Source organism: Triticum aestivum, chromosome 1A, assembly GCF_018294505.1.
Source record: "Triticum aestivum cultivar Chinese Spring chromosome 1A, IWGSC CS RefSeq v2.1, whole genome shotgun sequence".
Taxonomy (NCBI): Eukaryota; Viridiplantae; Streptophyta; class Magnoliopsida; order Poales; family Poaceae; genus Triticum; species Triticum aestivum.
This window is the reverse complement of record NC_057794.1, coordinates 515,168,273-515,312,451: the sequence shown is the minus strand read 5'-3', so window position 1 is coordinate 515,312,451 and position 144,179 is coordinate 515,168,273. Positions and strand designations below refer to the sequence as shown.

Sequence of the window (144,179 nt, the reverse complement as noted above, 5' to 3'; positions counted from 1 at the left end):
CTCATACCTGCACAAAATGATAGCTACTCGCAACCAACACGATTAGGGATTGTCAATCCCTTCACGGTCACTTACGAGAGTGAGATCTGATAGATATAATATTTTTTGGTATTTTTGGTATAGAGATGCAAAGTGAAAAGTAAAAGGCAAAATAAAAAGCAAAGCAAGATTAAAGTGATGGAGATTGATATGATGAGAATAGACCCGGGGGCCATAGGTTTCACTAGTGGCTTCTCTCAAGAGCATACGTATTCTACGATGGGTGAACAAATTACTGTTGAGCAATTGACAGAATTGAGCATAGTTATGAGAATATCTAGGCATGATCATGTATATAGGCATCACGTCCGTGACAAGTAGACCGAAACGATTCTGCATCTACTACTATTACTCCACTCATCGACCGCTATCCAGCATGCATCTAGAGTATTAAGTTAAAACAGAGTAACGCTTTAAGCAAGATGACATGATGTAGAGAGATAAATTCATGCAATATGAAATAAACCCCATCTTGTTATCCTCGATGGCAACGATACAATACGTGCCTTGCTGCCCCTTCTTTCACTGGGAAAGGACACCGCAAGATCGAACCCAAAGCTAAGCACTTCTCCCATGACAAGAACTATCAATCTAGTTGGCCAAACCAAATGGATAATTCGAAGAGACTTGCAAAGATAACCAATCATACATAAAAGAATTCAGAGAAGATTCAAATATTATTCATAGATAGACTTGATCATAAACCCACAATTCATCGGTCTCAACAAACACACCACAAAAAGAAGAAGATTACATCGAATAGATCTCTACAAGAGAGAGGGAGAACTTTGTATTGAGATCCAAAGAGAGAGAAGAAGCCATCTAGCTACTAACTATGGACCCGGAGGTCTGAGATAAACTACTCACACTTCATCGGAGAGGCTATGGTGATGTAGAAGCCCTCCGTGATGACGGCCCTCTCCGGCGGTGCTCCGGAATAGGCCCAAGATGGGATCTCGTGGATACAGAAAGTTGTGGTGGTGGAATTAGGTTTTTGGCTCCTGTTCTGATCGTTTGGGGGTACGTAGGTATATATAGGAGGAAGGAGTACGTCGGTGGAGCACCGAGGGGCCCACGAGGCAGGGGGGCGCGCCCCCCACCCTCGTGACCGCCTCTTTGAATCCTTGGAGTAGGGTCCAAGTCTCCTGGATCACGTTCGGTGAGAAAATCACGTTCCCGAAGGTTTTATTCCGTTTGGACTCCGTTTGATATTCTGTTTCTCCGAAATACTGAAATAGGCAAAAAAACAGCAATTCTGGGCTGGGCCTTCGGTTAATAGGTTAGTCCCAAAAATAATATAGAAGTGGAAAATAAAGTCCAATATAGTCCAAAACAGTAGATAATATAGCATGGAGCAATCAAAAATTATAGATAGGTTGGAGACGTATCAGGCATCCCCAAGCTTAATTCCTGCTCGTCCTCGAGTAGGTAAATGATAAAAAGAGAATTTTTGATGCGGAGTGCTACTTGGCATAGTTTCAATGCAAATCTTCTTAATTGTGATATGAATATTCAGATTCAAAAGATTCAAGACAAAAGTTTATATTGACATAAAAATAATAATACTTCAAGCATACTAAGAAAGCAATTATGTCTTCTCAAAATATCATGGCCAAAGAAAGTTATCCCTACAAAATCATATAGTCTGGCTATGCTCTATCTTCACCACACAAAGTATTTAAATCATGCACAACCCCGATGACAAGCCAAGCAATTGTTTCATACTCTAACTTTTTCAAAACTTTTTCAATCTTCATGCAATACATGAGCGTGAGCCATGGATATAGCACTATAGGTGGAATAGAATGGTGGTTGTGGAGAAGATAAAAAGAGGGGAAGATAGTCTCACATCAACTAGGCGTATCAACGGGCTATGGAGATGCCCATTGTCGGTGTCAAAACCGGCGGATCTCGGGTAGTGGGTCCCGAACTGTGCGTCTAGGCCGGATGGTAACAGGAGGCAGGGAACACGATGTTTTACCCAGGTTCGGGCCCTCTTGATGGAGGTAAAACCCTACGTCCTGCTTGATTAATATTGATGATATAGGTAGTACAAGAGTAGATCTACCACGAGATCAAGGAGGCTAAACCCTAGAAGCTAGCCTATGGTATGATTGTTGTATATGGAGTTTATTGCCTACGGACTACAACCCCCCGGTTTATATAGACACCGGATACGGTTAGGGTTACATAGAGTCGGTTACAATGATAGGAGATCTTGAATATTCGCATCGCCAAGCTTGCCTTCCACGCCTAGGAAAGTCCCATCCGGACACGGAACGAAGTCTTCAATCTTGTATCTTCATAGTCCTGGAGTCCGGCTGAAGGTATAGTCCGGCTACCCGAACACCCCCTAATCCAGGACTCCCTCAGTAGCCCCTGAACCAGGCTTCAATGACGACGAGTCCGGCGTGCAAATTGTCTTCGGCATTGCAAGGCGGGTTCCTCCTCCAAGTCCTTCATAGAAGATTGTAAACACCAAGAGTAGTGTCCGGCTCTGCAAAATAAGCTTCCACATATTGCCATAGAGAGAATAATATTAACACAAATCAAATCTGCTGACGTATTCCGCAGTGCGTCATCACACTACAGCCAACTCCTTCACTCGAATCGTTTTCACTTTTCCACCTCAGCGTGTTTTGCGAGGCGGTTTCCTTGGCACGTCTTGTCAAAGCAGAGATCGTGTGCCCCCCCTTTTACGGGATTCTCATCAATATGGACGTGGGTAACCCAATCGTGCCTGTTAGCATGTTTTCTTGATTAAAGGCGAGTCCCAAACGGTTACGGGGAGGGCTCCTGGTATTCAACCTCTTATAAAGAGACCAGGGCCTTACTCCTTTTCTCCAATCCCAAAACAAGTTCGCCCGTCGCCTCGAGTTCCAACACTCTAGGCTCCAGATTCCGGGCGCCCCAGACCTTTGACAATGTCCGGTTCCGACCTTCAAGGCTGATGGATGCCCTCCTCCGTCACGGAGGAGGACGTGCTAAAGTTGAGAGAGGCTAAGTTCTTGACCGCCGAAATTTCGCACAGGTTGCCTGCTCAAAGGCAGGCTATCCCCAGTCCCCAGCCCAGTGAGAGTGTAGTGTTCGTGTCTCACTTCCTTCGGGGGTTAGGCTTCCCGATGGACGCCTTTCTGAGGGGACTGTTGTTTTATTACGGGCTGGAATTCCACGACTTAGCTCCGGAGTCCATCCTCCATATCTCCTCGTTTATCATTGTATGCGAAGCGTTCCTCCGTGTTACCCCTCACTTCAGATTATGGCTCAAGACTTTCAAAGTGGAGCCGAAAATGATCAAGGGACAGCACGCAGAGTGCAGAGGCGCTGTTATAAGCAAAAATGTTGATGCTCCATGGCCCGAGGGATCTTTTCAAGAGGAGCTAGGCTTGTGGCAACGAGAGTGGTTTTATATCACCGCTTCCCGGAGCACCAAGTGGGTGGCGCTTCCTGCCTTTCGCTCGGGTCCCCCACCACGGCTAGCGTCATGGGTTAACAGAGGGTTAGATTGGGGTTTGCCCAAAGACGTGCCCCTGTTACAGGGCCGAATTAAGGATCTCTTGGAAGGAGACCTCAGCTTGGTCAAGGTGACGCAGGTCATGCTGATTCGCCGAATATTGCCCGGCAAACGTCGCCCCCTTCGCCTGTGGGAGTTTAATCCAGAGGGACCACGAGCTCTCCAGAACTTTATGGGCGCAACGCCCGCGGAGATGTATAGACTGTTCTTCGGATCACAAGAGATGTGTCCGGATTTAACCGAGGACACAGGCCTAAGCTGCAATCGCCCGAATACTCAAGTAAGCAACCTTGTGCCCGGACCTTCTATCCGTATAATTGTCATAAACTTGTCCCTAAAAGAGCCGTCCTTTTAAACAGGAGTGGATAGCGAAGGCGAAGCTGATCAGGTGTCCAGCTCCCCTTCCTAAAACCAGGCCGGATCCCGTGCTGGTCAGAATGCTGGAGATAATGCCTTTGGAGGGAGAGGACAAGGAAGCTATGGCCTCCTCGAAGGAGGCTTCTCCGAACGGAGGAACCGACAATTCCTCTCCTAAGGGGAAGAAGAGAGCCGCCTCTGACGACCCGGAAACCGTGGCCTCGAAATGGGGGAGAAAATCCTTGTCAGAGGGTCCGACGCAGGGGAGTTCCTCGGCCGGACTACGCCCTCAAGGGGATCAGCCCTCCAGCGAGCCGTAAGTGGAGAAAAGATTTTCCTTTTGAGGGATGAGGGAAGTCCTTGATTTATATCTGAGAAGATTAACCAAACCTTTATCTTGTAGCTCGGACCTCAGCCCTTCTCAGCAGAGCTCGTCTTCGGGGGATCTCCTTCCGGAGATGATGGAGAGCGGGACGCCTCCCCCTGCCGTGCCGCCTAGCGAGGCGGGCGACCCTGAGGTGTCGTCGCGGAGGGTTTCTCCAAATCCGGCAGGGGCGGAAGGTGGCTATGCGGCCCCCCGGGGTTCTCCGTGTTCGGCCTTCGAAAGAGGTCATGGGACGAGCCCGGCACCGTCTGGTGCTCGGCCGGAGGAGCTAAAGATTCTGCTGGGGCGAGCTTCTATCTCAGAGGAGCACCGCGCATTGATGGGCACGGTGATTGAAAGGATTTCATCCGTAGAGAGCGGATTGTATGAGGCCGTCAAAAGTTTACTGACGGGTTTCGAGGTAAATTAGATAATGTATACTTTTGTCAGTTGCGCAGGAATAAGATGCGCCCTGTGTAGATAGTAGCCCCTGAGACTCTGCGCGTCGTCAAGAAATGACGGCACGCGGAGGATCATAATCCCAGGTCTAAGATGTCGCCTTTGAAGGTAGGCGGCAGGGTGTCCGGAATCGAGCCGAACTGACGATTTTGCCGAACTAAAGCGGCAACTGGACGTGGCAGATGCCGACATCACGCTTGTCGATAAGCGACTTGATGAGGCTCAAGGTATGTAATTCCTCGGGCGGCATCAGGTAAGAACAGTTTTATGCCCGTGTCTTATGATGTGTGTGCTTGACGCAGATGGTGCGGCCACCGTGGAGAGTCTTAGGGCAGAACTTGCCCGAGCTAAAGAACAAGCCAGCGAAAGTGATGCGGCCACCAGGAAAGCCCTTGAAGAGCTAAGAGACGAACAGGCTGCTCATTGCCGAAGCAAAGAAGAGATGGCCGAGATGGCCGAAAAGTTAAAAAGCGCTACAGACCGTTGCAGACTTCTTGAAAAAGAAGACCAGGCGAAACAGACGGACTTAGAGAAGGCCGTTGCCAATGCCAAGGACGCGCGCTCTACGATGAGAGCTGCGAAGGAGGAGTTGCGTCAGGCCGAACAGATTGCGGCTGGAAAGCCCTTTATGCTGCGAAGGAAATTTTGTGATCCGAAGTTTGTTCCGTTGGACCGGATGTGGAGTGTGGAGGATACCTATCTGGACTTGGTAGCGAGTGCTGCTGATGCGACCAAACACTTTCGAGATCAGAAAGATCGCGAAGTGGAAAAGCTTTTCTGGTCGCAGTTTCACAATCCAGAGCGTCCACTGGCAGTGGATGATCATTTGGCTCAATGGGCCGAACTGAATAGGTTGTCTGGACTCGCCATGAAGTACGTCATGGGTCACCTGTGGCCGGGGAGATCAGAGCCGAAGAGTTATTTCAGCTTGGTGCAGCAATTCCTTGACGCGGTGCCGCGTATAAATGCAATGAAGAGGTCAGCATGCATAGAGGGCGCTAGGATGGCTCTTTCCCGTGTTAAGACCTACTGGGCAGAGATGGAGACCACCGTTGTTGCGTCCCGAGATTCGGACAAAAGCCGAGTACCCTCCGAGCACTATTTTCAGGAAGTTCTTGAAGGCGCTCGTGTAATAGAGACGCAGTGCCCGAAAGATGCTATGTTATGATAGCATATGTAATTATAAAGTAATATTTTGATAAACTGTAGTGGCCTTTTTTATACTTGTGCCTCCAAGTATTGGGAACACCTCCTGTGCGGCCGTTTTAAGATATATATATATATATGTGTGTGTGTAGAATCTGAAAGATGGCAGTCGTTGGCTTCAGCCCCCACGCACATAGTGCGGGGGTGCTCGCAGAAGATGCATTTTCACACTTAACCCAACGTCTTGGTCCTACAAAGGAGGTGATAGCGCAGCGGGCCAGGCAACCGGACTATAATGCTTTAACACTTTCACTTAGCCATAGGAGTTTGACAGTGAGACTATTTAGGTAGCCCCTTGGTGGCAACTGTGCTCGTCCGAGTTCGGGGCGCGTATGTGCCTGACCGGGAAGCGGCCCTTCGTTAAAGCGGAGGAATCCGATAGATTCCGATAGGTCATCGAGTGGCTGACCAGTCTCATGCTACATCATGACAGTCAGTTTTCGGCTTTCTCTACTTAGGTGCTCGCCCGGCCGAACCGGGGCACAATCGCAGTAGTTTTCCTGGTGCTACCTTAGCCGATAGAGCGGAACATAAGGTAGCCGAACTCAGGAGCCGGGCAACCCAACATTTGACCAAAGACATGATTCGGAGCTGATGCATATAATGCCAAAACTCACGACGCCGAACACTCCCTAAGGTGTTCGGTCTTTATGAGTGCGGGCGAAACAACACTCTTTATTAAAAAAGCCCCTAGTGTCCAGGTACGTGCAAAAATTCTGACGTGGCCACATGCCAAGACGCCAGCCTCCTCCTTGGTTATATCAGAAAGAAAGAAAAACAAGGGATGTGTAGCAACAAGAGACAGTAAAAAAGGTTTACGCAGGGTCTTAATCTGAAAAGAATCCTTTAGGACGGGTCCCTACTGCATGTCTGCGCCTGTGTCTCCGTTGTGCCGTATCCTGGACGGGCGCCGCACGACGTTCATCTGTAAAAGAGAGGAACTGAGTTGAAAACGGGTCGTGCCGAAAAAGTTTAAAATAAGCAAAGTATAAAGTAAGATATATAAGATTGAGCTTTATTGTCTCTTATTGTATATGCGTGGAGCCCCTAGTGCGGGGGTATATGGCTTCTAGGCCTGCATCAATGATGATTTTGCACCAAACTCATCTATCCACGTTCGTGGTCTTGAATGACCTATTTCAAAGTTTTTTTGGCCGGTGAGGCCATTTTGCTGTGGGGCTGTCAAAGCGGCCGCACAGTCCTCCGCTTGGGGAGGCGCACTTTAGTGCTTCCCCTTCAAAGAGATGATGCCTCGTGGACCGGGCATCTTAAGCGTAAGAGATGCATAATGCGGTATTGCGTTAAAGCGAGCGAAAGCTTCGCGTCCCAGTAGTGCTTGATAGCGACTTGAGAACGGGACAATATGGAAGGTCAGCTTTTCGCAACGGAGGTTATCGGCAGAGCCGAATATGACTTCGAGCCGGAGAAAACCCATACAATGGGTGTCCGGACCAGGTATTACCCCTTGAAAGGAGGTTTTGCTGCGGCGGGTTCTTGCTGGGTTTATCCCCATGTGCTGGATTGTATCCTGATATATCAGGTTTAGTCCACTGCCGCCGTCCATAAGGACATTTGAAAACTGGAGTCCGCCAATTATTGGATCGAGTATCAAGGCAGTCCAGCCTACATTCTAGATATTCCTAGAATAATCTAGTTGATCGAAGATGATCGGTTTTGACAACCAGTGGCAGGACCCTTTGGGGTGGGCCGTGTGGTGCGTACCTTTACGGGCGCCGCACGTTTTGTTATGTGAAGTGAGTTCACTGTTTTTACTTCTTGTGGGAAGTTCTTTTGTTTCTTGGTGCTCTGCTTTTGGGGTTCGTCCTTGTCTTCGCCTGGTGTGTCGAGCCCCTTGTGTTCGACATTGAGTCTGCCGGATTGTTTGAAAACCCAACAGTCTCTGTGGGTATGGTTAGCAGGCTTCCCGGGAGTACTGGGTATCTGACATATCCTGTCCAGGACTTTATTTAGGTTAGATGGATCGTCCCTGTTATCCTGGGGGGCAATTTTTCCTGATTTTATCGTAAGCCTTTGAATCCGGCATTGACTGTCGTGCTCTTCGGACTTCTGTCCTTAGTCCAGCGATGGTCCTTGTTGCGTCGCAGTTTTCCGTTTCCATCCCTAGTTTCGGATGTACTTGGGTTGCTGGGGCTGCACCTTGCCAACCAGCTGTCCTCCCCTGCACAAAAGCGGGTCATGAGGCTTGTTAGTGTGGCCATTGTTCTTGGCTTTTCTTGGCCGAGGTGTCTGGCGAGCCATTCGTCGCGGACGTTATGCCTGAAAGCTGCTAAGGCTTCGGCGTATGGACAGTCGACTATCTGATTCTTTTTTGTGAGGAATCTATTCTAGAACTGCCGAGCTGATTCTCCGGGTTGTTGAGTTATGTGACTAAGATCGTCTGCATCCGGAGGGCGGACATAGGTCCCTTGAAAGTTTGCTCGAAAAGCATCCTCGAGCTCTTCCCAGCTTCCAATTGTGTTTTCGGGAAGGCTTTTAAGCCAATGCCAGGCTGGCCCTTTAAGCTTAAGGGGTAGATATTTTATGGCGTGGAGATCATCTCCTCTAGCCATGTGTATGTGGAGGATATAATCCTCGATCCAAACTCCAGGGTCTGTTGTTCCATCATATGCCTCTATGTTTACGGGTTTGAATCCCTCTGGGAATTCATAGTCCAGGACCTCATCGGTTAAACATAGGGGGTGTGCGGCGCCCCTGTATTTGGGTGTGCCGGATTCTGATGATGGCTTCATAGCGTTGCTTATGAGATCTTGCTTTCTTGGCCCATAAATGGACCTGACTGGGCCATGATGCGAGTCCTTAAGTGGGTCGCATGCCGATTTAGGTGCGGCGCCGCTTGCCGCTTTATGGGGTTGTCTATCCGACCGTGTGGCTTTTTCATTTTTTGAATGCGAGGGCTCTAGGGCCTCTTCGTCGAATTCAGCCAGTAGCTTTCTTTTCGGATAGCTTTTAGTGCGGCGACTGTCGCCGTACTTATCTGTGGTATTGATTACTTTGCTCCATCTAATCTGGAGTGCATCTTCCGCTGTTTTTAGTTTTCGCTTCTGCTTTTTTAGGCTGCATGCAGTTGCAACGAGCCTCTCATGGAGATTCTTCTGCTCCATAGGTTTATTCGGCGTGAGGTCGTCCGGAATGCCGTTTTCGCCGGAGGAGGGATGTTCGGTTTCTCTATCCGTGTTGCCCTGTTCGGACGGTTGCTCTAAGGCCTGCTCGTCGTCTACCGGCTCGTCCTGCTCTATGGCTGGGCTTTTGTCGAGGCGGGGCTTGGGTCGGCGTTTACGCCGACGCTTTGATTGCTTTTCGGGGGGTCGATCTCCCGTCCCATCCCCTTTTTCCTCGTTGTCGCTTCCTTTAGGGGTATCCACCATGTACACATCGTGAGATGAGGTGGCTGTCCAATGCCCTATGGGCATTGGTTCGTCGGTATCTCCTGCATCGTCATCCATGCTGTCGATGTCTCCGAAGTCGAAGTTGAGCACGTCGTTTAAATTGTCGATAGTGGCTACCAAGTGGGTGGTGGGTGGGCTTTGAATTTCTTCATCGTCCGTATCCCATCCTTGCTAATCGTAGTTCGGCCAGGGCTCTCCTGATAAGGAGAGAGACTTGAGAGAGTTCAGGATATCGCCACAAGGCGAGTGCTGAAAGATGTCTGCGGCGGTGAACTCTATTATCGGCGCCCAATCGGATTCGATCAGCAGGGACGTGGGGGGTTCGGAGTTCGGAAAGGAGTCCGGATCCTCAGAGTCACGAATCATGCAGAGTGTGGGGCTAGCGTTCGGCTCGATCGCCTTTGAGATCGAAGCCCCCGAGGTGACGTCCAACCGCTTATCCTCGATTGGCGCAATAGGATCCGAGTTAGGGGTCGGAACCGATGCGTGTGCGGCCTCCAGGACACTGTTCGGAGGCAGAGCTAGGTCATGCCCCTCGAGATAGTGCGGCGCGCTTGGCCGTGGCTCGAACCCATCGAAGATCAAGTCTCCATGGATGTCAGCCGTGTAGTTTAAGCTTCCAAACCTGACTTGATGGCCAGGCGCGTAGCTTTCGATCTGCTCCAGGTGGCCGAGCAAATTGGCCCGCAGAGCGAAGCCACCGAAGACGAAGATCTGTCCGGGGAGAAAAAGTCTCACCCTGGACCATATCGTTGTTGATGATCAAAGGAGCCATCGGGCCTAAAGGCGACGACACAAAGGAACTCTCAATGAAAGCACCAATGTCGGTGTCAAAACCGGCGGATCTCGGGTAGTGGGTCCCGAACTGTGCGTCTAGGCCGGATGGTAACAGGAGGCAGGGAACATGATGTTTTACCCAGGTTCGGGCCCTCTTGATGGAGGTAAAACCCTACGTCCTGCTTGATTAATATTGATGATATAGGTAGTACAAGAGTAGATCTACCATGAGATCAAGGAGGCTAAACCCTAGAAGCTAGCCTATGGTATGATTGTTGTATATGGAGTTTATTGCCTACGGACTACAACCCTCTGGTTTATATAGACACCGGATAGGGTTAGGGTTACATAGAGTCGGTTACAATGATAGGAGATCTTGAATATTCGCATTGCCAAGCTTGCCTTCCACGCCAAGGAAAGTCCCATCCGGACATGGAACGAAGTCTTCAATCTTGTATCTTCATAGTCCTGGAGTCCGGCTGAAGGTATAGTCCGGCTACCCGAACATCCCCTAATCCAAGACTCCCTCACCCATCAATATATATCAATGTGAGTGAGTAGGGATTGCCATGCAACGGATGCACTAGAGCTATAAGTATATGAAATCTCATGAAGAAACTAAGTGGGTGTGCATCCAACTTGCTTGCTCATGAAGACCTAGGGCAATTTGAGGAAGCCCATCATTGGAATATACAAGCCAAGTTCTATAATGAAAGATTCCCACTAGTATATGAAAGTGATAACATGAGAGACTCTTCACTATGAAAATCATGGTGCTACTTTGAAGCACAAGTGTGGTAAAAGGATAGTAACATTGTCCCTTTGCTCTTTTTCTCTCATTTTCTTATTTGGGCCTTTTCTCTTCCTTTTTTATGGCCTCTTTTCTTTCTCTTTTTATTTGGGCTTCTTTGGCCTCTTTTATTTATCTTTTGTCCGGAGTCTCATCCCAACTTATGGGGGAATCATAGTCTCCATCATTCTTTCCTCACTTGGGACAATGCTCTAAAAATGATGATCATCACACTTTTATTTTTCTTACAACTCAACAATTACAACTCGATACTTAGAACAAAATATGACTCTATATGAATGCCTCCGACGGTGTACCGGGATATGCAATATGACAATTATGAATGTGTCATGATAAACGGAACGATGGAAAGTTGCATGGCAATATATCTCGGAATGGCTATGGAAATGCCATAATAGGTAGGTATGGTGGCTGTTTTGAGGAAGGTATATGGTGGGTGTATGATACCGGCGAAAGGTGCGCGGTATTAGAGAGGCTAGCAAAGGTGGAAGGGTGAGAGTGCGTATAATTCATGGACTCAACATTAGTCATAAAGAACTCATATACTTATTGCAAAAATCTAGAAGTTATCAAAGCAAAGTATTACGCGCATGCTCCTAGGGGATAGATTGGTAGGAAAAGACCATCGCTCGTTCCCGACCGCCACTCATAAGGAAGACAATCAATAAATAAATCATGCTCCGACTTCATCACATAATGGTTAACCATACGTGCATGCTACGGGAATCACAAACTTTAACACAAGTATTCTTTAAATTCACAACTACTCAACTAGCATGACTCTAATATTATCACCTCCATATCTCAAAACAATTATCATGCTTCAATATTTTCATAGTATTCAACACACTCAAAAGAAAGTTTCACAAATCTTGAATACCAAGCATATTATTATTAAGCAAATTACCATGCTATTTAGATACTCTCAAAATAATTTAAGTGAAGCATTAGAGATCAATAGTTTCTTTAAAACAAATCCACCACCGTGCTCTTAGAAGATATAAGTGAAGCACATAGAGCAAAACTACATAGCTCAAAAGATATAAGTGAAGCACATAGAGCAAAACTACATAGCTCAAAAGATATAAGTGAAGCACATAGAGCAAAACTACATAGCTCAAAAGATATAAGTGAAGCACATAGAGTAAAACTACATAGCTCAAAAGATATAAGTGAAGCACATAGAGTATTCTATCAAATTTTAATTCATGTATGGCTCTCTCAAAAGGTGTGTATAGAAAAGATGATTGTGGCATACTAAAACACAAAGACACAAATAATATAAGATGCTCCAAGCAAAACACATATCATGTTGATGAATAAAAATATAGCTCCAAGGAAATTACCGATGGAAGTGGACGAAAGAGGGGATGCCTTCCGGGGCATCCCCAAGCTTTGACTTTTTGGTGTCCTTGGATTATCTTGGGGGTGCCATGGGCATCCCCAAGCTTAGTCTCTTGCCACTCCTTGTTCCATAATCCATCAAATCCTTACCCAAAACTTGAAAACTTCACAACACAAAACTTAAAGTAGAAAATCCCGTGAGCTCCGTTAGCGAAACAAAACAAAAGACCACTTAAAGGTACTGCAATTAACTCATTATTTATTTATATTGGTGTTAAACCTACTGTATTCCAACTTCTCTATGGATTATAAACTATTTTACTAGCCATAGATTCATCAATATAAGCAAACAACACACGAAAAACAGAATCTGTCAAAAACAGAATAGTCTGTAGTAACCTGTAACTAACGCAAACTTCTGGAACTCCAAAAATTCTAAAATAAATTGCTGGACGTGAGGAATTTATCTATTAATCATCTGCAAAAAGAATTAACTAAATATAACTCTTCAAATAAAAATGACAGCAGTTCTCGTGAGCGCTAAAGTTTCTGTTTTTTACAGCAAGTTCAACAAGACTTTCCCCAAGTCTTCCCAATGGTTCTACTTGGCACAAACACTAATTAAACACAAAAAAACAAACAAAACATAGGCTAAATAAATTATTTATTACTAAACAGGAGCAAAAAGCAAGGAATAAAAATAAAATTGGGTTGCCTCCCAACAAGCGCTATCGTTTAACGCCCCTAGCTAGGCATAAAAGCGAGGATAGATCTAGGTTGTGTCGTAGTAATAAGATAGATCGGTGAAACTCATTTCATATTCTCTATGTTTGGCGGCAAGTTTTCTTTGAGGCAAGCAAAATTAATCAAAAGGGCTAAATTTAATAGGACAGAAGTCCCCAAGATCAATTTTAGGAGGCATAGGTTCCTCTTTCGGCCCTTCGTATTGTACAACCAATTCATCATTATAAGCATTCTTTTGACAGAACCTTGTGAGCTTAAACTCAAGAGAGCATCCTAGCTCATTATTTCGAATAGCCAAATCATCATTAAGTTCAGAGATTCTATCAATTAAAATATTGATTGGCACCTTTTTTCTAAGGTTTTCATTAAAAGCAACATAGTCAAGAGATTGAAAGCGCATAATTTCTTCTTGATCGAAGAGGATAGATTCTATGGGAGGACGACCAGCGTCCACCCTATAGTGCGCAAAGATTTCTTTGGCTTCTTTTATTATAAATCTGAATTCATGAGCCAAAAAGATAGTAGCGGCACTCTTAACAGAAGAATGCTCGATATTAGAAAATTCTAGGAAAACTCTGTGTATAGATGGGTGCACATGCATAAATTGCCTTTCAAGTTCAACGATAGGCATGGCAATAGCGTCTGCAAGACTACTAGTTCTATGGAGAATAGAACCGCCCATAGAGGGCAAAGCACCAGCACAAGTAAAGAAATCCTGAATAACTCCTTTTCCAATAATATTACCACTACCGATTCGAAATCTTTTTGTATAGTAGGTAGGGGGTTCTTCAGCAGGAGCATCAGAATTTTCCATGATATTGTTATCGCCCATATCGGTGATAACTTCCCCAATTTCAGACATAGCGACAAGCAAGCAATCCAACACACGAGCAAATAAAAGGCAAGCGGAAAAAAGGGAAGGAGAAGGAGAAGGAGAGAGAGGGCGAATAAAACGGCAAGGGTGAAGTGGGGGAGAGGAAAACGAGAGGCAAATGGCAAATAATGTAATGCGAGAGATAGGGATTGTGATGGGTACTTGGTATGTTGACTTTTTGCGTAGACTCCCCAGCAACGGCGCCAGAAATTCTTCTTGCTACCTCTTGAGCTTGCGTTGGATTTCCCCGAAGAGGAAGGGATGATGCAGCAGAGTAGCGTAAGTATTTCCCTCAGTTTTTGAGAACCAAGGTATCAATCCAGTAGGAGGCCACGCACAAGTCCCTCGTACCTGCACAAAATGATAGCTACTCGCAACCAACGCGATTAGGGGTTGTCCATCCTTTCACGGTCACTTATGAGAGTGAGATCTGATAGATATAATATTTTTTGGTATTTTTGGTATAGAGATGCAAAGTGAAAATTAAAAGGCAAAGTAAAAAAGCAAAGCAAGATTAAAGTGATGGAGATTGATATGATGAGAATAGACCCAGGGGCCATAGGTTTCACTGGTGGCTTCTCTCAAGAGCATAAGTATTCTACGGTGGGTGAACAAATTACTGTTGAGCAATTGACAGAATTGAGCATAGTTATGAGAATATCTAGGCATGATCATGTATATAGGCATCACGTCCGTGACAATTAGACCGAAACGATTCTGCATCTACTACTATTACTCCACTCATCGACCACTATCCAGCATGCATCTAGAGTATTAAGTTAAAAACAGAGTAACGCTTTAAGCAAGATGACATGATGTAGAGAGATAAATTCATGCAATATGAAATAAACCCCATCTTGTTATCCTCGATGGCAACGATACAATACGTGCCTTGATGCCCCTTCTGTCACTAGGAAAGGACACCACAAGATCGAACCCAAAGCTAAGCACTTCTCCCATGGCAAGAACTACCAATCTAGTTGGCCAAACCAAACGTATAATTCGAAGAGACTTGCAAAGATAACCAATCATACATAAAAGAATTCAGAGAAGATTCAAATATTATTCATAGATAGACTTGATCATAAACCCACAATTCATCGGTCTCAACAAAAACACCGCAAAAAGAAGAAGATTACATCGAATAGATCTCCACAAGAGAGGGGGAGAACTTTGTATTGAGATCCAAAGAGAGAGAAGAAGCCATCTAGCTACTAACTATGGACCCAAAGGTCTGAGGTAAACTACCCACACTTCATCGAAGAGGCTATGGTGATGTAGAAGCCCTCCGTGATGACGGCCCTCTCCGGCGGAGCTCCGGAACAGGCCCCAAGATGGGATCTCGTGGATACAGAAAGTTGCGGCGGTGGAATTAGGTTTTTGGCTCCTGTTCTGATTGTTTGGGGGTATGTAGGTATATATAGGAGGAAGGAGTACGTCGGTGGAGCACCGAGGGGCCCACGAGGCAGGGGGGCGCGCCCCCCACCCTCGTGACCGCCTCTTTGACTCCTTGGAGTAGGGTCCAAGTCTCCTGGATCACGTTCGGTGAGAAAATCACGTTCCCGAAGGTTTTATTCCATTTGGACTCCGTTTGATATTTTGTTTCTCCGAAATACTAAAATAGGCAAAAACAACAATTCTGGGCTGGGCCTCCGGTTAATAGGTTAGTCCCAAAAATAATATAAAAGTGAAAAATAAAGCCCAATATAGTCCAAACAGTAGATAATATAGCATGGAGCAATCAAAAATTATAGATACGTTGAAGACTTATCAGTGTACAACCTCTTTGGCGAAGCCATCTCGATCTCAGCGTGATTGGGTTGGCCGGTGTGTCGGAGGAGAGGAAGAAGATCTCTCCGAAAGCCATCTCGATCTCTCCGAACGTGATTGGATTGGGCTCCATCTCCAGACGCCTAAGATCTTCTTCCTCTCCCCCCCTGAAAATCGACTAACCCAAAAGTCGATTCAGTCGACTGAAGTGTAGCTAAATTGGAGCAGCATCGCAAGCAAGAGCAAGAGCGAGAGCAGCAGCGCGAGAAAGAGCAATCGCAAGAGCAGACCAGGCAGGGGACCGAGACCAAGAGCAGAGCAGCAGCGCGAGCGAGAGCTAAAGCAGCAGCTCCTACTGATGTGGACGTCGCCGCCGAGGGAGCGACACCGTGGAGGAAGTGGCCGGCGATGCCGCCATGGATGGAGCCGCGCCGTGTCGGCTCGGGACCGAGCGCCAGTAGCACCGTGAGATTGAATCAAGAAGAAAATGCGGCGATTAGTGTACAACCTCTTTGGTGGCACCGATTAGGCCGCAGCTTCATCCGAGGAAACGGTGATGACGATGCTCTTCCGGTGGTGCAGGTGAAGACGGCGGTGTGGGAATGGAGGTGGCGCGAAAGACGAGGGGAACGTCGGGGCAGCTCCTTGGAGGTGGAGGACGGGGTGGCTGAACCGGCGGGACGATGAGATCGACAACGGATCCTCATCCGGTACGGTGGATGAGGGACGTCGAGGTGTTGCTGTGGACGACGTCGTCGGGGAAGAGGCTCCGGCTGGGTGGGCGGATGGGATGGCAGTGGGGAACCATGGCTTAGAGACGCGCTTGTCCGAAATGTGGGGTAAGTTACGAAAGTACCCCCACCGATTTGAGGCGGTTCTTTCGGTTCAGGGGTACCACGGGCATTTCGCGTGTCGGGATTTCACGGGAGCTGGGAGTTTTCGCGCGCGTTGTAATTTTGGAATAGCAAGGCGCGGGTTGAGATGGAGGGAGTTGTCGGAGCACAACGAGACAAAGATATATCTTAAATATTTCGGGCTAACAAGGCACGGGTTGAAATTTCCGAACAAGCCTAACGTGTACTGCACCAAATCAATGCGCACTACAAATGTCATTTAAAACTTTGAATTCATGTTATGTTCAATTAAAATATTTCGCTATGTTTATAATGCATGCAACCTACTACTCAAATGAACATTTTAGTGCATTCCAAACGTATATACTACCGCTTCAATATGAACTAAATTTGAATTCGTTTCTCTATTTGAATAAGATCTACAGTAATGATTGTTGTGAATTCAAAGAATTTGAATTCATTTCTCTATTTTAATAACATCTACAATCATCATTATTGTCAAGTTAAACCATCATTTATGTATTATCTTCACAGCACACCACATGGTTAGTCTCGAGTTACATATGAACTATGTGTACTATATGAACTCGAACTAGATTTTTTGAATCCACTTTATTTTGATTTCAAGTCACATTACATTTCTAGCTCTAGCTAGATCTTCATAATCTAAACCATGTCTCATATGTATAATGTGTTTATCACATTATGTATGGTGCCCCGCGCCCTACACCTACAAGTATTTAGATGTGAGTTGCAAACACCACACATTACCACAAATTCAAATAAAATGTGAGAATGTTCGATATATAGTATTGTTTAGATTGTTCAATATTTAGTTGTAAGCTGCAAACGCCACACATTATCACAAATTCAAATAAAATGTGAGATTGTTTGATGTATAGTATGGTTTAGATTGTTCGGCATTTAGCTGTGAGTTGCAAACGCCATGCATTATCACATTATGGTATAACATGTGCACAACACATGTATCACTGCTATATTCATGCATGCAATGTTTAAAACACTATGATCTCCTATTCAAATATATGAATCCGCTTTCATATCAAATTATGATCTTTGTTAGTCTCTTACACCCACACAATCCTCTAACCTTTGTAGCTACCCACTACTAGGGAAAAGCCTATACACAGAATCTTACCAGCAACGCGCTATAAAATCAGGTGTTGCTGCTAAGTAGCAGTAGCGCGGTCTGTGGAAACTTGCTGCTGAAACAAGTTTATCAGTAGTGCGCGCACTCCAAGTGGCGCTACTGCTAAAATTCCCACGACGCCGCCGCGAGGCCAGTTATAGCAGCAGCGCATTAAAATAGACAGCGCTACTGCTACGTAACGTAGCAGCAGCGCATTCAGGCAATAATCGCTACTGCTAAATTAACTACAGATCTCACTATAGCCTCATCCACAGATCACACTCACACACACTCACGGTCTCCTCCTCACCCCCCGCGCCGTCGGTCCTCCCCCGTCGCCCCTCCCCCGTCGCCCCTCCCCCGATCTGCGCCGCTGTCGCCTCATCCTCCTCGCTGGACTTGGTACCGGCCTCCTCCTTCGTCCTCCCTCCACTCGCCGCTGGCCACCCCCTCCTCGCTTCGCCTTCCTCCTTGATCCGTCCTCCCTCCACTCGCCGCCGGCTGGCCCCTCCTCGCTCTGCCTTCCTCCTCCGTCCTACTATCTTCTCCCTCCTCGAGTCGCCCCTCATTGTCCCTCCTCCCTGATACATTTTGATTTAGTAGGCTTTCATATGTAACATTTTGATTTAGTTGATTTAGTATGCTAGTGGATTTAGTATGCTAGTTGATTTAGTATGCTAGTTGATTTAGTCGATTTAGTTGATATGATTCAGTTGATTTAGTACGCTAGTTGATTTAGTTGATTTAGAACATTTTGATTTAGTTTATGTAGTAGGCTAGTTGATTTAGTTGATTTAGTAGGCTACTTGATTTAGAACATTTTGATTTAGTTGATTTAGTAAAATGGCGCCACCACCAGCACCACTATGTCGACTGTGCAAGTCAAGGTGCGCCAGCAGCCTTGCAACTGGCAAGCTGTTCGGCATCTACTTCCATCCGAGTTTTCGTCATGCGGCGGTAAGAAATTAGATGAAATGTAACAACTATTTTATTTTTAGTGTTGGCATTACTGCATTGTGTCATTTTGCTTTTCTTACACAGATCGTCCCATGCAATGTGAGGTTGAAATTCAACAAGCTGACAGGAGACACTGTGACATTTGAGGCTCCTGGGGGACCGTACACTATGGAGGTCGAGAAAGGACGCAATATGTCGCGGATTGGAGGAGATGGATGGGCCCGTTTCCTCGCTCGCATGCGTCTTACTGGTGGTGAGTTGATCAGATTCTCCTTCAGAGCAGAAAGACCCAAGCTGGTTGTCATTTATATCAACCTGGTTGAAGATGATGAAGATGACGAAGATGATGAAGATAATGAGGACCCACTCAATGAAGATGATGAGAACCCACTTCATGAAGCCATCATAGCTCAAAGAATGAGGCTGAGCGAGGAGGAGGTGTGCAACCTATGGGACATAATTCCGCCATGTGATGAATTTTTAGGGGTGCCATTCGTGACCCGCCTGACAAGTACCATGGTCGATCGGCATGAAATGGTATGTTATATATATGCTTTATTGTTATACTTACAAATGCAAATTATCCGATTATATGCTTAGTGAATCCGATGATATGCTTAGTGTAGAGTCCAATGATATGCTTTGTGGAATCTAGTCGATGATATACTTTAGTGTAGAGTCTGATCACATGCTTAGGCTATTTATTAATTGATATGTTTTTCTTATTCAGAGATTGCCAAAGAACCTATCTGTGAGTTGTGGTATCGAGCCTGATGAAGAAGGCTCAGTTGGACTACGCCTTACTGCAAGGGGCTCCGTCACCACATGTACTTACCGCATGGGCACAGATGGTCGCACACACTTGAACTTGGTTGGGTGGAAGAGATTCCTCGTTGGCAAGAATCTTCGTGCTGGACAGGCCATCCTAATTACTATCAGGAACACCCACCGCCCAGGCTTGAGGATGATGATCGTCGTCGATATCATCTAGAACTACATATGTGTATGTGGCTATATCATCAAGAACTACATATGATGATCGTCGTCGATATCATGTAGAACTACATATGATGATCGTCGTCGATATCATCTAGAACTAAATATGATGATTGTCATCGATGTCACCTTGTACTGCTTGAGGATGCATGTTGAGTATATATGAAATTGTTATCTAGTACTCCCTCGGTTCGAAATTACTCGTCGTGGTTTGAGTTCAAATTTGAACTAAAACCATGACGAGTAATTTCGAACAGAGGGAGTACTACCTAGTACCTATAATGCTTTATGAAATTGATATCTAGTAGTACCTAGTATTTGGAAATTGCAGTTTATCGAAGCCGGAATGGGGAAATGGTGAAAGATATAATAGTAGCGCTGGACCGGGAAATCGCTACAGCTAAGTAATAGCAGCGCGTTCCTGAAAAGCGTTGCTGCTATAGTCAATAGTGGTAGCGTGGGTACAGGCAACGCTACTACTAAGAGTTATCTGTAGCGCCTTATTGGTAGCGCGGGTACCTGCGTTGCTGATAGGCCTAAAACCCGCGCTGCTGCTAGCCTTTTCCCTAGTAGTGACCACTAACTTTCTCTCTTGCATGCACACGCCCTCCTCGCCCTCCCCCTCCCTCGGCATTCTATACACCGGGCACATTCATTTTTTTCTTTAGGTCGTTCTCCCAGAGTCTCCACAACTCCTTTCCGACACACACCGATCGATAAATCTCTCCAGCGATGCCTGCCTACAACATACAGACACCTTCAATCTCCTCCTTTATGTGTCCTTGCCTCGTGTCTCTCATATGGCCAGACACACGTGTAAACTCTCACCCCTCTTTTCATCGATCTCACAACCGCACACTCCTCCCCATATCTAGCTAGTAGTTGGGCCTCTCGCACCACCTCCTAACTCCATTCTCTCTGTCTATCTGTCACGCTGGGCCTTATTTGCCTCTAACAAATGGACGTACACCGACCGATCTCTCGCTATACATATAGCTAGCTAGGTCCTTATAACTCGTTTTTACCCACACGTCAATCGATCTACCTCATTAGTTGTGTCTCTCCCTTCCTCCGACAAACAACAATTGATCTACCGATCTAGTTAGGTTTGCTTAACAAACACATGGTTCCCCTTCATCATCCATGGATGCGTCCCGACAGATCTATCATGCACAGGCACACACAGAAACACATCCCCACTCTTATTGATAACATTGCAGTTCCACCCTCAGTTTGTCTAGTAGGCCTCTCCCACCATCTTCGAGAAGCAACTCCATCACCCATCCAGCACTCTACCCCTCTCCCTCCCTCTCCCTCCCTCTCTCTCTCTCCTCTCTCTCTCTGTCCCATCATATTTCCCGTCCTTCAGTTATGTATGGATGTCGACCGATCTCCCTCAAGACATAGCTGGGTCTCTCCTTCTCAACACATATACGAGTCGTTCTATCTCTATAGTTAGGCCTCTGCCTACCCCTCCCCCCACCCCCCTGCCCCCACACACACCGATACATCGAGCGCTCTAGTCATGTCTCCCTGCCACACACAAACTTGACATGTGCCCTCTAACGTTCCGTTAGGCCAGTCGCCCTATATCTTTGACTTGCACACACACACAATTTCGATGGCTCTCTTCATCGATCTCGCACCCACCAACTTGATCCTCTCTTCGACTCTACCGATAGCTATGACCCCTCCCTCTCTTCTCGTGGATTGCCCGACCATCTATGTATGATATGGATAGGCCTCCATTTCACACACATTGCATGCAAAATTTTGTTTGCGATGTCATCGACACATATTCCCACAAATAATTCACGAAATCAACCCCCACCCCAAAACAAAAAACACTCACGAACGCGGTTTGTATCTCTCACACACACCCATGTAGGTGGGGGACGTGCACGAAGAGAAGAGGTGCATGCACGGCGCACGTACTCCCGTCTCTTTCCCAACCACACCCGCGCGGGTACATTGTGGAGCTCATTTCTGTATGAAAAAGGCAGCTCGCGTGGTAATTTGGCACATGTACTGGTTGTCCACTTGGTGGAGGGAGGATCGTCTACCACGGTGAACAAACAAATTGCGACTTGACGTGTTATGTTAAAAAAGAGGCAAACCATGTGGGGCCTACCTTAGAGGCAAGGCTCTATACACTGGAGTACTTTTGATGTGTCCCGTCAACTCGCAGAACGAGGAGAAGCTTGCTTAGTACGTCGTCTCCTCCTGTTCCTAAATATAAGTCTTTGTAGAGATTTCACCATGAACCACATGCGGATGTATATAGATGCATTTTAACTGTAGATTCATTCATTTTGTTCCGTATGTAGTGGAATCTCTACAGAGACTTATCTACTAGTAATAGCTAGCCCCCACTACTAGGAATTCTCTATCCTCTCCTTGAGCCACATCATCAAAATTGATGTAGCCGTTAGATGAAGTAAATCAGTCCATAATAGCCGTCTGATCTAGATGTTGAGAGGCTCCGCACTAAGCCACATGCAAACATGCAGAAATACCGTGGCACATGCATGTGAGTGGGTTTTAAATCACATCAACATGTCTGCATGCAAGCATGCACCGGTAGCATGCATGTAAGTGAGCTTTTAAGTCCCATTAACATGTCAAAAAGGAAAATATAATGCCCATTATGCAGTAGGAGTTGGCTGATCTTTTTTTCCTTACGTGGGATGATCTAAATGATGATGGGAGTTTATTTAGTTTGGCTACCACATTTGTCATGCGGTTATAGAGTTTTTTTAGTTCTATGAAATTGATAACTTTGCGCAGAGAGATATACCGATGTTCCGCGGCAATGCGCGGGGACTCATCTAGTAATATTTAGGAATGGAGGGAGTACAATGTAAAGAGTTAGGTGTCGCACGGTGATAGTGTGAGGTGGGCCATGTAATCACTGAGCCTGCGTGTTTTCACTGCTCTTGCACGCCTCCGCTGTAAGAATGGAGAAAATTGTAATCTAGTAGTAGTACCTCCTTTCACCGAAAGCGTGGGACATCCAGCAGTCCTACCACCTTAGTAATAAAGACCAATGAGCCATAAAATCACATAGACCCAGCAGTAACCATCACTCTTGCGCCAGTGAGAGGTCGCGTCCGCTCTACCCGGGCATGAATGCGACACCGATTTTTTGGACCGGCGCTGACCGTTTCGGGCGGGAAGCGCGCGCGGGTGATGGAGGGGTTTTGGGTGGGCCAGGCTGGTCAGGAGCGGGCGTGGCAGCTGTCCGCATGTCCCTACCGGACACGCCCAGAAACGAGAGGATGTATCGACTCTCACGGCTAAAATCATACACTACACAACATCTCTCTGTAGGAGTAGGTCGATCTGTCGCTCTCTCTAACACACACATGTTGTTAAACACACACACACGCACACGCACACACACACACACGCACGCACCTTGGTCCAGTTGCACCTTCTAACTTGAGGTCTCGGGTTCGATAACTACACTTGAGCATAATTTGTGCCAGGAGGATTCTTTGACTGGTCAAAATGTTTTCTAGGGTTTGCACGCTTCACACTCTCTCTCCAGTATATATATACACGCTGGAGCCTCAGCGCTTGTAGTTGCTCTCTTCACACTCTCTTGCCCTCTCGCCCTCTTCCTCCATTCCGAGTTACTTGTCGCATGTATGGATGTATCTAGATGTATTTTAGTTCTAGATACATCCATTTCTTCGACGAGTAATTTGGAACAGAGGGAGTAGTTGCTCTCTTCACACTCTCTCGCCCTCTCCAGATCTAAACAAGACTTCGTTGGCCTCTCTCCCCTCACTGCTGCTCAAAGAGCCAGCAGGATCCGTTCGCCGGGAAGGGAAGGAGGCTTAACATTGTCGACGTCGGAAGGGACTACCGGCGCAGCTGTTCACTTTCCACCCAGCGGCGGCGCGGGAGGGCCTCCAACCCCTTCTTCTTCGCCGTCATCCCGTCGCCCACCGAACCACGCCCCAAGAACCTTAAGGTATAATTTACTTACTCCAAATGCATTGCTCTAGCTGCATGTATAACATGAACCTAGGACGTGGTTCAAAGAGGAAAGGAGTGGGGGAAAGTAGTGGGAAAAGTTGTATATAGCATGAATCTAGGACGTGGTTCAAAAAGGAAATGAAGGGGGAAAGTTGTATATCATGAATCTAGGACGTGGTTCAAAGAGGAAAGGAATGGGGGAAAGTTGTGGGGAAAGTTGTATCGCATAAATCTAAGACGTGGTTCAAAGAGGAAAGGAAGGGGCAAACGTAGTAGTTCAAAAAGGAAAGGAAGGGACAAGGTTGTAGAGTTTGAGAAGGACTAGATTTGCTGCGCTCACATAGGGAAAGGTGTGTAAAGATAACAAAACTGGGACCAACACAAATATGCTCCTTGGTTGTTTGTTCTTTGTTGCAACAGACTATGCATGACCACAGTACATCGGTAGATGCACATGGTGCGGGTGCGTCCACTGTCCCGTGCAACTCATTAGTTGTTGTTAATCTAAGGCCCTGTTTGGTTAAAAACTACCTAGTCCCTACCTGCTTGGTTCCAGGGACTAAACATGGACTAGAGGTTATTAAATGACATGCTAAAAGACCATGTTACCCCTAGTAATGAACTAATAGAGACAAGGTGCGATGCGTGGCAGGGGCAACTGTTGGAAAAAGTCCCAAAAAGACTCCCTCGGGGTCTTCTTTCTTTAGTCCCAAATGCCCACTTTTAGTCCCTAAAAGTCCCTCCTGTTTGGTTTAGATGGGACTGACATGGAGTTTTTTAGTCCCTACACCAAAATGTCCCTGTAAACAAATAGCCTCTAATAATGCCGCTGGAAAATTGATGCAATGCCACAGCTAAAAGCAAATTACATTTTTAACGAATTTTATTGTTAATATAATCTCTATGTTAATATTAATCAATGCCACCGTTTGAGAAATGCTATTGTCTTGCTTTCTTGCCCATTTAGATAAGGTAAATGCTTCTTTTTGTTGGCTTCTGTGTCATCCATTGTTATTGACCACTAATTGTTTCCTTTGCACCTCTATGTAAACAGGGTTATCTACTTCACCTCGTTGCCATTGTGACCTTTTGTTGCACTGCACAAAACACTTTTGTTTTAAGAGTGTTTTGTGCAGTTCAACCAAAATGTCACACCGACAACGTTGCTTGATTGCTTGATCTTAGTGGAACTGCACAAGAGGAGATCTTACTTCCTATCCGTTAAGGCGAATTTGGTTCAGATCTTCTTCTTGTGAGTTGTTTGAATTCCGCGTCATGAGAGGTTGGTACTAGCCTTCTTTCACATGATTCTGCAGTGTGCTTATGTTGTGCTACTTGTACGATAATGTTGCTTGATTTTAGTGAACTGCACAAATGGAGACAAGACTTCCAATTTGTATGTGCACCGTAATATCCCATTGAAGTAAGATGAGGATATTTCACAACTGCTGGTCTGTATTTTGCCACTTTCATCAGAAAATTAAGTTTAGTACTATACTTGTGCTCCCTAATTGACATGTCAAACCTTACATTGAAGGTGAAACTTGTCTGTTATTGAACCAAGTGATGAAGGGGAAGAACAAGCGGAAGAAAAACAAAAATCAACTCCCGGTGATGTAATGAAGCACTGGAACTGTGATGACACAAGTAATGATATAGTTTTGCATCTTAATTTATTGCTATGGCTGGAACGAGCAATTGTTTTGCCACTGATTTGATGCCACTCTTAATGTAATATGTAATTATCTCAACTTGTGCAAACAGGGATCTTCTTTGAAGATACCATATATTTTAGTGGAACTGCACAAGAAGATGTTGGAAACATTAAACTAATCGAGGAGTATATAGTAAGCATGGCCACCACCATAGATAGCAACAGATGGTTCCGGAGAAGTGCTTCATCTGTATGCTCTACACAATAAGCCTCCTCACAAAGGTTGGTACTCGCCCACTGATTTCATCCATATGATTGAGCTTTGTCATCTCTATTGGTGTTGTGCTACTGTTTAGATACTGTCATGAAAAAGTGGTATTGTCCTTGAGAAGTGCTTCATATGTGTTGTTTTAAATATTTTCTATCCTTTTTTTAGCAAACAGGGATGCTAGCATTTAGTAGTCCTCTTGTCTTTGCACAACAGGATCATCTTCCTCTAAAGAAGAATATGGAGTACGTGAAGTGACTAGTTCCGATTATGCCAGGATGAAGAAGCCCTGTCTATCTTCTCATCAGAAGGAGCAGTTGAAGGATGGTTACATTACACCCCACAAGACCAAACTAACTTCAGCTCAGAAGGACTGACAAATCTCCATCTTTTTGCTATGATGCGCGAGTACAATGTTGTTCTAGGATTCTTTCTGGTGAATTCCATTTTTCTAAAAGTGTGCTCTACATGGACCATGTATGTGCCTGTTGAAACTATCAATTCATAGTACAATTTGCTTTATACTAATCACTTTTTTTGTATTTGTGCAAATAGGGGTGCTCAGCTTGATTTCAATGGGAATTGCACAAAATGATCATGAATACATCGAATCATTCATTTCCACCACAAGAAAGGAGGTGCCGATAAGTTCAAGGCATTGCAACATATAAGGGCGAAATCATACAAGCTACGCGCGAATTTGGTTGATTTTGGTGGAACTGCACAAAAAGAACAACTGGTTTATTTAGCACAAGGTGCCATGTCAATGTCTGAACTGATGGCAAACCCTGCCCATTCCACAATCGTAGGCATTTGATATTTTGGAATGGGACAACCTTGTCAAATTTTGCTCATTGATTTTAGCAATACATGCGTTTGATATTTTTGAATGGGACGCCCTTTGCTGTCAGCAGCGTCGATCAATTTTTTTCTTTATTCTTTAGTTGTGAAGTAAATATTGCCTTTGACATGTGAGTCGCTGAGATGCATAATCATCGATTGTTTTGAATGTTCTCTATGAATTGCCAGGCCTGTGTGTTTGATTGCAATGTACATAAACGCTAAAAAGCTGCTCAAACTCTTTGTACTCCTTCTGTTCCTTTTTACTTCGCACATTGTGAAAGTGCATACTTTTTTGTATAAGATTGGTCAAAGTAGGGATACTTTGACTGCAGACAAAACTCGTATGCAGACTAGAAAGGACCGGAGGGAGTACATGTGAAACTGCTGCAAACGAGGTGATCAGCCTGGGAATAATGCTAGTACGTATTGTTTTGCATGTTCATCCAATGCCAGTGATACAGGAATTCGAACTAATAGAAATAAATTCATTCATACACGGTCGGATTTCATATAAACATGCCGGATTTCATTACATTTCATACATTCTTCAACTAAAAAGGGGTGCGCTGGAGGTATAATTAATTAACCGAAGCTACCCACCTGTGTCCCGCTGAGCCAAACAGAAGCTTCAGTGACTTAACTGCAAGTGCAGTTGCGTAACTGAAATGTGGCTTGTTGGGCCCACGTGTCAGTCAGCCAACTACACCAGCAGTTAAGTAGAAGCAGTGTTCTTCTCCAGCGCAGCTCTCCGACTCCACGTCGCCGCCAAGAAGCTAACCGGCCGTCAGTGGTCAACCCGCCTAGCTTGGCTTCAACCGGAGGGTAGCAGCGGTGGCCTTACTTGGACCCGAGCGGCGGCGACCTACCGTGTTCTACTCTTCCTCATTTTATGTGTGGCACGGCCTCGTTGGCAGCGGGGCGGGGCCTCGGCGGAGCTGGCGAAGTCCTCTGCCTCGTTGTTGGCGGGGCGGGGCCTCAGCGGAGCCGGCGGTGTCCTCTGCCTCGTTGTTGGCGGGGCGGTGCCTCGGCGGAGCCGGCGGTGTCCTCTGCCTCGTTGTTGGCGGGGCGGGGCCTCGGCGGAGCCGGCGGTGTCCTCTGCCTCGTTGTTGGCGCCGCGGGGCCTCGGCGGAGCAGGGCCTCGTCGACGCCAGCGAAGCGGGGACTCGTAGGAGCCGGCATTGTCCTCTGCCTCGTCCTCAGTCTCGCCAAACAGCGCCTCGCCCGCTTCATCGCCCTCTTTGCTAGCCTCTTTGTAGGCGGCCGCAGCCTCCGCCACCTATATGCGGTACCGCCAGCGCTCGAGGTGGCCCTTGCGGGCGGAGTGGTACGAGTCGAGCAGCGCCTCCTGCTTCGCCCGCTCCGCGGTGATCTGCTCCTCTGCCTGCAGGTGCTCCTCGAGGAGATGGTGGTTGTAGGCGGCGTCGGCCTGCGCCTCCCGGAACTGCTCCTCACGCATCTGCCTCACCCTGTCCATATATTGGGCACGGGCCTCGCCGATGGTCATGGTGCAATGCACCGGCGAGGATGGCACAGAGGAGGGGGTTGGCGCCGGATCGTCGACTACCATGTTCTCCATTGGGACGTCGTCGTCCTCCGGCTGCCTGCCGGCCAGCCGGTCGGCAGCAATGGCTTCCATCTCCTTGTGGTCCTTCGTCCGCCCGTCCCAAAGAGCGTTGGACCGCGAGGAAGCCATGGTGGGCAGTAGTGGTGTGGACAGGAGAAAGGGAATGGATGCGGATGACTGCGGCTATGCCCGGCGCAGCAGTTTATATAGCAATGGTGGGCGGGCGGAGGGACGGACGTGTGGCACCGGAGTAGCCGCCTCGGCAACCGCGTATCATTAATGTGGGCAGCAGATGGACGGACGGACGACACTTGTGTCGTTTGAAGGCGGAGCAATCGCCTGCACCGAGAAGCGGGGAGGGCGGCGCTGACTGTTTCGGGCGGAAAGCGCACGCAGGCGAGGAGATGACTTTACTTGGAGAGGATGACAATGGGGACCCACCAGGTGCATAGCCTCACGTACGCAATTGCCTTCTTATTATATATATATATACACACACACACACTGGCACATGGATTCTTAAAGGCAGAAGAAGCTCTGAAGGCTAATCGCTTGATGATCTGTATAGCCGAGGAGCAAAGACTGGTACACAGAGGCCAGCCAATTATTCACCGAGAGACAATGCCACGTGAAGAAAGCAAAGTTTCCTGAAGATTGAAGTTTGTCGGCACTCTCTCGCACTTTTCTATATTATTAGAAGGACACGCATGTAACCTAGTAGGACACGCGTGCATACTATTGTGTACTTTTCTATATTATTAGAAGGACACGCATGTACCCTAGAAGGACACTCGTGCATGCTATCGTGTAAAATAAGTGAAGGAAGACTCCCGAAGGCCTCCCTCGCGGCTATAAAAGGAGACGCTGGGCTCAAGAACACAGCAGAAGACGGAAGAGCGCGAAGCACTCAAAGCATCAAGACTCTCCACCAGAGTAGCATTTCCTTCGTAGTTTAGCCACCACCACTTCTAGTAGAATAGCCAAGAAGGCGCTTCGATCGCCAAGAGTTTGAAGGTAATTTCCTAGTTGAGTGTAATCCCTTCGGAGCCTCCCGAAAGGGAAACCCATATGTAAATTATGTTGTGGAAATGATGTAGTTTCTTGGTTCACTTGGTATTTTTATTATGAATTTATGGGACGAGTTCTTATGCTAGGGATCCTATAGGAGAAACCTCTGCGTGTGTAGTTCTCTGTGTAGCCCAAAGTGGCGTTTGAATGAGAACCTTGTGGCCATAGAGAAGTGTTCCCTTTGGGTGGAACTGCCTGGGAAGACGATACGAATTACCACATAAATTTGCAATTAAAACTGCTAAGTGAACGTAATTAGCTACATCTGATACAACATAATGATAAATATGGTGAGTACTGAGTAGGATTTTACACCTCTGCGCACACCGTCGGACGAATTGTTGGCCTCGCAAGCCCAAAATAGATCCTGCAACAAATACATAATCAAGTTAGAACGTGAAGGTAATCATATTGAATTAAATATTGCTGTGAATAGTGAAATACTATTCCAAATAGTGTATTCAATAGTGGAGCACTATTGTGAATAGTGCCCTACCTAGTGAAAGTAAATACTATTCAAGATAAAAAGCATACCTGTCTACCACCTTCACCTAATCCCAAATCAACCTAATCACATATTAAGCTAAATAAGTTGTATTAATTTTATAATAAATTAATTTTTTCCCTATATTGTTGGTATCAGGTCCAGCGTTTAATCATTGAAAGGTTAAAATATTTAAACTTAGAAGTTAGCGCAGGTAAAGTAATAAATACTAAGGAAAATCTAAATATAAGGTGTAGAGTAAATCCCTCTGAAGAGCATATCTGGCATACATCTCATAGCCACTTAAATACAGTAGTCGATTTGATATATAAGTTTTACATACCTTGGGGAAAAAGACAAGATAATTTAGACCAAAAATTTGAAAATTTATTCAAAGAATACCAAAAACTTGTTGATAAGTATTCAGGGTTGAATAATAAAATCGATCTAGCTTTACATAAGCTAGAGGAAGCAAAAGCAAGACAGAATATAGTTTGCAAGAATAACGATTATATTAAAGAGGAAGTGTTATCAATAAGCCGTTACCTAAGTAAAGGCAAAGAGTCACTCCCACGCACTGATACAAGACAAGATTTACTTGAAACAAAAAAGTTGGTGCAAGAGGTTAAAACTTTGATTATCTCGTAATTATATGACTGAATATACTCAAGCATTAAATGAAGTAGCTAAATATCTGTCACCTCCTGTCGGGTTCTCCGATCATGACTCCCCAAAAGAAGATTCCAAAGTAATAATAAGACAAAATAACACAATCATCCAGCTATTAATTCAAGTATTTGATAAGCTAAAAAGTGTCCAAAGCAACAAATAAATTGTGCTATCATCATCTGGAATAGTTGCCTCTACTAGAAATATTAATTCAGAAAAATGGACGTATCTAAAGGCTTCCTTAGAAGAGACAAAACTCTCCAATTAGTAAGGCAAGATTCAAGACCTCTAGCCATGAAGCATAGATTATCATGCAAAGCTGATGATATTGATAGTATTGAAGAAGTTATAGATATACAAAGAGATCTAGAAAGATACCAGAAAGATATCCTAAGAAAAATAAAACCTCAACAAGTATATCACATGGGTATGTTTGAAAGTAAGAGTGGTCTATACAGAATATCTCGAGAAGTAGAATTAAGTGTGTTAACACATCCAGTAGATTTAAGAATTGTAAGCAAAAATATTGAAAATGAGCTAAAATATTGTGGTTATAAATATATTCATCAAGGCATGTATATCATAGGAGTCAAAGGTATGACAAGGAAGAAATTAGGTGCGAAGGTTTTGATAACTTTATTAGACAGAAGATGGGAATCTGTAGACAAAGCAGCATTAGGATTTTTGGAAGGAGACATGAATGAAAATAGATTAATAACCTATATAGCTCCAGACCTAATGATGCCCGTAAAAGAATTTATTGAAAAAATGAGTTTTGGTTTCCAAACTAAAGGTTATGAAGATTTTAAAGGAACAAATTTGCTAGTAAGCATAGAATTTATAGGAAGGCTCACTAATAGAAGTAGCTCCAGATATAGAGTAAATGTGAATGACGTAATTGATAGTATGCAATCAAAAGGTATAAAATTTATGAATCCTCTTAAAATTGGTTCTCAAGAAAGAGCTGGAGAAGAATGGAAGATAGGTGAATTAATAGAGAAAAAAGAATTAAAGCAACCTGAAAACTACATAAGCTATCAAAATTGTGAAGGAAGTAGCAGTATTCGATTTATGAACTATAAAGCTGCATCAATAGAAGACTCTGAATCTTTTATGTCAGAATCAGAAATTAATGATGATAAAAATAAAGGTATATCTGAATGCATGAAAAAGGCTGATTTAGATGATGAAATAATTCATTGGGAAAAGAAGCTAAAGCATATTGAATGGGAATATAGTCATTCTATGACAAAGGATTGGCCTAAAATTAGAGAAAGAGAACTATTTATCATTAGAGAAATTGCAAGGTTAAAGAAACTAAAAAATGATAAAAAGTTTGCCACAAGTAGTTCAACCATGGAAGATAAAATTATAGCATCCGCAGAAAGAAAAGCAAATGCTATTATTCATAAAAATGCTATCATTAATAATAATAATAAAGACAAGAATATTGTTCAAAAAGAAGAAGTCGTTAGTGAAGAAGATCAATGGGATATCAATAATAAGTTATTATTAGAAAGTTATGAGGAGGAGGAAGAATTAATAAAAGAAATGTGGTTAGAAGATGAAAGATATGATGATTCAGAACAAAATAGTGATTTCTACAACTCACTAGATGATGTGACTGCATAATTTAGACAATGCAATGGAAGCCATGGAAGTAGAAAATAGTGGTAAAAGAAGAAGTGGATATGGAGAATCATCTGTAAAAAGAGAAGGAGAGAGAGAAAGACCTACCAGATCAGCTGGACAATGGCCCCCAGAAAAAGATGACTATCAACCTACGTATATCCCTGGACAATATAGATATATGGGTACTAAAAGAAGAGATTTTGAAAAACCAGTGCAATTTCAAAATTATAAGAATGATGGAGCTATATTAAACCTAGCAGCTCATGGTCCAATAGATTGGCCGAATATAATCAGCATATGGAAAGGTTTAATAGTGCAAAAATATATACAAAATCAGTATAATATAGGCACTAAGGTAGAAGATATGTTAACATATCTTGAAACATTTTTAGGAGAATCTTTAAAAGTTCTATGGGAACAATGGGTAGAGTCATACCCTAGTCAATATGAAGAATTAAAAAGGGCAGGAAGTAACCCTAATAACTTTGCGAATGTTATCTCAAATATGATCATAGCAGAAGATCCAGAATTAGGACATACCTCATTACAAAATGAAAGGTTAAGAGAAATAGAAAAATTAACATTAACTAGCTGGAAAGGTATAAAAGAATTTTCCCAGCATTATTTGTATAATGCTACTACTGCTAAACAAGGTTTTAATGTAGGTGTAGTAGAAAGATATTTTAATAAATTGCCTGATCCTCTAGGTTCCATAATATTTGAGGAGTATAAAAAGGAAACAGGAGGAAATGTAGTAAATATATCCCAAGCTATAACATTTGTTTTTAAACAATTAAGGAAGGTGTGTACTAGTATTCAAGCACAAAGATCTATGAAGAAATCAGATTACAATTTTTGCAATAACATTGTCCAAATACCACTAACATATGGAGAAGATAGGCATAGGAAAAACAAATACTCTAAGCCACAAAGGAGAGATAATAGAAATTTTAGAACAAAGAAAAGATATTTCTTAAGAAGGTCAGACAATAGAGCCCCATTCTTGCATAAAAGAAAGTAAGAAGATATAATCCTAAGAAAACATATGATAAAACATGCAAGTGTTTCATATGTAACTCTCCTGATCACCTAAGTAGAAATTCTCCTAATAAAGACCAGAAAAGATACTCTAGCAAATATGAAGAACAAGAGAGAGTATTAATTATAGATAGCGTTAATGAAAATATATTAGTATGTGATGATGAAATAAAAGACGACGAGTCAATATATTCAATTATAGAGACAGATGAACTAGAAAATGAGGCTCCAGAATATGAATCGAGTGAAGATGAAATAGACCTAATAGATGAATTAGCCGGTTTAAAAATTGAAATGATGAACCAAGTAGATTGTGAACATGATTGGATTAGAGGAAAAGGTGATTATAACATAAAATGTGCTTTCTGTATATATTACCCAAGCCAAGATAATAGGTTCACATGTAGCTTGTGTTTAAAACAAGCATGTGCCTCATGTCTAAGAACCAATAATCAAAAGTGGAGACAAGAAATAGAATTAGAACCAGAAGAACGAATATTATCCAGTAGGGTTAGAAATTTAGAAAATAGAATAAATAAGCTAGAAGTAGAACTAGAAACACTTAAAGATGAGTTACAAAATAGTAATAAGAAAGACAATAATGTTGCTGAAATCATGGAAATGAAAGAGCAAATGGTAACAGTAAGGGATAAAAAAGGAGACAAATTAATACAATTGAAAGATGCAATTACTAGTTTTGGAAACAAATATATTGTTCGATTACCGTTCAAAGAAGTGTTAGGAATAAGGATCCCAGTTAAGATTGTTCTAAAGCCAAATATTTCATATTAAATACTGGCACTATTAGACACTAGTTGCACTAAGAATATCATCCATGGTAAATATTTTACGAGGTGTCCCGAAATAGTTGAAACTATAGATGATAATAAAGCTGAAGTATCTACTGATATGTCAGGAATAAAGAAGATCCATAATCAGCTAGCATATAATATTGAAGCTTACATAAATGGCACAAAATATATAATAAATGAAATTATGATAAGAGATTTGTCAGTAATAAATGATGACATGATAATAGGGTTAAGATTTTTACAACAATCTTTACAAACCACAATCATACATGAAGAAGGGGTAACATTTATCCCTTATCAAGATAATGTTCCATACATATCTGAAGTGAGAAAACAAAGAAAGTCCTTGCAAAATGTAGAAATATCTAATTTAGATGATGAATATAGCACAAGTCTGGATCCCCTTGAATTCTGTAAAGACGAAGAACTTAGTGAGACCATAGAAGAATACCATATAGAAAATACATGTATAGAATGCATTGGGTTACAATCATTCTCTCCAAATTCGTATAGAGATATAAAATCTAAAAAGGATATAGATAAGATTGTGCAAAGACTAGAAAGCATACAAATTATTGGAGAAATACCAATGAAACATTGGGATAAGAACTCTATAGTTTGCAAAATAAATATCATAAATCCAGATTATATAATTAAGTTAGGACCAATAGAAGCTACTCCAAAGGATATTGAAGAATTCAAAATGCATATTGAAGAGTTATTAAAGTTAAAAGCTATAAGAGAAAGTAGAAGTCCTCATCGATCTGCTGCTTTTATAGTTAGAAATCATGCTGAAGAAGTTAGAGGAAAATCTAGAATGGTAATTAATTTTAAAAGGCTTAATGATAATATAGTTGATGATGCATATAATATACCTAATAAGCAGGAATGGATTAATAGAATACAAGGAAGTAAATATTTCTCTAAATTCGACTTAAAGGCGGGATTTTGGCAAGTAAAAATGGCTGAAGAATCTATTCCCCGGACAGCATTTACTTGTCCACAAGGCCATTATGAATGGCTAGTAATGCCATTAGGTCTAAAGAATGCACCTGCACTATTTCAAAGAAAAATGCAAAATATATTTAATGAGAATCAAGCATTTATATTGGTATATGTAGATGATTTGTTAGTTTTCTCAAAATCATACAAAGAGCATATAGCCCATCTTGAAGTGTTCTTTCGAAAGGTAGAACAAAATGGCCTCATACTATCCAAAAAGAAGATGGAAATTTGCAAAGAAAAAATAAATTTCCTTGGTCATGAAATAGGAGAAGGAAAAATATATCTACAAGAACATATTGCAAAGAAAATATTAGACTTTCCTGATAATATGAGTGATAAAAAGGTTTTACAACAGTTCTTAGGAATTGTAAACTATGCGAGAAACTACATAGACAACTTAGCAAAGTTAGCAGGACCTTTGTATGCTAAATTAAGGGAAAATGGTCAAAAATACTTCAATTCCGAAGATATAAAATTAGTAAAGGCCATCAAGGAAAAGGTCAAGAATTTAAAACCCCTAGAATTGCCTCTAGAAGACAATTATTTTGTAATTGAGACAGATGCATCTAAGGTAGGATGGGGTGCGATACTAAAACAAAACCCCAATAAATACTCCCCAAAAGCAGATGAAAAAATATGCAGATATGCTTCGGGAAGTTATAAATTAAAGACGGTAAATAATATTGATAGGGAAATCCTTGCAGTTGTAAATGCAATAAATGCGTTTAGGCTATATCTAGGATTTAAAGAATTTACAGTGCAAACATACTGTGAAGCTATATGTCGATATTACAATAAAATTAATAGTAAGAAAAGCTCAAACAGAAGATGGGTCTTATTTGAAGACACCATAGCTGGGAATGGTTACAAAGTTATTTTTTAGCATATTAAGGGGAAGGATAATACCTTACCTGACATATTTTCTCATGCATCAAATTTGCAGAAATGAGGAAAGGATTATTCGCCAACAAGGATGAATATCTCTTCTTTGGAGAAGAAAATAGGCTGAAAATGTTTCAGCCAAATACATTCAATTTCAAGCCAAAACCCCATATCAAGCTTGATGAAGCTCAAAGATGCATATTGGATAATTTCTGGTTCCAATATACTCTCAAGAGAGAGGGAAAAGGATATTTTTTATCAATTCTCAATAGTTTGGCAGAATATTTTAATGCATTAAACAAAAATTTGCCAAAGCCAGAAAAGATTGAAATACCAAAAGGAGAAACAATATATCTTATATCTGATGGAAATAAACCTGGCATATATTTGGAATGGGAAAATATAATGATTGAAAAAATAGATGCAAAAAGGAAAGGACAAGATTTAACATTCAAAAGATATTATAATATAGATGATGCCTTATTCTGGGCAAGAAAGGTATTTGGACCAGATTATTATATTGACCCAAAGGTTAAAGACTATATTCAAATGAAAAGAGGCATACCTGCTTCACCAACTCCCACAAAGGGGGAGGCATCAAGCTCTAAAAATATAAAGAATGAAGAGCCTCCAAAATATAAGACATATCAAGAATGCCTTGTAAAGGGGCTTGACCCTTTAGACAGTGAATACATAGATCAAGAAATGGATAAAATATTTGAAGAATTTTCAAAAATAATAAAGAAAGAATTGAAAGAAGAAATATTAAAAGAATTAAGGCATGAAATGGACGAAAAATTTGAAGAAATAAAGAAAGAATGCGATCAAAAATATGATTTCAGTCTGTTAAACGATGATGATGATCATATGGACATAGCAGGGCACGGGCAGCGACCTGAATAAAGCCCAAATTGCCTATATTGATATTGCTATCAATTATTCGGGCGCGGAGGACTATACCCGACCCGAATATTGATAGAAATCCCAAGAATAGATATTTTAAATATTGATAAGGTATTATCAATCATATGGGCAGGGAAGACCCCCTATAAAAAAAGCAATGTTGAATATTTAAGCAAGTTAAATTAAAAATAAATAAAGCAATGCTGAATATTTAAGCAGCCTTGGCATGTATGTACGCATACACTGGCACATGGATTCTTAAAGGCAGAAGAAGCTCTGAAGGCTAATCGCTTGATGATCTGTATAGCCGAGGAGCAAAGACTGGTACACAGAGGCCAGCCAATTATTCATCGAGAGACAATGCCACGTGAAGAAAGCAAAGTTTCCTGAAGATTGAAGTTTGTCGGCACTCTCTCGCACTTTTCTATATTATTAGAAGGACATGCATGTAACCTAGTAGGACACGCGTGCATACTATTGTGTACTTTTCTATATTATTAGAAGGACACGCATGTACCCTAGAAGGACACGCGTGCATGCTATCATGTAAAATAAGTGAAGGAAGGCTCCCGAAGGCCTCCCTCGCGGCTATAAAAGGAGACGGTGGGCTCAAGAACACAGCAGAAGACGGAAGAGCGTGAAGCACTCAGAGCATCAAGACTCTCCACCAGAGTAGCATTTCCTTCGTAGTTTAGCCACCACCACTTCTAGTAGAATAGCCAAGAAGGCGCTTCGATCGCCAAGAGTTTGAAGGTAATTTCCTAGTTGAGTGTAATCCCTTCGGGGCCTCCTGAAAGGGAAAACCATATGTAAATTATGTTGTGGAAATGATGTAGTTTCTTGGTTCACTTGGTATTTTTATTATGAATTTATGGGACGAGTTCTTATGCTAGGGATCCTATAGGAGAAACCTCTGCGTGTGTAGTTCTCTGTGTAGTCCAGAGTGGCGTTTGAATGAGAACCTTGTGGCCGTAGAGAAGTGTTCCCTTCGGGTGGAACTGCCTGGGAAGACGATAGGAATTTACCCCATAAATTTGCAATTAAAACTGCTAAGTGAACGTAATTAGCTACATCTGATACAACATAATGATAAATATGGTGAGTACTGAGTAGGATTTTACACCTCTGCGCACACCATCGGACTTGTTGGCCTCGCAAGCCCAAAATAGATCCTGCAACAAATACATAATCAAGTTAGAACGTGAAGGTAATCATATTGAATTAAATATTGCTGTGAATAGTGAAATACTATTCCAAATAGTGTATTCAATAGTGGAGCACTATTGTGAATAGTGCCCTACCTAGTGAATAGTAAATACTATTCAAGATAAAAAGCATACCTGTCTACCACCTTCACCTAATCCCAAATCAACCTAATCACATATTAAGCTAAATAAGTTGTATTAATTTTATAATAAATTAATTTATATATATATAACTATAATTTATTTTGCTTCCTCTTGGTTTCCTGACATCACGGTCCCACACCATTGTCATCCTATGTAGTACTCCCTCCTTTTTGGTTTATAGGGCTTATCTCAAAATTTTAGTTTTTCCATTTTATAAGGCTCAATTTGGTTGTTCCCCATCACTTGTTCAGACTTTAAGGTGCATTAAATCATTGCATGCAACTATTAAGAGAAAACTGACCAATGCATGCACTTTATGCATGCATGCATTGCAATTAATGCATTCGTAAACATAATTTTTTGAGGAAAACAAGAGCATTAATTGGGTGCTTTTGCAAACTACAAAAAATATTCCACCACTCATCATCTACCTTGGTTGGTGAGATTTTTGAGTTGAGCCTTATAAACCGAAAAGGAGGGAGTAGTAAATAAACAAGAGAATTGCACAAGAAGCGGCCGACAACTGGGACCAAGCAGGTCGAGCAGTATTTGTGTTTTTGAGGTGTGAGCACTGCAGAATTTTTCGATGTTTAGCCCAGATATTAATTTTTCTCCTCTGAACAACAACGAAAACATCGCTGCAGGTATTAACTGGGCGGGATGTGGCCCGTCTAGCCCAGGCCAGATATCCAGTCCAGATATTAATTTTTTTCAAGCTGAAAATGACTAGCCCAGCTATACTTTTTTTAGGAATACCCAGGCAAGGTCAAGTTGTTATTCTCCGCCCCCCTGGGCTGCAAATCTTTCCTAGGAGGGATGCATTAGGCTTAACAAGAAAATGGGCTTTAAGAAATAATAAATGGGATGTAATTATAAAAACTGGGCACTAACTATAAAAAAATGCACCAAACACGTGATTACTTTATAAAATATTATTTTTGATATTGAAAATTTTAATTTCATTAATTGTTGCGAGCGCAATGTTTCATTGGATTTTTACGTAATATAAATTTATATTGAAATTGTATTTAATATGACTAGAAATTTCGGAATAAAAATATTTCAGATCCCATCAAAATACGAGAAATTTTATTGAATTCTATTTTGAACGGTTGGTTGAAATGGGCTGTACTTTTAACAAACTGTAAATGGGTTGTAGTAAATTCCATTAGAATTCAAAAATGGGCTACACATTCTTACAAATCTCAAATGGGCTATAAGTTCTCTGCCACACACTTCTGGCCTTACTAAGTTGACGCGTCCCCTAAAAAACAGAGTTGACGCGTATGCAAGGCTTTGTCAACTTATAGTCAACACACGATTCCAGTAGCAGTGGTCCTTGGATGTCCATCCAACGGATGCCGTGCTTCTTCTTCAATCTCGGATATTTTAGCTTCACCCGCCCAAAAAATGATTCCTCCCCCTGACATCTGGGGCGCATCGTTTCGGAAGCTGACCTGTGGGCCTACTAAGTTGATGTACCAAGGGCTTTGTCAACTTAGTCAATATAAACGATTCTAGCTGCAGTGATTGTACGATGTCCATCCAACGACTGTCATGCTTCTTCAACCTCTGGTCTTCTTTTGCTCCAGCCGCCCAAAGCAGCGCCGGTCGTGTCGCCTGCTCCTGCCTCTCATGGCCGGTTGTGCTGCCGCGAAGGCCTCACCGACCCCTACTACTCCCACCGCTGGCCAGGCCATCCCTCCACTCACCCACACCCCCTGTTATTCTGCGGCGACGGTAGCGCAGCCAAACCAGTAAACCCTCGTACTCCTCTCCGTGTGTGCATCCACTGTCGCGTCTTCCCCGGCTCCGCATCGTCCCCTTCCTAGGCCTCGCCGTCGTCCACCGCCCTGGTGCTCTCGGTGCGGCATGGTCAACGTGGTCAAGGAATGACTTCCATGGGACGTGGACTGTATGTGGAGAGGCTGACAACTGGGTCCACGGCAGCCGCAAGGAAGTGCCTCCTTATTATGCACAAAATAATTATTCCTCCACCTGACAGCGGGGACCCACCGGACGGGCCATCGTATTTCACGAAAAAAGGATTCGCCCCCTGACTGCTGGGACCCACGAGCTACATCTTCGCACGCAAGGAAGTGCGTCCGGGAAAAAAATGATTCGCCCCCCTGACTGCTGGGACCCACCAGCTACATCTTCGCACGCAAGGAAGTGCGTCCGAAAAAAACGATTCGCCCCCCGACTGCTGGGATCCACTAGCTACATCTTCGAACGCAAGGAAGTGCGTCCAGACAAAAAAACGATTCGCCCCCCTGACTGCTGGGACCCAGCAGCTACACCTTCGCACGCAAGAAAGTGCGTCCGGGGAAAAAAACAAAACGATTCGCCCCCCTGACTGCTGGGACCCACCAGCTACATCTTCGTAGGCAAGGAAGTGACTGGCAGTCGGGACCCACCTGGTCGAAGCATACATAGCGTTGTCATTCTAGTCGCAAACGTGTACGTACATACTGGTCAATGTAGAGGCACGCACGTGTCGTAGTAGAGGCGTGCACATGTCGTAGTAGAGGCGCGCACGTAGCATGTACACGTACGTACAACGGCCAGGGTGCAGGAAAGAAAATACGGCCACGTATGTGTACATACGGGCGGGGTCTCGAACGCCTACTCGCGCATACGTACGGCCAGGGCTCGTGTACATGGCTGGGTCGGAATGGAGAAACAGCGTCGTCGTCGTGTTCATGGGGAGGCAACGGAATGCGTCGTGTTCATGGGGAGGCAACGGAATGCATCGTGTTCATGGGGAGGCAACGGAATGCGTCGTGTTCATCGGGAGGCAACGGAATGCGTGGGAGCCAACCGGCTGGGTCGGAATGGAATGTGTGGTCGTGTTCATAGGGAGGGCTTGGACGGAACAGGCGATGGAAACGAGGCCTGGCGTACCGCAGAACGGAGGAAACGGACCTCCTACGGTCGAAACGGGGGTCCTGTTGATCGGGAGGGGTGTGGCGTACTGCAAAACGGAGGAAACGGACCTCCTACGGTCGAAATGGAGGTCCTGTTGATCGGGAGGGGTGTGGCATACCGCAAAACGGACAAAACGGACCTCCTACGGTCGAAACGGGGGTCCTGTTCATCGGGAGGGGTGTGGCGTACCGCAAAACGGGACTCCACGGGATACTGTTCATCTCCACCGTCGACCTCCTCCAGCCTCCACGGGCTCCTGTTCATCCAGCCTCCACCGCGCGCTACTCCACTGGCTACTGTTCAACCACCCCTCCACCGTCTACTGTTCATCCAGCCCTCCACACCACGGGGTCCTGTTCAACCACCCCTCCACAGGCACCCCTCCACCGTCTACTGTTCATCCAGCCCTCCACCACACCACAAGGTCCTGTTCATCCAGAGGCAACGCCACCGCTCACTGTTCATCCAACCCCCCCCCCCCCACAACGCTCACTGTTCATCCAATCGATCGGCTTCAGTTAGCAGTAGTAGCGAAGGAATCGCTCGATCGGGTTCAGTTAACAGTCATTGATCGATCGCTCAGGTTCAGTAACGTGTAGCCTGCAGTGCAATCGCTCGAGTTCAGTTAGAGCCCAACGCCTCGCTCGGGTTCAGTTAGAGCCAATGCCTCACACACACGCGCGTACTGTACAAGAGAAATGTGCATCGCTCGGCCCCCGACCTCCCACCGTAACCGGGAACTCCCCGAAATTTTCCTCGCTCTCACTTCTACCACAGTTTTTTCCGTCATGGATGGCCCAAAGAATGTCATGTAGCTGTGTCTCCGGCTCGCCCAGGACGAAAAGCCAATTTTCTGTCATGATTTTTTGTCATAGAAGTAGGAGCCCACCACATCTATGATGATACCGGGTTTTGTCACAATTATTGTCATAGAAGTGTCATATGTATGACAGAATTTTTTTTTGTTCGGCCCAAAATGTCACGGATGTGTCTTTTTTTGTAGTGTATGAACCCTAGGCCTTGTTTCCTAGCATTGTAATACGTTTACGTTCACTTTTATCATTAGTTACCTTGCTGTTTTTATATTTTCAGATTACAAATACCCATATCTATTATCCATATACCACTTGTATCACCATCTCTTCGCCGAACTAGTGCACCTATACAATTTACCATTGTATTGGGTGTGTTGGGGACACAAGAGACTCTTTGTTATTTGGTTGCAGGGTTGCTTGAGAGATTCCATCTTCATCCTACGCCTCCTACGGATTGATAAACTTTAGGTCATCCACTTGAGGGAAATTTTCTACTGTCCTACAAACCTCTGCACTTGGAGGCCCGGCAACGTCTACAAGAAGGAGGTTGTGTAGTAGACATCAATAGTTCATCATGAAGCTTTTGTAGCTTGGTGGCAGTGATTGAAGAACTCTGTCAATGACACTATCAACAGGAAGGTTAACTCTCAGTTGAGTCAAGTGGTTATGGTACCCAGACATTCTGAGTATATGTTCACTGACAGAACTATTCTCCTCCATCTTGCAGCTATAGAACTTATTAGAGACTTCATATCTCTCAATCCGGGCATTTGCTTGAAATATTAACTTCAACTCCTGGAACATCTCATATGCTCCATGACGTTCAAAACGTCGTTGAAGTCCCGGTTCTAAGCCGTAAAGCATGGCACACTGAACTATCAAGTAGTCATCAGTTTTGCTCTGCCAGACGTTCATAACATCTGGCGTTGCTCCCGTGGCAGGTTTGGCACCTACCGGTGCTTCCAGGACGTAATTCTTCTGTGCAGCAATGAGGATAATCCTCAAGTTACGGACCCAGTCCGTGTAATTGCTACCATCATCTTTCAACTTTGCTTTCTCAAGGAACGCATTAAAAATTAACGGAACAACAGCACGGGCCATCTATCTACAACAACATAGACAAGCAAAATACTATCAGGTACTAAGTTCATGATAAATTAAGGTTCAATTAATCATATTTAAGAACTCCCACTTAGATAGACATCCCTCTAATCATCTAAGTGATCACGTGATCCAAATCAACTAAACCATGACCGATCATCACGTGAAATTGAGTAGTTTTCAATGGTGAACATCACTATGTTGATCATATCTACTATATGATTCACGCTCGACCTTTCGGTCTCAGTGTTCCGAGGACATATCTGTGTATGCTAGGCTCGTCAAGTTTAACCCCAGTATTTTTGCGTGTGCAAAACTGCCTTGCACCCGTTGTATGTGAACGTAGAGTTTATCACACCCGATCATCACGTGGTGTCTCGGCACGATGAACTTTGGCAACGGTGCATACTCAGGGAGAACACTTGTACCTTGAAATTTAGTGAGAGATCATCTTATAATGCTACCGTCAATCAAGCAGAATAAGATGCATAAAGGATACACATCACATGCAATCATTATAAGTGATATGATATGGCCATCATCATCTTGTGCCTGTGATCTCCATCTCCAAAGCACCGTCATGATCACCATCGTCACTGGCTTGACACCTTGATCTCCATCGAAGCATCGTTGTCATCACGCCAACTATTGCCTCCACGACTATCGCTACCGCTTAGTGATAAAGTAAAGCAATTACATGGCGATTGAATTTCATACAATAAAGCGACAACCATATGGCTCCTGTCAGTTGCTGATAACTGTGTTACAAAACATGATCATCTCATACAATAAAATTTAGCATCATGTCTTGACCATATCACATCACAACATGCCCTGCAAAAACAAGTTAGATGTCCTCTACTTTGTTGTTGCAAGTTTTATGTGGCTACTACGGGCTGAGCAAGAATCGTTCTTACCTACGCATCAAAAACCACAACACGGTATAGTGATTGCTTTTTTATCTTCAAAAAGAACCCTGTTCATTGAATCCGATTCAACTAAAGCTGGAGAAACAGACACCCACTAGCCACCTGTGTGCGAAGCACGTCGGTAGAACCAGTCTCGCATAAGCGTACGCATAATGTCGGTCTGGGCCGCTTCATCCAACAATGCCGCTGAATCAAGGATCAACTAGTGACGGCAAGCAATATGTATATACCCACGCCCACAACTCCTTTGTGTTCTACTCATGCATATAACATCTACGCATAAACCTGGCTCGGATGCCAATAGCGGAACCTAGATGCTCATATTGGTTCATACATATTCTACGAAGATCTTTACCGGTCAACCCGCATAACAACATACGTTGTTCCCTTTGTCATCGGTATGTTACTTGCCCGAGATTCGATCGTCCGTATCTCAATACCTAGTTCAATCTCGTTACTGGCAAGTCTCTTTACTCATTTCCGTAATGCGTCATCCCGCAACTAACTCATTAGTTGCATTTCTTGCAAGGCTTATAGTGATGTGCATTACCGAGAGGGCCCAGAGATACCTCTCCGACAATCGGAGTGACAAATCCTAATCTTGGTATATGCCAACTCAACAAGTACCATCGGAGACACCTGTAGAGCACATTTATAATCACCCAGTTACGTTGTGATGTTTGGTAGCACACAAAGTGTTCCTCCGGTAATCAGGAGTTGCATAATATCATAGTCATAGGAACATGTATAAGTCATGAAGAAAGCAATAGCAGTAAACTAAAACGATCAAGTGCTAAGCTAACGGAATGGGTCAAGTCAATCACATCATTCTTCTAATGATGTGATCCCGTTTATCAAATGACAACTCATGCCTATGGTTAGGAAACATAACCATCTTTGATCAACGAGCTAGTCAAGTAGAGGCATACTAGTGACACTTTGTTTGTCTATGTATTCACACATGTATTATGTTTCCGGTTAATACAATTCTAGCATGAATAATAAACATTTATCATGAAATAAGGAAATAAATAATAACTTTATTATTGCCTCTAGGGCATATTTCCTTCACTAACGTCCTCCTAAATTGAATATTGAGAGGATTGGACTGTAATACTATTGCAACGTAAGCATCTCTTCGCTGAACAATATTACAGAGAGAAGGATATTGGAGTGCAAGGGGCATCTCCCCTAACCATGTATCCTCCAAGAATCTCGTGGTAGTACCATTTCCAATTATAAATTTTGTCCTGTTGAAAAAGACTGATTTCACTCTCATCAATCCCTTCGAAAATGGTGAATCGGTCGGCCTAAAAATTACGCAGAATCTGGGCCCATGTGGCATCGGTCTCTACAGATAGCTTATACAACCACCTACTGAGAAGACATCTGTTCTTCACCTCTAAATTTTCAATGTCGAGACCCCCTTGGTATTTTGGCCTACAAATGATATCCCATTTGGCGAGTCTGTATTTTCGTTTTAACTCGTCACTCTGCCAGAAAAAGCGCGATCTATAGAAATCTAGCCTTTTTCAAACTCCAACTTGTACCTCAAAAATGTTGGGGAACGTAGTAATTTCAAAAAAATTCCTACGCACACGCAAGATCATGGTGATGCATAGCAACAAGGGGAGAGTGTGATCTACGTACCCTTGGTAGATCGACAACGGAAGCGTTTGGTTGATGTAGTCGTACGTCTTCACGGCCCGACCGATCAAGCACCGAAACTACGGCACCTCCGAGTTTTAGCACACGTTCAGCTCGATGATGATCCCCGGACTCCGATCCAGCAAAGTGTCGGGGAAGAGTTCCGTCAGCACGACGGCATGGTGACGATCTTGATGTACTACTATCGCAGGGCTTCGCCTAAGCACCACTACAATATTATCGAGGACTATGGTGGCTGGGGGCGCCGCACACGGCTAAGAATAAGATCACGTGGGTCAACTTGTGTCTCTGGGGTGCCCCTGCCTCCGTATATAAAGGACTAAAGGGGGGTACGGCCGGCCTAGGAGAGGCGCGCCAGGAGAGTCCTACTCCCTTTGGGAGTAGGATTCCCCCCCCCCCCCAATCCTAGTTGGAATAGGATTCGCGGAGGGGGGAAAAGAGAGAGAGGGGCCGGCCCCCTCTCCTTGTCCTATTCGGACCAAGGGAGGGGAGGGCGCGCGGCCCATGTTGGGCTGCCTCTTCTTTTTTCCACTAAGGCCCACAATGGCCCATATAGCTCCCGGGGGGTTCCGGTAACCTCCCGGTACTTCCGTAAAATCCCGATTTCACCCGGAACACTTCCGATATCCAAACATAGGCTTCCAATATATCAATCTTTATGTCTCGACCATTTCGAGACTCCTCGTCATGTCCGTGATCACATCTGGGACTCTGAACAAACTTCGGTACATCAAAATGCATAAACTCATAATATAACTGTAATCGTAACCTTAAGCGTGCGGACCCTACGGGTTCGAGAACAATGTAGACATGACCGAGACATGTCTCCGGTCAATAACCAATAGCGGGACCTGGATGCCCATATTGGCTCCTACATATTCTACAAAGATCTTTATCGGTCAGACCGCATAACAACATACGTTGTTCCCTTTGTCATCGGTATGTTACTTGCCCGAGATTCGATCGTCGGTATACCAATACCTAGTTCAAGCTCGTTACCGGCAAGTCTCTTTACTCGTTCTGTAATACATCATCCCGCAACTAACTCATTAGTTGCAATGCTTGCAAGGCTTAAGTGATGTGCATTACCGAGAGGGCCCAGAGATACCTCTCCGACAATCGGAGTGACAAATCCTAATCTTGAAATACGCCAACCCAACATGTACCTTTTGAGACACCTATAGAGCTCCTTTATAATCACCTAGTTACGTTGTGACGTTTGGTAGCACACAAAGTGTTCCTCCGGCAAACGGGAGTTGCATAATCTCATAGTTATAGGAACATGTATAAGTCATGAAGAAAGCAATAGCAACATACTAAACGATCGGGTGCTAAGCTAATGGAATGGGTCATGTCAATCAGATCATTCACTTAATGATGTGATCCCGTTAATCAAATAACAACTCCTTGTTCATGGTTAGGAAACATAACCATCTTTGATTAACGAGCTAGTCAAGTAGAGGCATACTAGTGACGCTCTGTTTGTCTATGTATTCACACATGTATTATGTTTCCGGTTAATACAATTCTAGCATGAATAATAAACATTTATCATGATATAAGGAAATAACTTTATTATTGCCTCTAGGGCATATTTCCTTCAGTCTCCCACTTGCACTAGAGTCAATAATCTAGATTACACAGTAATGATTCTAACACCCATGGAGCCTTGGTGCTGATCATGTTTTGCTCGTGGAAGAGGCTTAGTCAATGGGTCTGCAACATTCAGATCCGTATGTATCTTGCAAATCTCTATGTCTCCCACCTGGACTAGATCCCGAATGGAATTGAAGCGTCTCTTGATGTGCTTGGTTCTCTTGTGAAATCTGGATTCCTTTGCCAAGGCAATTGCACCAGTATTGTCACAAAAGATTTTCGTTGGACCTGATGCACTAGGTATGACACCTAGATTGGATATGAACTCCTTCATCCAGACTCCTTCATTTTCTGCTTCCGAAGCAGCTATGTACTCCGCTTCACATGTAGATCCCGCCACGACGCTTTGTTTAGAACTGCACCAACTGACAGCTCCACCGTTTAATGTAAACACGTATCCGGTTTGCGATTTAGAATCCTCTGGATCAGTGTCAAAGCTTGCATCAACGTAACCGTTTACGATGAGCTCTTTGTCACCTCCATATACGAGAAACATATCCTTAGTCCTTTTCAGGTACTTCAGGATGTTCTTGACCGCTGTCCAGTGATCCACTCCTGGATTACTTTGGTACCTCCCTGCTAGACTTATAGCAAGGCACACATCAGGTCTGGTACACAGCATTGCATACATGATAGAGCCTATGGCTGAAGCATAGGGAACATCTTTCATATTCTCTCTATCTTCTGCAGTGGTCGGGCATTGAGTCTTACTCAACTTCACACCTTGTAACACAGGCAAGAACCCTTTCTTTGCTTGATCCATTTTGAACTTCTTCAAAACTTTGTCTAGGTATGTGCTTTGTGAAAGTCCAATTAAGCGTCTTGTTCTATCTCTATAGATCTTAATGCCTAATATGTAAGCAGCTTCACCGAGGTCTTTCATTAAAAAACTCTTATTCAAGTATCCCTTTATGCCATCCAGAAATTCTATATCATTTCCAATTAGTAATATGTCATCTACATATAATATCAGAAATGCTATAGAGCTCCCACTCACTTTCTTGTAAATACAGGCTTCTCCAAAAGTCTGTATAAAACCAAATGCTTTGATCACACTATCAAAACGTTTATTCCAACTCCGAGAGGCTTGCACCAGTCCATAAATAGATCGCTGGAGCTTGCACACTTTGTTAGCTCCCTTTGGATCGACAAAACCTTCTGGTTGCATCATATACAACTCTTCTTCCAGAAATCCATTCAGGAATGCAGTTTTGACATCCATCTGCCAAATTTCATAATCATAAAATGCAGCAATTACTAACATGATTCGGACAGACTTAAGCATCGCTACGGGTGAGAAGGTCTCATTGTAGTCAATCCCTTGAACTTGCCGAAAACCTTTTGCGACAAGTCGAGCTTTGTAGACAGTAATATTACCGTCAGCGTCAGTCTTCTTCTTGAAGATCCATTTTTTCTCAATTGCTTGCCGATCATCGGGCAAGTCAACCAAATTCCATACTTTGTTCTCATACATGGATCCCATCTCAGATTTCATGGCTTCAAGCCACTTTGCGGAATCTGGGCTCACCATCGCTTCTTCATAGTTCGTAGGTTCATCATGATCTAGTAGCATGACTTGCAGAACAGGATTACTGTACCACTCTGGCGCGGATCTTACTCTGGTTGATCTACGAGGTTCGGTAGTATCTTGTTCTGAAGTTTCATGATCATTATCATTAGCTTCCTCACTCACTGGTGTAGGTGTCACAGAAACAGTTTTATGTGATGCACTACTTTTCAATAAGGGAGCAGGTACAGTTACCTCGTCAAGTTCTACTTTCCTCCCACTCACTTCTTTTGAGAGAAACTCCTTCTCTAGAAAGTTTCCGAACTTAGCAACAAAAGTCTTGCCTTCTGATATGTGATAGAAGGTGTATCCAATAGTCTCCTTTGGATATCCTATGAAGACACATTTCTCCGATTTGGGTTCGAGCTTATCAGGTTGAAGCTTTTTCACATAAGCATCGCAGCCCCAAACTTTCAGAAACAACAACTTTGGTTTCTTTCCAAACCACAGTTCATAAGGCGTCGTCTCAACGGATTTTGATGGTGCCCTATTTAACGTGAATGCGGCCGTCTCTAGAGCGTATCCCCAAAACGATAGCGGTAAATCAGTAAGAGACATCATAGATCGCACCATATCTAGTAAAGTACGATTACGACGTTCGGACACACCATTGCGCTGTGGTGTTCCGGGTGGCGTGAGTTGCGAAACTATTCCACAATTTTTCAAATGTACACCAAACTCGTAACTCAAATATTCTCCTCCACGATCAGATCGTAGAAACTTTATTTTCTTGTTACGATGATTTTCAACTTCACTCTGAAATTCTTTGAACTTTTCAAACGTTTCAGACTTATGTTTCATTAAGTAGATATACCCATATCTTCTTAAGTCATCTGTGAAGGTGAGAAAATAACGATATCCGCCACGAGCCTCAATATTTATCGGACCACATACATCTGTATGTATGATTTCCAACAAATCTGTTGGTCTCTCCATAGTACCGGAGAACGGTGTTTTGGTCATCTTGCCTATGAGGCACGGTTCGCAAGTACCAAGTGATTCATAATCAAGTGGTTCCAAAAGTCCATCAGTATGGAGTTTCTTCATGCGCTTTACACCGATATGACCTAAATGGCAGTGCCACAAATAAGTTGCACTATCATTATCAACTCTGCATCTTTTGGTTTCAACATTATGAATATGTGTGTTACTACTATCGAGATTCAATAAGAATAGACCACTCTTCCAGGGTGCATGACCATAAAAGATATTACTCATATAAATAGAACAACCATTATTCTCTGATTTAAATGAATAACTGTCTCGCATCAAACAAGATCCAGATATAATTTTCATGCTTAACGCTGGCACCAAATAACAATTATTTGGGTCTAATATTAATCCCGAAGGTAGATGTAGAGGTAGCGTGCCGACTGCGATCACATCGACTTTGGAACTGTTTCCCACGCGCATCGTCACCTCGTCCTTAGCCAATCTTCGCTTAATCCGTAGTCCCTGTTTCGAGTTGCAAATATTAGCAACAGAACCAGTATCAAATATCCAGGTGCTACTGCGAGCATTAGTAAGGTACACATCAATAACATGTATATCACATATACCTTTGTTCACCTTGCCATCCTTCTTATCCGCCAAATACTTGGGGCAGTTCCACTTCCAGTGACCAGTCTGCTTATAGTAGAAGCACTCAGTTTCAGGCTTAGGTCCAGACTTGGGTTTCTTCTCTTGAGCAGCAACTTGTTTGCTGTTCTTCTTGAAGTTCCCCTTCTTCTTCCCTTCGCCCTTTCTTGAAACTAGTGATCTTGTTTACCATCAACACTTGATGCTCCTTCTTGATTTCTACCTCCGCAGCTTTCAGCATTGTGAAGAGCTCGGGAATAGTTTTATTCATCCCTTGCATATTATAGTTCATCACGAAGCTCTTGTAGCTTGGTGGCAGTGATTGGAGAATTCTGTCAATGACGCAATCATTTGGAAGATTAACTCCCAATTGAATCAAGTGATTATTATACCCAGACATTTTGAGTATATGCTCACTGACAGAACTGTTCTCCTCCATCTTGCAGCTATAGAACTTATTGGAGACTTCATATCTCTCAATCCGGGCATTTGCTTGAAATATTAACTTCAACTCCTGGAACATCTCATATGCTCCATGACGTTCAAAACGTCGTTGAAGTCCTGATTCTAAGCCGTAAAGCATGGCACACTGAACTTTTGAGTAGTCATCAGCTTTGCTCTGCCAGACGTTCATAACATCCGGCGTTGCTCCTGTAGCAGGCCTGGCACCCAGTGGTGCTTCCAGGACGTAATTCTTCTGTGCAGCAATGAGGATAATCCTCAAGTTATGGACCCAGTCTGTGTAATTGCTACCATCATCTTTCAACTTTGCTTTCTCAAGGAACGCATTAAAATTCAACGGAACAACAGCACGAGCCATCTATCTACAAACAAGCATAAGCAAGCAAGATACTTATTAGGTACTAAGTTTCATGATAAATTTAAGTTCAGTTAATTTACTTAAAGAACTCCCACTTAGATAGACATCCCTCTAATCCTCTAAGCGATTACGTGATCCAAATTAACTAAACCATGTCCGATCATCACGTGAGATGGAGTAGTTTCATTGGTGAACATCACTATGTTGATCATATCTACTATATGATTCACGCTCGACCTTTCGGTCTCCGTGTTCCGAGGCCATATTTGTATATGCTTGGCTCATCAAGTATAACCTGAGTATTTCGAGTGTGCAACTATTTTGCACCCGTTGTATTTGAACGTAGAGCCTATCACACCCGATCATCACGTGGTGTCTCAGCACGAAGAACTTTCGCAACGGTGCATACTCAGGGAGAACACTTCTTGATAATTAGTGAGAGATCATCTTATAATGCTACCGTCAATCAAAGCAAGATAAGATGCATAAAAGATAAACATCACATGCAATCAATATAAGTGATATGATATGGCCATCATCATCTTGTGCTTGTGATCTCCATCTCCGAAGCACCGTCGTGATCACCATCGTCACCGGCGCGACACCTTGATCTCCATCGTAGCATCGTTGTCGTCTCGCCAAGCTTGTGCTTCCACGACTATCGCTACCGCTTAGTGATAAAGTAAAGCATTACATCGCGATTGCATTGCATACAATAAAACGACAACCATATGGCTCCTGCCAGTTGCCGATAACTTGGTTACAAAATATGATCATCTCATACAATAAAAAACAGCATCATGTCTTGACCATATCACATCACAACATGCCATGCAAAAACAAGTTAGACATCCTCTACTTTGTTGTTGCAAGTTTTACGTGGCTGCTACGGGCTTAAGCAAGAACTAATCTTACCTACGCATCAAAACCACAATGATAGTTTGTCAAGTTGGTGTTGTTTTAACCTTCGCAAGGACCGGGCGTAGCCACACTCGATTCAACTAAAGTTGGAGAAACTGTCACCCACAAGCCACCTCTGTGCAAAGCACGTCGGGAGAACCGGTCTTGCGTAAGCGTATGCATAATGTCGGTCCGGGCCGCTTCATCCAACAATACCGCCGAACCAAAGTATGACATGCTGGTAAGCAGTATGACTTATATCGCCCACAACTCACTTGTGTTCTACTCGTGCATATAACATCAACATATAAAACCTAGGCTCGGATGCCACTGTTGGGGAACGTAGTAATTTCAAAAAAATTCCTACGCACATGCAAGATCATGGTGATGCATAGCAACGAGGGGAGAGTGTGATCTACGTACCCTTGGTAGATCGACAACGGAAGCGTTTGGTTGATGTAGTCGTACGTCTTCACGGCCCGACCGATCAAGCACCGAAACTACGGCACCTCCGAGTTTTAGCACACGTTCAGCTCGATGATGATCCCCGGACTCCGATCCAGCAAAGTGTCGGGGAAGAGTTCCGTCAGCACGACGGCGTGGTGACGATCTTGATGTACTACTGTCGCAGGGCTTCGCCTAAGCACCACTACAATATTATCAAGGACTATGGTGGCTGGGGGCGCCGCACACGGCTAAGAATAAGATCACGTGGGTCAACTTGTGTCTCTGGGGTGCCCCTGCCTCCGTATATAAAGGACTAAAGGGGGGGTACGGCCGGCCTAGGAGAGGCGCGCCAGGAGAGTCCTACTCCCTCTGGGAGTAGGATTCCCCCCCCCCCCAATCCTAGTTGGAATAGGATTCGCGGAGGGGGGAAAAGAGAGAGAGGGGCCGGCCCCCTCTCCTTGTCCTATTCGGACCAAGGGAGGGGAGGGGCGCGCGGCCCATGTTGGGCTGCCTCTTCTTTTTTCCACTAAGGCCCACAATGGCCCATATAGCTCCCGGGGGGTTCCGGTAACCTCCCGGTACTTCCGTAAAATCCCGATTTTTCACCCGGAACACTTCCAATATCCAAACATAGGCTTCCAATATATCAATCTTTATGTCTCGACCATTTCGAGACTCCTCGTCATGTCCGTGATCACATCTGGGACTCTGAACAAACTTCGGTACATCAAAATGCATAAACTCATAATATAACTGTAATCGTAACCTTAAGCGTGCGGACCCTACGGGTTCGAGAACAATGTAGACATGACCGAGACATGTCTCCGGTCAATAACCAATAGCGGGACCTGGATGCCCATATTGGCTCCTACATATTCTACAAAGATCTTTATCGGTCAGACCGCATAACAACATACGTTGTTCCCTTTGTCATCGGTATGTTACTTGCCCGAGATTCGATCGTCGGTATACCAATACCTAGTTCAAGCTCGTTACCGGCAAGTCTCTTTACTCGTTCTGTAATACATCATCCCGCAACTAACTCATTAGTTGCAATGCTTGCAAGGCTTAAGTGATGTGCATTACCGAGAGGGCCCAGAGATACCTCTCCGACAATCGGAGTGACAAATCCTAATCTTGAAATACGCCAACCCAACATGTACCTTTGGAGACACCTATAGAGCTCCTTTATAATCACCTAGTTACGTTGTGACGTTTGGTAGCACACAAAGTGTTCCTCCGGCAAACGGGAGTTGCATAATCTCATAGTTATAGGAACATGTATAAGTCATGAAGAAAGCAATAGCAACATACTAAACGATCGGGTGCTAAGCTAATGGAATGGGTCATGTCAATCAGATCATTCACTTAATGATGTGATCCCATTAATCAAATAACAACTCCTTGTTCATGGTTAGGAAACATAACCATCTTTGATTAACGAGCTAGTCAAGTAGAGGCATACTAGTGACGCTCTGTTTGTCTATGTATTCACACATGTATTATGTTTCCGGTTAATACAATTCTAGCATGAATAATAAACATTTATCATGATATAAGGAAATAACTTTATTATTGCCTCTAGGGCATATTTCCTTCAGTCTCCCACTTGCACTAGAGTCAATAATCTAGATTACACAGTAATGATTCTAACACCCATGGAGCCTTGCTGCTGATCATGTTTTGCTCGTGGAAGAGGCTTAGTCAATGGGTCTGCAACATTCAGATCCGTATGTATCTTGCAAATCTCTATGCCTCCCACCTGGACTAGATCCCGGATGGAATTGAAGCGTCTCTTGATGTGCTTGGTTCTCTTGTGAAATCTGGATTCCTTTGCCAAGGCAATTGCACCAGTATTGTCACAAAAGATTTTCATTGGACCCGATGCACTAGGTATGACACCTAGATCGGATATGAACTCCTTCATCCAGACTCCTTCATTTGCTGCTTCTGAATCAGCTATGTACTCCGCTTCACATGTAGATCCCGCCACGACGCTTTGTTTAGAACTGCACCAACTGACAGCTCCACCGTTTAATGTAAACACGTATCCGGTTTGCGATTTAGAATCGTCTGGATCAGTGTCAAAGCTTGCATCAACGTAACCGTTTACGATGAGCTCTTTGTCACCTCCATATACGAGAAACATATCCTTAGTCCTTTTCAGGTACTTCAGGATGTTCTTGGCCGCTGTCCAGTGATCCACTCCTGGATTACTTTGGTACCTCCCTGCTAGACTTATAGCAAGGCACACATCAGGTCTGGTACACAGCATTGCATACATGATAGAGCCTATGGCTGAAGCATAGGGAACATCTTTCATATTCTCTCTATCTTCTGCAGTGGTCGGGCATTGAGTCTTACTCAACTTCACACCTTGTAACACAGGCAAGTCTCTTTACGCGTTCTGTAATACATCATCCCGCAACTAACTCATTAGTTGCAATGCTTGCAAGGCTTAAGTGATGTGCATTACCGAGAGGGCCCAGAGATACCTCTCCGACAATCGGAGTGACAAATCCTAATCTCGAAATACGCCAACCCAACATGTACCTTTGGAGACACCTGTAGAGCTCCTTTATAATCACCTAGTTACGTTGTGACGTTTGGTAGCACACAAAGTGTTCCTCCGGCAAACGGGAGTTGCATAATCTCATAGTTATAGGAACATGTATAAGTCATGAAGAAAGCAATAGCAATATACTAAACGATCGGGTGCTAAGCTAATGGAATGGGTCATGTCAATCAGATCATTCACTTAATGATGTGATCCCGTTAATCAAATAACAACTCCTTGTTCATGGTTAGGAAACATAACCATCTTTGATTAACGAGCTAGTCAAGTAGAGGCATACTAGTGATGGTCTGTTTGTCTATGTATTCACACATGTATTATGTTTCCGGTTAATACAATTCTAGCATGAATAATAAACATTTATCATGATATAAGGAAATAACTTTATTATTGCCTCTAGGGCATATTTCCTTCAAAAAAAGGACAAGAGAAACATAGGCATACTCGTGAGTATCGAGTTAATGAGAATTAGTCGGCCTCCGTATGACATAAGTTTGCCCTTCTAGCAACTTAGTTTCTTTTCAAATCGATCCTCTATGCACTTCCATTCTTTATTAGAAAGCTTGCGATGGTGGATTGGTATACCCAAATACGTGAAGGGTAAAGACCCCAATTCACACCCGAACAACTGTTTGTAAGCTTCTTGTTCGTCTTTAGATCTTCCAAAGCAAAACAATTCACTTTTATGGAAGTTAATCTTTAACCCCGACAGTTGTTCGAATAAGCATAACACAAGCTTCATGTTTCTTGCTTTTGCCAAATCATGCTCCATGAAGATGATAGTATCATGAGCATACTGTAGGATAGACACTCCTCCGTCTACTAAATGCGGGAGGAGGCCACCTACTTGGCCATTATCCTTAGCTCTTCCTATTAGGATTGTCAACATGTCGACCACTATGTTGAACATAATCGGTGACATTGGGTCTCCTTGCCTTAGACCCTTGTGTGTCTGGAAATAATGACCTATGTCATCATTCACTTTGATCCCTACACTCCCTTTTTGCGTGAAAGAATCTACCTGATTTCTCCAGGACTGATCGAATCATTTCATACGCAGGGCCTGCTGAAGAAAAGGCCATTTTACTTTACCATACGCTTTTCCAAAATCCACTTTAAAAACCACCCAATCTAGTTTCTTTGTGTGGATTTCATGGAGCGTTTCATGTAGGACCACAACCCCTTCTAGGATGTTTCTGTCCGGCATGAAAGCAGATTGAGACGGCTGCACCACAGAATGGCAATCTGCGTAAGCCTATTAGTTCCAACCTTGGTGAAAATTTTAAAGCTAACATTAAGAAGATAGATTGGCCTGAACTACTCAAATTCGTACGGCCTCTGTTTTCTTAGGAAGCAATGTAATCGTTCCGAAATTCAAGTGAAATAGCTGCAACTGTCCAGAGAATAAATCATGGAACATCGGGAGCAAGTCACCCTTAGTGATGTGCCAACACTTTTTATAAAACTCCACCGGAAACCCATCCGGCCCCGATGCTTTATTATTTTTCATTTGTGAGATTGCCTCAAACACCTCTTTCTTCGAAAATGGGGCGGTCAAAATATCGTTCTCATCCTCTGTGAGTTGAGGAACATCCTCAACCCTCGACTCATCCAAGGATACGAAATTATCCTCAAATGGCCCAAACAACTGTTTATAGTAATTGGTGATGTATAATTTTAGATTCTCCTGCCCTAAAATCGTCCCTTTGTCTTGCTCGAGCTGAAAGATTCTCTTCTTTCGATGCTTGCCATTCGCAATCATATGGAAGAATTGAGTGTTATCGTCCCCTTGGACGATTTTTCAAACTTTAGCTCGAAGTGCCCACTTCAATTCCTCCTCTCGAAGCAGTTCTTTCAATCTCATTTCCGCCTCCACTTTAGTTTCCAGCTCCCTGGTATCTAGAATGGAGGACTCGGCTTTTAAATCTAGGGATTGAATAAGTAGAAGGAGCCTTTCCTTTTCAACTTTATATATCCCACTCAAATGTTTGGCCCAACCACGTAAGAACTGTCTTAGGTGCCTAATCTTATTCTGCCATCTTTCAACATTCGACCTCCCTCCTGAATCTTTAGCCCATTCTCTTGCTATTAGATCCAGGAACCCTTCTCTTTCAAACCATGCTAATTCGAATGAAAAAGTGTTCTTGTTTCCCACATGAGTTGCCTCTCCAGAGTCAACCAGCAATGGGGTATGGTCAGAGATCGCGCGTGATAACGCTTGGACCGTCACCAGGGGAAACTTCTGCTCCCATTCGACGCTAGCGAGGACACGATCGAGCTTCTCAAACGTCGGGATTGGTAACGTATTGGCCCAAGTAAATTTTCTACCAGAAAGCTCGATCTCTCTAAGATCTAAACTTTCAATGATTGTATTAAACATAAACGACCATCTGTCGTCAAAGGTATCATTATTTTTTTCCTTCCATCTTAGAATAATGTTAAAATCGCCCCCAACTAGAATTGGGAACTACTCGCTACCGCAAATACGGACATGATCCACCAAAAATCTGGTTTGAATTCAGGCTGCGCGGCGCCATACACCGCCACCAAAGCCCAATTAAACCCATCGGCCTTCGATCTGACCCGAAACTTAACCACAAAATCTCCCATGACCAGATTCCGGACTTCCAACATAACGCATTTAACCCCAAGTAAAATCCCACCGGATCTTTCTCTTGGAGGTAGGCAATGCCAATCGAAATCAACACCTCCCGTTAAAGTACTAAGAAAGTACTGGGGGTAGAATTGTCCCTTCCAGTTTTGGAGAGGGCGATAAATCAACTTGTGTTCTATAGAAGCATCCGCTAGAAATCTTCTTTTAGCCAAGTCTGTAAGACCTCTGCTATTCCAAAAGTTTCCTTTTATATTTCATCATGAAATTTTTTGGTGGTCCGGATCCTAGCACTTCTAGCACAGCCGAAGCCGGATAAATCTTTTGTTTCCACTTGCGTTTAGGCTTGTTTTGGTCCTCTACCCGGTCCTTACAACCGAGCTCAGTGGGCCTAACCACCTGAGTATCTGCAAGAGGTGGAATCCCTTGGGGAAATAGAACACTCATGAATAGAGCTACATGGAGAATGGATGTTTCTGCCTTATACCAGTGACTTCGATTTTTAGTGAACTGTTGGTTCATCTTTTCGGATATCTCTGCTTGAGCACCACCAGATTTGTACTGTATAAATGTAGCGTAGGTTTAGTTTTTGGACGCTCCTACGGAGCGCACGCACGCTATGCAGGCTGATCTCGTGGCCGGCAGATAGGGAAAGTGCCTCCTGTCTGGTCCCCACCCATGTGCTAAAAAAGGCAGGTACACCTTCCCTTGTCGTTGCCACGTCCTGACACCCATCCATCCATCGATGTAAGAGGAAGGCGGAGAGTGGACCTTTTATGTTATGTTCGTTTCTAAATATAAGTTCTTTTAGAGATTTTAATAAGGACTACACCTGTCCATCCATCGTGGCATTGCGATGGTTCAGGAGAGATAGCCATAATCGCTGGTGCATGAATGTTGCCACTTGTAGAGTTGGGTGTTGCCAGGACGTACTAGTAGGGGCAGAAGTGCAGGAATGGAGCTACGAGGAGAACCGATGTTAGTGCCTTGTAGTGACTCTGAGTTTTAGGGGGCTGCTGGTTGATCTTTTCAGCTATCTCTGCTTGAGCACCACTAGATTTCTTTGAGGAACAAACTGTTTTTTTAACATATAGCAGTACTAGAACTGTGTACGTTTTTGGCCGCAAATGTAGTGTAGGTTTAATATATTTTTTGCACATTGATCCCAAATTCATTTGTATTTTTGGACGCAAATGTAGTGCAAGTTTGAGAAACCAACTACTCCTATATGCATGAGCGACTCTATCCGAGACCAGGAGCCGCTCATTGTTGCTCGCGCTAAAAAGACTTATATTTAGGAACGGAGGTTGTAGAAGGCATCCCTTCCTTGAAATTATTTAATGTTGTGCTTGGTGTATAAATACATGCGTAAGAAGTATACAGATAAATTGTAAGAAATTTCTGTAAACATAAATCTCTGGCGCAGGCTCGGATGCTCCACACTAAGCATTGATTTTTTTAGATAAAATTATGGTGTATTTATGCCCTGCAGGAATGTAGATATTAATCAGGTGATGATGATCTAATGACGTGTTCTTTTCTCTTGTTAAGTGGGACAAGGGGTCCATAATTAACATGTTACCATCCGTCTCTTAATTTTGGATTTTTTTTGCTATTATGTTGTTTCTGTTTCCGATGTGCAATGAAAGAACAAAGACCATTTGAGCTCAGTTAAACATCAAGGAGCGGGTTGCACGACCTACAAAGCATGTTTGCCCGTTGAGAGAGAGAACGTTCATACATGTTACAAAAAATTATATCATTGCAAACTATGTTCAAATATGAATCCAGTGATATAATTTTTGTTGACATGCATTAACATTTTATTGGTTAAATCTTTGATCAAAATTTTGCACCAATTGTAAAAGGCATCAATAAACCAGAACGGAGGTAGTAAGAGAAAGGCGTAGAGTGGCCCTTTCATGTTAGGTCCGACTATTACATAGTTATTAATCCTTTCAACACGTTGGTGAAACATTTCTTTTGCAGGTGACTTTGGTGAAACATTAATTACTAGTTATACTCCCTCCATCTGAAACTGGTGAAGTAGTATTTTTTTTGTCTCCTGCTAACTACTAGTAAGTTTGTACGTGCAACGCACATCTCAACTACCAGTAAACAAGTACCAAAATAATTGTATAATTTTACATCTTTTTCGATCATTATACAAGTTTTTGAACCAATAATATTGTTTGTTGGGCTGAAAAACAAAATAAATCACATGGACGAACTGAACCAATCATCACTATCATTGTCAAGTTCATGCTCTCGGTAGTCCAACAACTCATCCAAAGATGATAACTTAAGGGCTTGTAAAAAAATGTAATCTTCATTGCAAGAAAACAGTAATGTTCAAATATACAAAATCTTCCGAACATCAAAAGAGAAAAAATACTACCATATGCTCCATGTATCCATCATTTTTTTTCATGTGTACAGTGATGAACTTCCATAAAACAAAACAATTAAAAAGAAAGACTATCAACCAATAATCAATCAAAAACAGTGCCTTAATTGCAGGGTATAATCTGAGCTTTCCCTTGGTTAGTACCTACAGCTCGGTGAAAGCCACGCTCCATCCAACTAATAACTGAACAAATGAGTGTCATCCAAATCTCATGGCTCATTTTTGTGGTGCATTTATAAGCGGAAAACGTTACTTGTACAGCCACTCCTCGGTCTAAAGCAACAAGATGGGGATCAGCGCCACTATGGATCATCTAAAATGCCACAGACCCAATCTTTAGTTTAGGCTGAGGATACTTGACGTCTCTTTGTTCCGCACCGCTCTGAGCCTTACTGGATTTAGTCCTAAGATCTAAAACTAATAATCCAGGAATAATTCCTATTGGCCTAGCACCAAGAGCAAAGGCATGTGTATGTGAAAATCTTCTGAATGAAATTGATAAACTAATTTGCACCAATTAATGCACGCCATGTCACAAATAAATGGTTAAGTGCCACGTCCAAAAATACCATTTGGTAGAAGTATGCCCCTAACATGAAAACACAAAACATTAGATGATATTTCTCCCAAAGCTTTTGCTTGTTTTATGAATAGGAAGTTAGGATATCTCGAGCATGGTGTTATACCACATCACAGAACACATTTTCAAGTGCAATTTGGCACAGTTTTGTGACACCACTCAAACTGAAAGTGTAAGAAAATGCCACCAAAGTACACCACCAATGCACAATTTTCAAGTGCAATTTGGCACAGTTGTTCAAGTATAACTTTTACAAAAAACATAAGTGAATTGTCTCAATTTTTGAAATTTAAATGATGGCTCGACTAAAAAAGTGCTTCTTGATCTGGGCACCACTTCTCTGAAAATTTTCCTTTCCATTCAGCTAACCATGACATATTTGACTGAACTTGACGTCTGCAAGTAGAAATAAAGTGCATATAGGATTTAACCTTTGTGTTTGCCCTAATAAGATAGCATCATGCATCTGTTCATTTGATCAGCAGAGGGGTGTCCCTGGAGCCTAGAGCACCACAGCTGCAGCACATGTCACTGCACAAATGTAGTAGTGGTGCTGATCAGACAGAAGCATAAGCAAGGTACTGAGAAAGAGGAGGTCGAACTGAGTGAATGACGCAGACATAGAAGGCAGGAATACCTCGACCATCTCCTCCGGAATCCATCTGCCTTCCCACCATGGATCTACGTTCCCACCGTAGTGCCACAGCTGCTGGCGAAGGGGCATCGCTGCAGCCGTTGTGCTGCTAATCGGTGGCTGCCTGGTGCCCCCAACGTCGTCTCCTTCCCTCATGAGGCGTCGGCCGGCGGCAACAATGACGTGGCGGCGGGCGGTGGTGAAGCAGCCGGCGGGATCTGCGGCGGGCGGGTCTCGCACGGGGATCCGGCGGAGTTGCGGTGGTCGAGGGAGGCAGCGCAGATCGCGAAACGGCAGGGGGGGCTCCGCACCGCCATGCCGCGGGCACAGGCGTGACTGTTCGTGGGCAGCGACGGGTGGGGAGGTGCATGGCCAGGCCTGACCCGCGGTGCCGCGTGAGCGAGGAGGCGTGGCGCCTGTTCATCGGCAGGCATGTGTGCACCGCGCCAAGGGTGCTTGCTGGGCGGCGCAGACGGGGTGGCGCGTGCAAGGACGACGATGAGGGTAGTTGGAAGATGAGGGGAAGATAGCGGGACGCGATGACGGGATTCGTCCAGAAAAATCGCGTCCGCAGTTTCGCACTCCACAACAGCCAGATATTTGCTGGTCGTCCCACGTTCATAAATCAAGGAACACTACGTTTAATCTTCACGTCCATAAATCAAGGAACATTACATTTAATCTTCTTTTAACCACTAAATCCTCGGAGAAATAAATCCTCCTCGCGAATTCTCCGGACGCGGCCGCGCGGAACTTTTCGCTCGTTGGCAGAGTTCCGTCCACCTGTGGTAATTGCTACAGGTACTTTCGGTGTTGGTTAGTTTTTATATTGACGGTTAGATCTAATCAAATGGGTCTAATCATGTGGTGGTAATTCTTTTTCACTGTTCTGTGTACATGTGGTGGGATGCGTTTAGCGAAGAATATGTTTGCTTGTTTAATAGTAGTAGAGAAGAGACTATTCCTACAAGTCTATAAATGAAGATACAGAGACGAGTGTCTCCTCCAAATCGACCTACTCGTAACATCTTTCAGCTCGAGCTTGCACTCCAGGCCCGTGCAAACTTCTCCACTCCGCCACCTTTCTGGTTTGTGGAAGTAGGAACATGAGGGTGAGAAGTAGTACTTGAGCGGCATCGATGTATGCATGGATGGTGCTTGCGCGGAGAAAATACTTAGAAACGGGATGCATAGGGAATTTAAGTTAATCTTGAGGATGTTTGCGCGGTGGCATCGCGATGGCTCAGGAGAGACCGCCATTATGGCCGGCGCATGAATGCCGCCACTTGTAGAGTTCGTGCCTGGCGAGACGTAGCGACAAAGTGCATGAATTCTGCCTTTGTAGTGACTTCGATTTTTGGGGAGCTGCCGGCTCATCTTCTCGGCAGTCTCTGCTTGAGCATCAGAGCAAGTATAATAGAGATGAGTCAGCAGGCTATATGGAATAAACTAGTATATTTTTGCTTAGTTGGAGGAAAGAGAAGAGGAGAGAGAAGGTAAGCGGGCTCTTCGTGAAGAGCCAGCTCTAGCACATGCTCCTAGGCACTTTGTGAGAATGAAAGGTGGACCACATAATGAAAAAGTAGTACACTCTTTTGATCTATTATTATACATGTTGGCTATAAGATGGGTTGTAGATGACATGGCACTGGCTTATAGCCAGCAGCTGGCTATACTATTAACCATGCTCTCAACAGATTCGTTAGAGAAACCAACTGTTTTTTTAATGCTACGTAGAATGTGTGTGCCTTTTGCGCGCAAATGTAGTGCAGGTTTAAATTTTCCTTTTCACATTGATTCCAAATTCATGTGTATCTTTGGACGCAAATGTAATGCAGGTTTGAGAAACCAACTACTCCCTCCTTTTCGGTCTATAAGGCCCAGTTCAAAAATCTCACCAATCAAGGTAGATGATGAGTGGTGGAATATTTTTTGTAGTTTGCAAAAGCACTCAATTAATGCTTTTGTTTTCCTCAAAAAACTATGTTACGAATGCATTAATTGCAACGCATGCATGCATTGGTCAGTTTTCTCTTAATACTTGTATGCAATGATTTAATACACCTTGAAGTCTGAACATGTGATGGGGAACAACCAAATTAAGCCTTATAAAATTGAAAAACTAAAATTTTGAGATAAGCCCTATCTACTACCACTATAAAAGGACGAGAGGGCGGAGAACCGAGTCATCTCATCCATTAAAGCATATGATCTGATGGTCTAAATCACTCCAACACATCAAACGTGTTTTACACTTTAATTACCCACCCTGCCACTCCTAAACTCCACCTCTTCTGAGAAAAACTGCTTAGACTGATCGCACGCACGCCGCGCACCACTTCCTCCTCGCACGTTCGCATGCACAAGAGCGCTCCATCCCCAACCTCCCTCCTCTCCCGATCGGCGCCTCACCTCCCCGTCCCCGCATCCCCGGTGCCAAGCCGCCCTCCCTGCACCCGCATCGCCGCCCCTAGCATGCCGTCCGCTCCGCACGCATACCACCGATGACCCTGACCGTCGTGAACCTGATCTGGCCGGGCATCCAGGGGAACACCGGCAGTGAGGTCCTGGAGGGGGGCAGCTTCTTCCTCCCGTCGCTCTCCCACCGCTCCTTCCCGGCGCCCACCCACGCCTGGTCCAGCCGCATCTGGGCGCGCACCGGCTGCGCGATAGGCGACTGCGGCGGGCGGCTCCAGTTCTCCACCGCAGGTCTCCCTCCACCACGGCGGCAACGAGCAATCGTCCTACGGGGTGAGCGTGGTGGACGGCTTCAACGTGGGCCTCTCCGTGACCCCGCACAAGGGCCGCGACAACTGCCCCGTCTTGGCCTGTTGCAAGGACCTGACCTAGAGCTGCCCGGGCGAGCTGCCTGTGCGTACATGATGTTCATCCTTGGCTTGTCACACACGCAATCTTCTCGGCTTAATTCCATCTCTTCCCCAATTGGAAACAAATCAGCATGAGACTCAGCCTTGCCAAGGTCGAGAACGCCTCACAGATATGTATGAGGACGTCTAATCGAGATTTCCGGCTGCAGGGTGCAATTAGTGGAAGAAGGTATTACGATTTTCCAGATTGTGATTAATTGCTTCTCAACTCAATTCCCCTCTTTTATAGTCTTGTGAGATCGTTCATTCATTCATAAAGATCATCCTCATACATATCTCTTTCTCACTCTGATTTCATGTTTTGATTGGGATTCGAAAAGAGGAACTGAGATGTATGTTCGTGACTTGTAAGCAGCAACAAAATTTAGCAATTTATATTTTTCTACCCATCCAAATATCTTGCTCCATACCTTTCTTAGAATTTTTTATTTGATCAGCAGTGTTCTTAATTACTTGTACCCTATATATTTGTGTGCTAATTAGCAAGATTGTTAGTATATCCATCTGGTAATGAGAATGAAAACTGGCATATGACTTGACTGAGGCCTCGAAAGGAGCATAAACAATTTGTTAGAATACAGACGAGTACTTCTACTGCTAGGAATTCAGAACAACTAGCTTAGTTACTGCTGAGGAACAACCTAATGAAAAATTATAGGATGACAATATATTGAGTAAGCATGAAACTGTTACTTATTCACCTAATAAAAAACATGCCAATTGACTGCAACTTTTACTGTGAATGTTTATGAACCCACTTTTCTGAATAACTAAGATGATAAGGCAACAAAATTATAGTATATCGAGTATTTATTTGCAACTGAAATAGAAAAACAGCATATGTTTATGTGGCCTTAGGGGTTAGGGCCCCTTTTTGTTGTCTTTCCCCCGGCCCTTAAATTCTCAGTACCGGCCCTGGCTCCAAGTCCGTGGCCGACCTGGTTACCACCGTCCGGATGTTCAAGGTGGTCGTCCCAAGAGCTCTAAGGTGTGGCCGCCACACCATCGGCTGATCCACAATGGCCAAATCTTGTAGAATGAGAACATCCTAGCCCGATACGGTGCGTGCTTTCTTATTATGCCATGACCAGTTTGATCAGTCACGCGCATGAGCTTTTCTATGAGGCCACGCTATTTGAAATTTCAAAAAGAGCACGTCTTGTTTGTTATACTACATTTCTAGGCATCCGTACAACCTGGAGGAGCTTTGTCTTTCTGTACCGAAACATCTATGGTGTGCTTTTGTCTAAAATCCGTTAACAAGTAGAGCAATGGTCGACCCTGCATTAGCATATGTAAGGAATTTTAGATGGTAATACTTTTACCACACAGACAACCTGAAATTCAATGGCTAATAATTGACTAATATCATGCGAGGTTCTAATATGTCAATGACTAATATACTCTAGAGAACTTATGTCCATGAGTATCCATCAGTATTTCCAGTGTATTGCTAAATTTTCTCAGTGTGGACTTGCCACTTTTACCTTCAAGATCCCTGTAATTTTTTAAGATGACTTTTGTCAGTTAACTGGAGATGTTCCGTCATTCAAACATGTTGATGGCCAAGCAAAATATTCAAGTATACTGGAAACATCCGTAGCTATACGCATATACCTTAGTGGCACACTTTACTGTAGTAGTATGTTTATATGCAAAAGAATTAAAAGCTGGTATACCCAGGCTATCCTAATTCATGCATGTTTGTGCCTTCCAGGTGATGTGCCCAACATGCTTCTGCACGAGAGTTTGCTATGGGAAGTAAGCATGAGGTGTGCCTGCTGGTTATGCAAAAAAATAGATGTGTCTAACAATTGCATTCTACTTTTATGGTAAAGCCTGAATAAGTCTTTGTTGTATACTCTAAACACTTACAGCAAGATGAAGCTGGCACAGTGAGGTATTTGAACAAGATTCATAAGGATCGTCTACTACTCATGCAAGAGCAAGTCAACATCCATCTCACTTGCATGCCTGCAGGCTAGAGACGGGTCACATTTGGTCGCACATGGGAGTTGTTCTTGTGAACGTGGGTGATGAGATTGACACAAAGCTGCCGAGGAAGGAGCGGGTGACATTTGTTTCTAAAGGGTATTGAGTTTCATATGTTTTTATCTCCTTTGTTATTCTGATTACGAGTCGCATTACCAATCATTCAACAATTATAGTTTGATATTTTAGTTCCATCTCAATCATTCATTTATGCCTGATCAGCCATGAACGTGCAACTACATTAAAGTTTGCATTAAAATTTTGTTTGCAAATAGAGGTCAGCGAAGCCTTTTCTTGGCCCAGACAGACCTGCACCGCCTGCCCACCCGACAGGAGCTATAACTATTCTACATATTTAGGAGACATTTAATATTGTGTGCGGCGTGCAGGCTATTCATTTAGGACATGATTTCCTTTTAAAAGGTCTATATTTTGGCCAGATTTTTTTTACACTGAGAGGCTTAAATTCTCTGGATATATCTCACTTTGGGGTTTGTATTTTGCTATTCTCGACCATGATAATTAATGGTATATTCTGTGGCATAAAGATTATGCCTCATGTATGTAGTGACGCAAAGGACCCGTGTACACGCATCACATAGAGGAGGCGGCTGATAGCAGGCAAGCGTTTCCCAAATATCATATTATAGTACTAGCTTTCTAGAATTAAATGGAACTACATATTGTTTTCAACTTCTAAGCAATGTATTTATATGCCTATTTGACAAATTCCCCTTTAATCTGAATCACAAGAAACAGAGAGTATACAGAGAGTGCGTGGGAGAAATTTACGTGCCATCATGAGGAAAGAGGGAACAACCTACGGTAGTATGTTATACTGACCAGTCCAAATTGTAGTTCTATTTTCTTTTTCAACCAGATTTTTTTCTTAGGATCAATATATGTTGTATACTGAAATCATGTTGTATTAAGAAGTATCATGACAAAATTATCTTCTCTAATTACTTGTTATGTTTGACAATGGGAGGTTGGGGGATTAATTAGTAGATTCAATGTTCTTATTTTACAAACTATCGGAGACCTAATGGATGGAACATATATATATTATTGTATTTACGCAGCAACATGACTCCACCCTCTGCTGTTCTATTTTAAAAATACATCTTAAGTGATAATTAATTTGTTGTCCCGCAAAGCAATTTTACGGGCCCGGTTGAGTCATTTTGCAAGTTTTTGTTTGAAATTCTACCGGCGCTGCAAGTTTATGTCTTAATAGTGCAATTAACTCTTATTTTTATGCCTGATGTATAAGTACAAATTTGTTATATTTTAATATTTCATGATTTTGACAACCTGAGCAACCATCATTGGTATCCACTTTCAAGAATTACTAGCATTGGTACCTGATGCTTCATCTTGTTGCAGTGTTGATTCTATATCTCGAGCAAAGCAGATTCTTACCTCGATACCTGCAAGAGCAAGAGAAGCATACAACCATAGCCAGGTAATCGTGTCATTCACAGATCATTGGTGACAGAGGCATATTTTATTTAAAGGTGCCTCTGTTTCATAACATGTCTGATTATGTGTCGCGGGATTATATATTGGGGGCACTAGCTAGCAAAACAGTAATTCTTGTAACCCATCAAGTCGGGTTCATACCATCTACTGACTTCATACTGGTAATAACATTATCCTTACAGTCGAAGCACTACTTTTTAGAGGCTAATGCACATGGTATATATGCTGTTTCAAATTTATCAGCATGTTAAGTTGTTCAATTCGGTGTGTTGTTTATGCATGTTTCCTGATGAGAATAATACAACAGATTCTGCATGAAAGTTTTGCCATCTTTTGTAATATTTCTCATTAGAATGTTCATGGGATAATGGGCCCTTGGTCTCTCATTTGTGCTTTATTTTTCTCATGGCACATGCTCAAGGATGGTCATATCGCCCAAGATGGAAAATATGAGGATCTTCTCCAAGCTGGAACTGAGCTCAATGCACCAAGAACAAAATCAATTGAAGCAACACTTCGTGTATAATGTATTGTGAACCTTGGATTGAGCTCATGTGTGTGGTTTATGTATTGTGAGCCTTGGATTGAGGTCATGTGTGAGGCTAATGTATTGTGAGCCTTTTACTTTGTAATATGTGATAATGATGTGACAGGCTCATGGATTGTGGACACCAAATTTATGTGGCAATTCTGTAATGTGGAGTACCCATGATGACATGACAATGCCTAAATGATGCCAATTTTTCTGTCTAATATACTACTGATAATTATGGGGAAGTTTTACATAGATTTGAAAATACATTTAAATTTAATTCATCCCATTTTTTGTCAAATTTTGATAAAAAATGAAAAATTTCAGAACAATTTGAAATTTCTGTAAAATCAAAAATAATTGTGTATTTTTGGCTCTATGCATATGATGCTACTTGAAAATATTTTCTTGATTTGTAATATTTTTTAGTGCAATCAAACCATCTTTCTATATATGTTGTTCTCACATATATTTGCATATTAGAATTAGTTGAGACGTGCGTGTTGCACGTGCAAGTTTACTAGTAAACCGAAAAGAAGAGAGTAGTACTACTAGCAGTGTACATGCATGAGCGGCTCTATCGGAGACCAGGAGCCGCTCCCTGTGGCTGGCGCTAAAAACAGAGGCGGCCACACGGGACGGGCCACAGCACAGAGCGCGAGATTCTGGGCCGGGGAGACAAGATGGTCCCTGATCTCATCTCTGACCTCACATCGTGCGGCTGCGGCTGCTACGAGCCTTCACGGCACGGCAGTGGTGGGAGGGAGGGGCGAATCGCGAATCGTGCTTTTTTTTGCCGAAAAAGACGTCCAGGTTCGACGTACCCATACGAACCGGGGTCAATCCAGCGCCCCACCCGTCGCACCAGCTCCGCATCTCGGCCGCCTCCCTCCGAATAAACAAACCCAGCGCTCGGCGGCCACGGGCGAAAATCCCACCAGTCACGGACAGGTGGGGTCACGACCTACGAGACCCACTTGTCACTCGACGGCCCGGACGTGTGGCCGCCACGGACAGGCGTCAGGCGTGATGCTCGCCGCCAGTGGCCGCAGCTGATCCCTTCTTCCCCTCCCGACCCGCCTGAGCCCCGCGCATGCACCGGCATCCCGTCAGCCCACCTGTCAGTGCGTGCCTACTTTGCATAACTTGTCCGGTCTACGGTGCGCGGCGTGCACGGGAGCACATTTCCCATTACTTGTCCTGCGTGGGCCAGGGCGGGCGCGGCCTCCCCCATAAAGCCCCCGCGGCCCGCCGTGTCGTCTCGGCCCCTCGACCGACCCAAGCGCCCCGCCCCGCAGCAACAAAAAAATCTACTCTACATCACTCACGCTCGCCGCCCGCATCTCTCTAGGCTCCGACCGCCCGCATCTCTCTAGGCTCCGACCGCTCGCACCTCCGGCGATGTCGGCGGCGGTGGGCGGCGCCGAGTTCCACGGCTTCGGTGGCGCGGCGCAGCTCCCGCGGTCCCGGATGCTCGGCAGGCCCGTCAGGGTGGCGCCGCCAGGGGCGACACCCGCCGGCAGCGGGCCCTCGGCGGCCAGCATTCGCGCCGTCTCCACGGTGAGTTCTGCGGTGTGGTGGGACGACGGGTGCCTTCGGGCTTAGGGTTTATTCGTTTCTGCGGGGTTGATTCTCCGGTTCGGGCGTAGGGAATGGAATCAGTTTTTTTGGGAACATTTTAAGTCTAGTGAAATTGATGGGCCTTTAAAAAAAATTGATGCGATTAGATGTCGGTATAATAGTAATATGTTTAACCTGCGGATTTGGGTGTGAGAACAAATCAGTCCCCCTGCACAGTGTTAATTTCAATTCCCATCGCCCAGGAACACTGACTGACTGCCTCTGTCATAGATTGGAAATAAATCCATTTTAAAACAGTCTACATATAAAATTGTTTGCCCTGGTCATATACCCCTGGAATGTTGATTAGAACATAAGTTTGTGTTATACAGATATAGTTGTTCCGTAGAAAATACTATATATACACTACTACTGTTATCTGATGCTCTGAATTCTGAAACATTTTTACGTCCGTGCAGCCTCTGAAGAAGGATGCAAAAGAAGTTAAGCGAAGCAAGGTGGAGATAATCAAGGAGAAGAGCAATTTCCTTCGGTACCCGCTGAACGAGGAGCTGGTCTCAGAGGCTCCCAATGTCAACGAGACTGCTGTCCAGCTCATCAAGTTCCACGGAAGCTACCAGCAGAGCGACCGGGAAGTTCGTGGGCAGAAGAACTACTCGTTCATGCTCCGGACAAAGAATCCTTCCGGAAAAGTTCCGAACCAGACTTACTTGGCCATGGATACACTGGCCGATGAGTTCGGGATCGGAACGCTCCGTCTGACAACCAGGCAAACATTTCAGCTGCACGGCGTTCTTAAGAAGAACTTGAAGCATGTCATCAGCACTGTGATAAAGAATATGGGATCAACCTTAGGTGCCTGTGGAGACCTCAACAGGAATGTGCTTGCGCCTGCGGCGCCATATGTGAGAAAGGATATCCTTTTTGCCCAAGAAACTGCTGAGAATATTGCGGCACTTCTTGCGCCACAGTCGGGGGCTTATTATGATCTGTGGGTGGATGGAGAGAAGATAATGTCAGCGGAAGAGCCTCCTGAGGTCACCAAAGCCCGGAATGACAACTCACATGGAACAAACTTCCCTGATTCCCCTGAACCAATCTACGGGACCCAGTATCTGCCCAGGAAGTTCAAGATTGCGGTCACAGTTGCTGGTGATAACTCTGTTGATATTCTGACCAATGACATCGGTGTTGTTGTTGTTTCAGATAGTGCTGGGGAGCCTGTTGGCTTTAACCTCTATGTGAGTGCCCAAGAAACTTCTGCTCCATCTTGTACTGCATTTGGCAATGCCTACCTTTTTGATTTATCCCTTGACATTTGGCTATCCCTATTTTTCAGGTTGGAGGTGGCATGGGAAGGACACACCGAATAGAAACCACATTCCCTCGTCTGGCTGATCCACTTGGATATGTTCCTAAGGAGGATATATTATATGCTATAAAGGCAATCGTTGTCACTCAGAGGGAGAATGGAAGAAGAGACGACCGCAGGTATAGCAGAATGAAGTATCTGCTTGACAGCTGGGGTATTGACAAGTTCCGGGCTGAGGTTGAAAAATACTATGGAAAGAAGTTTGAAGATTTTCATCCATTGCCAGAATGGCAATTCAACAGCTACCTTGGCTGGCAGGAACAGGTAATTCCATCACACTGTATTTTAGTCAGGAGTGCATAGAAAATATGAGAAGAAATAGCATATCTTGTTTAGGGGGGGTTTGCTGATAGTTTTTCAAATGTTCCCGCTTTTCATAATTTGTAATTTAGTTTATTTCTCGAACATTTATATATCAATTGGTTATTTCTTGAACTCAGAGTTCCTTTTTTCCTTCTCTTTATTGTCTATTGCAGGGCGATGGTAAATTATTCTATGGAGTGCATGTTGATAACGGTCGTCTTGGGGGGCAAGCAAAGAAAACTCTGCGAGAGATAATTGAGAAGTATAGCTTGGATGTTAGTATTACTCCAAACCAGAATCTTATCTTATGTGGGGTTGATCAGGCATGGAGAGAACCCATAACTGCAGCTCTTGCTCAAGCTGGCCTGTTGGTAAGATTACTTTTGTCCATTGCATACCCCTCTCCCTGTAATCTGGAGTATACATTTTTTTAGTTGATATTAGGCCCCTTAAATTATTCTATCTTGAAATTCTCCTTGCTGCATCTGCTGTTCCAATTGATAATGTTGATCTTACTGTTACTCTTCCCTATATACTGATTCTTTCTTCTCAGTTTGAAAATTTGAAAGAAACTGCATGGTTGGTTACTAAAATAAGAAATAAAATTAATATTCCTAGGCTTCCCTATATATTGTCTGCAGTGCAAGTAAGCAGTGAGCTCCTTTTCTCCCCACTAAAAGTTGTGTATTCATGTATGTAGGAACCAAAGGACGTTGATCTCCTGAACATAACCTCCATGGCATGCCCTGCCTTACCTCTGTGCCCTCTAGCACAAACAGAAGCTGAGCGAGGGATCCTACCGATACTTAAACGAATTAGAGCAGTTTTCGACAAGGTATTCATCTGCCAACCTGTCAAAAATCATCTGAACGCTTGAGAATATGCCGTGCATAGTTTGTACCTGTCCTGTCACTCGAGAATTGAGACAATGCTGCCCACTAAACAGGTTGGCATCAAGGATGAGGAGTCTGTAGTGGTGAGGATAACTGGCTGCCCCAATGGATGCGCCAGACCATACATGGCAGAGGTTGGCTTTGTTGGTGATGGCCCAAACAGTTACCAGGTAAAACAATGCTGAAATATTCGGTCATCGTTTCTGCAACAAATCTTGCTTCCTTTTCTGTGCGTATTTCTAACTGGGTTTCTATATTTTATTTAATCTCAATCAACATTTTCTTTATTCCGATTGTAGATTTGGCTTGGAGGAACACCAAACCAGACCACGTTGGCAGAAACGTTTATGAACAAAGTGAAGCTACAAGATATCGAGAAGGTTTTGGAACCACTGTTCTCCTACTGGAATAGCACACGCCAGGAAGGCGAATCTTTTGGGAGCTTCACAAACCGAATGGTGAGTGGATTATATGCTTTCATCCAATACTATTGCAGTTTAGTTATTTGGGAAGGAACCTTTTGGACCTTCAGAGAGAAATGGCCATTTATTTTTGACGAAAAACACCGAGTGCTGATATCTGTTAATTAAGAGAAGAGCCGAGGCGGCTGAAGTACAGTATCCTGGGGCACGAACCTTAGTGAAACATGTACAGCTCACCTAAGTTGGCAAAATCTTTAGTCTGGTGGGGGCCACATTGCTCCTACCAAGCCGGCGTCCTTCCACGGGTGTAGTTCTTCAGTTATCAGACAGAAATGGCCCATTTATAAGGTCCCAAGTGTTCTTCCCTGTTGTTCACCATGAGGTTGCGTAGTAGTTAGTACTACAAAACTAGCAAGATTGCTAAATTGTTGCTTTTCATTCATCAGTATAAGGGACAATTCGAACAACAAACAGAAACACTTGCGGCGCTGCTTTGTTTATGCAAGAAATACTTGGCATTTTACTCACTGTCCTATCTATGTGTTGCATTTCAGGGATTTGAGCAACTGAAGGAGGTGGTGAACAAGTGGGAGGGGTCAGCGTCAGCCGCATGAGAGCTGTATTTGCTGGACACGTCCCAGCACCATTTTTTGCTGGGGTGAGAATCTGGTGGCGACCAAGTACTCTACGGATTATTTTTATATAAAAGCTAGGAGAGGAGGAGGAAACCTGTCAATTCCGTTGACAGGCGGACGATGAAGGAAGATCCGGGTCTGAAGAAGTTGCTCCTTTGTGTTTGTGTTGAGGTTTTTTTTTTTGTGTGTACTTGTATGGATTACTCCGTTGGCCGCCCTGTTTAGCCTGAGAATAAATTCCTTGCAAAAAGAAGAAATACCACTTGATAATAAATTTGTCCAAGGCAGCGGTGCTTTTGGTATTGTTCGGCACACTGGAAAGAATTTTTTTTTAGAACAGGCACACTGGGAAGTTTTTTTTTTTTTGAGGCAAGGCACACTGGGAAGTGGAATCAGGTTGTTGACGTTTGGGCCTTTTCTGCTCTAGATCTCTTTGTTGGTGGGCTTCATCAAACACCAGCCTGCCTGCTCGGTTCTTTCCTTCCTTTTTCGTGCGATTTGTCAGAGCCCACTTCCTCGGCTCCGTCGGGACAGTCGGACAGATGACGGGTAGAGCATGACAGTTGCCGCTTGGCCCGCTGTATCCGAGCAGCGAGCAGTGCGCTCGAAAGCTGCGACGCGGGCGAAAGGGCCGGGCCCGGCGAGCTCACCGTGCATGTCGGCGTGCGGGCGTCGCCCTTTTTACCATGCCACTGCCACTGCCGCTGCGTGCATGTCGGCATAATGCGAGCGTCGCCCTTTTCACCCGACTACGTGCGGGGGTCGGGCCACCTCGGCTGCGGCCTCCCTGCTGCAAAGGCGCAAAAGCCGGCCCTGCCTCGGTGGCGGCAGAAAGCGCCGCAGCAAGCACGCCGGCCACGCACGAACGCATCGGGCTCGCCGCGCACGCCCCCACCCTTCCCGGCCACCAGCACGGCAGCACCAGATCCGCCGCGATCTCCCCGTACAGGTACACTGCACAAGGAGAGACGTTCCAGCGCAAAGGCCAGGCAGCACAGTCCTAGTATACCAGTATTCTACAGTACATGTGCTCCAGTACACCGTCGCACCGTGGTTGGCAGCGGCGTGCGCCCCGCCGTGCTCTGCTAAAATAATCGGGGGCGGGGGACGCGGGCACCGGGGTGGCGACAACGGCGAGCGGCCGACAGGCGGCGGGCGCCGCTGGTGCGATGGTGGGCATGCAGTGGGCACGCACCCCGACGTTGCTGGACGCTACCCTACAGTGGCCAGTGGGAGGGGGAGTGGCGCGAAAAAGGTGGCGGGCGGCCCCGGCCACGGCCACGCCCCCACACACGCCGCTGTCTACACGGTCTCCTCCCATGAGTCCCTACAGCTCGGCGCATTTGTTCGATTAGACGTTGCTCGTGTGCATAGCAGCCGGTGCTCGCCGATCAGCAGTTCACCACGGGCATTGAATACGCAGGCACGGATCGGCCCGTTGACGTTAGTAGTACGCCGGACGTGCCTTGGGCGTGCAATGCAGAGCGGTTGAGCCGAGTTATTGAACTGGGCGAATGCGGATGAGGAGCCATTGAATGCCCCGGCGAACCCATCGTGATGGACCATGCCATGCAACGAGGAGGAAGAAACGGCCATGGTCCATCCATGGATCGGATCGGATCGGATCAACATAAGTGGCAACTCCAGCTTTGCACAAGAAAGATCGGAGTGCAATCAATGTAGTACCAGGAAGGAAAAAGAGCAACAACAAAAAAATGCAGTTCGTTACAGAGACACCCTGGCTAGCTTAGCTTGGATTAGCTACAGTCCTCCACAAATCTACAGATTACAAGGGACATCAGACAAGGTACGCCAAAGAGCTGGGGCTAGTTTCTTCCCCGGGATACAAAATTCCAACCCGGGAAGAAGTTGCCAGCGGAATTACGTTCACCGTAACAGAACGGCTTCTAAATCTGGTTACTCCTAACTGTGACAATGGAGTACACTGATTACTTACTGAAGGGCTAGTGCAGTGTTACAGGAAGATGAAGCACTCCATGGACACCAGGGGGTTCTCCAGGGACTCCTTCCCCTCGCCCTCGCCGTCACCCGCCGCGGCGTCGCCGTCGCTGCCTTGGGGAGTACTCGTATCCTCCTGCTCCGGCGCCTGTGGCGTCGGTGGCGACGCACACTGCGTAGGAGGGCCGTGTAGATGTGGCTTTGCCGGCGCCTCCTGCGCACGCGGAGGCGTCGGCCTGGCGGGCACGGGCGGCTTCCGCTGCGCGCAGGAGGCCGAGCCGGCAGCGTCGCGGCGCTGGTCCTGCGCCCGCTTCGCCGCGGGCGACGGCGACCTGCGCCCGGGGTCGCGTCGGGGAGGCGGGGGCGAGGGGGACGCGCGGCCGCGCCCGCCGGGTGTGGCCGCGCCGTGGTCCCGGTCCCGCCTGGCGCGCCTGGGCTCGCCACCGGGCGCGGGCCTTCCCTGCCGGCACCTGGGCGGCTTCGACGACGGGGACCGCTCGGGCCCGGCCACCGTGGTCGCGGCCGACGACTCGGACGCGGCCTCCGACTTCTCCTCGACGGAGCGCGCGGGCCTGCCGACCCTGCCGCCGACACCACGGCCGTCCTTCGCCCTGGCGGTGCCGCCGTCCTTGGCCCTGGCCTTCTCCGCCGACGGCGCCACCACAGCGCCACCGGCGACACGCCTGGGCCTGGGCGGCGGCTTGACGCGCGGCGTCTCGGAGAGCACCTCCTTGACCTTCTCCTCCTCGGGCGGCGGCAGGTCGCGGGCCTCGACGGCCTTCCCCCCATCGGCCGCGCCCGGCGGCTCGCCGCGCTTCTTGCTGACGCAGCAGCCCATGCCTGCACCGTCCTCCTCGCTTCTACCTAGGCTTGTACTAGCAGAGCTTAGCTTAGCCAGCTAGGCGGCCATGGCTGGTCTGAAGGTGGTGAGCATGAGGAGGGACAGACAGGGGGGAGTGGGAGAGCGAGCGGAGAGGACAGTGAGAGTGGCTTTGGGTTTCCCTCCGTCGTGCTTTGATTTGTGCGAGCCGACAGCCGAGGAGGCCTTGGCTGTGGACCTGTGGTAGTGTGGTGGGAGACCGGGACTCAAAAGGGCTCAGCCACTGTGAGCTCCAATTAAGCTGTGTTTTTATCTGATAGTTGAGCTTAAAATACTGATCAGGGGCCATGTTCTTGCTCAGTGGAAAGTGGCGTTCACGACCTGTCCTTTTTTCTTTGCACGACCAAGTTTTGCCATGTTACAATGTTTACAATGTGCACATTGTAACATGGCTGTGTCTGCAGGGTCCTTAGGTCCTTTTCGAGTCAAATATTTTCAAACAAAATGGAAATGAAGATTTGCATTTTGTTGCAAGGATTTTGCGGCAGTACACATGATTTGAGGAGTTTTGACGGGGCAACACGCACGTTGATGATACAGGAACGATATTTCACACGAGACAGGATTTTACCGAGGTTCGGACTCCCTTATTCTAGGGGTAACACTGTTCCTCCTACATGTGTTCGATCTCGTATGAACCATATACAATGTTGTCTCTAGCACTTATTTGTCCAACACTTGTGTACTCATTTGTCTATCGCCGAAGACATGTCTACATTCTGGGGTGTTTCGTCTCATGCCACAACTTGCCACACTTTATCACGCCTAAACTTAGGAAAATTTGATCAAGTTAGATGCGTGTTTAGTTCTAGTGACAACTAAGGCTAAATTTCATGTTTTGACCCTTTTCTGAAACCTATTCGAGATTTGACCCTAGTTTGATTTTTTTTTAAAATCTGACCCTTTTGCTACCGTCAGGGACCATGGCGGTAGGGTATAACAGCCTACCGTCAAGGTCCCTGGTGATAGGGTTGCATTCCCTACCGCCAAAAAACTCCTAAGTATTGAACACAGTGCGTGCTCGTGCCTACCGCCAAGCACCTTGACGGTAGGGTTGTGCAGGCTACCGCCTGCCCGATTGGCGGTAGCAATGTTTCCTACCGCCAAAGTCTCTGGCGGTAGGCTGTTAGACCCTACCACCATGGACTCTGGCGGTAGCAAAAGGGTCAGATCTTAAAAAAAATTCAAACTAGGGTTAAATCTCGAATAGGTTTCAGAAAAGGGTCAAAACACGAAAATTTGCCGACAACTAACACTAAAATCTTTTTATGAGTAGTAAGCCCCACATGTCATAGATACATATATAAAATGTGGCAAGATTCCTTATGAAAATCCAAAGTGTGGCGAAGAATTTGAGCACCTCAAGTAAGGCCATTGTGGCAAAATAAGGTGGCAATATGTTATGAAGATAATCACAATCCAAACAGGCCCAAGCCGACGACAACGAAAGGGTACAAACGGCTGTGGGAGCCACGTTGTATTAGTGCTACCACGATAATGATAGTTACCATGAGATTTTACTACAGTACTCCCTCCGTAAACAAATATAAGAGCGTTTAGATCACTAAAGCAGTGATCTAAACATTTTTATATTTGTTTACAGAGAGAGTACAATGCAATGAAGCTATCTCGATGGCGTTGTTAGGAACGTTTGCTTTTATTGCCCACAATTGACTTGGTCAGATGGAAGCCATGGTGTAAGTTAGTCGGATGGATTTTATGATGTTGGTCCAACCGAACGATCTTCTGGTATGGAACCATTCAAACATACTCGCTTCATTCCATAATTTAGTGCGCCCGAGCTTTTCGAGATTTAAGTTTGATCATAAATTTAATCAACGTGGGTGGGAGTAAACTTTTTCACTTGTGTTTCATGTGAAGCATCCGACATATTTGGGGGCAAGTTCAAGTGGTACCCTGCTGGGTTTGGATGTCCAAATTTAACAATACATCCAGAATATAAGAACGAAATTCAATATTACATCCAAATTTATGTATTTTTGTTGTTAGGGTTTTGTATCCTGCTTGGAAAGGCGAGACGGCGGCGGCTCCCTACAGATGAAATAAGGTTTTCCTTGTCTAGACCCCATCCAAATGGTGTGTCTAGCATCGTTAGAGGGCGTGTGGAGGTGTGTCTTCGATGGATCTCGCATGATTCAATCGGTGGTTGTCTTTGGTGGATCTGCTTGGATCTGGTCTTATTTCATCTACATTCGTGTGTGTCTTTAGGTTGGATTCTTCTGATCTACGTTTCTTTCATCAGCGGCGATTGTTGTTCTGGTGCGATGGTCCTATAGGGCTTTAGCACAACGACTTCCCAACTATCTACGTAACAAGTTTTGTCCGGCTCTGACAGGGGGGGGGGGGGGGGCGATGACAGCGTCGTGCTTTCCGCTCACTTCAGTGCTTGTAGCCGATATGTGGTCTATGGATTTGGATGTAATTTTAATTATTTTTTATGACTACCATGATTAAAGTTGAATAGATCGGAAGTTTCTCGCAAAAAGAAAAGAAAAATATCTTAACTTATAGTGAGTTCAGCACCCTGGATTTACAAAATATAATATAAACTAAAGCCATGAATATGGTAATGTTATGGCCTATGGGTAGCCGTGATGCGACAACATGAGCATTTTGGGACTTAAATCTCTCGATTTTTGGAACAGATCGTGTTTTTCACATTTATTATCAAGTTCCATAGAATGGAGTATTACATATTTATCTAGAGTATTTGAGCTACCTTAACTCATTGTGTACACAAAAATTACGGGTAGCTGAGAGGTGGCTCAAAATCCTAAGGAAGAGGAGGAAGTTAGAGCCAGGGCTCCTCCTCCTCCTCCAAGAAAGAAAGTTAGGGTTCGTGCCTCTCGTAGGCGCCGGCGCAGGTCCGCCTCGTCTCCGACGGCCCTAGGGCCATGGAGGCGTGGTGGATCCTGGCAAGGGCTGGCGGGAGGGCTTCGTTTTTAGTTTTTTTTTCAATCTTGCTAGGGTTTGTGTCCTACTCAAGAAGGTGAGACGGCGGCGGCTTCCTGAAGATGGAATAAAGGTCTCCCCGTCTAGCCCCTGTTCCGGCGGTGCGTCTAGCATCGTTGGTGGGCGTGTGGAGGTGTGTCTCCGGCAGATCTATCTTTGGTGGATTTGCTCGGATCTTGTCGTTGCTCGTCTACGTTCGTGTGTCTTCGGTTTGGATCCTTCCGATCACCGCCGACGGTTGCTGTTCTGGGGTGCTAGTCTTATGGGACCTTAGCACGACGACTTCCCGACTGTCTACTACAATAAGTTGTGCCCGACTCTGGCGATGGAGGGACGATGACGGCGGCGCGCCTTCGGCTCGCTTCGGTGCTTGTAGTCGTTGCTAGGTGGTTTACAAATCTAGATGTAATTTTATTTCTGGTGTTCGTTGTACTGTCATGATTGAAGATGAATAGATTGGAAGTTTTTTCGCAAAAAAATAATCACGGATAGCTTTTTTGTGTACACAAAAATCACCCACCCGCGAAAAAAAAGTACACAAAAATCACAACTCAGAATTACACTTCTCCCGATATATTACAGTGTATTATGCGCACCCTGCACTCTTTATTGCTTGTGGCTTCAACATTATCACTTCTCATCTCCTTCATTTAACATAACTTTGAAAAATCAAGCATGGTTGCTTGGGTAGAATTTGCTTCACCAAATCACCCTTTCAAATAGATTATAAACTTCACAGCATCTCTGAACCCTAGCCACTGCCCTCGATGAAATTTCTTCCATGCGCCTCCGCATAGGCCCCTTCCACCCCTTCGACCGGTGGCCTCATCGACAACAAGAGCAGTGGGGACCCTTTCGTTCGTTCCCCTTTTCTCCTTAGGTTTTGTTTCCCCGACGACATCAACGAGGTGGCGACGACAATGCGCGTGTTGGAATAAGGTCTCTCCGACTTCTCCCTATCTCGACGACGTCTGATCCGGAAGGGCTTGTGAGAATTTGTGTCTCCAGATTTGTTGGCTCTCCTCATATCTTTGAAGTTCGTGTATTCTCCAAGGAGATAGAGCAATTGGCTGGCCATTGGTGCGACGACTTTGACATCTTCTTCTGTGTTGTTCTGCAGCATGGTCCGATTTCCCCAACACTCGGGTACCGGTGGTGATGGATTGTGAGCCTGTTTTTGCGTGGGGTGATGCTCGGACCAATGCTTCTTTAGCGATTTCTAGATCTCGCCTCAAGGGGTGAGTAGTTATTGCAATTTTTAAAGCCTGATATGGCAAAGACGTTTGTAGATGTCCCCCTTCTTTACTTTCAGTGCAATTTTTAATCTTCGGTAGGCGGCGTACAATGGAAGAAAGGAGGAGACTAGTGTATTTTGCAATGTAACTTTATATTGTATTGGTCGGTCCGCGTCCAATTGTCTTTCCAGTGTTACGGCTGTTGTTTCCTTTTAATAACTATCAGATATAAGATGCCCTTTAAGCATCTCTTTGAAAATTAAAAATAAATAAATAGACGAAATTGTTGCACCAAACACCTTGTTCAAATAGATGGAATTGTTGTCTCTCACACGGTACTACGAGAAAGAGAAGGCTCACCCTCTTGTAACCTTCATCCATCCAGGATATTACTCGTGAGGCTAAGAGGGTTTGTCAAGTCATTGTATTGGACAAACTTGCTTATCACAATGGATACAAGTTGTGACTCGACTATGGCTAGACACTCGAGTCTTGCTTGAGATGAGCGATTGCTCACCAGAGCAAGATAGCATATGTAGTGTGTTGGAGAATCATGATCAGAATAAGCAGTGACCATCTTGCGGGTACGGCCCAAGCATGTGCACCTATAATGGTGTTTAGAAATCTTTCATGAAATCATGAAGAGCGTTACAAAAGGCAACCATCACTCCTCCCCTGCACGCACGGTTTGAGTCTATCGCGTACTCGTTTTGAGATCCGAATATAGTAAGCAATAAAAGGATATACGTTTGCATCTGTTTGGGTTCTAACCAAGAGCCACCTTCAAATATTTTGGTCATGACCAAAAATTTGGTTCTTGTTTGAAACATGACCAATTTTCTCGCATGTTATGCGCAAAAAATAAACAAAATTCTGGCATGGAAATGCTCCTTTGTCCACTCTAGTTCTTTTTTTTGCCAATATTGGTCAAATAATGGTCTAGCAAAATCTTTGATAATTTTTTTTACCTAAGCTAAAACCAAACACACCCATATACTCCCTCCGTTTCTAAATATAAGATATTTTAGAGATTACAATATGAACTACATACGGAGCAAAATGAGTGAATCTACACTCTAAAACATGTCTATATACATTCGCATGTAGTCCGTATTGAAATATCTAAAAGAGCTTATATTTAGAAAACAGAGGGAGTAGTCCCTATTAATACTCCATCCGTATCAAAATACTGCACTAAGGTTAATACACTTATTTTCTTTAGTATAAAGTTATATTAAGGTTAAGGCACTTGTTTTGGGACGGAGGGAGTAGCATATTTGACATCCGAATATCTACTCTATTTGCATTCGAAACGCAACAGAATACAACTTGATGAAAACTTGAACTTGTGAAGAACCCAATAGCGTAGGGGCAGGTTGTGTTAAAAAACTTGAACTTGTGAAGAACCCAATAGCGTAGGGGCAGACTGTGTTAAAAAAAAAGCGTAGGGGCAGGCAGAAGGTAGCCCGAGATCTCAGTTGGCTCGCGGGCCGAAAGGGACGCCACACCGCACCGCACCAGCACAGCCCCGCACCGAGCGGCCAGGTTGGCGTCTCGCATTCCGGGGCCCCGCCTGTCAGCCTCGCCGGGCCCCACCCGCCAGCGACCACCTCGCGCGCAGCCACCGCGTCTCCCTTTCCCCGTGTACTGGACTAGACTAGAAAGCAACGCGACTAGAGAGAGAGAGAGAGAGAGAGGGGAGAGGGAGGCACGCCGCACGCACTTGGTCGGTCGCCACCACCACGCCGCCCATCGCCGCCGCCCGTCGGAGAAGGCGCCCGGAGACCCATGGCGGGCCGCAACGGCTTCGAGGATGACGACGTCAACCCCTTCGCCGTGAGTGCTCGCTCTCCTTCCCGTCGGCGCGAGCGCAAGCATAGATCTCGGTTCTCCTTTTTTTCCGCGTCGGCCGTGTTCGTATTCGGGACCGGCATTTCCCGGATCTGAGGCCCCTAGCGTGGGACGGGGACGCGATTTGGGAGATGCGGATTTGTGCGCTTCGGGTTGGCGATTACGCTCTGTCGGCTGTGTCGGCTGATTATTGCTCTGGAAGCGGTAGGTTAGCTCTGGATCTGTGCTCGCGTGGTGAACTAAGGCTGCGCGGTGGGTGATTAGTGGCCTGTGCTAGGTGATTTGAAGCCAGCATGAGCTACAATGTAGTTTGGTTGGGATTTGGTGTCGCAGCAGATTAAAGCAATGTGGTGGCTTTGATATCTGTGACACCCTCTTATATGACTTGGTTTCTTGTTCATTAGTTAATGAGTACTGGCGTGAGGTTGCTGGAGCTTGGTTACCACCATATTGTGCTATGTTCAACATCAGGGACTTGGACATTACGTATGGTGGAATGATGGTAGTGTTTGTCAGGTAGAGGATGAGCCACTTGCTGCCCTTGGGTTCATATTGAGACGTCACTAATTTCAGACCCACTGTTTTTGTGCTCAGTCATTCAAGTGGTTTCTAGAAATTTTCCAATGTGCTACAAGCTACATATGTCGGAACATGGTTAATGTGATATCCAATGTATGGATAGATAGGTATGTTCGTAAGACAAAAATGTATGGATAGGTCATGGATAAAAATCTTAGGTTTGAGATTTCTACATTCTAGGCTCTATGTGGGAGCCAAAGTTGAAGGACTACATGTCGCAAGCTCTTTTGTACCGTCAGATAGGATTATTCATTGATGATGTCATTGAACTGATGTAGAACAAGGCAACGTTTGAGTGTAATCTACTTAAACACACCCCGCTGCGATCACATTAAAAACTATGTGTCTATGCACATGCCCTTGAAAACTTAATGTGCCTATGCACTGCCTGCGAAAGTATGCATTGGCAGGCCATTCTCAGTAACATGCCAAAATATTTTTGTTTTTTCTCGTGCATATTTACTGATTACTGGTTATCTAAATCCGAAACCTGTGTCAAGTTCTAATAATCAAGTAACTGCGCATGCATGCAGGATGCAGCAATTCTTGCACCCACCACCCGTCATTTCTTTTGGGTATTTTTGTATTGTTAGATCTTTCATCTGATTTCCATTGTATGTTATGTTATGTTGATATTCCATACATATTCATTACATAGAAGTACTTAAAATATTGATGTTGAACAGAAGGCTAGTTGTTGGCAAAGGAAATATTATGCTATTATTAAGTTGCTCAGAGACTTCTATTTTTGGAGCTGCCCGTTCCTAATATCTTCCAAATGCTTCATTTTCTACAGGGAGGGAGTGTCCCCCCAGCCTCCAATTCCCGACTCTCACCTCTCTCCCACGAGCCTGCGGGTTTTTATAATGTGGACATTCCTATGGATTCAACTAAGGTAGGTTTAGTTTTGAGAAGTTTTTCTTCACTCAAGAAAATTGTGTCAGCTAGCTTCTTACTCTAATTGGAATTGGATAGATGTTCTCTTCGTCATTGCCATTTATCTATTCCTTATGTATCATCAAGTACTTGTGAGAATTTTTATAAGTCCGATGGTCTGTTTTCCAATTTTGGTGAAAATTATGAGACATCCTAGCATATTTTTTTTTGTATTTTTGCCATTATTTGTTTCATTATCTTTTTAAGAATATACGCATGACCAACCACGTAAAATATTCTCTCGCATATTTTGAAAACAGTTAATGGAAGGGTACTGTAGTAATTCTGTTTGGTCACTTTCTCAATCGTAAGAGATCCATGTGCCAGCTCAAAGTTTGCCTTATAAAATTGACTGAATGGGGTAAAACTGTATACAAAACGTGACAATTATTCCTTTATTTATACTGTTCATGTGTAAAGTTAGTTTTGATTAAGTCAATAAAAAATGTTTGTATTGGTTATCCCTTCTGTAGTTTGTTTATATATTTATATCATGCATGTTATTATCTCATTTAGGATGTGAAGAAAAAGGAAAAAGAGCTCCAAGCGATGGAAGCCGAGCTAAACAAAAGAGAAAAGGTATGCGTGTTACAATTCCTGAGTGATTGGACTGTTCTGCTGCTCTTAGCCAGTTACAGAAATATTGATATGCTACCAGCTTTCTCACAAGTGGTGTCACATCAGATGTAAATCCAGAATCTACAACGTCGCTGTGATTTGTGATTTGGATATGATAACTGGGGCATTGCTTTATTTAGTGTTACAACCAGTGAGTCAATAAAACCTTATTTATGTTGATTTGGGATTTTCAGATCATTAGTGCTGCATATAGTAGCTATCCTAGCCCTAAAATCCCTATAGTGAAGTAGTAATAGGAAATGACAATATGGTAATTTTTTTATGGTGTGCTGGCATGAGTCTACAGAATCTGCGTGTCCTCAACCTACCAAATACTAGTTAAGCAGTTCACTGTAATTGCCACCAGAGCATTGGAATTACTGAACAGGTAGTGTGCATTGACTTAAGAGTAGGAGGTCAAATGGCTACCAGAACTATCTGTTTGGTAGTGATGCAATTTGAGGCCGAGTAATAGGGGCAGAAACATGCATCATCTTGCAGCATATAGTGGCTCTGCTGGAAAATAAAGTGTGCTTTTGCTAGTAGTTCAAACAGGCATGTGAATTTTAATGGGAAAAATAATTTTAGCACTGCATTTTTTTTTCTGATTTCTCATCAATGTAAGATAAATTTGTGCTGTGAGGAAAACAATGCGGCACTCTATCTCAGCACAAATTTATCTTAGATTGATGAAAAATTGCAAACATGTGTAACAATCATTTGTTTTTTTCTTTCTTTCTGATTACCATTTGTCCCAAGAACCCAAGAACAGGTGCAAGAACCATTTCATTTCGACGTGGTTTTGTCCCTTGGTCTTGTTATCTAGATAGGGGAATCTATATCTCAACTTCTTGCTAAATTTGGTTGGTTATGGGCTTATGGCGTCGTATATCCAGTGATGAATGGTCTATACAATTTTGTTTCCCAGTCAAAACGGTGGTTCATCTGGGAGGATCATGTTTCTTGAGCTTATTATTTAATATGTTGAATTTTGACAGTGAGATGTCATAGTATTTTAAATCACAGAAAGATTGTCTCTTTGTAGTGTATTCCATGTATGTGGATACATGTTTTATTTACCATATGAGATGTTCCTTCTCGAACTGCTGATCTGATTCCTCTTTGTTTGTCTCTCTGCCCTAGGAACTGAAAAGGAAGGAAGAGGCTGCGTCGCGAGGTACAACCCGCATTCTTTCCTTTTGCTGAATAGCTTTAATAGTTTTGTTTTGTTCACGTCTCTGGCATAAAAAATTGAAGACAGAACCATGCTTGATGAAAGCAATTTGTGCACCTGGAAGTGTGTACCAAGAAACTGTAGCCTGCCCACTCATTTTGAGAGGAGTTCACAGTGTTTCGGAATTGTTCATAAAAGGGCATCATAGACATTTAGAGTTTAGGACATGGGATGGGACATCAGGGTTATCAGTATGTCACACTGCAACCTGCATGGTTATTGGTAATATTTGCTGACAATGATCCTTTTCTTAGATTGATAATTTAGAATTGGTCATTTCAAGGCTCCAATTTTGGGATGTCCGAAAATAAACAATTGTCATTTCTTCTGGCAAGAGCAAATTTAGTTTTGTACTTTGTATGATTTCCCTAGCAGTATGTTTGCACAATTATACTTCTCCTAATCACTTCTTTGTTTCATTTTCAGCTGGCATTGTCATAGAAGACAAAAACTGGCCACCCTTTTTCCCTCTCATTCATCACAATATTTCAAATGAGATACCCATCCATCTACAAAAAATGCAGTACCTTGCATTTTCATCATTTTTGGGTAAGCTCTGGTAATGTGAAAACTTTGGTGTTTGATATGAATATGTTGTGCTGCCATTACCTTTTCTTTTGCTGGAGTACTTTTGAATATTTTGGGAAATAATTACGTGGTGTTCCACGGAACCTCCAATCCCTTTATTGTAAGGATTACAAGTTTACATCCAGAATCTAATATGGTCTCTCAATAGATTGCAAACCTGGGTTCTCTAGTACAAAGGTTCTGTTGGGTTGTGGCCCACGTTTGCCTGCCAATAATCTGTCTAGCCAAAATTTTGGTCAAGTTTTTTGCTTGCCCATGAGTTGGCCAATATTGGCAAGAACATTGGGGGCATCGGCATGCCCAAAAGTTTTCCCACCATCCAAACAAAGACCAATCTTTTGGTCATGACCAGAAATTTGGTATGGTGCAGTTTGGGCAGTCTAAACATACCTTAATTCTCCCAACACTTCCTCACAAGATTGACATAAAATAACAACCTTGGCCATCTTTTATTTTCTAATACTCTCGAAGAGACCTCTGCCTTTGCTGAGATTTGCCTCCATGCCTTGACCGCACCACCAGTACCAGCCACCATACCCACCATGATTGAGTTTCTGCTGGCGTATCAAGGACTTACGAATACTGGATCGCCATATCAAACTGTGTGCTTCATATGATGCAGAAGCCTGGAGGGTGTTCTCTATTATCACGTGAAGCACCTCCAACAACAGGATCATGTCTCCCACCTATACCAATGCAGTCCTGGCCTCCACCGCCTCTTCCTCAAACCTCCAAAGCCGGGTGCCTACCTCCTCTACTTACATGTCCCAAGCCTTGGGCTCCATCACCTCTCCATTCTCTTGGTCCTCTCGGTTTCGCTGCCTCCGGTTGTACCATCCCCAAGCCTCCACAGCAGGCAGATCAACAAAGCCAAGTAGCTGGACAAGCATGGCTAACGACCAACTAAAAGTACCAGCATAGTTAACAGCACCACAAGTCCACACCATAGATCAGATCAGCCACAGTAGTGTCAGAAGAGCCATTGTAACTTGTAAAGATCAGCCCAGCAACCTGAACTGGAGTCCAACAGCAACATGACAAAAACAGAGACACACAATGCCTCTTGATTCCCGTCGCTCCAAAGCCACAACAAGTTACTACTCCTTTCTCTCACTCCTTTCCTTCTTGCATGACCACAGCCAGATCACATGAGCAGTGAGTAGCCAGTGGTCATATTCAGCGGCGATCTGCCAGTAATACTGATCCTCCTCTTCTTCCAGATCTAATCCGGCTTATCTGAAACACTAGTGATGCAGATAACATTTTCCAATTTCCCTGCAACGGGCAACATAATTGTAACACGTGTCAGTCTCTCTGCGCGGCCTGACCGGACCTGCACAGGTGGCCACTGGAGCCTGGTGGCGCCTGCATGCCTGTTGGAATTGAATCACTCAACTCCCCCTCTTCCTGAGATATGCTTCAAGCACACACGCAGAACTACTACTAGCACTGAGGCTTTGTTGACATCACACACACACACACACACATCACCAGCACTGAAACCCTCCTCTCTCTCACTCTCACTCACACTCTATCGCTATCTGTTATTTCTCACAACTTGCACAAGTACACAAGCTGTTTAGGTGACTTGCTGCCTCACACAGCAAAAGCCATTTTCTTTGTTGATACACTACAAGCTTGTGTTACACAAGATGTACCCTCCTATTTATAGGAGTTCTAGGCTGGTGCTAGTGTTCCTGGCACTACAGTAAGACGGCAGTACAGTAAGGTGGCGCTACAGTACACAGGCAGACAAAACCATTTCCATCACCTTCTTCATGAAGCCAGTCCCTGCCGACCTGCTCATACAGCTCATAGCTAGCTTATCCTGGAGTCTACAGCTAGCTATTACAGCTTCTAATCTTTCTTAATTATTAAGTAACCAAAGAGAGAGGGGTTACAGGACACAAGGATTATCCTAACAATGCCGACTATCATTTTGGACATTTATTAGATCCTAATACAAATTCACTAACAAGTATTTATGTTGCAACTTCCTGTCATATTTTGCACGAATGATGTGATTATGAACATGAGAAGCAAATAAGTTTGAATTCCTCAAATACCTGCAAAGGGATCTACCATCTTCATTTGATTAGTGGACCAAGAGCTAATCTGGTGGAGAAGCAATTTGATATATAGCTTTTTTATGGATTTTGTGTAATTTTTGTAAAATTTGGATCTCATGCAGGAATTGCTCTCTGCCTCTTCTTTAATATCATAGCGACCACAACTGCATGGATTAAGGGAGAAGGTATAGCTAAAGTGTATCTTATTGTGCACATCTGATATAGCAGTTGCTATCACTATATTAACTTCGCGAAACTAATACAAATCTCTGCTTTAACAGGTGTCATGGTTTGGTTGCTTGCCATTATCTACTTCATTTCTGGTGTCCCTGGGGCTTATGTGTTATGGTATCGCCCTCTTTATAATGCGATGAGGTAGGGTATATGCATTGAGAATTTATTGTCTATATGAAAGAAATTCACCTTTCCAAATATGTCATGTGACCATATCTTGTTTATTATAATGCCTGTCGCAGAACTGAGAGTGCTTTGAAGTTTGGGTGGTTTTTCCTATTTTACATGGTAAGATACACTTTACTAGTGGTTTCATGCGGCCACATCTTAGCATTAAATGAAAGGTTCAACCTATCCTCAACTGCACACCCTACTGATCATCTTTGTCCATTTCCAGATTCACATAATCTTCTGCGTGTGGTCAGCTGTGTCTCCCCCATTCCCTTTCAAAGGAAATTCTTTGACGTAAGTCTCATATTCTTTTCTTGTGCACCATGGTTTGCCGTGCGGGCTGTAAGTCAGTAAACGGGTATAGATGTGAGGGGTTATGCATTTCCATGGTCATAGTTTCTGTTTTGTCCGTAAAAGATTATGTGACCTTTTCACAAAAAGTAAGTTGTTTCATTGAATGGTTTGTCTGAAGATGTTGTTAGAAGTTAGAATACACAATTAACAAAGATAATCAATGAACTAGATATATAGATTTAATGTGGAACTCAAATATGGAAAGAAACAGGCACACACCAAACGTGGTTAACTACAAGCAGGGGAGTTTACACTGGCGTCAACACATCCATGCAGCTATAAAGGCTATACATAAGTGGCATGTGAGAAATACGGGAGCAAATCCAAAAATTATATACATGAGCGGCTGTTATATACTAGTTGTCAAGTAACATGTTCCTGAACCGATTGTTTGCCTTTTTGCCTGAGTTGTGGTCAATGTTGACCTCTGCAAAGGATCATGGAAGAAGCATAATTTTTTATCCTGGAACTTAACACACAGGAGTAAAATTTTATACCAGGTACATGGTAAATTGCTAATGCAGACTGAAATTGTTGTGTTTCTTGTCATTCATGTCACTTGTAAGTTTTGCTTGGAATAAATTCTTACCCTCCATGTTATCATATTCAGATTTAGACCTTTCTACCATAACATTTACTCTTTGTTGAGAACGCATTAAAACTTTTATTTTGATCTTATTAACTAAATTACTTTGCTTTTTGATGCTGTAGTGGGATTTTGCCTGCCATTGATGTCATAACCAAGAGCCTTATTGTTGGGGTAAGTCTTCATTACAGGTTTATCCAATTAGCCTGGACTAATTTGTTTATGTAGCCATTTGCCTATATCTACGTCTTACCCAGCCCATGCTCTATATTTTAAACCAATGATTGTGCTGCTTAATTTGTTTATGTAGCAATATGCCCATATCTTCCTCTTACGCAGCCCATGTTCTATGTTTTCCCCAAAGATTGTGCTGCTTGATGCTGCCTCAGTGCCGGCAGAGTCCACTGGCTAGACAAGAAAATCCTTGCATTTTGAAACAGACATAGTGCACTATACCTCACACGCATGAGTATCAGGGGTTTACTTGGTAGATTGCATCTGGAAGTGGTTACTGGGTCTGCCAGTCTTATTTAACCCCTTACTGACATATATTTTTGTGGAATTTTCATTTGGCAGATATTTTACTTTGTTGGATTTGGATTGTTCTGCCTTGAATCACTGCTGAGCATAGGTGTCATTCAGGTGGGTGTGGTTTACCTCTATTTTTTTTGAAGATCTTACATTGCAGCTCATGTTATTCCTGTCTCTTGATCATCGACCTGTCTGACTCAACATGCAGCAAGTGTACATGTACTTCCGTGGAAGTGGAAAATCCCAGGAGTTGAAACAACAGGCAGCACGTGGTGCCCTGAGCTCTGCGTTCTGATGAAGAAAACCAGCAGCCAGAGAGTTGTAGCCAGGGTAGTGAGTGGAAGGAGACAGGATGTGTGCCGATTGGGCAGGGTAGTGCGGATTTGGATCGCTGAAATCATACAGCTATATCTTTTTGCTCTTCTGTTAATACAAATATAAAGGAGCCTTCTCGTGTGGATACTTTAAGGTGGTGTTGTTTCCATTCGTTGACATGGTTTTAGATGTGGTTGATAGCGAGGACCGACTAATATTGTTGGTGGAATATATTTGCATATGTTTGTGTGGGAGTAAAATTACTTGTTCATTTTGGTGGCAGTGTTGATGCAGCCTGCTATGTTTGTCAGGTAAGGCGATTCGCTTGCTCGAGTACCAGAGCATTTCTGTTTTCCATTTCCATTTGATTGGTCAGTGGCTACCTGTTAATTTCAGACAGTTGGATCTTTTGTCATTCTTGGTTAAGATATATCTAGTATGGTCGAACTAAGCTGTTGCATTGCATCCAGTGCCTTTTGTGGCCTTAATCTTATGGTTTGAGTTTCGGTAGGGAGAAAACCTTTTTTATCCAAGCAAACAAACTGTGAGCTTTACTCTCCTGCTGCCTAGTTGCGCTCACTACACTAGGTGCTTGTACCATAGTGTTCAGAGTGTCTTGTAAGCTGATAGGTGAGGATCAATAGATGCAAATAATCCTGTCTTGTCTCTCTAAAGTCATGATTCCATTTAACCGAGTGACATGGAGAGAATGCGCAGACTTTCTCGCACTTCACGTGTTGGAAACCTGACCATGCTTAGCTTGAGCAGCTAGATACCTGAGTGATGAAATCAACGGCTCAACAGTGGGGAGTAATCTGTGCCGAACTCAACTGGCAACGTAGAGCCGCCATGTGATCGGCATCTGCTAGTTCCAACTCTAAATTTCTGATGCATCCCATTCCCTGCCAGAACACGCTATGTGACCATTGGCGCATCCAAAGTGCCTATCAGTATCGCTCTCCTACACTCTGGCATTCTGCCCTAGCAACTAGACGCGATCTTGCTACATGGGGAAGCTAGATATCTAACATATAAAGAGCGCTAGACTACCCGCCCTTCTACCGCATCCGCGCGCGGTAAGCCTCAGGGACCGAACGATCTTTTTACTGTTTCTCTGTTTTGGCTGCTGGCACCAGGTCAACCGTTGGTTTATTTTCACGTCAATAATTGCTTCAGGAGTGGCTGATGAGTGGGGCTGGCTATGTGTGGGGTCAAAGAAACAAAGTGGGTTTCATCCTGTTCCGGGTACGGGAAGTATACAACCCTAGGCGAGCAGCGGTAAAAGGAAAAGCAACGCAGCATCCAGTCCTCATTCGCTCCCTCCTCTCTTTCCCACGCCACCGATTCTCTTTCCTGTCGCCTCCTCCTCTCCGCCCTCTCGCTCGCCGCCGCCGCCGCCATGGCCTCCCCCGCCGCTCATCTCCACCTTCTCCGACGCGCTCTCTTGCTGGCCGTCGCATCTCCTCGGCCCATGGATTTCGGCGCAACGCATCTGGGCCACCACCTCTCCTCTTTTCCTCCTAGATTTCGATCTGGAGCGTGAGAGATAGAGGCGGCCACAAGCGCCGGCGCCGGCACAGGATGATAGATACGCCACCTCTCCTCATCTCGTCCTATATTTGGGTGGTCGAGCCAACGGGGATGAGGGGAGAACCAGTCGGAGCAGGCACAATAATGGCGAACGCGAGCAGCCACAACAGGCGGTAGTGCTGGCGAATCGGTTGTCCATGGTGCTTCAGCCATGAAAGATGCAGAAGAAAAAATCATGTAAGTTCCTCTAATTTTCTTCCACAATTTTTTCCATGGGTATATATAAATACCGCACAAAAGTTAATTTCTTTACTTCTCGACCGCTTCTAATTTTGGGGAAAAGAGAGGGATTTGAGAGAAATAGGCAACATGAAGAGCTTTGTTTTGTCTCTTTGCATTTTTGACCGCATCTAATTTTTGAGAAAAGAGAGAGGAATTTGAGAGAGATAGACAATCTGAAGGGATGTTGTGGCTACATCATCCTTCTTGTAGTCACAAGGGATACTTTTTGTGGTATGATTTCTTTGCAGGTTGATAAAAGCACAGCCACCCACCAGGTTCAGGTTGCTTTTCTTATGAAGATTTGTGTTTCTCTCTTGTTCTGAGGTTCTTCAGTTTTACTTTGTAGGTTGATAAAAGCACACACACTCACCAGGTTCAGGTTGCTGTGAGTGTAGCCATCATGGCTATCCCAGGAGCAGGTTCAGCTTCTGTACATCCATTTTTTCGGCTACTTTGCATCTTTCAGATCTGCAATTACATATGATGTTAGTTCACTTCTTCCATGCAATGGACTGCTACTTCTTCTCAGATGTGTTGGTTTCTGCAGGTCCATTGGTTGCTTCATTTTCAGGTATATGATAGCTCGGGGCATGCTCACCAGTTGTTCCGTTAAAATGACAAAACCGACTGAACTTTATCTCTTATATGTGTTACTAAATACTAGAGGTGATTATTTTCTTTCTAGCGATTACAGTTTTATAAGCATTATGCTTTTTGAGACTTTGAGGTCCGAACTAATTCGTCTACGATGCTGCAGCCGAACTTCAATGCTTCTATATAGATATAATTAGTATTTCTAACAATTTGCATCTCCAAAGCTGCAGCCTATGCTAAAAGTAGTTCTTATAGCCATAGTAGGTGATACATCATTAGAACTAATGTGTGACACTTATTTTGCAACAGCAACATCCAAGTTTTTCAACATTTTACAATCTTACTAATGTGTGCTGCCAAGTTTCTCTATTTTAGATGGTTCTGTCTTTTTACTTCTGAAAATGGGTGTGTGTTCTGTTTAGCTGACTATAATTCGTTGTTGTAGTCGAAGATGTTCCCAGGCTAGCATCTTGTTTAGAATTCTACAATTCACATCAATGCTGAATTTTTTTTGCTACTAAATTTGCATTTTATTTCCAATATTGCGTCTCATTGCACTTTGAAGATACACCGGACTATCAGTGGCGATTTAATTCCGCTTATTTCTTAGCTACAATATTCCATAGAAAAAACATGGACTTGTTTGTTGTATATTTTGCTCTTTGCCTGTCATTTTTGATTAATAGATGAGCTATCACTCATTGTTCCATGACTATCTGGACCACTTCAATTGCTAATTACACCATGACTCATGAATATGATTTATTTCTTGGTCTGACATATCCCCTTCTTCTGTGCTTCATATTTCTTTAGGAGGGACGACATGATGGATGATTTATGTTTGTGGGTGCATGCTGAGGTTGTGATATCCTTACAGATTGTCTTGTTATTCTTATTCTTACTGCTAGATTTCTAAGCTTTGTGGTTCTTATGTCTGTGTTGCAGGTGGGATTTGTGTCCACCGTTGTTCGGATGGAACAGATTGACTGGGTTTTTCGCAGCTTCTCCTTCATAGTCTACACTGGTGAATCTTTTCTCCTCCCTGTTATGTTACTTATGTACACGTTTTCCCCCTTCATTCGTTGAGAGTGAGTGTCGTAGGTAAAAAAAATGCCAACTTGTTTTCTTCTTCGGTTTCAGTTATGAAGTAATGAAGAAATAAGAAATGTGTGTTGTGCTATGCCTACAGGAAAGAGTTTCAATTAGTTGTTTCAGTCTTTGCTTGTACCTTTATGGCCAGTAGGCTTAATTCTTTCGACTTATAAGCTCTCCATTGCTAGGTGCGGAGTTTATAGTTAATTAACTGAAATCAAATACAGAGAGTCGCATGGTCAATTTTTGCTTATTGTAGTTGGTGTGCTATGTTTGGTGTAGTGCATTCTTATCAAGCCATTCTCGTCTAATTGATTCCGTAGTTACATATTGTTTCTTATATGCACTTTTTTCATGTATTTTATTGAGAGAGGTATCCTTTAGAGAACAGAGAGGTAAAAACGCCAGATTATTTTATCAATTAGAGACATGGATGATTTTAGTGAGCTTTAGCTGAAGACAGAAAGTATGATATGATGCAATAGAGTAGCATCCACAAATGTAGAACCAAGACCCGTTAGTCTACCTTCATCTTCCTGGGCCAATTATGTATAAAGAGGCCATCTAAGTATCTCCTTGCAAGGTATGCCTGAACCATGATGTTATCAGGATGGACAAATATGCCATCTATGTATCTCTTTCCATACTATTGAAATTTGAAATAAACCACATATGCCTGATTATGTATAAAGATGCCATATAAATACCAACTTTTATAATGGTTCCAATGCTTGGTTTGCTTTGGCTACTTGCATCAGGGGCGCAAATCAATTTCTAAACCACTCTTACTTGCATAGTTTGAATGCTTTGGTTCACTCTCGCTTTTTGCGCCAGGGCACAACGGGTCATCTATTGTTGTGCATTTTCTTTAGTAACTTGTTTGGTATGCAATTTATGTTCCTGCTTTACATAGCTAAATCAGTATCAAGATTATTGTACTACTGTTTATTCCTTGAAACTTCCGATCTACTAATATGCCTACTTTTGCACAATCCGTTTAATTGAAATTGGTTGTTCATTTGGGGATGAGATGTTCTCTCCTAAATATGTAATTCTCATTTCTGAATGGTAATTTCTGGACCTGTAACTTCTTTGATGCACTACTGCGCTTTTGTCCATAACTAACAATATTGACCACATGCTCTGAGGTTCATAATTCCAAAATTTGAGTGATTAGTGCGCTTTGTATATCCGATGTATCAGGGAACTCTAATATCTGAGTTATATATATGGTTGTCTGGCGGGATTGGTTTTTTCACCTATCTCGCTCCTCAGCTCAAGGTTTTTAAGCTGATACATTTCAACACTCAAGGTGAGCTTCGCCCAATCCTTCTTCCCCTCCCTCTCTCTTTCTGCAACTCTGGAAGCTTGTGCAATGTGCTCTGCTTCCATCTCTTTTTGCATGTACGTGTTTAAAACCATGTACATTTGGCAAAGACCCGTTTGCAGATATGTGGGTTTCCTAAACATGATATTTGCAGATATGAGAAAGAAGAAATAGGACCAAGAAAATTAGTTGCTCATATATTCATGTGTCTTGCGGAGAAGAACCCGAATGGAGAACTTGGTATGCCGAGTAATGTGCAGGTACAGAATTATCATCATAGCAAATAGAATCATCTGAATATTGTTTGGAGGATAACAATTCCTCAAATTGGCTCATTTAATTTAGACCGTACGCCCGGTTATTGTTGTCTTGGTTACTCCATTTGTTCAAACTACAAAATACATATTCTTTTCAGTCATGTATATTCGTACTGGCTTGACTAATTAATGAATTCATCAAATGCCCTTGCTTATGATAGTATCTCTTTGGCATTTTCCTCTGCATGCTTCTTTTCTAGGCTATCTGTCTTTCCATACCCTGCTCTCCTTACTTATTTTATTATTAGTCGAATATAATATCAGATCACCTACCATCATTGTTCTTTATTACAATCTCATAGGTCTGATTAGTTGGGTATTCTTAGCTAGCATTCAAAATGGGATGTTGCACTGCCATTAAATGAGCATAAATATAATGAGAAGGTGCACACAAAGTGGAGGCTTAGATTAATGCTTTAGAGTTTAGCCTGAATATAGCCAATCAGTATTCTTACTAGGCTGCTGTTTAAGTACCTATGCAACAATATCAGAGGGATGCAGCACCTAAAATATGTAGGGTTTGTAAGCTTGGAGCAAGAGTGCAATGGAAAATGTTTACTGTGTTCCATTGAAACAGGTAAGAAAGTAATTTAGTTTGGGTGGATTGATTAGTTATAAAAAGTAGATGGTCCTTCGCTTGGATCTTTAGGTTTAGTCATTGCTTTTCTACTTCAAACCGACGGATTTATCTTCAGCTAAAAAAAGGACAGCGGGCTTGGTTAGCTTCAAGAAGAAAAATATTTCAAAACCGTGTAGCTATAGAGAAATATTCCATGTCTATTTCCCTGATTTCCAGTCCACTTTATGAAAGACTGATGTAACTATTTGCGTAAGTGGTTGTATGATATGTTGAATATGCTGTGTCGGGCTAGACGGATATGTTTGCTTGTCGTTGGAAATATTCACCTGTTGTGTTCTGCATTGACCTGCATTTATATTGGCAACTCTGTTCTTATTTGTCTCTGTTCTGATAGTTTTAGGTGAGAACAGAGTATTTATAGTTGTGACATGCATTACAGGCTTTTCATAATTATTAATTCTTTAAATGTGACTGTGCCACCGTGCCGACAGATATGTGTGCCTCAGTTTAGTTGATGTGCCTACCGTGTTTCAGGCGTGTTGTTTTTCTTAGATAATCATAAATTGACAGGGTGCTTGCTGGTATTAGTTAAAAACTTAAAATATCTTACATTAGGATGTACTGTGTTGTGCTTTCATGCAATTGTCTTGATTTAGACAGCAACTGAACCAAGTCACTGATTAGTAGAATTAGTCATGAGATGAGGCACAAAAGAGTCAAGAGGGGCAGCCGTCGTATTTACGATGCATGAAAATGGCTCATGATTCCATTCAAGTAATGGATATATAGTACTCCCTCCGTCCTAAAATACTTGTCGGAAAAATGAATAAAAATGGATGTATCTAAAACTAAGATATGTCTAGATACATCCATTCCTTCGACAAGTATTTCCGGACGGAGGGAGTAGTTGCTAATTATATTTATACTGATTGCAAGCATAATTAGCCTATTGTCTATGTAGTTTGCTGATTATACACTCTTTTCGTTCATATTTCACCCTCCTAAGGCATTTGTTTTGCTGCCGCAGGTTGCTTTTGTCCTCTCACCTGGTCTTTGGTCTTCGTCTATTGCTCTGCTGGCTTGTCATCTCCTCGGTTGGAGGTTGTTCTTGGTCCTGCCATTTGTTCTTGTTAGAGCTCACTGAAAATATTTGTTCTCACCTATGCTAATGCCTTTCGGTTAAACTAGGAATTATTTCATTGTTGGAAGCTTTCATCTGCATATATGCGTAAGGGGCTGTGTATTTATTTTGTTTCATTCATTTTTTGGTCTATTTATTTTGCACAGAAAACCATTTGTGGTATGCTTTGATGGGTCTTATTTAATACAATATAGACAAAATTGGAAGTAGTAGCAAACCAGCCATGAAAATTTTGAGAGAACTATGCTAACCACAAGCAATGATGTACTCCTGGATTTTGCCATGATATTGTAGCCCACTTCCAAGACTCTATGTACTAATGTTAGCTACTTGCTTCTTTAGCTGCTCTAATTAGGAACCAATTATCTGTGTGGTTTATCGTCTTAAAATTGTTACTATTCACTTAGTGGGGGAGTGTAAGAAGTAGCTGATCTTAGAGAACACTACACACCAGAGCAGGAAGCCGAAGTCAGGAAGGAGAATGCATGTACCCTTGAGGACTGAAGAATGATGTTTAATCTTGCTTTTGTCTACGTTGCTATTCTTGGTTCAGATCCTTACCTTCGGTTCAGTTCCATGTAGTCTTATGGATAGATGGACAAGTTGGTGAAAACTGAAAACTACAGGATGGATTAATTAATCGGTTAATTAATCGCTGTTGCCCCTAATTTTGTTTCAGCTTCATCAACACCTTACATTTGCTTGGTAGAAATTTAAACTGAACACCAACTTCATTTATGTTATACTCGGGTAATGGACTTCTTCAGATATACAATTTCCTCGAGCAAAGTTTACAATGCTTTTGTGCCACTTATGACATGCTTCACAATTTTTTTGTCTTTCCTTGTGGATCGTCCATTTGAACAATATATATCAATGTAAATAACCTTACATTTCCTTCTATTTCAATCGATTTAAGGTACTCATGTATAATGATTACTAATGACCAGCTGCAGCCACCGCCTAATCTAACATTGTTGTAGTCATGGCTTTTGGCATCTGTGTATTCCATTTAGTTACCTTTGCCTAATGCGTCCTGATGAGAGGCATTCTTGTTGCCCTGTACACGCTTTGCGTTGTATGATTGTTACTATTTCTCCCTGCATTCTCTCCTTTGCATTGTCTGACTATTACATGATTAATAGATGAACAATCCTATATCCGCAATGAAAGGCAAGGGACAAGCTCCTGTGACTAAATACCTAGGTATTTCAATCATCCTTGTGCACTGCTCCTGTAGCCCACTTCCAAGACTCTATGTACTATGAGCTGTTTTACCATGCTTACATCAGAGCTCAAAAGTAGATGTCATTAGCAAGTAGGCGATACATGTCAGTCTGATTTAGCATGTTAGAATTGCTCACAACATTTCTTTCGGCATGCCAATGAAAATGGCCCTTCCGGTTCTGAGGTTCATTATGTTTATTGAAGTCCTCACCATCTTTATATTCATTACATATTCTCAATAGCTTATTTCTTAATACCTAAAATGAATACCAGGAGCTCATTCTTACCTCTCCAATTTATCCTTATTTGAGTATTAAGGGCACCTACATTTCTTTGGTTCTGTATGACTGATCAAATTAACACACCTCAATCATAGTAAAATCTGAAAGGAGATGTAAAAGAATCAAAGAAAAGTAGAGATGCACAATATTTTTTGATTTTTAGGGATTGTTCTTGGGTTCAGCTTTTGCTGGCATGTTGTTATTACAGAGTTACCCTATTTCTTTGAATCGTCATATGTACTCCAGCCTCTTATAGATTATGCAACTAGCTAATGGTTGGAACTTTAATACTTAGCTTTATTTACAGGTAGCACAACCTCATGTTAGTTGCCATTTTATTGCTACAGATATGGTTTTGTTCTGATTGTATATGTGATGATTTTATCCATGTGTATGTATGTGGTCTTCAAAGTTGTTGAAAGATTGAAAGCGTAAGCAAGTTCGCCAAATTCCTTCGGTAAGTCATATATTCTTGTGTCTCTTTCCTATGTTTTAGAGGTTTATAGAAGATATGAGGTAGAATATTTCCTTTTCAGTATATCTGAAATTATATGGGAGAGATTACTAGCTCACACATATAGTTCGGTTATTAGCTTTCTAAATAAGTTCAGCCCTAGAGCACATATTTTTGCATCCATTGCTTATTTAATCCATTGGTATCTATTTTCTCCGGTTCATATGGTATGTTTACATTTGACTTGGAATTGTCTGTACTTTTGTTCTGCTTTTGTTTCAAGGTACTTTCAAAGAAATCAATGTCCCATCTGTCTATGGAAAACTCTAAGAAGGCTCGATTGGCACATGAAGCTCTTAAATACTTGAGAGCCTTTTACAACAAGGTCCTATAAGACTACATACATATATTACACCGGTTGTCCCAGCTCATAGTTGGTTGTCATCAGTCCGGTTGGTTGAACAAGGTCCTATAAGACTACATACATATATTGCTACAGATATGGTGTTGCCATTTTATTGCTACAGATATGGTTGTTCTGATTGTATACATATATATAATTCTGCAGTTTGTTCACGCCCGAATAATATTAATGTATACTCTTACAATACATGGCTTGCTCTCGGCCTTTGCGCCATTGGCGCAACTGGTCATCTAGTGTATATAGAAGAACAGGGAGTGAAACGTTGTGTGTGCCAGGACATCATTTTTTCACCAGACACCACATGCCATCAATCATTGTGGCCATTCAATTCTACCATAAATGGTATAGTTGTCAGCATTTGTTGCGCTCATCACACATCTATATATGATCAAGCCTAAAGCGAATACTGCTTCAAGCCATGACAAAGAAGCCACTATGAACTCAACCAACGACGTGGACGTGTTGATTGATTTCCAGCTCAGTATGACAAACGAAAGACACATCGTGACACCAGACCCTCTGTGTAACTTACCAAAAAAATTGAGTACAAAAGATCATTGAATTTTTAATTGATTATTGATGGTCAAACGGTGATCATCTTAAGTGCGGAAAGACCATTTGATTCGATTCTCGATGATTTGCTAGTTCCAATTTTCATGGCTTCGCTCTGCAACAATTATGTTGTGAGTCGCTCTATAGATTAGACGAGAACTAGAACGATGTTCTTGCTTGGTTGCTAGGCATTCATGTTAATATCCCCTCTAGAGTGAATTTCCTGCATAAACCCTTGGAAATGCATGGAATATGACTGGTGGCCCCCGAAAAAGTCCACGACATGGCATGTTCCTTTGAATAGAACCTCACGAGCGCGACAAGTTTCAAGGCCAATGGAGGAACGGGCCCCACATCCCCTTCACAAACCGGATGCATCTCCGCACGTGCCTTCGAAAGGGGAGGCCCTAGCTAGCTCACCTTGGGGTTGGTGCGTCGAGGTGGTAGAGGTGGCCGGCAACAAAAGGTGTCCGACGACGAGGTTGTAAGGGCGGTGTTGTGGCCGCCGACGAGCTTGGGGGACGGAGCGTGCGGTGAAGGGTCCGAGCAGCCTCGGACGACGCTGGATCGGCGACGGCCGGTGGGTATAGACCCTGCGGCGGCGAGGAACCACACAGGGACAACGGCGACCTGCCCCAATCGTCAATACAATGTGAGCAGCGGCTAGGGTTTGGGTAGTTTAAATACCTCATAGATTGCGGAGTACCTATCATCGGGGTCTCGGCCAACATTGCACATGGTCGCCGGGCCGTCAGCTGCAAATGGCCGTGCCACATGGCTCATATTTGCGGGGTGCTTTCCACTAGGTTCTCGGCATACTATGCATAAGTCGAGTTCCTTTTTGTTTGCCAAGTACGTCCAACACAGGGCTCGGCAGTACTTCCCATGTGCCGTGTCCTGTCGTTTGTCGAGAACCGCACTCGGCTTACGTTGTTTTTACCGTGATCCAGTGTTCCAGTACTCGGCAAACGGAAATCAGGAAATGTACTCGGTAATGATGATTTTTCCAGTAGTGTCCATGCCCCGTAATCTCGCCAGGCTCCCGCCCATGCCGGCCGGTCTATCCTCCCGCCTCCGGTTCGTGCTGCTGCCGCTGCCGGCCGTGGAGGGGCTGCCGGAGGGCACCGAGGCCACGTCTGACCTGCCGCCCGACAAGGTCGGGCTCCTCAACAGAAGGCCATGGACGGCCTCGCCGACCCACTCGCGGTATTCCTCGCCCTGCGTCGGCGACCGCGTGGTCTCTGCCCCCAAAAGGGGTGATGTTCTTCTTCTCGATGACTCGGCTTGCCGATGCGCATTGAGATCGAGAGGAACGGCGCAGCTCGGCGGCGGCGCACTTTTCTTTGCCCTTCTTTTCCTCTTTTTTAGTTTTGGGGTTAGGGTTCGGGGGGGGGGGGGATCTTTCTTTCTCTGTATATTCTTTGTATCGAAAAACTTAGCCTAGCATGGTCTGATACCATTGTTAGATCCCCTGGATCAGAGTAGGCTAGTGAATTCCCGTACGGAAGTACCTTTCTACACCCAGGAGCAAATGCTCCTGGTATAAATAGTAAAATTAAAAAAACTAGAAAAAAGTTCAAAAAAATCTGAATTTTTTTTGTGACATACTTTCACAAATGTTTGATGTGCACGTAAAATTTCATTGCGAAATCACATTGGTAGAAGGCGTGTCAAAAAAAAAACAAAATCAGAGCTCCAAAATGCTTTTGTAAGTAACATTTTCAGAGCATCGATTTTGTTTTTTTTACCACGCCTTCCATCAATGTGATTTTGCGATGAAATTTTGTAGGCACAACAAACATTTGTGAAAGTATGGCACAAAAAAATTTCAGAATTTTTTGAATTGTTTTTGAATTTGTTTGATTTTACTGTTCACACCAGGAGCATTTGCTCCTGGGTGTAGAAACTCCACGTCCTTTCCTGTAGTCCTACCTTCGCCTTGGCCTGAGGAGCTCCCGCCGTTGGCCCTGGTGGGATGGTGACGACGGCGATGACAGGGAGACGTCGAGGTGGTGGCTGCTTCCCGTGAGCACCGCACTAACCCTAGATCGGTAGGGAATATCGGTAGGGTTTGTGGCGGTGGTGAACTTCATATCCCGTGCCCCGGCCCCCACCTCTGTTAATATAGCGCGGGTCACAGGGGTCCACCAACCATATGAGGGTTGGGCGCCCCCAAATGAGGACGCGAGTCAGGGGTCCGTTCGACCCGTTGGGTTCGAACGGGAGGGGATCAACCTAACACTCGAAAGACTGGGCTCATGCTTAGCTCGACCAACTAATGTCGCCTGATGATGAAACGTAGAGCCGCTCAACTCTCTAGGATGAAATGCACGGAATTATCAACATTGAGCCGCAAGGTTTTCTTCACTTGCAAGTTCCGGTGCTCTTTCATGGATTCTCTGTTTTTACATGTCTTCGAAAGAAATTGCCAACACATCCCATTCCCTGCTAGATCATGCTGTGTGACCGCGGGTGCCATTCCCCTTGCTTGCCCATAACGATTGCTCTCTCCCTATACTTCGGCATTCTCCCGTTGCAACTAAACGTGATACTGCTACATGGTGAAGCTGGTAGATATATAAGAGCAGCGAGTGAAATGTTTTGTGTGGCTAGGACATCAATTGTTCACCAAGCATCACATGCCAACTGATGTGGCCATTTAGTTGTACCGTGAGAGTGTAGTGCCAACGTTTATACTTCCTTCGTAAACTAATATAAAAGCATTTAAAATATTAAAATAGTGATCTATATGCTTTTATATTAGTTTACAGAGAGGGTAGCATTCTCTACTCATCTAGGAGTATATATGAGCAACTAGAAAGTAAATACTGCTACAAAACATGACAAAAGAAGCCATGACGAACTCAACCAATCCCTCAGGGTGCTGGCGTCGAACACCGGCCGGCACCACCGCACAAGACATGGTCCAGCTTGACCACCTCCGTCTCCGTGCCCTCCAGTGTGTCCGTCGACAAGTTCGCCATGGCTAGCCGGCCCCGTTGTCATAAACACCCATCTCGATCTGCACTGCACCCCGGAGATGCTGAGAGGACCTCGGTGGCTCGTGCTGCCGCCGTAGGCTCATTTCACTTCCCGCAGATGCTACATTAGAGGCAAACAGTTACTGGTACTACCATTTTCGTTCCTTTTCCAACGAGAGCCACATGCAGAACTGCCCTAGGAATTGAGTGCTCGCCAAAACAAAACGACAGTTGTAGCTCTGGACGTTTCCTCGTGGGTAGCGGTAGCCCAAGAGCTGAGAGTGGATTTTCTCCCATGCACGGGAGCTCCAGTGCATGCTCCAGCCGTTCACTGTGGCACTGAGATGCCCGCCTGGATTAGAGTCTAAATTATTCTAAAACATTTATTTTGGTGTTGTTCTGTACAATACCTCACCAACCTAGTCAGATACACGCATTAATGGGGAACAGATAAAACACTGTTCTGAGCCCAAGAACGTAAATGCCACTCCCTTCTAGCTACCTGTCCAGAACGCGTTTTGGGCGGAACCATTATTCCACCATTGCTGCGACTGCGAGACGTTCTTCCTCCTCCCATCACCCACCATGGAATAGCTCTGTGTAGAAATCTCGTCCATTTATTTAGGAAGCACTGTGTTTATGTATTGTTTGATGCCCGAGGACATCGAAACAAGATCTCAGGTTCGTGTCTACTGCTAGAAATCTTCGAGTTCTATCTAGATCCAAACCCTGCTGCAACCTATGATATTTCAATTTGGTCTTTATATGTACTAGCTCTTGATCTGTCCTTCCTTTCGTATATTTGGGAAACTAAGCAGAAGTGTGCGTACGCGTGTCTTACGGTGCGGCGGCGTGGCGTCCGTTCAATCGCTAGTGAACTGCATATTTTTCTTTATTATTTCTTCCTCCTCCCATGCTTGCTTCTATTTTTTCTGTAGCTCATCCAAATCCCCCATCCATCAGGGGCCGAGAGGGCATGGGATCTGCTCCCTGCTGGGCATCAAGGGCAAGAGCCACTATAGTGGGGGAAGGAGAAAGAGGTGGTCGGATGGACACAGGGGATCCCCGACTTTTTTGCATCTCAGCGATGCGTGTTTTTTTGCTTTCATGGATTCAGCTAGCGGCCGGTAATTAGTGCTGCCTTTTTCTCTCAGCGCCCCCATTTGTGTTTGTTGTACACTTACCTAGATTTTTCAGTTTTTTTGGCAAGTAGTTATAATTAATATGGGCAACTGAGCATTTTTTAGCCTGTCAACTAAGCATTTTCAGCATATCACTTAACCCGGCAAGTGAGCAGTTTTTAAGCATGTCAACTAAGAACTTTTTAATCTGGAAACTAAGTAGTATTTTTTCTAGCTGGCAACTAAGCACTTCTAAGCATTTTTGGCATGTCACCTAAGAACTTAAATTGGCACAGATCTTCAACTATCGTGTGTAGTTCTATCCCCTTTTAAATTCAATGGATGTGTTTGGCGGAGATGTTGGTGGCTCTTTTATGGATCTGCTACGTGTTGCAGATCCCTCAATTATCGGGAGGTAATTTCTTTGAACTTTTCCTTGAATCCAATTAAATACTTTTTTCTTATTATCCTCTACCATTTAAACATTTCCAGAGTGCAGTGTGAAGAGAACAATGCTTTGGTTGATTCAACAGTGCCAATCGAGCCGGATGAAATAAATTACTCTAACGGTGAACACTTGCCCAGGCTAGTGAAGTATAACTCTAAGCAATGCGTGTGGAATATTTTGCACTTGAAATGTTCTATAAAATCGACTTAGATTCTGTTATTATAATAATATATTCTGTTTATCTGTTCAGTGGGGATTGTCAAGAGAAAATAGCATTGGTAGATTCACCTGTACCAATAAATTCAGATGAAGAAGAGTACTCAAATGATTCAGACTATTCCAGGCAAGCTATATTTCTCCATATGTCAAAATATATCGTTTAAATATAACTTAATGTAAATCCGGATGTATGCTTAACTATTTTAATGTCTGCAGGTTGGAACACAACCATAAATCATGTTGTATCCAGGATAACAAAGATGATCCAGCCTCCCTAATCGAAAATGACCAAAATAGAGAGTTGTTATGTGCCTCTTCAGCTAACCAAACATCCACTATACGTAGTTTTTCTTCAATGGCTGTAGAGAACGATGATGATGATGCTTCAAGCAAATCACACTGCTACAGGTTTGTTGATCAACATAAAGTCCTTGATGCTAATTCCTGTTTTTCACTTATTATTAAATCACACCTTGCACATCCTTAGAAAAATGCATCCAGATGGTATAACTACTCTTTTCGGAGAGAAGAGAATACCAAATTTAATGGAGCAGTCTATAAGAGCATACAGTAAAGATAAAACAGTAACCTTGTTCAAGCCTGAAGTAGGCATGATATTTGGTTCAGCAAGCGAAGGTTACCAGTTCTACAATTTATATTCAAGGGTCGTTGGGTTCAGCTTAAGGAGTGATGACTCGTATACTAACACCAAGGGAGAGCGAACTATGCAAGGGTTCAGATGCCAGCGTGAGGTATAAACACTACCGGAATCGCCCCCTATGTCGACGGCCAGGGCCGTCGGCATAGGCCTGAGTCCCGCCGGGATAGACCTATGCCGACGGCCCCCGTCGGCATAGGGCCATCGGCAACATATGCGTCGGCACAGCCAGGGAGGCCGTCGGCATAGAAAAGCCGTCGGCATATATGATACGCCGACGGGGGCCGTACATCTATGCCGATGGCCGCGGCCGTCGGCAACTATCACGCCTAACGGCGGCTGCCGTCAAGTCTGCCCAACGACTGGTCGCCACGTGGCACCCCTATGCCGATGGCCTAGCCGTCGGCTTAGTCAAAAACTATGCCGACGGCTCGACCGTCGGCATAGGTGTGCCACGTGGCGACCAACCGCTGCTCGTGGACCAGGGCTATGCCGACGGCTGGGCCGTCGGCATAGTCCTTCATACAGAGCTCCCAGTAGCTGACACATGGGCGCCTATGCCGACGGTCTAGCCGTCGGCACATAAACTAAGCCGACGGCTAGGCCGTCGGCATAGGTGCCACGTGTCAGCTACTGGGAGCTCACACTAGCCCTATGCCGACGGCCTAGCCGTCGGCATAGTTTGCTTTTTCTTTTTTTTTCTTTTTAGTGTTTGTTTTCAAATCAATTCAATTCAAATAACAGCACATATGAGCAGATATATATGATGGGATAGACATATAAAACACAACGGGATATCATCCGACACCATCACAACAATATATGCATAAGCATCATCACACACAAGTCTCTAAATGAACATCATCACAACCAACATAAGCATAAGCATATAGAGAAGCACACAAGTCATCTAAATGATCATCACCACACACAAGTCATCTCAAGCATCATCACCACACACAAGGATCATCGAGCACCGCGGAGGTCGTCATCGCCAAGACGGCCGAAGCCCAGGTCGTCACTGCTAGCGGCAGCGCTACCGCCAAGACCGCCTCCGCATCCACCTCCGCCTCCGCCTCCGTGGATAGGAGTGGTCGGGCTCCGTGTCTCCGGAGTGCTACGAAGACCACCGCCAACGGTAGATCCACCTGTTTCCTGGATGTTGAAAAGACATATGCACGGGATATATGATTGTGTTGAAAGGCATGACATGCTTTGGGTGAATAGATTGGGGATGAACTAACCGGCGAGGGGCCAACGTTCTGTGCCACAAACTCCTCAAAGCTCATCAGCACTGGTTGTGCTGGAGGGCATTGTGCTGGAGGGAACTGAGGACACCTGCCGGCCGCCATATCCTGAAAAGCCTGCTGCATCTGGCTATCCCTCTACACTTGGTGTTCATAAAGCCTCTGATGCCACGCCATGGTCTCCTGGCGTGTGTACTCCAGGTAGGCCTACGGTATGACATGATGGAACTCATAAAACTACTAAATGCGGAAAATAAAGTGAGCAATGAAGATAAGAGGGAAAATACTTACAGATTGTTGCTCCTGAAAGAGGGACTGTGTACTGGTCACTGGCTGGCTCGTGCGCTGGCTCAGGCTCGGGTCGATCCGACGAAGCTGTGTGTAGGAGATACTAGGAGCGATCACAGCATCGAGAACCGCCTCCCGACCGTGCTCCTTGGGCCCCATCCTCACCACCGCCATGTCATTCAGAGGCGCCGCAATAGGGTCAGGTGTGTCAGGATGTAACTTCAGATACGCTTCGGAGTAGGCCTTCTTCCTCCCTGTGGTCTTCTTGCCGTAGTACTTGGGCTCGCCAGGCTTGGGGTCCTTCCGCGTATGGGCGATCTCCCACGCCTGCATGTGTGAGAGCGGCCGCTTCAGTTTCTCCTCCTGCACCACCAAACAGAGGTTAGTCATACATAAGAAAGTGATGGTAAATAGAAGAAGAAGAATGTTTAATGGGGTTAGTCATACATTAACTGCCTTGTGGAGATAGTGGTTTCGGTTTCCCTGAGCATGTACTCCCTCCGTCCCTCGGTTAGCCTTATTTTTGGTTCTCATAGCCGCCCAGGCTCCAGCCTCATCACACCAAAGATCCACCAATGCCGCCCAGGACTCGTCTTTTCCATAACACCAATTTGGACACACCTACATAATAAAAGCATAATGGCATGTAGGTGTGTCCAAATTGGTGTTATGGAAGCATAAAGCATAAAGCATAATGTACCACAAGGTAATGAAAGCATAATGAAAGCATAATATATGAAAGCATAATGAAAAATCTTTTATACTTACCGCCAAGAACTCGGGCCTCTCCAAGGTAATGCCCATCCTCCGCGCTTCTTCCTTGGTCATCTTCACACCAAGATAGTCGTGGTAGTATGTGGAGATGGCCACATAGCGCACCTCGTACTGCATCTGGCGGGCCTTCTTCTTGCATTGTCGCAGCACGATCTGGTCCGCTCTAGCCCTGTGCTCCGGAAGAACTCGATAGAATTTCTACAATCATGCATGAAATAAGAATGGAAGAAGCCACGAGTTAAATCATTTTCATGAAACTAGAATGGACTTGTTCTTCTGAAGAGAACTCACCCAGAAAGTAGTGATCACGGCCTTGGCATGGGTCTCATGGTCCGCGTAGCGGGCCGCTTCCCAGTGGTCCCAGCTCGTGGCCAAAACCCGACGAGCCAGCTGCCTGACTGGATCCGGACAGTACAACCCCGACCAGTATAACTTCAGCAAGACGGTGATGAGGCCGTTGGGAATACGGACCCCTTTAGAATATATCCAGTTGCTGCAAAAGAACGAACTATTAGCATGTGACAAGCAAAATAAAGAACAACCAGAATAAGCATGTGACAAGCAAAATAATGAACCACTTACTCTTTTCCCGTGGGCTCAATGAGCCACTTCTGCTCCTCAGTAGCCGGAACCTGCTTTGGTAGCTTTGCGTTACCACGCAGCCACCACTTCTTGTCAACCCCCTTCCCATCACCACCATCATCCCCGCCACCACCCTCCTCCTCGCCTGCCTCCCCCTCCCCAACCTCCTCCCAACCTCCTCCTCCTCCTCCTCCTCGCCTGCCTCCTCCTCCACCTCCTCCTCCTCCTCCACCACCACCTCCTCCTCCTCCTCCACCACCACCTCCTCCTCCTCCTCCTCCCTAGAGTGTACCTCACTAGAGGAGGGCCTCGAAGACAACACCCCTAAGTCGGTGAGGGTGCGCTCTTTCTGGCCGCGACCCCCTGTAGTGGCTCTCCCCCAGCACCTCGTCCTCTAGAGGCTCTCCCCCCGCCCCCTCCTCCTCTAGGGGCACCTCTCCCTCGACCTCCCTGTGAGGAGTCATCGTCAAGTAGCCGAGGGGGAGGATTACGTGCTCGACCACTCCGACTAGGCAGGCCGACGACCTTGCGTAGGAAACCCACGCCGTCGGCCTTCCCCTTGCCCATGTTCCACGAACCTGCATTGAAAAGAGAAAAAGCAATTAGTAAATTAATGAAATGAAGGAAAAGGCATGATAATAAACACATTAATAAAAAGGCATAAAAAGGCATATTCCTAAACTATAGAAAAAAATACTTGAAACGTACATCTGCTAGAACCCATATGAATCATCACTGTTGTAACCTCTTTCTCGGTCCGTCTCATCATCACTATCAATCATATCATCTTCGTTGTCCGACGGAGGTGGAGGCTCTTCCTCGTCGTCAGCGTCTTCGTTTAACTTTTCTAGCATAAGTATGTCATTTTCATTGACAATGGTCTCACCATCATTCCGTGCATCGTCGACGTTTGGGTCCACATCATCATCACCCAATGGTCTAGCGTCATCGTTTCTAACCACATCATCATCATCATCATCATCAGGTTGCTCTTGATAGAACACTCCCTCGTATGTCATGGGGTTAATGTTGTAGTAATCGTCTTCATTCGGGTCTGGTAGCTTACCATGTGGCGACACCTTGAACACAACTTCCCAACCCTTTAGATACACTTTCTGGCATGGGTAAGGCAGATAATATACTTGTGTAGCTTGGGTAGCCGCAATGAAGAGATCGGCTCCGGCATAGACGGTTGATGGTTTAACTTCGACCAAACCAATGGAAGGCGTATGTTTTACCCCCTCCCGCGGATCGAACCATCGGCATTTGAACACAGGCAGACTTAGGGTCTCACGCCCCTGGCGGAATTTAACCTCGTATATATTTTGTACCCTTCCGTAGTAGTCTACTGAATTTTGACCGGGGGTGTACACTCCAGTATTTATAGTTTTGGGATCGGGGCGGCTGTTTTGGTGCTCCTCTGTATGGAAGCGATACCCATTCACATCATACTTTTTACATGTCATGACGGCAGGGTCAAAACCCATGGAAACCCATCTCAATTCATCATCCATAGATATGTTCGGATCTTTTCCCTACAAGTATAATGGAAATTGTTGCGTGCATTAGTTCGGTTAACTAATAAATGTTGAAGTAGGTATTTAATAGGGGAGTGTGGAAAATTACTTTCTCCATGAACCAAGCAACAAAATTTTTACGTCCAGGGTTTCCATGACGGAGAAGAGTAAGTGCCTCCGCCTCAGTAGGAGGATTCACTCCCGTCCATTCCTCTTGAACGAAATCACTAAAAAAAGATAAGCGGTGTTAGACCGGGACTAAGTGAACATGAAACATGATGATGTGGAAGACATAAAGGAATGGTGTAGTGGTATTACCTCATCCACACTTCCTCAACTTCCTTGATGTTGTGCAAGATATAGAACATGAGGTCCTCCCACTCTTGTCGTGGCATGTTATAAGATTTCGAGGCCCCAGCCCTCCCACCTTGCGCGTTGAATAGATCGAGCCTGGGTTGATACTTGGGCTCTTCTATATTGTATCGAGGCACCTTGTTATGCAGATGGGGAACGTGGTCTGGATAGTATGATGTCCTGAGGTCTGACACCTCCTCTAGGATAACTGCCTCAGCTATGGAAGCTTCAATCTTAGCTTTGTTTCCACATTTCCGTCGGAGATGCTTGTTCTGCCTCTCAGGGCCGTACTGCCAGCGATTTTGCACAGGGCCCCCCAACAATACCTCGTTCGCGAGGTGCAGAATGAGATGTGTCATCGGAGTAAAGAAGCCTGGCGGAAAGATCTTCTCTAGCTTGACTATCAACTCCGGTGCCTTCTTATGCAATTTTTCAATCACCTCTTTACTTACTTCTTTAGCACAGAGCGTGCGGAAGAAATGGCTAAGCTCGGCAAGCACTCGCCAGACATGCTCGGGGACATAGCCTCGAACCATCACCGGCATTATCCGCTCAATCCATACATGGTAGTCATGACTCTTCAGGCCGGTCACTTTGCCCGTTGAAAGATTGACTCCCTTACTTATATTCGATGCATAACCATCGGTGAACTTCAAAATTTGTTTCAGCCAGATAAGTACTTCTTTTTTTCTGGCGGTTTAAGGACAAAGTCAGCATCTGGCTTGAACCAGTTTTTTCGACCGCCTGTGGGAGGCTTCATGTTCAGGCGTGGTCTATCACAAATTCTCTGTTGATCGGCTCTAGCTTTTACGTTATCCTTCGTCTTATCAGGAATGTTGAGGATCGTGTGGAAAAGGGACTCTGCCACATTCTTTTCGGTGTGCATCACATCAATATTGTAAGGAAGTTTGAGGTCCTTGAAATAGGGAAGCTGCGAGAAGGGGGTAATGTGCGTCCAGTTGTGCGTCTCACCATATCCCTCGAAGCCTTTGGCTTTGGCTTTGCCTTTGCCTTTGACTTTAGGCTTGAGAGCTTTTAGCTGAGCAAGAACATCTGCCCCCGAAAATGTTGGAATCTCGGTTACTTCATGAACAACCCGGCCTTTCGTGAAGTTCTTCTTGTCTTCCCTGTCTGGATGGTCTGGAGGGAGGAACTGTCGATGCAGGTCAAAGGCTACATACTTGCCACCCTTACTCAGCCAAATCATTCGCAGAGCCTGCATGCACACTGGGCATGGCATCTTACCACTTGTACACCATCCGCAGAATAGAGCATAGCCGGGAAAGTCATGCATGCAATAGTGCAACCAAACTTTCATCAAGAAATTTCTCTGCAGATCCCGGTCGTATGTCAACCTCGGAAAGTACCAAGAATGGTGCAAAGCATCCACAAGCGGCTGCATAAACACACCCAATTGCTTCCCCGGGTAGTCAGGCCCCGGAATGATGAGCGACAAGAACATGGTCTTCCGTTGCATTAGGGCACCGGGAGGAAGATTGAGCGGAATTACAAACACAGGCCAGCAGCTGTATGGATTGGACGACATACCATATGGATTCAACCCATCACCTGATATGGCTATTCTGACATTCCCAGCCTCGGCTGCTTCCTCGGGGTATTCTTCATCGAATGACTTCCATGCTTCCCCTCCCGATGGATGTACGATTTTTTTTGGATTGTACCTTATACCTTCCTTGTGCCACTTCATCATTTTGGCAGACTCCTTCGTGATGAAAAGGCGCTGCAGTCTTTTTATAAAATCAAGATACCGAAGAACCTTAACGGGGATGGTTAGCTGCTTTTTCTCACCATCCTCACCGACCACCTCAATGTACCGAGACGAACCGCACTTCCTACAGTACTTGTCATCCGCATACTCGTGCCTAAACAAAAGGCAATTCTTCGGGCAAACATCTATTTTCTCATAATCCATAGAGAGTGCCTTCATGATTTTCTTTGTATCGTACATGCTTTTCGGCAGTTCATGACCCTCAGGGAGGCTGTTAGCCCATACTCCCAGGAATGCTTCGAAGCATTTCTGGCTACAGCCGTACTCAGCCTTGACTGCAATCAGTTGCGAGATGGCATCCAGCTGAGATATTTTCGCACCCGCATAAAGAGGTTTCTTCGACGAGGCCAAGACCTCCAAGAAGGCCTTTGCGGTTGCCTCCGGCTCCTCCGGTTCATTCTCTGAAGGTGTCGCATTTGCCGTTTCTGCAACAATGACATCATCTAGCATGTCCCTGACCCCGTCGTCCTCATATCCATCGATGCGTTGTCGCATCACCTCCTCTCTACCACGGTCCTGCTCGGCTATGTTTATCGGCGGCATGTCAAAGTTTGGCATATATCCGTGCGTGCGAAGGTGCTCACTCATGTCCGTCTGATTTCTACGGTGACGTCTGGCACATCTCGCACAGGGGCATGGTGGGATAATTCTCATTGGACGACGGAATATCTCCTTCAAATACACATCGGTTTTCGCGATCCACTCTGATGTTACTCGATTCCGACGGATAAAACCACTGTACATCCACTAATTATCTGCCATCCTCTGCTTTTTTGCAACCCACACAACATAATTAAGGATTCACTTAAATTAATCACATCAAATTTTCAGTTTCTACCGCATTTAATCCACCTACATCTCCAGTAGGTAAAGATGGGTCCTAATCCCACCCGAGGATGTGTAGATTGAGTACGTTCTCCATTCTACCCCGTTCCGAGACAAAATTTCGGCAGCACCTCCCCGCTGTTCTCCAGATACACGTCTCGGCAAATAGCCGAGAGAATGTGCTCCGGAGAACAATGGGGAGGCGCCGCCGAAATCCTGTCTTGGAATGGGGTAGAACATGGAGAACATACCCAATCTACACATTCTCGGGCTGTCCATGGAAAACGCTGGACAATCCGAAAGAGCTGCAGTGATAAATATGCAATTGAATGCATATTTATCGATGCAACCCTTTCGAACGGGAGACGCCTAGGTTACGTCAGTTGACTTGAGAATGAAATCTAGTCACATGATTCGTAGCTCACCCTCGGCTGTAGAGGAAGTAGCCGAACACCGGAGGGACAACCGGGGACCAACAACTCCTACGACGATCACTCCACTGAGATGGAACACCACAGAACCTGCACCGTGACAATAATTAAGTACATCACAATATATTCATCATCATCATCTAACAATCATCGAATCATAAAAATCAACATCCTATATCATCTCTTCCGCAAAAAAATCATTATCTATCATCAACATCATCATCTATCATCATTAACATCATCATCTATCATGTAACAATCATCATACATTTGCAACTATCATCAAAAAATCTATCATCTAACGTCATGCCCCTTGTTAAAAAAATTGCTTTTCTTGCATTTCTCACATTTGTAAATATCATCAAATCATTTATCAACTAACTATGCATCCATCCATCTAGTTACATAACTATGAACAACAACAAAATTATCAAAAAAATCTACAGAGAGGGAGGGAGGGAGCTCACCGTGGGGGAGGGCCGGCTCGGGGGAAGGGGCAGGCACGAACAATGGGCCAGAGCAGGCGGCGGAGGGGCAGGCACGAACGAAGTGGCTGCCGGGGCGGGGTCGATGGAGGTCGGGGCGGGGACGGAGGTCGGGGAGGGAGGGCCGGCCGCGCGGGGATGTGTCGAGGGAGGCCGGGATGAGCGAATACAGCGGCGGTGCGGGCTGATCCGCGCGGAGACGACGGCGGCGTGGGCGGATCCAGGCGGCGGGAGGACGGCGGTGCGGCGTGGGCGGGGAGGACGGCGGTGCACCGCGGGTGGGTGGGGGAGACGGGGGAGGCGCGGGCGATGGCGGGTTCGGGGCGGGCGGGGCGGCCCGGGATTGGTGCGGCGCGGGGCGGCGGGCTCGGGGCCGGCGGTGGCGTGCTCAGGGCGGGCGGCGGAGGTGGTGGGCGGCGGCGTGGGTGTGGGTCGGGGAGGAAGGGGAGATGGATGGCGAATGGGTGGTGGGGGCGAACCGCAAGGGGATAAGGTCGGCCCTATGCCGACGGCCTGGCCTTCGGCATAGGCCCGCCCCTTTGCCACGTCATTGATCCGTGGACATGTGCGCTGCTATGCCGACGGCTAAGCCGTCGGCATAGATACTTTGCATTTTTTTATTTTTTTGTTACGGCATTTTTTTTATTTTTTATTTTTTTGTTACGGCATGTGTTGCACCCCCCAACACCATTCCGGCCCAAACCACCCAAAGATACCCTCCGTGTCGGCCCGATGTGGCCGTTTCCCCACTCCGGGACACGGCGGCACCCACGCCCGTGAGGCCTACACGGCAGGACGGGGGCCGTGGGGGAGTAGTAATGCCACCGGAGCGTCGCACCGGGCCCTCATACATGCGGGATGGTGTGGTGGCAAGTCCGAAGAGGCGGCACGCGTCTCCGGGGTGTACCCCCCTCACGAACGGCGCTGCCGCCGGCACCTGGAGGGGGGAAACGGATGCGTCGGGTCTACACGGAGAGGATCTTGCTGTGGGTCTGGCCCGGATGTTGCTCCAGAGTGTTCCTATGGGCTGACCTAACACAACCGGGTGGGGAGGTCCACTGGTCAAAGCCCGTCCGTGCAAAGTCACAGGGCTAGATCGCGTGGTCAAACGCTACAGGGTTAGGCGGGACGGGGGCACTTGGGGGGTAGAAATGCCACCGGAGCGTCGCACCGGGCCCTCATACATGCGGGGTGGTGTGGTGGCATGTCCGAAGAGGCGGGACGCGTCTCCGGGGCGTGGCCCCCCCTCACGGACGGCGATGACACGGTAGTAGACGTTCTGCGGTAACGATGCGGCGTCAATATTACTAAATACTCGGAGCGTGATAAAATCATGAGTTTTTTTGCACGAGGTGGGCACATGTGATATAGGAACGATGGTATTTTTTCATAATTTTTGGTGATGGAGAAGTATCCGAAAAATTCCCTCTACGCGGATTGCCCTTCGCGCGTCTACGGCTGTGGCCGGTGGCCTCCGGGGGCTAGCATGCCGCCAAATCTTGCGTAGGCGGCCTCTCACAAGTCTGGAAGTGTTGTGGCAGTTGCAAACGCCCGGCACGCGTGTCCGGGGTGTGCCCCCCTTCACGGACGGCGCCGCCGTCGGCACCTGGAAGGGGGAAACGGACGCGTCGGGTCTACACGGAGGGGATCTTGCTGTGGGTCTGGCCCGGATGTTGCTCCAAAGTGTTCCTATGGGCTGACCTAACACAACCGGGTGGGGAAATCCACTGGTCAAAGCCCGTTCGTGCAAAGTCAAAGGACTAGACACCGTGGTCAAACCCTACAGGGTTAGGTGGGACGGGGACACTGGGGTAGCAATGCCACCGGAGCGTCGCACCGGGCCCTCATACATGCGGGATGGTGTGGTGGCATGTCCGAAGAGGCGGCACGCGTGTCCGGGGTGTGCCCCCCTCACGGATGGCGCCGCCGCCGGCACCTGGAGGGGGGGAAACGGACGCGTCGGGTCTACACGGAGGGGATCTTGCTGTGGGTCCGGCCCGGATGTTGCTCCAAAGTGTTCCTATGGGCTGACCTAACACAACCGGGTGGGGATGTCCACTGGTCAAAGCCCGTCCATGCAAAGTCAAAGGGCTAGATCCCGTGGTCAAACACTACAGGGTTAGGCGGGACAGGGGCACTGGGGGGAGGGGGTAGCAATGCCACCGGAGCGTCGCACCGGGCCCTCATACATGCGGGGTGGTGTGGTGGCATGTCCGAAGAGGCGGCACGCGTCTCCGGGGCGTGGCCCCCCCTCACGGACGGCGATGACACGGTAGTAGACGTTCCACCTCTGTCGCATCGTTACCGCAGAACGTCTACTACCGTGTCATCGCCGTCCGTGAGGGGGGGGCACGCCCTGGAGACGCGTCCCGCCTCTTCGGACATGCCACCACATCACCCCGCATGTATAAGGGCCCGGTGCGATGCTCCAGTGGCATTGTTACCCCCCGAGTGCCCCCGTCCCGCCTAACCCTGTAGCGTTTGACCATGGGATCTAGCCCTTTGACTTTGCACGGACGGGCTTTGACCAGTGGACCTCCCCACCCGGTTGTGTTAGTTCAACCCATAGAAACACTTTGGAGCAACATCCGGGCCAGACCCACAGCAAGATCCCCTCCGTGTAGACCCCACGCGTCCGTTTTCCCCCTCCAGGTGCCGGCGGCAGCGCCGTCCGTGAGGGGGGGGGGCACACCCCGGACACGCGTGCCGGGCGTTTGCAACTGTCACAACACTTCCAGACTTGTGAGAGGCCGCCTACGCAAGATTTGGCGGCATGCTAGCCCCCGGAGGCCGCCGGCCACAGCCGTAGACGCGCGAAAGGCAATCCGCGTAGAGGGAATTTTTCGGATACTTCTCCATCACCAAAAATTATGAAAAAATACCATCGTTCCTATAGCACATGTGCCCACGTCTTGCAAAAAAACTCTTGATTTTATCGCGCTCCGAGTATTTAGTAATATTGACGCCGCATCGTTACCGCAGAACGTCTACTACCGTGTCATCGTCGTCCGTGAGGGGGGACCACGCACGGGAGACGCGTCCCGCCTCTTCGAACATGCCACCACACCACCCCGCATGTATGAGGGCCCGGTGCGACGCTCCAGTGGCATTGCTACCCCCAGTGCCCCGTCCCGCCTAACCCTGTAGCGTTTGACCACGGGATCTAGCCCTTTGACTTTGCACGGACGGGCTTTGACCAGTGGACCTCCCCACACGGTTGTGTTAGGTCAGCCCATAGGAACACTTTGGAGCAACATCCGGGCCAGACCCACAGCAAGATCCCCTCCGTGTAGACCCCACGCGTCCGTTTCCCCCCTCCAGGTGCCGGCGGCAGCGCCGTCCGTGAGGGGGGGCACACCCCGGACACGCGTGCCGGGCGTTTACAACCGTCACAACACTTCCAGACTTGTGAGAGGCCGCCTACGCAAGATTGGCGGCATGCTAGCCCCCGGAGGCCGCCGGCCACAGCCGTAGACGCGCGAAGGGCTATCCGCGTAGAGGGAATTTTTCGGATACTTCTCCATCACCAAAAATTATGAAAAAATACCATCGTTCCTATAGCACATGTGCCCACGTCGTGCAAAAAAACTCTTGATTTTATCGCGCTCCGAGTATTTAGTAATATTGACGCCGCATCGTTACCGCAGAACGTCTACTACCGTGTCATCGCCGTCCGTGAGGGGGGGGCCACGCACCGGAGACGCGTCCCGCCTCTTCGGACATGCCACCACACCACCCCGCATGTATGAGGGCCCGGTGCGACGCTCCGGTGGCATTGCTACCCCCCAGTGCCCCCGTCCCGCCTAACCCTGTAGCGTTTGACCACGGGATCTAGCCCTTTGACTTTGCACGGACGGGCTTTGACCAGTGGACCTCCCCACCCGGTTGTGTTAGGTCAGCCCATAGGAACACTTTGGAGCAACATCCGGGCCAGACCCACAGCAAGATCCCCTCCGTGTAGACCCCACGCGTCCGTTTCCCCCCTCCAGGTGCCGGCGGCAGCGCCGTCCGTGAGGGGGGGCACACCCCGGACACGCGTGCCGGGCGTTTGCAACCGCCACAACACTTCCAGACTTGTGAGAGGCCGCCTACGCAAGATTTGGCGGCATGCTAGCCCCCGGAGGCCGCCGGCCACAGCCGTAGACGCGCGAAGGGCAATCCGCGTAGAGGGAATTTTTCGGATACTTCTCCATCACCAAAAATTATGAAAAAATACCATCGTTCGTATAGCACATGTGCCCACGTCGTGCAAAAAAACTCATGATTTTATCGCGCTTCGAGTATTTAGTAATATTGACGTCGCATCGTTACTGCAGAACGTCTACTACCGTGTCATCGCCGTCCGTGAGGGGGGCCACGCACCGGAGACGCGTCCCGCCTCTTCAGACATGCCACCACACCACCCCGCATGTATGAGGGCCCGGTGCGACCCGGTGGCATTGCTACCCCCCAGTGCCCCCGTCCCGCCTAACCCTGTAGCGTTTGACCACGGAATCTAGCCCTTTGATTTTGCACGAACGGGCTTTGACCAGTGGACCTCCCCACCCGGTTGTGTTAGGTCAGCCCATAGGAACACTTTGGAGCAACATCCGGGCCAGACCCACAGCAAGATCCCCTCCGTGTAGACCCCACGCGTCTGTTTCCCCCCTCCAGGTCCCGGCGGCAGCGCCGTCCGTGAGGGGGGGGCACACCCCGGAGCCCCAAGACGGGCGTCTACGCATGCATGAACACTTTCACATATGCATCGGGACCCGTGCGATGTTTTGGTGACATAGCTACACCCCGAATCCCCCCACCAACCAGAATTCATTTCGTGTCGACCTTTCCCCCCTCCGTGACACGGCGATAGCGACGTTCGTAACGGGGGGCAATCGATATACCATCGGGTATGTTTTTTTAGATAAGGCATAATTATCTTATGCAAAAGCAAAAACTAAAATAAAGTAAAAATAACAAAACAAAGTAAAAATAAAAAAAATAAAGTAAAATACACGGATCGATGACGGAGGTTGTCCCACGGATCGATGACGTGGCGTGGCACACGGATCGATGACGTGGCGAAGGAGCCTATGCCGACGGCTGTGCCGTAGGCATACCTCTACCACAGATAACCAAAGTAAAAATAAAAAATTAAGTAAAGTAAACATATGCCGACGGCAAGGCCGTCGGCATATCTGTGCACACACGGATCGATGACGTGGCGTGGCACACGGATCGTTGACGTGGCAGAGGGGCCTATGCCGACGGCTATGCCATAGGCATACCTCTGCCACAGATATGCCGACGGCCGCCATTACCGCCCGTCGGCGTAGGATCAACGCCGTCAAATGGTCAGCGCTGACCGGGCAGGTGGGCCCGGGCTATGCCGATGGCCTGTCCTATGCCGACAGGCCCCGTAGGCGTAGCTCGGACGGTCCCGACGGCCTCGTCTATGCCGACGGCCCCGTCGGCATAGATGGATGTATGCCGACGGCTATTCTACGCCTACGGCCTATCCTTGGCCGTCGGCATAGGTCCATAGATGCCGACGGGGGCCGTCGGCATAGATTTGGCCGTCGGCAACCCCAGTTTTTCTGGTAGTGAAAGTTTCTAGGTATAAACTTTATGCGATATTACTCTTACGCAAATAGATCTTTCTTATTCTTAACAAATATTTGTCTGACATTTCAGGGCATTGATAAGAAGACAAAGCTCAGCAGCACCAGATGTGGATGTCGTGCACGGCTAAGGTTGCTTAGGTCCAATGATTTACTATGGTATGTCAAGATATTCAATGAACAACACAACCATGATCTGGTTGAGAGTTGTGGCCAGAAGAAGCATTTGTTTTCTCATAGACACATAGATGATTCTACCAAAACTATGGTTAGCCTTAGCAGAATAAATGGCATAGTTGGCAGCTTCTATGGTACAACGGATGGTGTTCCATTCATGAAGAAGGCTCTGAGGACTTTGTGTTCGGACATTGCAGCTGAAGCTCTAAAAGATGATGTAAGAAAAACAATTGAGGGTTTCAGAGACAATATAGCTCAGGACAATAGGTTTGTTTTCTCAATGCAGCTGGACGCCAATAAAAATCTAAGGTCTCTCATGTGGACAAGTGGTCAGAGCAGAGCTCTATATTCTCACTTTGGTGATGTTGTAACATTCGATACAACGTACGAGACCAACATATACAAGATGCCGTTTAGGATGTTCGTTGGAGTGAATAACCACTTCCAGAGTATTATTTTCGCTGGAGTACTTCTTACAAACGAGACTGCAGAATATTTCGATTGGGCTTTCAAGGAGTTAGTTCTGATGATGGGTGGTAAAGCGGAAGAAGTACACTGGAATACCAGAAAGGTGTATATAGCATCTATTTGGTGTTATTAATATTTGTTAACCTGATAACCTCCCACACATACCTTTATTGTAGTATGGTGGATTATTTATGTCCTGGCAACACGATCGCACTATTTGCATTGTAAGTATCGGTTCATCACTTTTGAACCTTGTTTATTTATTACATTTCCTTGCATCTATTTCAAATGCTTCTTCACAGCCATCACCTTGTTACTATAATGTATTTTCGAGACATGCAGGTCAGTTTTTATTTCAAGTGTACATCAGAAAAGATTTTGAATGAAATGCACATGACATCATGTCTTGAAAGAAAAGGCAAGTCCTCTTAAATAAAGAAAAACACCCCTTCAGTTTGAAGCCTGCAGTGAATGGTTGCACTCAAAAATAGTTCATCCATTATCAATTATTCACAACTTGTACTTAGTTTAATTAGTATTAGAAGTAATATCTTGCTCAAATGCACTCTCAGTATGTCACGCTATTGCTAAGGCAACTGACAGAGTATAGAGAACTTCACCTTTCAAAAAATAATTGGATCAACGGTACTTACAACGACTCGTTTCTGTCCGACTGATGGAAAAGCTTGAACAGCATGGCACAACGTGCATTAATGAGTGCCACTATACGGGGCTATATTAATGCATGTGAGAATAGCTTTTCCCCAAGAGCTCCATTATTTAGTTTATGCCCACTGCCCAGCAGCAACACCAAAGACCAAGCCTCTCCCTGTTTTACTTCGCTCCATCGATCCGTTGCGAGCAGATGGCAATGGAAGCAGCGGCTGCCGGCGCCGGCGGGCTGGAGGTGGTGGTGTTCCCGTGGCTGGCGTTCGGCCACATGATCCCGTTCCTGGAGCTCTCCAAGCGCCTCGCGGCCAGGGGCCACACCGTGTCCTTCGTGTCCACGCCGCGGAATCTCGCCAGGCTCCCGGCCGTGCCGGCCGGTCTGTCCGCCCGCCTCCGGTTCGTGCCGCTGCATCTTCCGGCCGTGGATGGGCTGCTGGAGGGCGCCGAGGTCACGTCTGACCTGCCGCCCGACAAGGTCGGGCTCCTCAAGAAGGCCATGGACGGCCTCGCCGGCCCACTCGCGGCGTTCCTCGCCGCCGGTAGGAGGCCCGACTGGATCGTCCACGACTTCTGCCACCACTGGGTCCCGCCCATCGCCGACCAGCTCAAGGTGGCATCCGCCACGTTCCTGACTTCCCAGCCTCCCAGGCCGCCTTGTCGGTCTTCCTGGGGCCGCGGTGGGCAAACGCCGCACACCCGCGCATGGAGCCGGAGCACTTCGCCGAGACACCCAGGTGGATTCCCTTCCCGTCCACCACCTTCTTCCTCCGCCACGAGGCCCAGTGGATCACCGACGCCTTCCGTACCAACGCATCCGGCGTGTCCGACATGGACCGCTGGTGGCAGGTCTTGGAGCGCAGCCGCCTCACCATACACCGGAGCTTTTTTTTAGAACGGATCATACACCGGAGCTGCGAGGAATTGGAGCCCCGGATGTTCGGCCTCCTATCCGATCTCTTCCGGAAGCCTGCCGTCCCCGCCGGGATCCTTCTACCGGGGGCACCCGGCGACCTTGAAGAAGACCACCGGCAGAGCAGCTCAGGCAGCATCGTCCGTCCGCAGGTCCTGCGATGGCTGGACGACCAGCCTCCCAACTCCGTCATCTTCGTTGCGCTGGGAAGCGAGGCGCCATTGACGCCAGAGAACGCCCATGAACTCGCGCTCGGCCTAGAGCTCGCCGGCGTGCACTTCCTCTGGGCGCTACGCAAGCCGGCGGGCACCAGCAACGACGACGAGCTTCTGTTGCCAGCCGGGTTCGAGGAACGTACGCGGCACCGCGGGGTGGTTTGCACGGGGTGGGTGCCGCAGGTGGAGGCGCTGGCGCACTGCGCCACGGGCACGTTCTTGACGCACTGTGGCTGGGGCTCCACCATCGAGAGCCTCTCCTCCGGGATCCCGCTGGTGATGCTGCCGTTCGTCGTCGACCAGCCCTTGATCGCGCGGGCGATGGTAGAGAGAGGGATCGGCGTGGAGGTGGCGAGGGACGAGAACGACGGTTCGTTTGACCGGGACGGTGTCGCGGTGGCGGTGCGGCGAGTCATGGTGGAGGAGCACGGGAAGGTGTTGGCGACCAACGCCAAGAAGCTGCAGGGGGTTCTGGTCGACCAGGGACGCCAGGAGCACTACATCGACGAGGTCGAGGCCTGAGACGCTTCAACGACGTCTAATATATTCTCTCCGTTCCTAAATATTTGTTTTTTTTATAAATTTTAAATAGACTATCACATATGGAGGTATATAGACATATTTTAGAGTATATATTCACTCATTTTGCTCCGTATGTAGTCACTTGTTGAAATATCTAGAAAGACAAATATTTAGGAACGGAGGGAATAGTTGTCATGCATGTGGACTTGCGTGTTGTGTACCAAGAAATTGATTTGATCACATTTGTTTTTGTTGCATCGATGAATATATGCAAGCTCGATCAGTGTATGGTGTTTGTATCATTGAGATAAGGTTCACTTCACTAGCGTAATAATGCAACCACCAAATTAAGCCACCTCTTATTTTGTCAAAAGTACTTCTATCAACATTTTTTGAAGTCACAAGACTCCATTTAGGCTGGTCATAGTGGGAGTAACATAGGTAGTAACATAGATGCCACATAAGCAAAAATGATGATGTGGCAACTAGTTAATGAGGAGAGAGGCAAATAGAGTAACATAATATGTTACCATCACATAGCGGTTTCCAATGCATAATGAGTCTACAAAGTAATAAATGAAGGCAACTATGTTACCACACCTATGACACTACCCACTATGAAGGTAGTAACATAGACTAGTAACATATGTATGTTACTAGTCTAAGTTACTCCCCACTATGACCAGCCTTAGGATTACATGAACAGACTGCATTTATTTTTCATTCTATCTTTACAAGTGTCGGAGACCGGGCTATGCTTAGCTCGACCAATCGGTATGTACCTGAGTGATGAAATATGCAGCTCAACACTCTAGGATGAAAATGCATTGAATTGACAACATAGAGTCACGTTGTGCTATGTTCTTCCTAGTTCTACTGCTCTTATGAGGATTCTTTTTTCAAACTTGTCTCTGACTCAAATTTGCAATACATCCCGTTCCCTGCTAGATCATGCTATGTTTATGGTCCTTTTTATAACGAGTGGAGAATTAAGACCTGTTCACAGAGGTGTGTACACGATTGGAGGCCACGGTAAGGGATACTTTTACCCAACATGGGTGGCAGCATGATCTTAGAATTGGGCCACCTACGACTTGGCGTTATACAGAACTTAGTTATTTATATTTTGTTTTCTTCTTTTTGGCTTGGTGCGAGGACTTTGTTGACTGTGTGCATCTAAGTTATGTAGAGGATGGGCGTACTTGGCAATGTTTGTAGCATTTATTGCACATATACATATGACCAACCCCAAAGCAAATAATGCTAGCAAATCGTGACAAAGAACCTATCACAAACTCAACCAACAACGACAGACTTCTTACCGTTGATTGATTTTGATCTCGGGTATCAAAAGAAATATAGATTGCCCACCAAACCCTTTGTGTAACTTAACAGAAACATGAATACAAAAGACTGATTTGTTAGTTATTAGTGATAGTGAAGTTGCGATCCATAAGTATGAAAAGACTACTTGGTTTGATTTCGAATTATCTACTAATTTCAATTCTTCATGGCCTTGCTACGTAACGAATGTGTAGTATGTATCTTTTTTTTTGCGATGATGAATGTGTAGTATGTATCTCTACCAGGCTTGTGAGACAAGTCACTGAGATGGCTAGACAAAAAGAAAAACGATATTCTTGCTTTGTAAGGGCACATACAATGGGGGCGCTTAGCTCGGACGCTAGGGTCAAATCCCTAGCCGTTATGCCCAAAATCCCAGCCATTTTTTTTTCTGTTCCCAGCTAAGCCAAGGATTCAGTCTTGCGTCGACGCAACTTCTCGCGCCGGGTGCTACGACCTCTTTTCCTTCTGCGCTAGGACTCGAAGTGTGCCATATTAAGCGCCTGGCCTTGTCATTAGCAGTGGCGTAATCAGTCCAATAAGCCAGGATGGCCCATCAATATAAATATTTACATAATTTTATTTATTTATAAAGAAATATATTTTTACTACACTATATACAAGCTATGGGGAAATTCTAGGGTGGTTCATAGACCACCCTGACCACCCCCTAACTACGCCACTGGTCATTAGGTTGGAGGACTGAATGCTCCAGCCGCTGCTACATGGTTTAAATTTTCTTTTATTTCCTTAAGCGCTCGTGCAAGCGCTCAGGCATTGGACATGCCCTAACTAGGCACTCAAGTTAACATTCACTCTACTAAGCTTTGCATGGCATTTCAGATTTATGTATAATAGTTAAGGTTTAACATAAAGTGGCAATCCTGCCTCTTTTTTGACTCGTTGAGATGATCCATTTAAACTAATCCTGGGCATTTCCAGGCCGGGCCGGGTTTCAAAAAGCCCGACCTCAAAATACAAGCACGAGCCCAACCTAGGTGAACCGGCAGCCCGACAAAATGCCCATTTTCACATTTTAACATAAAAATATTGCTACTTTCGGGGATTAGTACTATAATACTGTACCTATATTTATATAAAAGCGTATAAATCATGTTTCTCCGAGCTTTTCTTGGGCTTCGGGTCGCGGGCTGTGGGCTGGTAAGTGAGGTCCGAGCCTGGCCCAGACGTACGGCTTCGGGCCAGGCTACCCATCACCCGGGATGTCATATTATAGGGATGAGCATACACTATAAAAGCAACCAATAGATGATGTTGGTATAGGGAATCTTTACTTAGGTTATAACTGCAATAATTTTAGTAAAATGTGGGTTAAGTGACCCAAAAAGTAATGCCACTGAATTCGTATTCAAAAGGAAGTTTCGTATATTTCAATTTTATGAGAATAATTCATTTGTTACTGGCCAATTAATGGTCGAAGTTGAATCATAAAATGTATGGACACTTTATAATCTAGAAAGAAGGGAGTAGTAAGGAATTCACTCATGGTCGTCGAAAAAAAGGAAATCACTCAAGGAGGACAAGAATATGATAGGAGATGATGTGAGTTATCTCTAGAAAGCGTAGAACGTCACGGAAGGGATCTTTTGGTAGACGGGGGCATTGGCTCCTGTTTTTTTGAAATGATTCAAAAATCATATTTCCAACTTTCAATTTAAAAAAAACTATGGAAACTTGTACGTATTCATGAAGGATTTGGGAGATTTCATTTTAAAATATTATGATTTGCAAGCAGCACAAAAAAAATCCTGCCCAACAATAAAAAAAGATTGGTCCATTTTCATTTATGTATTTGTTTTTTTGTCTATGCCATGTATGAAAGTATATTGTTATGAATTTTTTTCTTGAACGTGTTATATGTGTATTTGTGTGTGTACAATTGTTTTTATTTTTTTGCATTGTGGAAATATGTTTTATTAAGTCCACCAATGCACCCGTCCACCAAAGGGCATTTCCTAGAACGTCACTTACTATTGCAAGTAAATAGATGCCTAAAATGTAGTCTATTTTTAAATGGAGTAGTTTCAAAGTAAAACATATTTCCTTATTTATATTAATTTACTATTACGTGGTTTTCCTTTATACGGTTGGAGGACACTGATGTCATCGCCACACTTAAAGGACCATATGTGCACAAGTCTCATTGACTGTTGAACGTAACTTTTGGTTAATATAACAAAAGTTTTGTTCTACTTTCTGGGGAAAGAAAGGCGGGCTTGGACAAACACGATTTATAAACAACCAAAGACGGCAAGGTGACGAGTAGATGTTAATAACGGCGTGTTCTCATGCTTTAAGTCACACGAGCCCATTTAGGATAACAGAGATAGAATACATATATTTTTCATTCTATCTTTCCCAGCTTCGGAGACAGAGCCATGCTTAGCTCGACCAATTGGTATGTACCCAAGTGATGTAATATGCAGCTCAACACTCTAGGATGAAATGCATTGAATTGACAACATAGCGCCACATTGGGCTATGTTTTGTTAGATCTACTTCTCTTCCATGCATTAATCTATTTTCATACCTGTATCCAACTCAAGTTTCCAATACATCTCGTTCCCTACTAGATCATGCTATGTAACTGCCGATGTCAATCACCATGGTCCTCATTGTTGCTCTCATCCTAAATTTTGGCATTCTCCCCTAGCAACTGAGCCAGATCCCGGGGGAAACCCTTGGCAGCAGCGTCGTCATCGTCGCGTTCCTTCTTGGAGGTGTTGATTGGTACCGGCGCTTCGGAGTCTCGGAGCTTGGTGGGCGATCTCCGGTGGACGCAGCGGTCGCGAGGCTTCTTCGTTTTTGCCGATCCGCCGTTATCGGCATTTGTTTCTTTTTGTTTTTTTAGGCGTGCTTGTGCTGCTTCCGCCCCGACACCTATTGTTGGATGTATCGGATGGTTGCTTTGGAATACAAAATGGGGGGAAACCCTTTTTCTTAACTGAGCCAGATCCTGCTGCATGTGGAAGCTAGTACTAGTAGATATGTATAGAAGATTAGCAACTGAAACTGTGTTGTGTGGCCAAGATATCAATTTTTTTCACCAAACATCACATGCCAATTATTGTGGTCATTTAGTTTACCGCGTGTGCCGTGCTTGCCAATGTTTGTATCATTTATTGCACATATGCATATGAGCAACCCCAAAGTGAATAACCCCAGAAATCATGACAAACAACCTCTCACAAACTCAACCAACAAGGAGAAACTTCTTAGTGTTGATTGATTTCCAACTCGGATAGCAAAAGAAATATAGATCGCGCACCAAACCCTTTGTGTAACATAACAGAAACATGAATACAAAACATTGATTTGTTAGTTAATTAGTGATGGTGAAATTGTGATTCACAAGTGTGGAAAGATTATTTGGCTTGATTTTGGATTATTTGCTAATTTCAATTCTTCATGGCCTTGCTATGTAACGAGTAAGTATCTCTACCAGGCTTGTGAGACAAGTCACTAAGATGACTAGACAAAAAGCAAAACGATGTCCTTGCTTTGTCGCTAGGAACTCAAGTTAACATTCGCCCTATTAAGCTTTGCATGGCATTTGAGATGTATGCATGATAGTTAAGGTTTAATATAAAGTGAAAATCCTGGCTCTTTTTGACTCCTTGAAATGATCCATATTTAAACACATATCTGGGAATGTTATATTATACGAGTGGGCGTACGCAATAAAAGCAACCAATAGACAGCTTTGGCATAGGGAATTAGTGTCTGAGTTGATAAGTCCAAGAATCTTGATAAAATGTGGGTCAAGTGACCCAAAAAATTATGCCATTGAATTCGTATTGTCGCACCGCACCAACCGACACTAATGAGTCTCATCCTAAGCAGCTGGTGTGCCACGGTATATTGTCGCACCGCACCAACCGGCACACGTCAAAGTGCAGGAAGGAGCGCATTTGTTGGCTATTTTTTTAAAAAAAATAATACAAATTTTTTCATTAATTCAAGAAATAATACACAGATTTGATTTTTTTTTTCAAAAATAATACAGCGTCGGCTTCCCTATAGCCGATTGGATTCAAGCCCATTCGGCCAGGCGATGCCCGATAGGCATGCAGTCGGCCAGGGCGAAGCCGACTGGCCTGTTGGCCGCATCGAAGCCGACGGGTGGTGCATCGACACTGCATGGCACACTGGGCGCCGAAGCCGGTCTCATCTTTTTGAAAGAGATATTCACGCGAAGCTGTTTTTAAGATAAATGCGTTGATGCTTATCTTTCCATCCGTTGCACACGCATGAGCATCCAAGCAGTGCACAGCACGCCATTGATCGATCGGGTAACTGGCCACAAGTGCGTACGTATTTGCCGGTATTTTGGTATTTCGGACATACGTATGTACCGGCGAGGTGGACACGTATTCACGCCGTTGATCGATCGGGTAATTGGCCACAAGGGCATACATATTTGCCGGTATTTGGGTAATCAGGACATACTATGTACCGGCAAGCCAGACACGTATTCATGTATATGTACATACACTGGGACACATGTGTATTAGAATTACGTACGACCTGGCCAGTACATGGGTCCTTTCATGCATGTATTCATGCTAGGGTAATCACCTGATCAATCGGTGCGCGCCTACAATCCATGGGCACTTCGAACTCCATGTACGTACCCCTTCGCCCTGGCCGACTGCATTGCCTATCGGGCATCGTCTGGCCGAATGGCCTAATCTATTAGATAATAACGAGATAAAAGAGACACGAGAACACACAGATTTTTACGTGGAAATCCTTGCGGAAGAAAACCACGGACGCACAAAGGCGCGATCATTATGAGAAGGAGTATTATAAGCACGAGACGACATGCCGTCTGAGGTGCGATTACATGGGGTATATATGAGGGGCAATACATAGCAGTCCTTGTAGGACAAGTAAACGAGTTGTACTCGTACGCGTCGGTACCAACGCAAAAGGCCCACACCGTATGTACTACGTCTAGTCCAATACGGTACTAGAATTTGGATCACAATTTAACAATCTCCACCTTGAGCCAAATTCCCTCCAGTAGTCGAAGAAAGTGAATAACTCCATCCAAATCAGTTTAAACACCTTGTGCGTCAAAGTCTATAGGACTATTGAGAAATACCAACTAAGTCTGAGCAAAACTCAAACTAATTGGTCGGAACTGGCTTTGTCATCATATCAGCTGGATTACCATGAGTACTTATCTTGCTGTAACGCCCTCGATGCGGCTATATCTCCCACGTGTCGAAGCATGACTTAGAGGCATAACCGCGTTGAAAGCAATGTCGCAAGTGAGGTAATCTTCACACAACCCATGTAATACATAAGGGAAAGAGATGCATAGTTGGCTTACAATCACCACTTCACACAATTACAAGAATAAAACATTACATCAACCAGATATAATCAAGGTCCGACTACGGAACCAAAATAAAAGAAGAACCCCAAATGCGATAAGGTCCCCGATCGACCCCAACTGGGCTCCACTACTGATCAACTAGAACGAAACGACACAAAGGACAAGATCTTCATCGAGCTCCTCCTTGAGCTTGGTTGAGTCTCCTGCACGGTCTCAACGGCACCTACAAACTGGTTTTCAAAGTATCTGTGAGTCACGGGAACTCAACAATCTCGCACCCTCGCGATCAGGACTATTTAAGCTTATGGGTAAGGAAAAGTATGGGGTGGAGCTGCAGCAAGTGGCTAGCATATATGGTGGCTAAACATACGCAAATGAGAGCGAGAAGAGAAGGCAAAGCATGGTCGATGAACTATGATCAAGAAGTGATCTTAAAACAACCTACGTCAAGCATAACTCCAACACCGTGTTCACTTCCCGGACTCCGCCGAAAAGAGACCATCACGGTTACACACGTGGTTGATGTATTTTAATTAAGGTCAACTTCAGGTTTTCTACAACCGGACATTAACAAATTCCCATCTGCCCATAACCACGGCACGGCTTTCGAAAGTTCAAATCCCTAGAGGGGTGTCCCAACTTAGCCCATAACAAGCTCTCACGGTCAACGAAGGATATTTCTTCTAGCGGGAAGACCCGATCAGACTTGGAATCCCGGTTACAAGACATTTCGACAAGGTAAAACTAAACCAGCAACCCCGCCCGAGTGTGCCGACAAATCCCGATAGGAGCTGCACATATCTCTTTCTCAGGGCACACTCAGGTTGTCTTAGGTACGGGTAGGCCAGCCCAGAGTTACCCCTGGTGGCCACCGGCAGCTGACAGGTGGACCAACACTTAGAGGAGCACTGGCCCGGGGGGGGGTTAAAATAAAGATGACCCTTGAGTTTGCAGAACCCAAGGGAAAGAAAAGGCTAGGTGACAAATGGTAAAATCAAGGTTGGGCATTGCTGGAGGAGTTTTATTCAAGGCGAATTGTCAAGGGGTTCCCATTATTACCCAACCACGTAAGGAACGCAAAATCCGGGAACATAACACCGATATGACGGAAAACTAGGGCGGCAAGAGTGGAACAAAACACCAGGCATAAGGCCGAGCCTTCCACCCTTTACCAAGTATATAGATGCATTAATTAAATAAGATATATTGTGATATCCCAACAAGTAAACATGTTCCAACAAGGAACAACATCTCCATGTTCCAACAAAGAACAAACTTCAATCTTCACCTGCAACTAACAACGCTATAAGAGGGGCTGAGCAAAGCGGTAACATAGCCAAACAACGGTTTGTTAGGACAAGGTGGGTTAGAGGCTTCGTTCAACAATATAGGAGGCATGATAAGCAAGTGATAGGTATCGCAGCATAGGCATAGCAAAAGAGCGAGCATCTAGCAAGCAAAGATAGAAGTGATTTCGAGGGTATGATCATCTTGCCTGAGATCCCGCAAGGAAGAAGAACGAGTCCATGAAGAAGACAAACAGACGTAGACGAACGGGTCCTCACAAACGCGACGTTATCGGAACTGTGACGCCCCGTTACGTCCAACAGAGCCAGGCGTAACGGAAGCCGTCACTTCAGAGTTGCGCCAGGATCAGTTAAGGAGAACAGTATCATGTACAAGACGGAGCGGCTGCCATGAGTAGGCAAGCTTTTATTACATAGACACCTCAAGTGTCGACTAAGCCTAAGCGGCCATGACGATAGATCGTCACCCGCCTCTAGTACGAGCCTTTTCGACCAACCATGGAGGGCATCTACTCTTCATAGCCTTGATTGTCGACTTTCTCATAATTATACTCCACTTCAGTATAACCGAAGTCGTTAAAATGACTAGACTCATCATAAGTACCATTCTCTATCGCCTCGGAGTTCTCATAACTCTCTTGCTCTGAAAAACAACATAAATGCAGCTGAGTACGTATAAAATACGTACTCCGCAAGTCACCGGGAAAAGTGGATGTATGAGTTTTTAAAGAGGAAAAACTTCATCGGCCACGGCTACCACCACCTAGCCATTATCTCAAAATACTATGTAGGTAAAAATATTTTCCCTTAACCCATTTTGTTGAAAACCAAATTTTATTCATAAAATCTACTGGCAACAGAGCGACGTGGGATCTTACATTTTGTGTTAGAGAAAAACCCACACGACGCACTTCCAATCCCGGAAGCTGGGAGTGATATCACATTTACTCTGATCAGAGGTGTACTGCTTTGCCCATAGCATCACATGGTACAAGTCGTCCATGCGCTACCCGAGCGCACGACTAGACCAAGGAACCAGAACCTTTAACCAACCCGTACACTACCTCTGCTTTTCCACCTTGCCTTACTAAAGGCCCGCGGGTCGAGACCCCTGACCGGCGGTCCCGCCCTAGGGTGACTGTACCTACCCGGCTACAGCCACCTTCTCACCCATGTAGAGGCAACTACTTGGCATGGGTAGTCAGTTCAGCCCGTCCCATTCCAGGTCTATGATCAGTACGATTTGCGCCGCTTTTGAAATAAGCGCCAGTTGGTTGTGTCCTAATGTGATACCCTATGTAGAGGAGCCCGCCATCCAAGCCAACCCTACCCGGGTTGCCTTCACCAACATAAGCTCCCCTACCCACCAAACATTTATTTATAATGTAGTCCTGCCCGGGTCACAACTACTTAATACAGATACTTCACCTGATCTGGTCCAATTGCCAAATTAGTGGATCCACCTGATCCAAATCTCATTTCATTTATGAAAAATATTTATTTTTAATTCTTATGCAAAATTTTAGAAATGACCCATAGCCCAGAAAACAATTATCAAGACATGGTCAAGGAGATGACGACTTGCCGGGTAGCGCTTCGATCAACTCGGAACCACCAGACGTGTCTCCTAGGGTCCGAGATCGACTCCTGATAATTATATCAGGAACATGTTTATATTATTATTTATTTTTCTAATTAAAAATCTAACATCCAGCAACACGGCCATGTTGAGCAAGCCACATGTAATTAACTAAGTGGTGATACGTCCTAGTGTTTCATTGAGAGATAAAATGCATTAAGCCATCCAAAACAGAGTAGCATGCACGTATGTCATTCAGTCCAGAGCCCAGTACTGTACTACTAGTACTTCGCTGGTTAAGGCCCGTGTCTATCCAGAGACACTACTTAACTTCTTCTTGTCCCATGAACAGAACCAGCCCACTCACCTCTCTCTCTCCCCCAAGAACAGAGCACGGCCACCGTCGCCTCGATCTGCCCCGTGCGGGCATCTCCGGCGACACGGCAGATACCTACAGATTCTCCTCGTCTCCCTCTACCATATCCCCCTATTTATTTGATCCGCCGCCGCCAAAAACGTCGCCACCACTCAATCCTAGCGCCGCCTGATCCAGGTCCGGTGGGCTTGCCACCGGCTGCAGCGGCAACGACGTCTCCATGCCTACATCTTCCTCCAGCAGAGCTGCACGCATGAGGCGTGCAACTACGGCCGTCAGGTGCGAGCGGCTTCACCGGCGCGGCTCCGGCAACATGGCCGCTACCAGCGCCCGGCTCGCCTTTGTCTACTGCTACTAGTGTAAGTGCCAGTCCAAATTCCTCTCTGTGCAGTGTTCTTGCTTCTACTACAAGTGTTTGTGCCGTGACTCCCCTTACTGCCATGCTTCTTGTTAATCTCAAGACCAAGGAATTAATCAAGCTTTACTCTTGTGGTGTGGACGTGGTCTGCAGATTTGCTCCATATTCTTTATCATTATTTTTGACTCTACTATGCTATCCCTGCACTACTATGATTCTTTTTATTAAGCTCAAAACTAGGAATTAACCAGTGAATCCCCACTGTTAAATGCTTACTACAAATCTATGGGTGGCAAGTTAATTGCTTGTGATGGTTAGGTGCTGCCACAAATTAAATCTAAGTATTCCTACTGTGTGTGCGCGCACACTCCTCTCTGAACCCCACAAACAACCAAGTGAACAGCAACATTGATAGACTCAAATCTATCCCTAATAATAAAGCGCGGATTGACTCCGTGGATTCACCGTCACAATGCCCTTTTTCTATGATTTTACGCTTTTAGTTTGAATCTAAATAGAAAAACAAAGTCGGGATAAGAAAACTGGGATTCGAACCATGGTTTGCCGTGAAGATGCCAACATAGCAAACCACAGTCTAGCTAGGCTCATGGATGTGCCTGTTTGGGCGTCTGGCTCATTAACATAAAGAATAGGAAACAAGTATACTCGGGCTGAGGGAGTTGGGTGCTTGATGGGCACGGAATGCTGGGCCGAGACGGGTGTTGCGGCCCACGGGACGGACAAGGAGCAGGTTGGAGACTTTTTCATAATTGTTTACATATTATTAAATAGTCCCACCTTGCTATTTTACATTAGTTTTTTGCAGTTTATATACGTTCTTAGGTTGTCAGGCATCGAGCTGCTTCGGAAATAAAGAAAAAAATAAGGCGTGGATATTGCATGAGAAATAAAGAAGGAGGGCGAAAGGGAAGGGAGAGAAAGGAAATATAGGGTCATTATGTGATAATTAACCGGCTGGCCACTGATATTCATGACATGCTTGATACACAATAAGGAAATATACGGTAATTATAGGAGGATTGAGGGAGGATCCCTACCAAATGGATAGGACGTGCGGGATTTGTGGGCGCCATATTTGGTTGGCATGGAATTTAATTTGAACCAATGACAGGCGTACTGGCCTCATCCATATTTTATGAATAAAAATGATGTGGCATTTTTTCCTACATGCAATCCTCACTAAATTCACATTATTTTTTCTTCGGTTGCAGCAGACCCACTTATGATACTTACTAAATTTGCGCCAACTTTATAACACATTGAATGTTATGTTTGTGCATATAATCCTCACTAAATTTATATCACTTTTTTTTTACTGTTGTAACATACGGGCATATATGCTATTTTTTTATATAAATGGAGGTATAATATTATTTGGCCTCCCATTTGGTATGTCCATAGCGTTTATCCGTACTCAGCTAGGCTATTCTACAGATCGTCTATCCTGGGCCGCCGGGCCTCTGCCCCGTTCGTCTGTGTTACATTCCACCAATGAAAAAAAGTGCCCTCCCAACCTGTCTGTGCGATCCGGCCCAATAAATCAGACCCACCAGCCCATTTAGGAGATGAGGCAAAAATAGTTGACCGTGACATGAATCAAACTCGCAACCTCCCCTGTTCTTTGGTGTTGATCGTTTTACCCCACAAAAAAAGGTGTTGGTTGTTTTAAACTAAAGTTAAATTTGAAGATTTTTTGTGTCCTTTATGGACTGGTACTGAACTGCTACGATGTAAAATATGGATAGCACAAACACAAGGCGCAATCATTAGATTGCGCGGATGTGGCCGGGATCTCAAACGCGGCTGTTCGCTGGTCTGTGTATGTAGACGATTCTTCATTAGCTCCAAGCTTAGGTGGAACGTTCGCCGTGTAGTGGACAGCGTGACCGACAATGAGGATAAAGAAAATAAGTGGTAACAAGGATGGGGCGCTAAGTGTGATAATTTGTTTCTTCCGTTGCAACGCACGGGCACTTTTGCTAGTTATACTAAGGGAAACCGGAAAAAAAATGAGTGAGATATTCTAGCAAGATTTCATTTGTGCAAAAGTTAAATGGGTTATTTTCCGGTACAGGGTATGTGCAAGTGAGACATACCATCTTGAGATTTATTTCTTAACAGAACATTAACCAACCAATGTTTACTGAAAATGACAGTGGTCAAGTAGCATACACAGATTGTCTGGCCCCAAAGCTACACATGCAATCTTAATAATGGGTTAATTTCTAAGATTTAATTCTTAGCATGTCAGATCTAATACAAGGTAGAGATGAACACACACATAGATTTTCTTTTACAGCTACACATGAATCACAAAACTGCAATGTCTTTGTTTTCCTCCATCTAGTTTATGTTTTTTTTTCACTAACTATTGTTTCTCTTTTTACAGCAAGGTAAATAGATCAAGGTGAATAGATGCTTATGGACTGATTCAAACCGAAGTGGAGATAGATAAGAAATCAAGCAAGAAGGGCTAACACAACAAGGTACTTGATTAGTATCTGGTGGCGCATGCAACCCAAAGAGCTTCACAGCAGGGGAGGATAGCAGTGTGGCAGAAGGTGAAAAGGCAGAGGGGTTTCTCCAGCGGATGATTGTGTGTGGCCACAGTGAAAGGGATGGCTCCTATTTATAGTGGGGTGAATAGCTATGTCGGTTTGGAGAGGCATTACATCTGGCATGCATGCGTGGTTAGTCTTGCATGCATGCCTCCACTTGTGTCTCTTGTGGGCTGTACTAGGGACAAGTGTAATTTGCTTGGCTGGCCATTAGTTGGCATTTATTTTATGTGAAGGAAATGAGGCAAGGGTCTATAAAATATAGGGAGGTTTGGAGAAGAATTGTTGTGCATGACTAAATGCTATTAGCTGTAATAAAAATAATAATTAAGTGTAGTTATTTCTATTATTTTAATTAATGTTTTGGCAACGCCATTGAAATTATTGTTATCTAATTTTATTACTATTTATTTATTTATTTTACGGTTTTTACAGGAACCAACCCGAAGAAGTAACACCGGAAAGAAGCAAACAACATAGTAAACAACCATCATATAAGCATGTCATGATGCACAATCAAGTATGATGCATGTCCGGTTTAAATATGCATGGCATGACAAAGTGCACAAACAATACTACAAATTAAGTGGAGCACAATATGCAACTCCGTTGCATATTGAAGAAAACACCACATGACTTATTTAGTTCTCTCTTGTTTAGGTACCCAACAAGATTAAATGTTGTTAGCATGGCAAAAGGTGAAGCAAATGAAAACTACCTATCTAGTCAAGTTTAAATGAGGCCGGAAACAACAAACAACACTTCCGGAAAATCCCCATATGCATTTATTAGGTTTAGTACCGTTCTGCCCTAAACACAATTTTAGAGTTGTTAAACATGCAAAGTGATGCCACCATGTTAAACTAGGCATTTTTTTACCCCATTTACATATAAAGTTTATTAAATTCTGAGTTACGGTTATTTGGTTATGAATTAAGTCATTTTAGCATGGCATAGGGGCAAATTTAAACAAACATCATTTTAAACATTTTAAACATGCATGAAAGTTGCATATTATGAAACTAGACACAATTTTAAGCATTTTTCATATATAAGTTATTTACATGTGATGCACGGTTTGAGAGTTACAATATGCATGGAGCTTAGGGGTCATTCTGTAAAGCTGTAGTTTTTTGAACAATTAGGAAAATCGCAGCGCACAGCAAAAAAACCATATATGGACCGAATCTGAGCTATCGGGCCGAACAGGATCAGACTGGAGGAGTTTCTCACATCGGGCCAAGGCCTGGCTGGGAGAAGAGGAGGAGAAGGGCCGGCCCAGGGGACGGAGTTGACCGGTCCACGCGCGCTGGGACAAGGTCAACACGGGCGAGCAAGGCACAGGCTCGAGCAGGCGACCACCTGCTCGATGCAGATGATGTAGAGGCGCGCACAGGAGGTCGGGGATGGACGGGTTCATGGCGGAGGCGGCGAGATCCAGCGGCCCCCGGCCGGATCCGACGTGGAACAACGGCGAGGATCTGCGTGGGAGCTCCACGGAGGCAGGAGCAGAGCAGCAGCCGCGGCGGGACTTGCGCCTCGAAGAAGAGCAGCAGCAGCGGGTGGCTCCAGGAGAGGGCGTAGAGAAGGAGCCCCAGTGGGGTTCTCGTTCGTCTTGTTGCCGGTCGGCACCGCGTGGAGGAGCAGGGGGAGGAGAAGTGGCCGCAGGAAGGTCAGGGTGGCGCTTGGCATCAGCGGACTTGAGGCGGGGCGATGGACGAGGGCGGCTCGAGGAGCGCCTGCACGAGCACGGAGGGGGCACGGGGCCTGCTGGTTCGGTCGATGGCTGGATGGACTGGTAGGTAGAGGCCGAGAGGATCTTGGAGAGAGGTGGCTGCGCCTTCGGGATTGGGTGGAGGAGGAAAACAAGGAGAAAGGGGATCTGGGAGGATCCCGAGGTGGGATTTGAGTGTGGCGGCGGCAGCTGAGGGGGACAAGCGACCTAGTTTTTAGGGTTTTGCCTGATATATATAGCAAAAGGATTAAAGGAGAGGGATTTGGATCATCGGATCGAAAACCGACGGATGAGAATAAAATAGGTAGGGAATCCAAATGAGAAAACGGTGATGTTTTATAGATGTATGGGGATGTTCTGGACACAACGGTGACGACAGTCCGGGTCGGGTTCGGGACAACTCTCGGACGCGCGCGAGAGGTCGGTTGAAACTTGTGGGCTGTGCAGAAGGGCTCGAGCTAAGAGAAGAGAAGAGAGAGACCCGACGACTGTTTCCGGAGACCGAAAACATCCGACGTTAGACCGTCTATACTGCCACTATAGTTAACGGTTGGGCTATCAAACCGACTCCGAATGCGATGAAACTTGACAGGCGGTCTATCTACAACATAACAACACCACATGCCAACTTTCATCCCATTCCGATAACATTTTCCGGCCACTTATAAAATAATATTTCAGGCATGCCGCGGGCGCGTGCAAGTGTGTCTGGGCTCAGAACGGACAATGGAAGGAACTGGGAGAATCCGGACGGATGCAAGTTTTAAAACATGATGATGCAATGCACATGATGACATGACAAGATGCAACACGCAAGCGAATGACAAGGCAACAACAACGAATAACTGGAGGACACCTGGCACATCGGTCTCGGGGCGTCACACTTGCATACCTTCAAATCGCCTTTAGCAATAACATCTCGAATATAATGAAATCTGACATTAATGTGCTTTGTCCTCTCATGATACATTGGATTCTTTGTAAGATATATAGCACTTTGACTGTCACTAAATACGGTAGGGCAAGATGAATCTCCACAAAGCTCAGGATAAAAACCTCTCAACCAGATAGCTTCTTTGCATGCCTCAGAAATAGCCATATACTCGGCATCAGTAGTGGAACAAGCCACAATAGACTGCAAAGTGGCTCTCCAACTCACAGCACAACCATCAATAGTAAAAACATAACCTGTGAGTGATCTTCTCTTATCCAAATCACCAGCAAAATCAGAATCAACAAAACCAACAAGTCCATCTGTAGTTTTCCCAAACTGTAAATAAGCATTAGAAGTACCTCGCAGGTATCTGAAAATCCACTGAACTGCTTTCCAATGCTCTTTTTCAGGATTAGCCATGTATCTACTGACAACACTCAATGCATATGATAAGTCAGGACGAGAACAAACCATGGCATACATAAGTGAGCCAACTGCACTCGAATAGGGAACTCTAGACATGTACTCAATATCTACATCTGACTTAGGACATAAAGCTGATGATAATTTGAAGTGTGCAGCTAACGGGGTACTTACTGGCTTGGCATTATGCATATTAAAACGACGAAGAACTTTATCAATATATCCCTTCTGACTTAGATACACTTTTTTAGACGGTCTATCTCTGGATATTTCCATGCCAAGTATTTTCTTTGCTGCACCCAAATTCTTCATCTCAAATTCATTACTCAATTGCTTCTTTAGTTCATTAATCTCTAACATACTCTTTGCTTGCTTTATATCTTGTCTCATCATTAGGAGAAACACCTTCTTTCCTCTTGAAAACCCACTTGCAACGAATAGGTTTCTTCTCTCTAGGTAATCTTACTAAATCCCAAGTGCCATTCTTTTCAAGTGATTCCATCTCATCATGCATAGCAGTCATCCACTTATTACTATCACCGGAAATAATAGCCTCAGAATATGAAGAAGGTTCAGCATTACCTTCAATTTCTTCTGCAACAGATAAAGCAAAAGAAACAATATTGCACTCTTCAATTAACCTGTCAGGTTTATTAATACCCCGTCTAACTCTGTCACGTGCGAGATTCCAACTGGGCGGAACAATAGGCTGATTTGGAGTGGGAGTGACATGATCATCATTAACGACGGGTTCATCATGTGCATCAACAATTTCATTACTAGATGTATCACCTGAATCAATAACATGCTCCACCTGAACAGTAGGCTGCTGAATAGGAGGCTGCTGTTCACTCTCAACAGGAACATTAGTAGATGAAACATCATGTAACATAGCAGATTCATTAAAGATAACATTTCTGCTAATAACAACCTTCTGGGTTTCAGAATTCCATAATTTAAAACCTTTAACACCAGACTTATAACCAAGAAAGATGCACTTAACAGCCCTAGACTCCAATTTTCCATTATCAACATGAGCATAAGCAGTGCAACCAAAAACTCTCAACTGTGAATAATCAGCAGGTGAACCAGACCATACCTCAATTGAAGTTTTCTTATTAAGAGCAATAGATGGTAAACGATTAATGAGATAACAAGCAGTGGAAGCGGCCTCAGCCCAAAAACGCCTATGCAAACCTGCATTGGACAACATACAACGGGCTCTTGAAATAATGGTCATGTTCATACGCTCAGCAACACCGTTTTGTTGAGGAGTATAAGGAACGGTGTAGTGTCTGACAATGCCTTCAGACTTGCAATAATTCTTAAATTGCTTAGAACAGAATTTCATACCATTATCAGTGCGAAGTATTTTTACCTTCCTTTCAGTTTGTCTTTCAATCATAATTTTCCACTCCTTAAATGCTGAGAATGCTTCATATTTATGCTTCAAGAAATAAGGCCAAACTTTTCTCGAATAATCATCAATAATAGTCAGCATGTAACTAGCACCACCTAGTGACTTTCTGCGAGATGGTCCCTATAAATCAGAATGTACATAATGAAGAATACCTTCAGTTGTATGAGTCGAAGTATTGAACTTCACCCTCTTGTGTTTGCCGAAGATACAATGCTCACAAAATTTCAGTTTACCAGGTTCATATCCATCAAGAAGACCTCTCTTATTTAACTCTGCCAAACCAAGTTCACTCATATGTCCAAGACGCATATGCCAAAGGTTAGCAGCATCACAATCAGAATTCTTTGAAATAACTGGAGTAGCGTTACCTGAAACGGTAGAACCTCAAAGGTAATAAAGACCATTGGTCGAACTTAAATCACCTTTCATCACAATAAGGGAACCTTTTGTGACTTTCAAAACACTATCTCCACCTGAATACTTGTATCCCTTTGCATCAAGGGCACTCATAGAAATAAGATTTCTCTTCATCTTCGGAATATACCGAACATCTGTCAAAGTTCTGATTATGCCATCAAACATCTTGATTCGAATAGTACCTATGCCTTCAATCTTGCATGGTGAATTATCAAAATCCAAAACGGAACCAGCAGCAGAAGTGGAATCAAAAGTAGTAAACCAATCTCTATGCGGGCACATATGAAAAGTGCATGCAGTGTCAAGTACCCACTCATCATTAGTCTCAGCACATCCAGCAATAACGACAAGAGCATCATCGGAACTATCATCACGAGCAACGTTGGCAGAATTGTCACCTTGTTTGTTACCTTCTCTCTTTTCCTTGTTCTGCAACTTGAAACACTCTGAGATGTCATGCTCATCTCTCTTGCAATACCTGCAATATTTCTTGTCTCTGGATTGCGATCGGCCCCTGTGGCCGTTCTTACGTTTGCCTCTTTTTCCATTGTGTGAGTTCTTCTCCTTTGTCCTGCCACGAACAGATAATCTCTCGGCTTGGGATAAACTTGAACCATCATGAGGCACCATTAATTTCATCTTCTCCTTAGAGTTCAAAGCTTCATAAACTTCATTAAGCGTGAGAGTATCACGACTGTATAATATGGTGTCTCTAAACTTGGTATAAGAACTTGGCAGTGAACAAAGTAACATTAAAGCAGTATCTTCCTCTTCATACTTAACCTTCATTGCAGCTAGATCGGATATAATCTCCTTAAACTCTGAAATATGATTCAAAACATTACCTCCCTCGGGTAACCTGTGCAGGAATAATTTTTGCTTCAGATGCATCTTGCTGGTGATATCTTTAGTCATGCAAATCCCTTCTAGCTTTAACCATAGAGCGGCGGCAGTTTTCTCGCTCAAAACTTCCTGCAAAATATTATTATGCAAATGGAGTTGAATTTGTGACAAAGCCTTACAATCAATTCTTTTCTCCTCATCAGTCCAATCTTGAATTCGGTTCTTCCCAAAACTATCCAGTGCTACATCATAGTCGGACTGTGCCAACAACGCCCGCATCTTGACTTGCCATAAGGTAAACCTTGTGCCACGGTCCAGCAGCGGAAAATCGTACTTCATGGATGCTATGAGTAGATAAAAGCTGTGCACAAAGCAGTACAAGGCGATAGAAAAATTCTTGACAGAATTTAATATGCAGATCAAACTGAGCAAGGAACAATAGCACCTGGCAGCTTCGTGTATACGTGGAAGTGGGAGACCAAAAAAAACTGTAGCTTGATGTGACAAATACTAGTACTAGTAGCTGGCTGATCAAAGTACTACTTCTTGATCTGTGATGAAACAAATAAAGCGAATCTGAACTTAGCTTCACGTGAAGGAACTCCTCGGGAGTTGCAGCGACCAGGAACACGGGAATTTGATGACCCGTGATGTGACGACGGCTCTGCCAAAATTCGCGTGTAGATTGCTGGAGTTGGCTGCAGGGGAAAAACTTTTCGATCTCGGACACGGCCAGACAACGCGCGACTTCACCCAGTAGTAGATCGACTCGGTTCCTGTCGAACTCGGCGACTTGATCGATCTGGTTTCGAATCGCCAGGTCGCGTCGGCCGCGGCGCAAAGGACGCCGCAACCCTAATCTCCTGATCTTAAATCTCGTATCTGTAACATCAGCTCTGTATACCACTTGTTAGATAATAACGAGATAAAAAAGACACGAGATCACACAGATTTTTACGTGGAAACCCTTACGGGAGAAAACCACGGACGCACGAAGGCGCGATCACTACGAGGAGAGTGCGACTACATGGGGTATATATGAAGGGCAACACATAGAAGTCCTTGTAGGACAAGTAAACGAGTTGTACTCGTACGCGTCGGTACCAACGCAAAAGGCCCACACCGTATGTACTACGTCTAGTCCAATATGATACTAGAATTTGGATCACAATTTAACATAATCGGCTTACAGAAAGCCGATTGAATCCAATCGGCTACAGGGAAGCTTATTTTTGAAAAAAATCAAATCCGTATATTATTCTTCGAATTAATGAATTTTTTTATATTATTTTAAAAAAATTAGCCATTTGTTGCGTGTACCGTGTACATTTGTAGTTTGTCTTCAACTCGAATTCCCCGTGCATCCTATTCCTATTGCTGGTGAATCACCCTTATGGTCTGGCGCCACTTAACGTTATCACCACCGATCTCTCAATCAAGCGTACAGTTTCGAGTTCTCTATACATATCCTTACATTAACACTCTATGGCCCTGTTCGGATCCCCTCCGCTCCCCAACTGCAGCTCCGGGAGCGGAGGGAGCGCCAGCGCAATCAGGCGGAGTGGCTCGAACCCAACTCCTCGCGCGGAGCGGAGTTGACGGTCTGGAGAGCTACCGAACAGGCTTTATATATGGTTCCACATGGTTTCGGTTTACAATGGAGAGAAGCTAGCTAGTATAGTTTGTAGACGAACCATCGACCCTTGACCAGAGACATATATAGAGATATATGGCTCAACCACTCAAGACTTTGGACTTTAATCAATCAGCTATTGCGTTATTGATTGCCTAAAAAATATTACCCCGTCCGTCCAAAAATACTTGTCATCAAAATGGATAAAAGCCCAGGGAATAATATTTATATGACCCACGCAAATCCTTCGTCGTTGCCCTCCCCTCCATTAGACTTGTCCCGTACCCACACTTGCTAGGTAGCAACAGGGGCCAATGTTGTTCAAGCGTGTCACCATTGATCCTGGTGACACACAGGCATGCAACGGTGTGCCCACAGGTGAATCCGAATAAGTGGATCTTAGTGTTTACTCGTGGCATCAACCTCTCCCCTTCATCAACGAGTGAAGGTTTGAGGACTACTGATTTGATCTCAGGACCTGCCTAGTCAATGCACGATCGAGAGGAGTTCCGCTAGTACTGGTAGCCTGTGCTGATTGAATTTTTTTTTGAGGGGGTGCTGATTATCTCTGAGGACGCCAAGCGAAGTAATGGGTAGCTCAGCTGTTGGTAGGTACCCTCAGGGCCGGAGCCAAGATTCGAGTATAGGGGGGCCAAGCCAACTTTAAAAAAAAAAATGCCCCGTGCGACCAAAAAAATGTGTCGCTTTGGCGTAACTAGAACATAGTTACAGTTTTATTAGCTTAATTTACCCTGACTATTTCCAGGACGATCGAAAAAATATATATAATTTTGCAGATCATAACTTAGTTGATGGGTAATTCTCTTTCAGTGCAGATTATCTTGCAATTCTGAAGCAAGTCATCTCCCATTGGACTGGATTGATAACTTGCACTTTAGCATCATTAACATTATCAGTAGGTAGAGAAAGTGAAACAATATATGCCTAAAAATCGAATTAATCCTTATGGTGTTGTTTGGCATCGCTTTTCTATTCATTTCCGTTTTCCAGATTACGCAATCAAAAAAAATAAAAAGAACCAATTAGCATAGTAAATTAAACAATCAATCAAAATAACTAAAAGGATGTACAATTGGAGAAATACTCACTACTGCTAATCCTTGACTGGATTGACTATTGGAGAACTGGAGTGTAGTCTGTAGGATTGCCCAACGCAGGAGCCGGTGTCGCCAAATATAATCTGACCACATCTGATCACGAACAGGGAGGCAAGAAGCAGCGGCGGCGGCCGGCAGCCTCTCCAGTCACACGTTAATCACGCTGGGGGGCTAACCTTTTTGTTTTAGGGTAGCGTCATGGGCTAGTACTAGATCAAAAAAGGCTGTGTGGGCTTTTCTATGGCCTTTTTGCTTCAGATCTTTACTTCCGTCTGGGCGGCCAGGGGGCCAAGTACGTACATTGATCTAATATCGTTGGTAATTACTCGTCGCTCCTAATAAAACTGTCGATCGTTGGGTGGGGGGCAGGCCCTGCTCGTCCCCCCTGGCCCCCCCACTGCGGTACCCTCAAATTTGTGGCCCAAACACATGTGGAGCGATGCCGCAATGCAAGCCTCGAGAT

The 144,179-nt window shown here is 44.9% G+C and overlaps 4 protein-coding genes, 4 long non-coding RNA genes and 2 pseudogenes across 9 annotated transcripts; 9 read left to right on the top strand and 1 right to left on the bottom strand.

Annotated features, from left to right (window-relative positions):
• The first annotated feature begins 63,498 nt into the window (after nucleotides 1-63,498).
• LOC123061609 (osmotin-like protein) lies at nucleotides 63,499-63,877 on the top strand (annotated as a pseudogene).
• On the top strand, nucleotides 63,694-68,109 carry LOC123061619 (uncharacterized). Of its 2 annotated transcripts, XM_044484798.1 has the most exons (6): nucleotides 63,694-64,051; nucleotides 65,600-65,654; nucleotides 65,760-65,782; nucleotides 65,863-65,973; nucleotides 67,261-67,339; nucleotides 67,778-68,109. In XM_044484798.1, exons 2-6 carry the CDS (start codon nucleotides 65,637-65,639, stop codon nucleotides 67,880-67,882), a joined length of 336 nt encoding a protein of 111 aa, XP_044340733.1. In that variant the 5' UTR covers nucleotides 63,694-64,051; nucleotides 65,600-65,636; the 3' UTR covers nucleotides 67,883-68,109. The 2 variants fall into 2 exon arrangements, 1 of the variants encoding a protein (XP_044340733.1); XR_006429162.1 differs by lacking the exons at nucleotides 63,694-64,051; nucleotides 65,600-65,654; nucleotides 65,760-65,782; nucleotides 65,863-65,973 and adding an exon at nucleotides 65,983-66,702 and having other exon boundaries at nucleotides 67,261-68,109.
• A 1,031-nt stretch (nucleotides 68,110-69,140) lies between these two features.
• On the top strand, nucleotides 69,141-73,408 carry LOC123061605 (sulfite reductase [ferredoxin], chloroplastic). The gene is made up of 8 exons (XM_044484777.1): nucleotides 69,141-69,448; nucleotides 69,928-70,710; nucleotides 70,809-71,105; nucleotides 71,318-71,515; nucleotides 71,845-71,979; nucleotides 72,091-72,207; nucleotides 72,337-72,495; nucleotides 73,014-73,408. The coding sequence occupies exons 1-8, from the start codon at nucleotides 69,290-69,292 to the stop codon at nucleotides 73,071-73,073; spliced, it is 1,908 nt and encodes a 635-aa protein (XP_044340712.1). The 5' UTR covers nucleotides 69,141-69,289; the 3' UTR covers nucleotides 73,074-73,408.
• Nucleotides 73,409-74,819: 1,411 nt separating this feature from the next.
• LOC123169354 (proline-rich proteoglycan 2) lies at nucleotides 74,820-76,140 on the bottom strand. Its single transcript, XM_044587221.1, has one exon. The coding sequence runs from the start codon at nucleotides 75,889-75,891 to the stop codon at nucleotides 75,070-75,072; it is 822 nt and encodes a 273-aa protein (XP_044443156.1). The 5' UTR covers nucleotides 75,892-76,140; the 3' UTR covers nucleotides 74,820-75,069.
• A 5,609-nt stretch (nucleotides 76,141-81,749) lies between these two features.
• Nucleotides 81,750-90,478, top strand: LOC123061603 (secretory carrier-associated membrane protein 3). The gene is made up of 12 exons (XM_044484775.1): nucleotides 81,750-81,977; nucleotides 83,368-83,466; nucleotides 84,024-84,086; nucleotides 85,269-85,302; nucleotides 85,786-85,908; nucleotides 88,139-88,201; nucleotides 88,298-88,391; nucleotides 88,493-88,538; nucleotides 88,648-88,715; nucleotides 89,487-89,535; nucleotides 89,938-90,003; nucleotides 90,101-90,478. Exons 1-12 carry the CDS (start codon nucleotides 81,930-81,932, stop codon nucleotides 90,185-90,187), a joined length of 840 nt encoding a protein of 279 aa, XP_044340710.1. The 5' UTR covers nucleotides 81,750-81,929; the 3' UTR covers nucleotides 90,188-90,478.
• A 1,903-nt stretch (nucleotides 90,479-92,381) lies between these two features.
• On the top strand, nucleotides 92,382-93,682 carry LOC123169301 (uncharacterized). Its single transcript, XR_006484751.1, has 4 exons — nucleotides 92,382-92,438; nucleotides 92,567-92,590; nucleotides 93,427-93,472; nucleotides 93,559-93,682. It is a non-coding gene; the product is annotated as an uncharacterized lncRNA (long non-coding RNA).
• A 4,472-nt stretch (nucleotides 93,683-98,154) lies between these two features.
• On the top strand, nucleotides 98,155-99,544 carry LOC123169238 (uncharacterized). Its single transcript, XR_006484711.1, has 3 exons — nucleotides 98,155-98,276; nucleotides 98,926-99,035; nucleotides 99,316-99,544. It is a non-coding gene; the product is annotated as an uncharacterized lncRNA (long non-coding RNA).
• Nucleotides 99,545-103,511: 3,967 nt separating this feature from the next.
• Nucleotides 103,512-104,885, top strand: LOC123169173 (uncharacterized). The gene is made up of 3 exons (XR_006484695.1): nucleotides 103,512-103,670; nucleotides 103,928-104,116; nucleotides 104,407-104,885. It is a non-coding gene; the product is annotated as an uncharacterized lncRNA (long non-coding RNA).
• Nucleotides 104,886-120,753: 15,868 nt separating this feature from the next.
• LOC123169080 (putative UDP-rhamnose:rhamnosyltransferase 1) lies at nucleotides 120,754-122,366 on the top strand (annotated as a pseudogene).
• A 9,840-nt stretch (nucleotides 122,367-132,206) lies between these two features.
• LOC123061597 (uncharacterized) lies at nucleotides 132,207-135,574 on the top strand. The gene is made up of 2 exons (XR_006429126.1): nucleotides 132,207-132,615; nucleotides 135,025-135,574. It is a non-coding gene; the product is annotated as an uncharacterized lncRNA (long non-coding RNA).
• The last annotated feature ends 8,605 nt before the right edge of the window (nucleotides 135,575-144,179 follow it).

Bases quoted from the DNA above. Each gene is read 5' to 3' on its own strand.
- LOC123061619 (XM_044484798.1), top strand. The intron at 65,783-65,862 runs GTATTTGAACAA...GCATGCCTGCAG, and splicing joins GATGAAGCTGGCACAGTGAG to GCTAGAGACGGGTCACATTT. The intron at 65,974-67,260 runs GTATTGAGTTTC...ATCTTGTTGCAG, and splicing joins GTGACATTTGTTTCTAAAGG to TGTTGATTCTATATCTCGAG.
- LOC123061603 (XM_044484775.1), top strand. From the start codon at position 81,930: ATGGCGGGCCGCAACGGCTTCGAGGATGACGACGTCAACCCCTTCGCC. The intron at 88,539-88,647 runs GTAAGATACACT...GTCCATTTCCAG, and splicing joins GGTTTTTCCTATTTTACATG to ATTCACATAATCTTCTGCGT. The intron at 90,004-90,100 runs GTGGGTGTGGTT...CTCAACATGCAG, and splicing joins TGAGCATAGGTGTCATTCAG to CAAGTGTACATGTACTTCCG.
- LOC123169354 (XM_044587221.1), bottom strand. From the start codon at position 75,891: ATGGGCTGCTGCGTCAGCAAGAAGCGCGGCGAGCCGCCGGGCGCGGCC.
- LOC123061605 (XM_044484777.1), top strand. From the start codon at position 69,290: ATGTCGGCGGCGGTGGGCGGCGCCGAGTTCCACGGCTTCGGTGGCGCG. The intron at 71,516-71,844 runs GTAAGATTACTT...TCATGTATGTAG, and splicing joins TTGCTCAAGCTGGCCTGTTG to GAACCAAAGGACGTTGATCT. The intron at 72,496-73,013 runs GTGAGTGGATTA...GTTGCATTTCAG, and splicing joins GGAGCTTCACAAACCGAATG to GGATTTGAGCAACTGAAGGA.